At 39.9% G+C, this 121896-nt stretch overlaps 2 protein-coding genes across 2 annotated transcripts; one reads left to right on the top strand and one right to left on the bottom strand.

The window, feature by feature from the left end:
• Positions 1-14806: 14806 nt before the first annotated feature.
• LOC127568054 (ribosome quality control complex subunit NEMF-like) lies at positions 14807-88248 on the top strand. Its single transcript, XM_052011318.1, has 33 exons — positions 14807-14915; positions 17031-17099; positions 18767-18869; positions 19357-19482; positions 24260-24408; positions 26291-26358; positions 27790-27879; positions 28873-28946; positions 32310-32380; positions 32469-32544; positions 34235-34297; positions 35926-36003; positions 45100-45308; positions 50023-50205; positions 53768-53831; positions 55023-55111; positions 57804-57907; positions 59671-59733; positions 59820-59932; positions 60904-60961; positions 61362-61420; positions 64883-65003; positions 66994-67255; positions 69543-69591; positions 78155-78204; positions 79975-80113; positions 80910-80987; positions 81076-81273; positions 81415-81447; positions 84740-84846; positions 86918-86961; positions 87044-87123; positions 87662-88248. Exons 1-33 carry the CDS (start codon positions 14860-14862, stop codon positions 87737-87739), a joined length of 3204 nt encoding a protein of 1067 aa, XP_051867278.1. The 5' UTR covers positions 14807-14859; the 3' UTR covers positions 87740-88248.
• A 1294-nt stretch (positions 88249-89542) lies between these two features.
• LOC127568061 (kelch domain-containing protein 2-like) lies at positions 89543-120107 on the bottom strand. Its single transcript, XM_052011328.1, has 14 exons — positions 119814-120107; positions 114181-114384; positions 108870-108950; positions 106449-106565; positions 105474-105592; positions 104304-104385; positions 104135-104218; positions 102179-102259; positions 100142-100200; positions 97003-97115; positions 96389-96461; positions 94632-94719; positions 93660-93712; positions 89543-90973 (listed from the first exon to the last, which is right to left on the bottom strand). Exons 2-14 carry the CDS (start codon positions 114370-114372, stop codon positions 90850-90852), a joined length of 1266 nt encoding a protein of 421 aa, XP_051867288.1. The 5' UTR covers positions 114373-114384; positions 119814-120107; the 3' UTR covers positions 89543-90849.
• Positions 120108-121896: the final 1789 nt, after the last annotated feature.

Consider the following 121896-nt stretch of genomic DNA (forward strand, 5'->3'; position numbering starts at 1 on the left):
TTAAATGGCAAAGGAGGAGTGAAGAGTTGAAAAGCCTTCTCTTGTTTCTATTTCTTATGTACTTCCTACCAAATAATCCCTTACTGATGCACAGTTTGGGTTGTATAGGACCCACACAGCATGACCTTGAACCAAAAATGGACTGCTGTAATTTCAGCAGTGAGATGAGAGTAATACCAAGGAAACATTTGACCTAGAGTGGCATCAAGAACCCCTGATATAACTGAAGTCAATAGGAATTAAATGGAAAACACTCCAATAGTTAGAATTGTATTTCAAACAAAGGAAGATGGTCATGATTGTTGGAACATTATCTCAGCAACAGATCATCACTGCAGGTGTGCCTCAAGTCAATGTCCTAGGCTCAACCACCTTCAGCTGCCTCGTCAATAAAGTTTGAACAATGCTTAAGTTAGAAGTGAGGATGTTTTCTGATGTTTAATTCCACTTGCAGCTCCTCAGAAAATGTAGCATTTGATGCCTGCATGTATCAGGACATGGATACTTAGGGATAAGCTGATACTGGCAAGTACGTTCCTACTACACAAGTACGTAGAAGGAATGTATTTGCCACTTCTCTGACCATGACACCTTAACTACTTACCCTTGATATGCAACGACATTATAGTTGCTGAGTCACCATTGATTGATCAGAAACTCAACTAGGCTAGCCAAATAATTTCTGCGGTTACAGCAGAAAGTCAGAGAACTAGGTATCCTGAAGCGACCTCCAAACCTTTCCACCATCTAAAAGGCACAGTCAGGAATGTAATGGCATACAATCCACTTGTCTGCAACACTTGACACCATTCAGAACAAATCAGACTAATTTTAAGTAGCAATTATTCTATTTAGATCTGCAGAGTGTTTCCTGTTGTGTTTTCTCATCATATACAATGTGCAATGAGGTAAAGGCAGTGTGGTGTTCATTAGCCTAGCATTTAACTATAAGAAATTCATAGCAAAATTCAATAAATTAAAAATAAATATTTCAATCTCATACCTTTCCCTGTTCTATAAGTAAGCTTATGTATGTACTTAATTAATATCACTGGATACTAAAAATGATTCCACAGTAATAGGTAAAAATCAAGAAAGTATTTTAAAGTGTAGAACCCTCTCACTCTTTTTCCTTACTGTATTCAAATCTACCTCTCTCCATTAGCAGTTCCTGGAAGACTTCTTTGACTTGTCTTTTGTGTAAAGTTCAAACTTTTTCATTTCTCTCAGAAGGTCAATCTGTTAAATTTATCCACATCAAATCAGTCAGTCCATGAGGTCATACCAGTTTATTATTGCATCATTTTTAACAGTATAAACCATAAAGATAAGGATATATTTTCTACCAACAACGTATAATAAACTATCTCTCATGATAAATCTATCAAGGTAACAAGACATGATGCCACTGATGTATTTATTATTATGTCATTGTCAAATGATATATCCTTATACATTAAAATATAGAAAATAATAAATTTCTGTGTTAAAAATAATGCCAGATTTTTAGACATTGAATATGAAGTATTGATTGTTAATTATAATTCTTCCCTTTAGGCTCTCTTAAGAGGTCCCACATAGAGGCATAGCTAGTAGAGCCACTATCTCACAGCTCTAGAGACCCGGGTTAATCCTGACCTCAGGTGCTGACTGTGTGGAGTTTGCATGTTGTCCCTATGACTGTAAGTTTCTCCATGTGCTCCAATTTCTTCCCACATCCCAAAGACATGCGGATTGATAGGTTAATTGGCCATTGTAAATTGCCTTTAGTATGTAGGTGAGTGGTGGAATCTGGGGGAGTTCAGGGGAATGTGCCATTAATATAGGATTGGTGTAAGTGGATGGTTGATGGAGAGCATGGACTCAGTGGGCCAAAGGGTCTATTTCTGTGCTTCCTCTTTCTATGGCTCTAAGACTGTATGACTCTATGATCCTATAATTGTCAATATGTATCATGAAATGGTAAGAGTACAAAAAGAGAATGATTCTTAATTCTGAAGAACATTTGGAACCTTAAGCAAAAAAACTCATTTAGAGAACACAATTTATGAATAATTTTAGATTTTAGGAGGTGAATAGCTTAAGTGGGTATTGCTGGTCATTCATAAAACTGTGCAAAGTCAAAATTCAACCACACAAGGAAAGCAATGGCAAATTTCCTTTCTGGAGAACATTAATGAACCAATTTGATTTTGATGGCAAACTAGTAGTTTCATGGCCACTATTACTGATATCAATTTTTAATTCCAGATGTGGTGATGTAATGTATTTAATGCAGTGAATTAATATTAACCAACTGGTGCTGTGGGAACTTCCAGATCTCTAGTCCAACAGTATAAGTACAAGGCCACCATCCCCTTTATAAATTTCAAGTTATTAAATTTTGTAAAATAAATGACTGAATGTGGAGGTGAAAGGAGCAGAAGTAATCTTCTTGTCTCTGTTACAACTCTGAAGTTCAAAGTGGAGATGGTTCTTAGATCCAAAGTAAGTGATCACTGCCCTGACTAGTCACTTATCAAATAGACCAATGCTACTGTGCCCATCAATGGAAGGATCCAAGACTGTGGTGACGGACATAAGAACTAGATTTGGTGTAACTAACATGGAGGGATGAAGACATGGAAAGAAGAATCAGGCCAGCTAGCTCTTTTCTGGCCAACATTGATAAGATAAGATCTTTATTAGTCACATGTACATCGAAACAGACAGTGAAAAGCATCTTTTGCGTAGAGTGTTCTGGGGTCAGCTTGCAAGTGTCGCCACACTTCTGGCGCCAACATAACATGCCCACAACTTCCTAACCCGTACGTCTTTGGAATATGGGAGGAAACTGGAGCAGCCAGAGGAAACCCACGCAGACATGGGGAGAACACACAAACTCCTTACAGACAGCAGCCGGAATTGAACCTGGGTCACTGGCGCTGTAGTAGTGTTACGCTAATAGATACAGCTTTACAGGAGGTTTCTAAGATTTTTCAACCATTCCATTAAGACCGATTAGGGGAAGGTGTTGACTGCTAATGTTAGACCACTATTAATTTGGTTTTCATTCTCTTCAATAAACATAAACATAATCTCTCACCTTTAGCTTTCATTAAGTTGCTCAGTGTGAAATAAGCCAGCACCTTCTGGTTGTAACTTTGTTTTTCCTTAGCTTGCCCATGTTCAATAAGTCTATCGTACTTCTCTTTCTCAATTAGATCAGTTTCGTGTGATGCTTAAAAACAGATTAGAAATCTGTTAGCCAATCCCACATTAGTTTGTTTGCTGGGGTTTCCTGGAGATTTCAGGTTTCACCCACTTGCTATAATCTATTTACATAACTCAAGATTACTTCTTTATTTGCTGCTCCCAAGTTTCAGAAGCGCTGATCAGGTCATTTGTTCCATCATCATTAATCATTAGGTTCACATTTGGCTTTCTGCCAAACCTAATACAGCACTGACCAACCTTCACAGGTTTCCAAAAACACACCATTTTTGAGCCACCAGTTAGAATAATATGCCACTGACAAAGGCAACAAAAAAAGGCACAAGATGATTTTAAAAATATTTAAAATGCAGCATGTAACAGCCATTTTTTATTTCAGTTATTCTCTAAGGAATTTGACGATAATAGAAAATTTGCATTCTAGGCGTCTATAATTCAAGATTTATTTCTAAGTGGTTCACTGGACATGGTGTCAAATTAAGCTTAACCATTCTATAACATATGTGCAATTATTTGAAATGGATATAATGAATGTGGATGAACACTTTGTTGACAATACTGAAATGAGAGTACTTTGATCTTTGTAAGGCCCAGGAAACAGAGCAAATATGGTTCAGTTTTTTTTCCCTCTTCCAAATACACTAATTATGTAGCAACACACAAAATGCTGGAGGAACTCAGCAGGTCAGGCAGCATCTATGGAGGGAAATGGGCAGTTGGCGTTTCGGGCCAAGACCCTGCCTCAGTCCTAAGGAAGGGTCTCAGCCCAAAACATCGACTGTCCATTTCCCTCCATAGATGATGCCTGACCCGTTGAGTTCCTCCAACATTGTGTGTGTTGCTCCAGATTTCCAGCAGTCTCTCTTGTGTCTCTACGTTGATTGATGGACAAATGGGAGATAGACAGCCAGTGAGAGAAATGGAGAAGAGTAAACATAAATGGGCAGCGCTATGAAGAAAGCTCAAGATGTAGAATCAGTATGGGTGGAGAAAAGAAACATGAAGGGAAATAGTACATAGGTCAGGCAGCATTCAAAACTTTCTGTTTTTATTTCATACTTCTAGCATCTTGTCTTTTTCTTTTTGTTTATGTATATGGGAGGAACTTTCCTGCTCTCTAGGTTTTATACAATACTAGATACTATTGGCTCATTACATGCTGGTGAGTCCCCAATGCACTCTATTATTAGTATATTTAAAAGCAGTTTGTAGCAAGAAGAGAATTGTTATAAAACTCTGCATAACATGGTCTGGTCTGACATTTGCCTTACAAAATGAGGTTTTAGTGTCAACCTATCCATAAGTGCAAAAGGTATTTGGACATTTGCCCGATATAAAAACCAAAACTTTTATAGACTGTTATGGATGCTATTTCACAGGTACGGACTCTGTTAAACAAATGAGTAATAGGCACGAAATGCCACCCAACCTTGAACAACCAGAAAGTGTACCATTGAATATGGGCCGAATGGCCTGCTTCTGCTCCCTTGTCTTGTGAATATGTAGAGTGGTTCTGATTGCAGCAGGTAGGATCTTTTTTTCTTACTGCACTTTCTTTTTTTCTGTATGGGTGGGGCAGGTTTGCTAGAGCTGTTGGGGAGGGTTTAAACTAGGTTGGCAGGGGGATGGGAACCGGAGTGTTAGATTAGAAGATGGATCAGTTGGTACAGATGTGTGCAGAGAAGGTGAGGAAGGATAGGCAGGGGATAGGGAATAAATGCAGTCAGTTAGATGTGTTGAAATGTGTTTACCTTAATGTGAGAAGTGTTAAGAATAAAGGTGATGAACTTAGAGCATGGATCAGTACATGGAATTATGATGTTGTGGCCATTACAGGGACTTGGCTGTCACAAGGGCAGGAGTGGCTGCTTGAGGTTCCAGGGTTTAGGTGTTTCAAAAGAGATAGGGAAGGGTGTAGAAGGGGTGGGGAGGGTAGCATTGCTAATCAGGAATAGTATCACAGCTGTAGGAAGAGAGGACATCATAGAAGGATCGTCTATTGAGTCAGTGTGAGTGGAAGTTAGAAACAGGAAGGGAGTGATCACTCTTTTGGAAGTACTCTATAGGCCCCCAAATAGTCATCAGGACACTGAGGAGCAGATAAGTAGGCAGATTTTGGAAAGTTGCAGAAATAGCTGGGTTATTGTCATGGGTGACTTCAATTTCCCTAATAGCGATTGGCACCTCCTTAGTGCAAAAGGTTAAGATGGGGCAGAATTTGTTAGGTGTGTGCGGGAAGGATTCCTGACACAGTATGTAGACAGGCCTACTAGAGGAGAGGCCATGCTGGATCTGGTATTAGGCAATAAACCTGATCAGGCGAAAGACATCTTAGTGGGCGAGCATTTCAGGGATAGTGACCACTACTCCCTGCCCTTTAGCATGGCCATGGACAAAGGTAGGAGCAGACATTATGGGGAAGTATTTAATTGGGGGAGGGCAAATTACGATGGTAATAGGTAAGAACTTGGGAATGTAAACTGGGAACAGATGTTCTCTGGTAAATGCATCGCAGAAATGTGCATGTTGTTTAGGGGCCACTTGCATGGGGTGCTAGATAGGTTTGTCCCATTGAGACAAAGAAAGGATGGTAGGGTGAAGGAACCATGGTTAACAAGAGAGGTGGAAGATTTAATCAAGAGGAAGAAGGAAGCATATTTAAGGTTTAGGAAGCAAAAATCAGACAGGACTCTTGAGAGTTATAGGTAGCCAGGAAGGAGGTTAAGAAGGGACTTAGGAGAGCTAGAAGGGCACGTAAGAAGGCAAGTAGGGTTAAGGAAAACCCTGAGGCATTCTACACATATGTGGGGACCAAGAGGATGACTAGGGTGAGGGTAGGACCACTCAGAGATAAAGGGGTGGGGGGGGGAATCTGTCTGGAGGTAGGGGAGGTCTTAAATGTATATTTTACTTCAGTGTTCACCAGATGGAGGGACTTAGATGAATATGAGGTTAGTGTAGAACAGGCAAATGTGTTGGAGCACGTCGAGGTGAAGAATGAAACAGTGTTGGAGCTACTAAAAAGCACTAGGATAGATAAGTCCCCAGGGTCGGACAGGATGTACCCAAGCTTACTATGGGAAGCAAGGGAAGAGATTGTCTCACAAGCCTAACAGAGTTTTTTGAGGAAGTGAGAAGACAGATTGATGAAGGTAGTGCAGTGGATGTGGTATATATGGCAGGGCTTTTGACAAGGTTCCCAATGGTAGGCTCATTCAGAAAGTCATGAGGTATGGGATCCACGGAAAATTGGCTGTTGGAATTCGTAATTGGCTTGCCCACAGAAGGCAGAGGGTGGTTGTAGATGGTGTTTGACCTGGAGGTCGGTGACTAGTGGTGTTTCACAGGGATCTGTTCGGGGACACCTGCTCTTTGTGATTCTTATAAATGACTTGGATGAGGAAGTGGAAGGATAGAACCATAGAACCTTAGAACACTTACAGCACAGAAAACAGGCTATTTGGCCCTTCTAGTCTGTGCCAAAACATTATTCCACTAGTCCCATTTACCTGCACACAGTCCATAACCCTCCAGACCTCTCCAGTCCATGTATCTATCCAATTTATTCTTAAAACTCAAGAGTGAGCCCGCATTTACAACATCAGATGGCAGCCCGTTCCACACTCCCACCACTCTTTGAGTGAAGAAGTTCCCCCTAATGTTCCCCCTAAACCTTTCCCCTTTCACCCTAAAGCTATGCCTTCTCGTACTTATCTCTCTTAATCTAGGTGGAAAGAGCCTACTCGCATTAACTCTGTCTATACCCCTCGTCATTTTGTAAACCTCTATCAAATCTCCCCTCATTCTTCTTCACTCCAAGGAATAAAGTCCTAACCTGTTAAATCTTTCCCTGTAACTCAACTCCTGAAGACCTGGCAACATTTTAGTAAATCTCCTCTGCACTCTTTCAATCTTACAAATATCCTTCCTATAGTTAGGTGACCAGAACTGCACACAATACTCCAAATTTGTCCTCACCAATGTCTTATACAACCTCACCATAACATCCCAACTCCTATACTCAATACTTTGATTTATGAATGCCAGGATGCCAAAAGCCTTCTTTACAACCCTGTCTACCTGCGATGGTTGGTAAGTTTGCAGATGACAGGAAGGTTGGTGGTGTATTAGATAGTGAAGAAGGTTGTCGTAGGTGGTAATGGGATTCAGACAGGATGCAGTGCTGGGTGGAGACATGGCAGCTGGAGTTCAATCCGGAGATTGCCTCACAAGCCTAATATAGTTTTTTGAGGAAGTGAGAAGACAAATTGGAAGAATGAACTTGAAGTCAGAGTACACGGTTAATGGCAGGATTCTTAGCAGTGTGGAGGAACAGAGAGATCTTGGGGTCCAAGTACGTCGATCCCTCAAAGTTGCCGCACAAGTGGAAAGGGTGGTTAATAAGGTGTATGGTATGCTGGCCTTCATTTGCCAGGGGATTGAGTTCAAGAGCTGAGAGGTAATGTTGCATCTCTATAAGACTCCGGTTAGACACTCTTGGAATATTGTGTTCAGTTCTGGTCACCACATTATAGGAAGGATGTGGAAGCTTTGTGGGTGCAGAGAAGATTTACAAGGATGCTACCTGGGTTGGAGAGCATGTCTTATGAGGAGAAGTTGAGTGAGTTAGGGCTTTTCTCTTTGGAGTGATGGAGGATGAGAAGAGACTTGATAGAGGTATAAAAGATTATGAGAGGCATAGACAGAGTGATCAGTCAGTATCTTTTCCCCAGGGTGGCAATGGCCAATACTAGAAGTCACCTGTTTAAGGTGTGTGGAGGAATGTTCAGGGGAAATGTCAGAGGTAGTAGGTATTTTACACAGAAAGCGGTGGGTAACTAGAATGCACTGCCAGGGGTGGTGGTAGGGGTTGGTACCATTGGGTTATTTAAGAGACTATTAGATAGGCACATGGACGAATGAAAAATAGAGGGTTATGGGAGGTGAAGTAGGGAGGGGGATAGATTGAATGGGGCACAACATCGTGGGCCGAAGGGCCTGTACTGTGCTGTACTGATGCTTTTACAGATGCACCATAGAAAGCATCCTATCTGGATGTATCATGGCTTGGTACGGCAACTGCTCTGCCCAGGACTGCAAGAAACTGAAGAGAGTTGTGGACACAGCCCAGCGCATTACGGACACCAGCCTCCCCTCCTTGGACTCTGTCTTTACCTCTTGCTGTCTTGGCGAAGCAGCCAGTATAGTCAAAGACCCCACCCACCTGGGACATTCTCTCTTCTCTCCTCTTCCATCAGGTAGAAGATACAGGAGCCTGAAGGCACATACCTCCAGACTTAAGGACAGCTTCTACCCCACTGTGATAAGACTATTGAATAGTTCCCTTATACAATGAGATGGACTATGACCTCACGATCTACCTTGTTGTGACCTCGCACCTTATTGCACTGCACTTTCTTTGTAGCTGTGATACTTTACTCTGTGCTGTTATTGTTTTTACCTGGACTACATCAATGCACTCTGTACTGACTCAATGTAACTGCACTGTGTAATGAATTGACCTGTACGATCGGTTTGTAAGACAAGCTTTTCACTGTAACTCGGTACAAGTGACAATAATAAACCAATACCAATACCAATACTGTTCATTGTTCTATATTCGATATGATATATGTAATTAAACATAAGGTGCTCTTTTGATAAAGGAAGTGGTCACAACAGTATCCACAAAACCTTGTCAGGATCAGAATCGGAATCAGGTTTATTATCACTGATTTATATGACGTGAAATTTGCTGTTTTGTGGCAGCAGTACAGTGCAAAGACAGAAAAATAACTATAAATTACAAAATAAATAAATTGTACAAAAAAAGGAATAACAGGATTGTGTTCATGGGTGCATGGACCTTTCAGAAATCTGCCGGTGGAGGGGAAGAAGCTGTCCCTAACTCACTGAGTGTGGGTCTTCAGGCTCCTGTACCTTCTTCCTGATGGTAGTAAGGAGAAGAGGGCATGTTCCAGGTGGTGAAGGTCCTTAGTGATGGATGCTGCCTTCTTGAGGCACCGATCCTCGAAGATGTCCTCGGTGGGGAGGGTTGTGCCTGTGATGGAGCTGGCAGAGTCTACAACCCCCTGCAGCCTCTTGCGATCCGGTGCATTGGACCCTCCATACCAGGCAGTGATGCAACCAGTCAGAATGCTCACAATCGTACATCTATAGATGTTTGCAGACACAGGAAAGACTGCTGATGCTGGAAATATGGAGCAACACACAGAGTGCCGGAGGAACTCAGCAGGTCAGGCAGCATTTATGGAGGGAAATGGACAGTTGATGTTTTGGGTCGAGACCCTTCATTAGGACTGGAAAGAAAGAGGGGAGATAGCCAGTACAAAAGGGTGGGGAGAGCAAGAGCTGGTGGGTGATAGGTGAAACGAACAATATGCTGGAGGAATTGGAATTGATTTATTATTGTCACTTGTACTGAGGTACAGTGAAAAACTTATCTTGCATATTGTTCATACAGATCAATTCATTACACAGTGCATTGAGGTAGTACAAGGTAAAGCAATACAAAATGCAGAATGGAGACACAAGAAGTGTAACAGCTACAGAGAAAGTGCAGTGCAGGTAGACAATGAAGTGCAGGGTAAAACAGAATGTGAGGTCAAGAGTCCATCTTATCGTACTAGGGAACCGTTCGATAGTCTTATAACAGCAGGATAGCAGCTGTCCTTGAGCCTGGTGGTATGTGCTTTCAGGCTTTTGTATCTTCTGCCTGATGGGAGAGGGGAGAAGAGAGAACGTCCGGGGTGGGTAGGGTCCTTGATTATGCTGGCTGCTTTACTGAGACAGTGAGAAATGTAGACAGAGTCCATAGAGGGGAGGCTGCCTTCCTTGATGTGCTGAGCTGTGTCCACAACTCTCTGCAGTTTCTTGAGGTCACAGGCAGAGCAGTTGCCATACCAACCCATGATGCATCCAGATAGGATGCTTTCTATGGTGCATTGATAAAAATTGTTAAGTGTCAAAGGGGACATGCCAAATTTCTTTAGCCTCCTGAGAAAGTAGAGGCACTTGTGAGCTTTCTTGCTGTGGCGTCTATGTGGTTGGACCAGGACAAGTTATTAGTGATGTTCACTCCTAGGAACTTGAAGCTCTCAACCCTCTTGACCTCAGCACCTTTGAGGGGTCAGCAACGGAAATGGTGACCAGCTTCAAGTTCCTGCTGTTTATCAGTTACAGCTCAGTGTTCAACACCATCATCCCCTCAGTACTAATCAACAAACTTCAAAACCCGGGCCTCTGTACCACCCTCTGCAACTGGATCCTTGACTTCCTTATTGGGTGACCACAGTCACTGTGGATTGGTAGTAACATCTACTCCTCGCTGACAATCAACACAGGCACATCTCAATGATGCATGCTTGGCCCACTGCTCTACCCTCTCTACACTCATGACTGTGTGTCTAGGCACAGCTCAACCACCACCCTTAAATTCGCCAATGACTCCACTATTGTTGGCATAATCTCAGATGGTGATGAGGAGGTGTACAGGAGTGAGATAGATTAGGTGGTTGAGTGATGTCGCGACAGCAACCTCGTACTCAACATCAGCAAGACCAAGGAATTGACTGTGGACTTCAGGAAGGGGAAGTCGGGAGAACACACACCAGTCCTCATTGAGGGCTCAGTGGTGGAAAGGGTGAGCAGCTTCAAGTTCCTGGGTTTCAACATCTCAGAGGATCTATCCTGGGCCCAACACATTGATGCAATCATGAAGAAGGCATGCCAGTGGCTGTACTTCATTAGGAGTTTGAGGAGATATGGTATGTCACCAAAGACTCTTGCAAATTTCTACGGATGTACAGTGGAGATCACTTTGACTGGTTACATCGCAGCCTGGTATGGAGGCTCCACAGTGCAGGATTGAAAGAGGATGCAGAGGATGGTAGACTCAGCCAGCTCCATCATGGACATAATTCTCCCCACCATCGAGGATATCTTCAAAAGGCGGTGCCTCAAGAAGGCGGCATCCATCATTAAGGACTCTCACCATCCAGGACATGCTCTCTTCATGTTACTACCATCGGGGAGGAGGTACAGGAGCCTGAAGACCCACATTCATCATTTTAGGAACAGCTTCTTCCTCTCTGCCATTAGATTTCTGAATGGTCCACGAACTCGAACATTACCTTGTTATTCCTCCTTTGCAATATTTATTTATTTTTGTAACTTATAATAACTTTTATTTCTTGCATTGTACTGGTGCCACAAAGCAACAGATTTCGCCACATATATCAGTGATAATAAACCTGATTCTGATTCGGATTTTGGTTCTGACGTAGACAGGAGCATGTGCACCACACCACCCCCTTCCTCAGCACGTCATGCAGCATCTGTGGGAGGAAAGAAATTGTTGATGTTTTGGGTATAAACTCTGCATCAGGACTGAGAGTGGAGAGGCGTGATTGCCAGCATAGAGAGGAGAAGGGGTATGGTAAGAAAGGATTCCGAGGCATTTGGTGGACTGAGGAAGGTTGTGCCAGGTAGGGGAGGTGAGTGGGGGTGGAACTGGAAGACTGTGGCAGATGAACAATCGATGGAGACAGACAAAGAGAGAGGGAGGAAAAAGCCAAAACAACAGATGGAGCAAGGGGGGGAGAGGGGAGTGCAAAGATAGGAGATAGCTTCTCCAGGCAGTGGACTCTCCTATCAGGTTCCATCTTCTTCAGCCCTTTTGTCATTTCCACCTATCACCACCCAGCTTCTTACATCATTCCCACTCTCCCCTCCCCTACCTGCCTATCTTCCCCCCTCACCTGGATTCACCTATCGCCCACCAGTTCTTGCTCCACCCCCACCCCCCACCCTTTTATACTGTCCATCTCCCCTCTTCCTTTCCAGTCCTGATGAAGGATCTCGACCCAAAACGTCGACTGTCCACTTCCCTCCATAGATGCTGCCTGACCCACTGAGTTCCTTCAGCATTTTGTGTGTTGCTACAGAAACTTGCAAAGAGTCTTTGGTGAATACCAAATCTCTCAAACTTCTAGCAAAGTAGAGCCACTGGCGAACCTTCTTTATGATTGCATTAATGTGTTGGGCCCAGGATAAATCCTCCAAGATGTTGCCAGATCAACAAGTTCTTGTCAATTCACTTTAATTAGCCAGAAAGGAAATAAAACATGCAAATGAAATGGCATAGAGATGCAGCAGTTAGTACTGCTGCTACACAGCTCCAGCAACCCAGGTTCGATCCTGACCTTGGGCGTTCTATGTGCAGTTTGCTCATTCACCCTGTGACCACGTTCTTCCCAAGATCCATTGGTTTCCTCCCACATCCTAAAGATACAGTATGCTGGCTGGTTAATTAAGTACTGTAAGTTTTCTATAGTGCAGGTAGTTGGCGACAGAATTGAGGGGTGTTGAAGGGCATGTGAGGATGAATAAGTCACAGGGAAATGGGGGGGAAATTTGTAGGTATGTTCTGAGAGTTTGCTTAGAGTCAATGGGCTAAATAGCAGTCTTCTAAGTCATAAGAAAATATGAGGAATGTGAGAGAAGTGCAAAATATATTGAGCCAAATAATACTGCTTGTAGCTGACAGTTCCAACCAGAACTGTTGGTGTTTAGCCATTCAAATTGAATGACGTCCTGAATTTACACTTGCTTAAGTTCTGTGCCCTTGCTGACAAACATAGACGGCCAGATCCAGTGCCCATGGAGTAGAATGACAGGGGCCAATCTTGATGAGTTTTCCACCATTGCTTAAGGGAATCACCACTCAGATCTTGACAAAGGTTCCAATCTTATTACTTTCTATGGCGTTTGTAGGGCATGGATCATAGGATACTTTTTTCGGTAAAAACATTTGCTTATGATTAATACTAAATGATTTTATGTGTTTTGAATGATAAGAGAGAGAGAGCTTTATTAGTCACATGTACATCGAAACACACAGTGAAATACATCTTTTGCGTAGTGTATTCTGGGGCAGCCTGCAAGCGTTGCCACGCTTCTGGTGCCAACATAGCATGCCCACAACTTCCTAATGCGTACGTCTTTGGAATGCGGGAGGAAACTGGAGCATCTGGAGGAAACCCATGCATACACAAGGAGAACGTACAAACTCCTTACAGACAATGGCCGGAATTGAATCCGGGTCACTGGCACTGTAATAGTGTTATGCTAACCGCTGTACCACCGTGCCTTTTTAAAGAAAAGTTTTTTTTTACTCTTTTTAAATGATTTACTTCAATTTGAATAGTTTTTGCATGCCAGAGACATTTAGCAAGGAGTCAAATGCTGGTACTGGTGTCTTTAGAATATGCTGCTAGTAATGGCAAAATCCATGGTTCAAAACCTACACAGATCAATTACAATCCAGGCTGATGCTTTGATTGAAAGGCAGTGATTACATTTACCTTGCGTAGTTCTTTTCAAGTAAAATTCCAAGGGATTGTAGGGAAAGTGGCAAGTTGGATCTAAATTGAGCTTAATGGGAAATGCAGATGATTTGGTTTCAGTGTTCAATGCTACTGGCTATTTGTTTTTTGTGGTCTTTGTCAATGAATTAGATTTAAACATAGGAAGCATGATTAAGAAGTTTGTAATTCTACAAAAAAATGATCACATGGTTTATAGTGGGAAAGAAATCAATGAACTGGTCAAGTGGATTGAAAAAAGCAAATAACACTTGCTCCAGAGAACTAGGAGGGAAGACATTTGAGGGATGCAGCTGCAAAGGAATTTTAAAACAATACATGGTAGGGTAATGAGGAATACAGATGTCTTACAGGTTACGGGTAGAAGGTGGAAGAATGGGGTTGAGAAAAAAAAGCCATGATTGAATGGCGGAGCAGACTCGATAGGCTGAAAGGCCTGATTCTGCTCCTATATCTTACTGTCTTATTATCAAAGAATATTGGCACAGAAGATAGGAGCAGGGAGGTTATGCTAGATCATGTAAGATGCTAGCTGGGACTTAGCTTGAATACTACATACAATTATGATCACAACATTACAGGAAGGATGTAATATCACTAAGGGAGGGTATGGAGGAAGTGCAAGAGGAAACTGAAGTTTAATTATGAGAGAAGATTGGCTCAGCTGGAATTGTTTTCTTTAGGACAGCGAAGGCTGAGGGGAGTTTAATTGTAATTAAGCATGAGAGGCCTAGGTAAAAATAAATGAAGTTTCCTTTAGCAGAGGTCAATAATAAGAATAACGTGCAGATTTAAGGGTAAAGAAAGTAGAAAATGGGGTCAAGAAGTCGCTGCCTGAAAGGGAGCTGAATGAGAACTTGATTGGCACAATCTATAATGATTTGATGGAGAAACTGGGATGTCTAAATTGCTATTTTCGGCAGGAATGGACACGATGGGCCGAATGGCCCCTTCCTTTCTCTGATTCGATATGGAGTTTTGTTGTAAGTTTATAGGTGTATTAAATTAACCATTGAGGAAAATAATAATACAGAGAAAGGTGCAATTATTTAAAGGTTTTAAAAATATTTTAATGTTCCAATTTTCGCTGCAACTTTCTGACCGTGGAGTGTTGCGATTTTGACATTAAGCGATTCCGCTGTTAAGTTTCAGCCTAACCGCTCACCGTCTGGGGTTGGTGCATGCGCAGAGTGGAGGGGGCGATTGTGTTGAGGCGGTTCAATTCTAAGTTGCGCCGAAGATGAAGTCGCGTTTTAACACCATCGATGTCCGAGTGATCATCTCAGAGCTGCAGAGGTATCTGATAACCCCCTCCGTTTATATCCAGCTGCTGGAGGTGGGGGTTTTGAAAGCTGCAAAGAATTTAGAAACCTGTGGGGATCTTGGGCCGACATGTCAAACAGGAGAGGGAGAAGGGCTTTCACTCACCCGGCCTTGAGGGACCGGGTGTACCTGGTCCCCTTCGGAGCAAGTGGCTGCAGTCTCGGCGTGACCTCTGCCCACTATTGGAACTTACTTATGAGGGGCTTGTATGGAAATCTTCAAAGTTCTTGGGTAGTAGAAATCTTACAAAAATAAATAAAATAATTTCCACTAATATTTATATATTTAAGGTACATTTTTGCCTCTTGGGTGTTGGATAAGTAAAACAGAAAATGCAGGAAGCACCTCAGACGGCATCTGTGGAGTAAAAAAATATAGTTAATGTTTTCCCAGAACTCGACTGGGACGTTTGGATTATTGGTTAAGGTCATGATTAAGATTTAGCTGTCACCTTAGTGTAACAGCGGGAGAATGGTGCAGTGTTGAACTTTTGGATGGGATGTTGAGCCATGGAATGTTTGATAATGCGTAACAAGAAAGACCCAAACGAAAAGGAGGGACTTCCTTCTGTATCCTGCCTAACAAACTTATTGTGATCATTATTGCCAAAAAAGGCTCAAATGAATCAGGTTAATTATCAACTGACAATATGTTGTGAAATTTGTTGTTTTGTGGCAGCAGTACAGTGCAAGATGTAAATTACCATAAGTTACAAAAGTAAATAGTGCAAAAGAGGAACAATGAGGTAGTGCTCATGGGTTCATGGACCATTCAGAAATCTGGTGGTGGAGGGGAAGAAACTGTTCCTGAAACATTGAGTTGTAGGTCTTCAGGCTCCTGTACCTCCTCCCTGATGGTTAATAATGTGAAGAGGGCATGTCCCGGGTGGTGAGGTCCTTAATGATGGATGCTGCCTTCTTGAGGCGCCATCTCTTGAAGATGGCCTCGATGGTGGGTAGAGTTGTGTCTGTGATGGAGCTGGCTGGATCTACAATCCTCTGCAGTCTCTTTTGATCTTTTTGATCAAATTATTGCCATAAATAAAAACATAAACACAAAATTGCTGGAGATACTCAGTAGATCAGGCCAGCATCTATGGAGAGTGAAATGGAGTTGGCATTCAGGTGGACAGCACTTCATCAGAATGGTTATGTGGTGCCACTGTTGTTAGTTGTGAAACTTGCCAATGTACAAATGGGTTTGCTTATGAAGTAAAGACTATATCTGCACTTCAAAATAATTAATTGATTACACATTTTTTGGTGTATCTTGATAATAAAGACAGCACTATCTGAATGCATTTTTAGTGTGTGTAGAGTTACTGTGGTTGTCTAAGCAATTTTCATTGTTAGCAAAGCAGATCATAGTACTCCTCAATGACTAGTTTTGCAAAAGAATTGTCAAGGGGACGTATGATTCCCACATTTGGTCTAAGTCCAATCTCTTATAATTAACGTCACTTTTTTTTCCTTTGGTATTTGAACCACCCCTGTTTTCTGGAAATTTGCAGCTTTCATAAAGTTAAAACAGTAAGAGAGAATGTTCCATTGTTGCTGAGACATTGCAGATGAAAAGTGAAGCCCTACTTATTCACTCACCCTACATGTATCAGGAATTGAGTTTCATGTTTACTTAATCAAGGTAATTTTGTACCTATAGTTAAGGTACATGAGAGGAAGGATAACCATAGGAAAAGTTTGATTTTTTAAATTTAGAGATTACCTGTTCTTTTTAATTTTCATTATTTGTGCATTACTCTGTAAATTACTATTTGTAGCATCAGCTTTTGAGTACTTCATGTGAGATGAATGTGTTGGGCTTCCTACATATTTCTATACTAATGTCCAAAAATAACAAATTGTCTTTGGGTTACAATAGTCAAGTTTTATTTCATCTAATTAAATTAAAAGAAACTTAATAGGTGTCTTTATGCATCATTACGGTAATTGTGTACTTGACTGTAATTATTGAAATATTCATTTTTAAACATCTTTTGGAACTAAAATTAGTCAACCCGTTGCTTGATATAAAGGTTATGTAAGTTTTTGTTTATTATTTGTTTAAGTAACTAACTTTAGTTTCTTTTAGCTTACTGGGAATGAGGGTAAACAATGTGTATGATGTGGACAACAAAACCTATCTCATCCGACTTCAGAAGTAAGTTTGATAATGTTTTGTGCATCTGTTGAAGTACAGCTCTTGAAAGGTATTTTTGTATCACACCTAATCCAATTTAAATATTGTAAAAGAGTCATAAAATCATACAGTATAGAAACAGGTCCTTTGGCCCACCATGTCCATGCCGACCATCAAGCACCATCCATACTAATCCCGTTTACTTGCACTTGGTCCTTAGCTTTACATGCTTTGGCAATTCAAGTGCTCATCTCGATAACTTATTGTGAGAGTCTCTGTCTCCAGCACTCCCTCAGGCAGTGCATTCCTGCTTCCAACCACCCTCTGGGTTAAAAAAAATTTTGCATCCCTCTAAACACTTATTGTAAACCTGTGTCCTCTAGCTTAGACATCTCTGTTGTGGAGGAAAGTTTAATATCTCCCCTATCTTTGTCCCTTATAATTTTGTTTATTTGGTATGCTCTACCTGTTCACATGTAAATTCTTTTTCACTGGATATGTCCTTGAAAACTTAACTTTTTCTCCCCAGCCATCCTAACTTTTGCCACTGTGGTCTATTTGACATTATACATGTTCTTGCATCAAAGAGGCACCATCAAAGGAGGGATAGCTAGGTGGTGTCAGTTTCATTCTCTAGCAGAGTACTTTGATTTTGGATGGCACAAGATCAGTGGCTTGGATTTTGCTGCTAAATGGAAGCAGGTCTGGGATTTTTGCACATCTACAAACACAGAAGTCCTGAACTTACTGACAAATCTGGAATGCCACATCTCTTAGTTTACTTCACTGCTCAGCTTCAGTCTATCACTGGAACTCAATTGTTCTGAGGTTTCCTAGCATTTAAATAAGGGAATTGGCTCTTAGTCAATTGGTACCAGAATAGACCAAGTGCAGGGTCTACAACCCCCACGTGCTAAGGGCTACTGAGAGGCCCTCTGTGTCAGATATGTACAGGTGTGGGATGCACACAGAAGAAGTTGCAGGAAGCAAGCCCAGCCAACAAGATCAGTGTGTCAACTGTTGTAGATGTATTCTAGTAAATCTGATAGAACTTTACTGAAAAGTACTTCATTACTTAGCAACAAACTTTCATGTTCTTACTTTTGCTTTCTGCTGATTTGAACTAATTTCAAATACAAATATATTGGCTTCTCTTGTACTTTAGAGCAGTGTAACTATTTTGTTATTTATAAAGTCTGATTCCTTTTCATACAGACAAAAACAATATAATTTTAAATACAATTATTCCATTCCATAAAATCAGTTGCTCCTTAATAGAGATACAAGAGATTCTGCAGATGCTGGAATCTGGAGCAACACACACAAAATGCTGGAGGAATTCAGCAGGTCAGGCAGCATCTATGGAGGAAAATAAACAGTCGACGTTTCAGGTCGAGACCCTTCATCAGGACTCAAATCCCTTCATCGAGTTCTAATGAAGGGTCTTGACCCGAAACATCGACTGTTTATTTTCCTCCATAGATGCTGCCTGACCTGCTGAGTTCCTCCAGCATTTTGTGTGAGTTGCTCCTTAATGTCTATATTCAAAGTTAAACAGTTTTGAAATAATTTAGTATTCTTTTTTAAGATCAAGCTAGACTTTCCTAATAGAATTTAGGAGTAAAAAGAAAGATATTAATTTACAATCTCATGATATATTAAATTTGTTTGCTTCCATTTCGCCACAGGCCAGAATCAAAAGCTGTTCTTTTGGTTGAATCTGGTATCCGGATCCATACAACAGAGTTTGAATGGCCAAAAAATATGATGCCCTCTGGCTTTGCAATGAAGGTGAAAATAATCACTGTTCCATTATAGTAATAGTAATGTAGTAATTATTGTTGTAAACTGAATATTGTGTTGTTAAATATGTTGGCACAAGAGACTACAGATGCTGGAATCTGGAGCAGCAAACAATCTGCTGGAGGAACTCAGTGGGTCCAGAGGCATCTGTGGAGAGAAAATACAGTGTTTCGACCCGAAATGTTGACAATTCCTCTCCCCTCACAGATGCTGCTCGACCAACTGAGTCCTCTAGCAGATTGTTTGTTTTATGAAATAGCTTTAAGTTACTCTCTAAATAAGAGTTGTATTTCAGTGTTTTTGTATGTACTCTGCAATTTTTTGTAAGTGCAGCATATGCCCTTGTTCTTTAGATCCTGATGATTCACTAAGAATATAAAAGTCCTTTCCCCCATAAATTATATACCTGACCAATAGAGAGTTTGATTGCATCAAACTTATATTAAAACTGATGTGATTTTTGTTTTCATTGCAGTGTCGTAAACATCTAAAGTCACGAAGATTGATTTACATCAAGCAACTTGGTGTTGATAGAATTGTCGATTTTCAGTTTGGTTCTGACCAAGCAGCTTACCATTTAATTGTTGAACTGTATGACCGAGTAAGTCACATGGAAAAAATCATTTTGCTTTTAAAAGATATGGAATTAAAATACATTTGATAGGGTCATTGTTTCATCTGCTCAAAGTATTAGAGATCTTCATGGGAGCTAAAATACCCAGGAAGAATGTATAGGACATTCTTTATCCTCTATCCATCTGATCGTAAAGTATCATGCAAAATTTATTTGTGTAGTCTTAATCCACCTACTACTGGAAAGAATGTATAATACAGAGCCAAATTAAAGCCCCAAACTCATCCAGACTGGTACAATTAGTTGAAAGGAAGCATACAAATGGAACAGCGGACACATCATTAGAAATAAGTGAAGGGATTGTCTTGAGGTCTTTAATTTAGGGGTAGATAACATTTGCTGTTGATATTGAGAGTCTTTAACAGTGGGTTGGTGACTTGGTGCAAAGATAAGGGACATCTGGAGTGGCAGGAAAAGAATCTAGGAGGCTAGAGGTCCATTGTAATGCTCTTTGTCAGAACAAAAGCATGGGGAAAAATTATGGGAATCAGTCCTGCTGAGATTCAGGCATAAAATTTTAAAGCAGTATCTCTGTGGTAATGTTCTTAGTGTTATTCCTAAGAGTGCAAATTGACACAGGAGCAAACAGAATGAGAAAGTTAATATGGTAGGAAGAGTGGTGTGTAGTAAAGTGTTTTAGACCAACACAGAAAATTATTTAAAAGGCCTGTGAATTTCTGTCCTATATATCCATAGGAGTGCAGAGCAAGGGGTTATAAGTTGGGGATATAGAAGAAAAGAATGTGTTTAGCTTGCCTTCCTTCATAGGTAGGGGTATTGAGTATAAGAGTTGGGACATAATGTTGCCCCTGTACAAGGCATTATTAGGCCACAGCTGGAATACTATGTGCAATCCTAGTCACCCCCCTACAGAAAGGATGTGGTAGAACTAACATGAGTGCAGAAGAGAATCACCAGATGTGGCCTGGAATAGAGGACTATAATTACTAGGCTGGGATTGTTCTCATTAGAGCATAGGAGGCTGAGAGGTAAACCCTTAAAGAGGTTTATAAAATTTATGAGGGGCGTAGGTAGTCTTTTTCCAAGGGTAAGGGGAGTCTAAAACTAGAGGACATGGGCTTAAGGTGAGAGGGGATGTATTTAAAAGAGATCTGAGAGGCAAGTTTTTCATACCCAGGGTGATGGGTATATGGAACGAGCTGCCAGAGGAGGTGGTAAAGGCAGGTACTATCACAGCACTTTATATAAAAAATATATTTTGACAGGTACATGGATAGGAAAGGAATAGAGGGATCTGGGCCAAACACAGGAAAATGGGATTAGCATAGATGGACACCTTGGTCAGCACATTCAAATTGGGCCAGAGGGCCTGTTTCTGTGCTGTGTGATTCTATGACTCTGAGTTATGCTATAGCTATACATAGTCCTAATTAGACCACAACTGGAGTTTTCTGGGGATCAGCCCTTAGTAAAGATATATTGGAATGAAAGGGGTATAGATTTTCTAGAATTATAGCTTGTTTCCAGGTATTAAAGTAAAGAAGAAACTGCATTTTGGAATTTAGAAAATACTGGAAGTACTTGGGTAAAGAAGTATCAGCGGAGAGAGAAACAGAACATTACCCTTTCGCCATAATCATGCTTAGGATGGGAATAAGCTATGCAGTTGAACTAAGCTGCATCTGCAACAGGCATTCTGGTAGAAAGGGGAAACCTGAGCTGTGTATTAGTCCCATGTACATTGAAACACACAGTGAAGTACATCTTTTGCGTAGTGTGTTCTGGGGGCAGCCCGCAAGTGTCGCCACGCTTCCGGTGCCAACATAGCATGCCTACAACTTCCTAACCCATATGTCTTTGGAATGTGGGAGGAAACCAGAGCACCCGGAGGAAACCCACGCAGACATGGAGAATGTACAAACTCCTTACAGACAGTGGCTGGAATTGAACCAGGGCCGCTGGAGCTCTAATAGTGTTGTGCTAACTGCTACACTACCTGATAGAGTACTTCATTCTTTTGATTTTCTTTGTACCTCAAATAGCATATAAGGCATTCGTGCAAAGGCAGCATTTCTACTGGTCTGTGGCTGTGTGATGATATCTCATGTCAGAACTCATTTATTTCTGTACAGTTCTTTGCCATGTCTCTTTGGGACCAGGCTTTTATGCTTCCCATCTTGAGTCTAGCATAGAGCTGTTCTGGGCTATGTGTCTCTTGCCATCTGCAGCTCTGCCTTTTTCACCATAGGTTTTGCATGTGCCTTCCAATGCAGCTCTTGGTTTGAGATTCTTCTCTGCTGTATAATTCCAAGAATGCTCTGCAGGCACCTAATTTGGTAGGTCTCTTGTGAGCAACTGAGCCATATGACAAGACACTGAGGATATCAGTGTTGAAAAAGAATGAACAAACCAAAAGAAGGAATAAAGGTATTGTACATTGTCAGAAATGAAATGAACCCCTGGAGTACAAAGGAGAAATAAATACTAAATAACATAAAAGGAATTTCAACTGTTGGATACAATAATATATGTAATATTCAAAACAAAATGGAAGTAACATAGGTAACAGGAACGTTGCTACCAAGAGAATAAGATGTGCAACTAATAAGTGCAGGATATGACACATTTGTAGATGGAAACTTTAAAATTACAAACTGATTAAATTAATGGGCAAAACTGTGGCAAATGGACTTATGTAATCAAATGTTAGATCATACACTTTTAAGAATAAGAGAGAGCACTTTCTGTAAAGTGAACAGCCATAAGTAGTGGAGGTCTAAACACACTTTTTTTTGGGGGGGGGGGGTAGGGGGTAGAAGTTTTTGTACACCATTAAACTGTTATGCACAGACATAGAATATCATTAAAAAGCTGAATGAATTGCTCTCTTTTATATCCAAAGGGAGTGCCGTGCAAGGGGCTGGTTGTTGCGCTCTAGTTCTTCTGGGTACCAGACCTTGGGAAAGATGTATTGGAGTAAAAACAGTATAGATTTATTAGCTTTGTAGCTGGTCTCTAGGCATTAAATTATGAGGAGAAATAATGAAGAAACTAGGAAATTTCAGGTCCCAGGTTGTATTCTGTGGAACTTAGAAAATTAAAGGATGATTTGAACAAATATTAAGGGGATCCGGAAAGGTGAAGGGAAAGGAAATATCTCTGGAGGCTGAGGAATCCAGGACTAGGAAATGTTAAAGCCTGCCATTTTAGGAGTGACATAATTGCAATACTTTTACACTCAAAGGTTGGTGAAAGTTTGCAACATTCTTCCACAAATGGCAATTGATACCAGGTCAATTGTTGTAAGTGATTTTAAATCTAAGAATGATTTTTGTTGACTAAAGATATTAAGAGATGTGGGGGTAAAAGGTGACTACTTGGTTTAGGTCATAGATCAGCCATACTCTTGTAGAATGTTAGATCAGTGGTTAAGGGGCTTAAAAAAAAACACTCCTTGTTCCTGTGAGGAGAGAAAAAAAAGGAGTTGAGGTGGGATGGCTTCAAAAAAGGGCAATGGAGGAAAGGGTGTAAATGGTAGCAAAATGGATTTAGAATCTGCATTGAGTTGGAAGATAAAAAGGGATGCATTACTTTGTATCTTTATACCAACTATTAGGGGAAGTGACCAGAGGAAGAAACACGTAGACAAATCTGTAAACTGAATAGCAAGATAATATTTATGGGAGTTATCAACCATCCCCAAATAAACTGGCAAGACAGTAAATAAATGATAAAATGTAATTGGGTTTTCATAGTCATACAAGAAAATAAAGTTTAAAAAAGTACTACATTTTGTAAATGAACCAAAACAGATAAGATAATTGCATTATGATGGGCATTTCATTGTGAGGTTCATGGTTAAAATGGATAGTAATTCAGTATCAAAACTGCAGTTAATACCAAACTAGGTACACGGAGGACTGTCATCTAAGAAAATAAGAATCTGAATGGAATAACAGAGAATCTGGAGATTGGGTTAACAAATCACTAATGGTAGCATTGTAGGCCAACAAAACAATTAAAAATGCTAAGAAAGCCTGGTATTTCATTGATTTAAAATTCAGGAGCAGTGAAGTTATTTTAAGTTTGTGTAAAAACCCTGGCCAGGTAGCACTTGGTATATTGTGCATAGGTCTGGTTCCCATTACATAAAAGGGTATTGAAGCAATAGATAAGGTTCAGGAAGAGTTACTAGCAGAACTGAGTGAATATATTTGTCAAATGATAGCAGCAAATGTTTTCTTTTGGAAAAGGAAAACTTGGAGGCCTTAAATTCTGTATGGGTTGGACAAGATAGATGTGGAGAGGATCTTTCCATTAGTACAAGATAATTACTAAGGAATCCAATTAGAAAAATGCTTTCATTACACGGAGTGATGGCATGCAGAGCATGGTGCTGACTGAGACAAATAGAACATACCCTTTAAAAAGAGTCTTGACAAACATCTGAAAGAAAGCAAATAGAAAAAAATTGTACAAAAGGGGGATATAAGGCAGAATGAGAGAGTTGTGGTGCATAATCACATCACAGACTAGTTTGGTCAAATAACCTGTTTCCAAGGTGTATGGTCTATGTAGTTGTGTAGCTTTTTCCTTGTTACAATTTACCTCTGTTGCTGACAGTTAAAATGAATACAAGGTTTTATGTTCACCATTTTCTCTCAAACTTACACGTTTCTTCATTTTTATATTTTATTTTCAAGATATTTTCAATATTGTTTGCAAGTTATGTATTAATTTCTGCAAGATTCAATCTTAACATTTTGCACCTATGTATTTGCAGGGTAACATAATTCTCACTGACCACGAATACACCATTCTAAATCTCTTGCGTTTCCGCACCAATGAGGTAGATGATGTGAAATTTGCTGTTCGTGAACGATATCCAGTTGATAATGCTAGAGGCCCTGAGCCTTTGCTATCGCTAGAGAGGTACTGTTATCATGTACATTAGTCAAAACTAAAGCCTGAAAAGTATTTCCGTCATTATCTGTAACTTTCCTGATTCTGCCAGATAAAATGTTGCTTTGTATCCTAACCAAAACTTTCATAAACTCTTATACTGAAGTACTCCACTTGAGTATTTTACAGAAATAGATTAAAAATTATGATTTGCGTCTGTACAGGTCTATGTAACTTATGTTCTGGGTATTTATTTTAGACCTCTAAAGGATTTGATGTACACAGAATAAAAGCAGTTTTTTATGCTGTCATTATTTCTGAAGGTACTTTAATGATATCTGAAGTAACATAATCGGGGTAATGTAAGGATATATGTAATGCATTATTTTGAAATTGCGTGCTTTCTGTGAGTTCCTAAAATCTGTCCCTTTTAATTTGAAATGTTACAGAAAGATTCACTAGAAGGAGGGAAATTGTGTTAGGAAATCTTCAAGGTTGGCATAAAATGGAAGTAAAATCAGTGTGCCAGCAGCACCTGATATAGGCCCAAATGTTTCTGATTTCAAACTTATTTAAATAACTATGATTTTCATCTCGTCAGATTCTTGCCCAGTTTGTGAAGGCTAAAATCTACTCTAAATTTTGACATGCCAGGTTTATTTGATTTTAAACTTCATATATTTATGTTAAACGTTACTGATTGTATCAGTTATCAACTGAATTTAGTTAAGATATTGAAGGGGTTCTTGTGCCATTTGCCAAAAGTTATTGAACTGGTTTGTTTTCCCTACCTCTCAACTAAGTGCAAATTGACTGGAATGTACTTTGATGGAACTCAAAAGTTCAGAGCTCAGTTCATTAGTATGCCCCTTGGTTGCAAAGAAACATGGAATATTAATACCATCTCATAACCTGAGTCTTGACAGAGCTGCTGAAATGGTGGGGATTACCAGTTTTGTGCCTTTTTGAGTGCTATACAACTTAGCTAAAAGGTCTTGAGGCTAAATCGTCCATCAAAAGAAAGCATTCACTTGTGTAGAAATGTGTGAACCTGATGATGGCTTTTCCTTGAGTTCTCTGTCTGAGGGTTAGGGCAATCTTTTAAGACATTGCAATGCTTGTAATTCCATCATGCATAATCCAAAAATAACAAGGGATGTATTCTGAAGTGAATCCCATCTAGATTTTATTTCAATACAGGTACTGTTTTGTAGTAGCATTTTGCCAATGCAGTGGAGGTCCTCCAAAAGTGTATATCATATATAAAAGTTGGACCTTTGTCTTGAACCCAGAAAATGAATTAGTGTTATTCAACACTTCTACAGTGCCACATGTGCTACTGGCCATTTTCGTGCTGCACTGATGGACTCCCCGTTGAATTCAGTGGAGCAGCACAAACTTCTGTAGATTTCTCAGCTCACAGGCTGAATGAAGCAAATATGGCATCCCTATTGAAGTGAAAGGGAAAAAATCAATGCAGAGTGAATGAGAAGAAATGGATGCAAATAGACCTTTTTATTTGAGTTAACTGTTAGTGTAAAAGAAAAGTCAGTGGTTTAATGTTTATAATTTATTTTAAATAATTCCTAGATGTTTTTGAATATTTTAAACAGTCACTTTCAGTTGCAGCTTTGATAGCCAGTGTGTGTCTCACTGGCTGTCAAAGTCGTACTCTGAGTACAGCTGGCCAGTTGCGCTGGTCCATCTGATGTGCTGGAACTGGTCTCAGTAAAAGAATGTGCCTGGAACCATGATAGAAGAAACTGCATGGTCCAAGGGCAAGTGTTTGGTAATCTCAACATCATCCCAAGGCCTGCCTCATAATTTTAATTTTGCTGCATCTGGACATTGCAGCAGTTCTAACTGAATTAATTGCTTTTGTTAAATGTTGAAGTTTCCAACTTTTTCATAGGCTAACCGAGGTTTTGGCTAATACACCAAAAGGAGAACAAATCAAGAAAATCCTCAATCCCCACCTTTGTAAGTATGGTAAATAACTATCAGATAATTGAAGAATTTCTTTGTATCATTGTTAGTTATACAGCATATTTAATGGTGGTAAATTACTGAAAGAACAGTGAAGTAAAATCAAGAAAAATAAATATCTTACTTGGAAATATTACTGATACACAAAATACTGCAAAGCTAGAAATATGAAATATAAAAAGAGAATGCTGGAAGTAATCAGGTTAAACAACATTTGTGGAGAAAGAAACAATGTTAACGTTAAATGTCAATGAACTTTCATTAGATGTGGATGAAGTTGGAGCTTTTAGCAGTTTTTGAGCATGCAGGCAAAGGGAGGGAGAAGAATGAACAAAGGGAACAAAGTAAAAGGATCAAATGGAAATCTTGTCAGAGAGGAGGTGTGCATTCATAGTACAAATACCAAGGCAGAAAACTGAAGATGCTAGAAACACTCTATAAGTTTGCTAGTTAACTTTTACCAATTCTAACAAAAAAAAGTCAACCATTCTGAAATAAATTTCATTTCTCTTTGTGTGCCCCAGTGTCATGTGGTCTGTAGTGTATTTTCGGCATTTTGTCTTTCTATTACTTGTGTTATTGATGTACAATCAGTATTTAGATTGATGCATTTTAATTTGGCATTCTGTGACTTTGATTTGTAGTATGAAAATATGAATAATATACTTTCTATGAGTCAGAAAGAAACTTGTTATGCTTAACATATTGTGACTAATACATGATCTCATAAACTAAGTAAATGGAAGAATACAAATAATTGAACTGTGATTAATCTGATTTATGCTATTTCATTCTGTGTTAAAATAAAAAAAACTTCACAAACTTTCAGGATAATGAACTGATTAGCGTCTGTAATTCTTGCTTATTGATATTTGTAATGGCCAACAGAGATCGTCATGAATATTTTCATTGAATGGCAGAACAGTTCTCATTAACTCTGTATGTCCATCAATCCCCAACTATCCATGTGCCGAGGAATCACTTTGAGACCTTCCTGCAATATTATAATTGGTTTATTTCAGTAATTGAGGACAAAATGAATTGAAATTGTGTAAGAAACTCATATAGCTGCTGTTCAGTTTGGGGTTTAAAGACATAGTGCCGCTTTCCCATATAATTCTAGATACCCAAAATACACACTTTCAAGCTTCCAGTGTTGGTGGACAGCTGGTTATCCAGAAATTATCAGGATGTCCTTCCAATTAAACTTGTTGCCATAGTGTTATAATTAAGAGTTTTGACACATCAAAGGGGATGCATCTGTCTGCGAATTTTAGCATGTTATTTATGAACTTTTATTTTGCAATAAAACCGATTTTAAATTGCCCAAACACCTTTCAGAATAGATTTTGAAAATACATTGATTTCATTGTGATTTAAAACGTTATGAAGTTTCCTAACCACCACATCTCTTTCATTTAAAAGCCTATGGAGCAACATTGATTGAACATTGCCTGATGAAGTTTGGATTTTCTAGTAGTGCAAAAGTTGGCCAAGATTTTGACCTGTCCAAAGGTAAGTTTATGGGAGTTGGCAACTTTCTCCATTTTAGACAGTGTACCATAGTTTTTATATTAGAGTTGTTTAAAATGATACATTTCATAAAAATAGGTCTGAAAATTTGCATTAATTGCATGAGGATAAGATACCGTTGGAATTATTGCCAAAGTAATGGTACAAAGTAGAGATTGATTTGAATGATTTTTTTTGTAAATTATTAGACATTTTCACTTTCCAGTTTCAGAACTTTAAATTCTGTTATTGTTTGTCTTTCATTTTTGGCCTTAAACTAAAAGGGGCTCAGGGTATGATGTGTTTTTGTTTTTTATGAAATATTTTTTTAAAAATATTTTTATTAAAAGTATCGCACAAAGCAAAACCAAAATTAAGCTAACATATTATTCTTAAAGCTAAGGGTTCATTCCAGTTCTTGTAGTGCCTAGCTGTTGCAGAAGGGTTAAAATGTACCAGCAGATACTGCAAACCCCTTCTTCATGGGCACCAGGGTAGAAAAGAAACCTTGAAAGAGGGAGGGCACTTGGGATGCACAAATCCCCTGATGGCTTACTGTCTGGTCAAGCTTGGCGATGGATTGACAAGGAGATCTCTCAACCAACCTGATCTCCCCCCACACCTCTCCCAATTAAGAATGTGGGACTGAACCTTGAAGACCAACCCCTTCAAGTATTCAACAACCTTTTGGTATCTGTCCAGCTTGTAGAAATTACAGATACTGTCTGGCCTGCTGAGTTCCTCCAGCATCGTCGTGTCTTTCATCTAGGTTCCAACATCTGCAGTCCTTTGTTTCTCTAGAAATTACAGACCGTTTGGGATAGGGTCAGTGAATCTGTTTAAAAATATATTGCATAAGACTGCTCTGTACAACATTCTCCATCCTCGTTCCAGAATGTGAAATGTGGTGGGATCATGCCCTTGTAGAGATTTTCATTGGACATCTGCCTCAGAGCATTTTTGTTGATTATATTAATGTTCAATTTTCATTTTTAGATGGAGAGAAACTTCTGGCTGCTTTACAGATGGCTGAGGAATTTATGGAGAAGACAAAAAACTTTCAAGGACAGGTAAACGTGTAATATTTTCTCCTTTTTGATACTGTCACCTATTAAGTTATTTTCTCCATTCTGTAATTGGATATCCCTATTCCACGTATTATCATGATGACCCTCTGGATGTGATTCCTTGTGTTTCATAGATGTAATTGTAAGGGAAGGTTAATGATTAAATTTGTAGATATATGATGCCAACTTAGGCAGTACAGTTTATTAAAATTAAAACAAAACCTGCAGATGCTAAAAATCTGAATGACAACAGAGAACACTCAGCAGATCAAGCAGCCTTTGTGGAAAGAGAAGCAGTCAATGTTTCTGGTTTTTCGGAACTGGAAAAGAGAGGAAAAACAAGTTGTAAGTTTCAGAGAAGGTGTGGGAGGGATGGATAGGTCAAAGTTAATATCTATGATAGTGTGAAGCTAGGGTTGTTGTGGGTATAAGTTGCAGAGGTCCTTGGTCAAATGGGTTAATGGGGAGAGTTAGAAGGTGATAATTCTAAGAAAGAAACGTGTTGCAAATAGGGCTGTAGGACATACCCCTTGCAGGACAGACTGGTAATGGAGAGAGAAAAACTGAACCAATATCACAGTTGGATGACTTGCAGAGGAAGTGGCCCGTTCTGATATTGGCAGAAAAAGCAAGTTACCTGAAGTTGGAGAATTTGATATCGAGTCTGGCAGGCTGGAAAGTGCCCAGATGGAAGATGAGGTTCTGTTCTTTGTGACTGGCTAAGGTGGCCATTCGTATGTCCAGACAATAGGCCGTAGATTGCAAGGCTGACCCTGAGCTTCCATTTCCTGCTACTTTAATTCTCTCTCCCACTCCAACTCTAATCTATCAGTCTATAGTCTCCTGTACTGTTATAATGAGGCCCAATGCATGCTTGAGGAACAGCACCTCATCTGTCTGGGAACGTTGCAGCATTTCAGACTCTATGTTGATGGTTAGCCTACCAAAGAAGAGTGCTGTTACGTACCAGCAACAATAGAAACACGCCGAGTCATGTACAAGTGTTTAAAAACTATTATTAATAATTACTTGTAATAATAAGAAAAGTAAAAACGTTAGATATCAAACATAATCCCCAAAACTAAACTCAAAGTGTGTGTGTGGCAAATTCCCAAACCCCCAAGTCTAGGAATAGTTCTCAAAGTTCAGTTCAGCAAATCACAAGTTGAAACGTGAGCAAAGGCTTTTGCAAAACCACCGTTGACTGAAGACAAAATGTAGAGAGAATGTAGAGAGAAATTATGAAATCCACATGTTCCACGATGGAACCCATACGACACCTCAATCTCCAAAGGTCTCCACTGCTTTGTTCTGAAGTATCTGCCACCCCAAAAGGCATTCGACATGATACATGGCTGCCCACATAAATACCTGTTTCCCACTACGGGTTAACGACAAAGTGGACTCCACTTGTTTGCTCCAAAAATCCCTACGTGGATTGTAGTGACAGACACAGTTATTGTTCTTCATCCATTGTTACAGAGATCAGCAGTCAGTCTCCCTCTCCCCTCTCCCACCACCCCCCCTCCCCCCCCCCCCCCCCCCCCCCAAAACTCACCTAGCAAAAACAGCCAGCATGTTCCTTGCTGTCGTGATGACATCACACACACTACTACTCTACTGTCCAGGTGCCTTAAAGGGACATTCACCAAATAGAAACCTGACTTGTAACAGTGCCAAATGCTATTGATCAGAATGCAAAATGGGCAAAATGTGTCAGACAGTATTCAATGCAGGAATAAGCATGAGGCAATACATTTTCGTTAAAGAAGGCTATAATTCTTGTCTGATTAGAACCAGACTTTGTACTGAAGAAAAGCATAAGAATTTGATGGGAGGCTTACATTACATTAAGGACAGCAGCTCAGGTTGATGGGACAAACAAAAGCTAATGTAATTTCAGACATTATAGGAGGTATATCACACTGGAGTGGAAATAATAGACCTATGTTAAACATCAATGATATCTTAGTTGAGTAGTTTTAGTCTCTGAGCTACAGCAAGTATGTTGGAGCTAAAGAGATTCCATTGCAAGGATGCTGTTTGTTATGAGGAAATACAAATAAAAGATAGGACTTTATTTTTATAATAATGTAGATTGCAGGGTGATGATGTAAGGATCCAGAAAAGTAGATAGAAAGGATTTGTTTCCAGTGTTTGAGCAGTTTAAAATGAGTGGCCATGGATTATTAAGAGTAGGGAGACCTTTGCTTCATATAGTATGATGAGGATATAATAATGTTAAAAATAAAACTGGATTGGTACGTGAAGGACATAGGGACAAGGGATTAGGGAACAAGACAGTGAAGGGTGACTGATTTCTGTGCAGACAGTAATTGTAGAATGATTTAAGTTGTTCTACTGAGGTCCATATATTCAATGGAATGTGTCACAAGACTAACACTATTCTTGCTATATTCTAATGTATTGCAAAATTAAATGCAAATATCAATGCACAGTCTGTAACCATATGGACTAAATAATGATGTGAGAATCTAATGTCCTTTTTAAAGTTTGCTTTCTCTACTTCATTTTGAAATCTAGAGTGCGGTTAAAAAAGAAAATATATATGTCATTTTGGACATAGAGGCAATTTGGTCCTTCAAATTTATGTTGGCTCATGGAGCAGTACCATTTTCCCCCATTAATTTTCCCTGTAATCTATTCTCCCAACTCCCATCAACTCCGCCCAGATTATTCCACTCATGTTCACGATAAGGGAAATTTACAGACACCATTTAATCTACCAACCTGCATGTCTTTGGGCGTGGAAGGATTCCAGAGCACCTTGGGGAAAACCATGCAGTCACAATGAGAACATACAATTCCGCACTGGAGGTTAGGATTGAACCCAGATTTCTGGAACTTTCAGGTGGCAGCTTTAAATTCAGGATGTTTTGTTGTGTTTTGCAGTGGATGAAATAGAGGCATTTGGACATGTAGGAAGTGCAGTGGGCAGTTTTGCATTGCAACCTTCTAAATACTAACAAAAATAATTAGGTTTTACGATAACTTACTGAGGGGTAACTGTTAGCTAGTACACTGGCATTAACTCCCCTGTTCTTCAAAATAATGTCATTGGATCTTTTATGTCCACCCAAGAGGATAACTAGGGCTTTGGTTTATCCTTTCATCTTCGTTTATATCTGTCAGTGCAGCACTCCCTCGGTGCAACACTGGGGTATTCTCATAGACTTCTGTGCTTCTGGAGTGGAACTCAACTTTCAGACTTTGGCAAGAATATTACTAACTGAGCCATTGCCTTTAGATAAAAAGTTTGTTTAAAAAGTTGTGTACCTACTTAAATTACATTAAACTAATAATTATGAAATGTATGTATTAATTAATTTTGCTATTCATGGTTAGGGTTACATAATACGGAAACGAGAAACTAAGCCAAGTTTGGATCCTAGTAAGCCACCTGAAGAGTTACTAACGTAAGTCTTACACATTTATTGTTATAATTTTGTTGTTGGATAATTAGAGGATCCATTTTAAAATAAAAAATGTTTCTATCTTTTACAGCTATGAGGAATTTCATCCATTTCTTTTTGCGCAGCATGCCAACAATTCTTGCATTGAATTTGATTCATTCGATAAGGTGATAATGTACTTCTGGATTTGATTATTTCCATTATGAACTGTTCTATTTTATTCAGGCATCGGGGTGGGTTTATATTTTAAAGGGTCAATGTATAACACTTTTTTTAACTGAGTACAATCACGATAATACAATGATCCTTTACGTTTGTAATTATTTTACAAACACTTGCGGTGGGTATTGCATGAATGGATTTCTGATGTGCTGCTTGTGAGCAAGGCTTTTCCTGAACAGTGAGGTATTTTAAAATAACATTGGCTTTATTTAATGGATATTGTACAGCTGTCAATGGTCTGGATTATAGTACTGGACCTGGTCTGTTAATTGAACTTACTCAGATTGGTGCTCTCCATTTACTTTTCCAGAAGTGGAAGGCTGAACTCTTTGTATCCTATAAGGTGGAATGGGCTCTGAAAGTCTTGGGCTATTCAAATAGGTATAAATAATTTAAAAACAATTGAAATTATTTGAAAAAAGGTATATTAAAAAAAACACAGCATAAAGTAACAAAAACATTAAAACAATTCAACCACTTATCTTTTTACCTGGGGATGGCAATCCATTTAATTGCACAGCAAGCCTCCCCTTCTTAAAGTTGAGGGTCTGGATGTGAAGTACATTCTGCAGCATGACAGTCTTCCACCACTGGACTAGATATTGAGTCCAATGCTGGAGGGAGAAGTCAGTATCTGACCTCAAGTCATTTTAATCTTCCATATTAGGACGGACAGGTTGTCCAGCAGTTTAGTATTTGGCATTTCTGTTTTCAGTAGCAAAAGTGATGAGAAAAGCATCTGATGCTGGATAGCATTTCTGTATTTAAAGTGGGGTTATTTGGCATTTTTGGATTCAGAGTAGTAAATACAATAAAGACATACAGATATTATGAATGACTTATTTTTGTGATAATCTCAGACATCCATGTTATGGTTATTTAAAGGCTAAAAATGAGAACACTGGTTTCTAGTTGTAGGTAAAATGTTCAGATTATTTCTCAATTCAAAGTAGTATGTTTGGGACTTAGTTTGTGCTGAAAATGTTACCATCCATCTGTTGAGTTTTGTCATTTAAACATTTCAGATAGAGTGCATATAATTATATTGTATAGTTTGCTTATATTGAAGAAAAACATCACCATTTCATAAGTTAAAATCTTTTAATATATCTGTTATATAGGAATAAAATCTTTTGCTAAATTATGTAAAAAGAAAACTTGGTGAAAAACACTATCATATAAGAAATATTATACTAACAATAAAATTATAAATAGTGAATAGGAAGAATAGGTTTTTGATCTTCATAAAATAATAAATAGTGAAAAGGAAGGTCTCATAATTTCTGGTTGTTAGTTACTAAGCTCACTTCTGTCAGCCAGAGTATAGAAGGAGACATTCCAAGCTGTTGCAATGCCTGTGTTTTAAGGAGAGGAAAACTGGGCCAGGTTTCTGTTCCTAATAATTAGCTAACAGTTTCTTCTGGAAGTGCACTTTTAATGACAGGTGAAGACAGGACTAGCTGTGGTGTAATTTGTGCTTTGTTGGTTAGTTTGGTTACACTACATATCAAAGTTCAATCCCAGTATGGGATGGGGAGATGGGGGTTGCACAACATCTAAACATAATTGCTACTGTCAGCTTCCTGTTGATAATTTTTGAATACTAACTTTGTAAAAAATGTATTTTTTGTTCAGGCTGTTGATGAGTTTTACTCGAAGTTAGAAAGCCAGAAAATAGACATTAAAGCTTTACAGCAGGTAAAATTTATATATTTTTAAGCATTATTTAAAAAACTGTTTAATTACTGAGTGTATATTGAAGTTCTCTTTCATCTCCAGTGCCTTTAAAGCACCTGTTAGATTTTTGCCAGTGTTTGAAATTATTGTCTTAGAAAGTATAATAATGGAAGCTACAATAACTTATCATATGACTAACCATTTTATTGTGTTTTGAATACCTCTGTTAGATTAGTTAAATCTTCACTTTCAATAGAGGATGTTGTCTGAGTCAATCCACAAATTTAAAATATTCAACAGATTTGTGCAGCTGTTAAATAGAATTTTGATTGTGACGGAAAGCATTTCTGTTGGTGGAAACTTTAGGCAAACTAGTTTGTGTTGTGCCACCAATGCAATGAAATGTTGTATAATCTTGACATTGATAGACATTCATAAATTTTACAAAAATAGGGTTGTCATTTTTTAAAAAAAAGCTTTGCTCTGCCTGTAAAGAAAATTATCCTTTGAAAGTACATTAGCGCCTTCCCTGTCAGGGTAGATTATCCTGAAAGAATAACTCCCATCTGTTCTCAAACTGTACCAGTGTCCAGCAAAGTAAAAAGATTTTTCGTGGCAAAAAAACGTGTGCCTTTGAGTTTCTTAGTATTACCCAGCACGTAGTCAGTGACAGAATCCTAAAATGTCCAGCTATGAAGTATTGCTCATAATGTTGTTTCTTAATCTCCTAAATTCATTTTGTAGGATTTTGGGTCTTTCTTGATTAGCATAATTTTTGCAAGTTTTAACCAAGCACTATAATAGTACCTTTCTAGTTGCAACACCTTGCTAGTTGCTGTTTATGCACGTATGCCTTTGTTGAGACTTCTAATAGGAGAACAATTCTCCTGCCAAAATTGTAATCAGAATGAGTTATATTACTTTATAATGTTGCCTGAACATAAATTTTTGAAGCCTGATGCCCAGGGGCCCTGGGGGGAGGGGGGGGTGGTGGCTGAGGGGGAGGCCAGGGGCCCTGGGGAATGGCTGAGGGGGAGGTCAAGGACCCTGGGAATAGCTGAGGAGGGAGGCCAGGGACCCCTTAGGTGGCTGAGAGAGAGGCCGGGGACCCTGGGAATGGCTGAGGGAGAGGCCAGTGATGCCCTGAACTGGAGTACCAGTGATGTTATGAAAGGTGGGGTCAGAGGGTTAGACAATCTGGCCTATCGTGGTTGAGGCTGAATTTAGTGGGATCTGCAATCTCCACATTTTTGCAATTTGTTGTACTATTATATTTTAAATTGTATAACATTTATATGTGCCTTATTAAAGTTTTCTAGGACATAACACATATAATCTTTATTACTTATTGCAGTGTAGTGACAATTTCTTGACCGACTTGTATCCCAAATTCATCTTTGGCTCAAAGTATCAAAATTATTGGACTACATTTACAGTAGTTACTTTATTTTCTATGCAGTATTGTCCTAATGTATGTGACTTAACCAGCAATTTCAAGGTCATGCAAGCACAATCCCTGCAGAACTTCAAGGCCATGACATAATATGATTTTGTGAATGTAGAGTTGTAATCAGCTTAATGTGTAATTTGCAAGGATTTGTAGAATAGGTGAAAGCCTTATATGTAAAACCAAATTTTCTATCTGCAAGGAAAAACAAGCATTGAAGAAACTGGATAATGTTCGTAAAGACCTTGAGAAAAGATTGGAATCTTTACAAGTAAATCAGGTAAAAATAACTCCACAGTTGTAACAATGTAAAGAATGATGGTAAATGGCTAATTTACTGTTGTGAATATCATTATATATACATCTAAAGTATATATACTTTCAGGTGCATTGTTTACATTGTAAATATGAAGAGTGCACCCAACAGCATTTGGGAGTAACTTCATCAGGTTTGCAAGCGCTTAAGAAGATGGCTCACCACCACCTCGGGCAGTTAGGGAATGGCAATTAATGCTCACATCCTGAAAAATGATTAACCAGGAGTGTATGTAAAACTTATTTTGTCAGCTTATCAGTCTAGAATTTCTTTTTATAGCAGTGATACAGCACAACGAGCAAAGAGAGACAAAAAGGTTAAAGGGCATTGTTCTACAGCATGTGCAGAGACAATAAATCTGGATATAGATGTTCAAAAATCTTTGAAAGTGACTGGATAGATTGAGATTGTGGTTAGTAAAACATTCAATATTGCATTTCATTAATAGAGGTATAGCGAACAAAAGAAGGTAAGTTATGTTCACCTTTATGAAACATTGGATAGGCCACATTTGAAGTAAAGGAGTCAATGCTGGCCATCAAATTTTAGGAAGGTCCTGGAGCAAGTTCAAGTGTAGAAGAGAATTCCTAAGATAATTCCAGGAATGGAGCATTTAGGCTATAAATTTATGCCGAGAAGATGGGATTGTTCTCCTTAAAATGAAAAAAGACAAGAAGAGTCATGGAGCAATACAGCACGGATACAGGCCCTTCAGCCCTTCAAGTCCATGCTGACCACGTTGTCCACCCAGCTAGTCCCAATTTCCTGCGTTCAGCCCATATCCCTCTAAGCCCTGCCCCTCCATGTACCTATCCAAGTGCTTCTTAAATGATATTATTGTACCTGCCTCAACCACTTCCTCTGACAGCTTGTTCCATATACTTACCACCCTCTGTGTGAAAAAGTTGCCCCTTGGGTCCCTTTTTAAATCTTGCCCCTCTCACCCTAAATCTATGTCCCCTAGTTTTAGACTCCCCTACCCTGGGGAAAAGACTGTTACCATCGACCTTATCTATGCCTCTCGTAATTTTAAACATTTCTGTAAGGTCGCCCCTCATTCTCCTACACTTCAAGGAATAAAGATCTAGCCTGGCCAACCTCTCCTTATAACTCAGGCCCTCTAGTCCTGGCAACATTCTTGTAAATCTTTTCTGCACTTTTTCCAGTTTAACCACATTTTTCCTATAACAGCGTGACCAAAACTGTGCGTAGTACTCCAAGTGTGGCCTCACCAACGACTATACAACTGCAACATAATGTCCCAACTCCTATACTCACTGCCCTGACTGGTGAAGGCCAGCATGCTAAATGTCTTTTTCACCACCCTATCTACCTGTGATGCTGTTTGCAATGAACTATGCACTTGTACTCCTGAGGTCCCTCTGTTCCACTGCACTGCCTAGTGCCCTACAGTTCATAGTGCAAGTTCTACTCTGGTTTATCACCTCACACTTATCTGTATTGAAATCCATTTGCCACTCTTTGGCCACTTCCCTAACTGACCAAGATCCCCCTGTAATCTACGATAAACTTCTTCACTGTCAAAAACACCGGCTAATTTCGTGTCATCTACAAACTTTGACGATCAAGCCTTGTGTATTCACATCCAAATCATTTATATAAATAACGAATAACAAGGGTCCCAATGCTGACCCCTGCAGCCCAATAGTAACCAGCATCCATTCGAGAAATAACCTTCAACCACCACCCTCTGCTTCCTACCTCCGAGCCAATTTTGAATTTACCTAACTAGCTCTCCCTGGTCTCTTGATATCACACTCTTAAAAGCCTCCCACTTGTCATTTGTTCTTTTTCCTTCAAACAGGCTCTCCCAATCGACATCTGCTAGATGCTGCCTAATTCCCTCAAAATTAGCCCTGCTCCAGTTTAGGACCCTAACCTGTGCACTTGTCCTTTCCTTTTCCATCATTGTCTTAAAACTAATAGAATTATGGTTGCTAGAGCCAAAGTGCTCCCCGACTGCCATGTCAGTTACTTGCCCTGCCTTGTTCCCCAAGAGGAGGTCCCGTATTACACCCTCCTGAGTAGGTCCCTCTATCTATTGACTCATGAAACTTTCCTGGGCACATTCCACAAATTTCACCCCATCCAGGCCCTTAACATTCTGTGTGGCCCAGTCAATACCGGGGAAATTAAAATCTCCCACTAATACAACCCTGCTATTCTTACAACTATGAGAAATTTCTCTGCACACCCGCTCCTCAAGTTACCACTGACTATAAGAGTAATGCTCCCCTTCTTGTTCCTAAATTGTACCCATATGGCCTCACTGGATGATCCTCTAAGGATGTCGTCTCTTAAGCGCTGCTATTACATCTTCCCTTACCAAAAAGGCACCACCCCCTCCTCGCTTACCTGTACCTCTATCACGCCTATAGGCATCTGTATCCTGGAACATTGAGCTGCTAGTCCTGCCCTTCTCTCAGCCTTGTTTCTGTTATGGCTATAACATCCCAGTCTCCAGAGCCAATCCACGCTCTGAGTTCATCCGCCTTGCCTGTTAATCTTAGTACACTGAAGTAAGTGCAATTTAACTGAGTATTCCTTTCCTTTCCTTTATTGTGCTCCTGGCTATCCTAATTACTAAACTTACTCATGATAGAGTTGTATAAGATCATGATAGATTTAGATGGAGAGAAGCTGTTACCATTAGCGGATGGTTTGAGAGGTACAGATTCAAACTAATAGGCAGAAGATGCCAGAGTGATAAGAGGAAAATACTTGTTACTCTGAGAGTAGTTATAATCTGGATCTTCCTGCTGAAAACATGGTGGAAACTGAATCTATCAGGGCCTTGCAACTGGTATCAGATAGATAATTGAGGGGGAAATAATTTTCTGGGGTGTGGGTAAAAAAAACTGGGGAGTAGATTGCATAGATCCCTCTACAAAGAGCTGGCATGGACTCAATGGGCCAAATAGCCTCCTCTTGTACTGTAATAATTCTATGATTCTTGATTGAGATAATCTGTTTGGCTGCAACATTTCTTCGTATAAGTTCTGATGAAAGGTCATTCTGTTCCTCTCTTTATGGTTGCCTGAACATACTCAGCATTTTTTATTTTTATTTTAGATTCTCAGCGTACACTGTATTTTGTTCCTTTTGTTCATTCAGGTCAATGAGCATTGTACACAAGACCAGTATTTATTATCCATGCCTAAGTTCCCTTGAGAAGTGGTGGTAAAAGTACTCCCACAATGATCTCATACAGGAATTCCAGGATTTTGATCCAAGGACATTTAGGTGGTATCCTGACTTGAGGCATTAGTCATAATCTCATGAATGATAGCTTTGCACCATTGGCTCGCCAATCAAGCACATACACCAAAAATCTGAACCTTTTGTGCTAAACAGGAATACTATTGCAACAACACATCATCAGAAGTAACAGTGATGGATGTTCCTGTTGCTTTAGTGGTAAATGTGAACTTGGGAGCTATGATTAAAGTGACTTTGGGGAGTTGCTCAGTCTATCAGCTGTAACCTTTACCTTATTCCATCTTTAACCTCTCTTATACTCCCTAGCTCTCTGTTGAGAATGACCTCCTGTATTCCTAACTCTAAACCACTCAGTCACCACTCCCTGTCCCATTGCTCACTTAGGTTATTAAAGAGAATTCCAGCTGTGAGCATCATTCCCTGTAAACTGTTTGTGGTTAGGGTGTTAGATGATGAGTCCTTTCGTGTCTCTTCTCATATGATCTTCAGGGGGTGGGGAGCTGACAGTCATCGAGTTGTATCTCATAAAAACAGGCCCTTTGGCTCACCATGTTTCTGCCCACCCTCATGCCTATGTATGCTGATCCTACCTGCCTGCATTAATTCTGTATCCCCCTATGCTTTGCTCATTCAGGATACCTCTTAAATGTTGTTTCTGTTCCTGCCTCCATCACTTCCTTTGGCAGCTCATTTCACATACCAACTACTCTATGGAAAAATTTACCCCTCAGATCCCCTTCCTCCTGCTCATCTTAAACCTCTGCCTTCTGGTTTTAAACATCCCTACTGTGAGAACCAGACTCTGGCAGTCTACCTGTGCCTCTCATAATTTTATATACCTTTATCATGTCACCTCTTAGCCTCCTTTGCTTCAGGGGAAACAGACCTAGCCTGTGCAGTCTCTCTTGTTGACTTGAGCCCTCCAATCTAGGCAATATCCTTGTGAATCTTTTCTGCACCCACAGCAGCTTAATCACATCCTTCCTCTAGTGTGATGACCAGAACTGCACTGAATTCTCCAAATGTGGCTGAACCAGTGTTTTGTACAACTAACATGACACCTCAACTCTTATATTCAGCGCCTCAGCTGATTGAAGGGGGGCATTCCATATGCCTTCCTCACCACCCTGTCTACCAGGGAACTATGTACTTGCATCCCAAGGTCTTTCTGTTCAACAACACTTCCCAGGGCATTCACTGTGCATGTCGCCCTGATTTAACTTCTCAAAATCCATCACTTTGCACTTGTCCAAGTTAAATTTCATCTGCAATTCCCTTTCCCACTTTCTCAGTTGATCAATATCTTGTTGTAACCTTAGACAACCTTCTTCACTATCCACCACACCACTAATTTTGGTGTAATTTGTGAATTTATTAATCATGCCACTGACATTCTGGTATTGGTTTATTATTGTCACTTGTACCCAGGTACAGTGAAAAACTTGTCTTGCATACCGATTGTACAGGTCAATCCATTACACAGTGCATTGAGGTAGTACAGGGTAAAAACAATAACAGAATACAGAGTAAAGTGTCACAGCTACAGGGAAGTGCAGTGCAGGTAGACAATAAGGTGCAAGGTCATAACAAGGTGGATTGTGAGGTCAAGAGTCCATCTCATCATATAAGGGAACCGTTCAGTAGTCTTACCATTCTCATCAAAATCATATGACAAATAACAGAGGACCCAGCTCCGAATCCTGCAGTGCACCACAGGTTATGAGCTTCCAATCTGAAAAATAACCTTCCACTACCATGCTCTGTCTCCTATCACACAGCCAATTTTGTATCCAATTTACTAATTCACCTTGGATCCTGTGTGTTCTAACCTTCTGGAACAGCTACCATACAGGACAGTGTCAAAGGCCTTGCAAAAGTCCATGTACACAACGTTTACCACCTTGGTCACCTCTTCAAAAAAAAAACCTCAAATTTGTGAGACGTGATTTCCCACGCACAAACCAATACTGACTATCCCTAGTCAATCCTTGCCTTTCCAAGTGCAAATAAATTCTGTCCCTCAGAATCCGTTCTAATAGCTTTTCCACCACTGCTGTAAGGGCTCATCAGCCTGTGGTTCCCAGGCTTATCCCTGCTGCTCTTCTTAAATAAAGACACAACATTAGTTATCCTCCAGTCTTCCAGCACCTCACGCATGGCAAACAAAGATACAAAAATCTCTGCCAAGGCCCCAGCATCTCCTCTCTTGCTTCCCGTAACATCCTAGGATGCACCTGGTCAGAACCCAAGGGTTTATCCACCTCTGTGTTTCAAGACCACCAGCACCACCTCCTTTGTAATGTTGATATGCTCCAGGATATCATTGTTCCCTCCCCTGAACTCACCGGCTTCCACATCCTTCTCCATGGTAAATACTAAAAATAAATACTTATTTAAGACTTTGCCCATTTCTTGTGGTTCCATATATAAATCATAACACTGATCCTAAAGGGCACCTAGTATCTCCCGAGCTACTGTGAGCTCTCAATACATATATGGAGTCTTTTAGGATTCCCCTTTATCTTGTTTGCCAGGCATATCTCATGGCCCCTTTTTGCCTCCTAATTTCCTTCTTGAGTATACTCCTACGTCTCTTGTACTCCTCGAGGGACTTGCTTGATCCCAGCTGCCTATACCTGACATGCCTCCTCTTTCTTCACCAGACCCTGAATATCCCTTGTCAACCAATGTTCCCTAATATTGCTGGCCTTGCCCTTCACTCTAACAGGAACATGCTGACCCTGATGTCACTTTCCTATCTCACTTATAAAACCCTCCCACTTGCCAGACATCCCCTTGCCTGCAAACAGCCTCTCCTAATCAACTGTTATGAGTTCCTATCTAATGCCATAGAAATATAGATGGTATACGAGGCAGGGTACTGAAAATCTGTGCCAATCAACTGGCTGGAGTGTTCAAGGACATCTTTAACCTCTCACTGCTGCAGTCGGAGGTTCCCACCTGCTTCAAAAGGGCATCAATCGTACTGGTGCCCAAGAAGAGCAGGGTGAGCTGCCTCAATGACTATCGCCCAGTAGCACTCACATCTACCATAATGAAGTGCTTTGAGAGATGGGTCATGACTAGAATTAACTCCTGCCCGAGCAAGGACCTGGACCTGCTGCAATTTGCCTACCGCCACAACAGGTCTACAGCAGTTGCAGTCTCACTGGCTCTTCACTTGGCTTTGGAGCACCTAGACAACAGCAATACATATGTCAGACTGCTGTTCATCAATTACAGCTTGGCGTTCAACACCATCATCCCCTCAGTACTAATCAACAGGCTTCAAAACCTGGGCCTCTGTACCTCCTTCTGCACCTGGATCCTTAACTTCCTTATTGGGTGACCACAGTCAGTGCGGGTTGGTAATAACATCTCCTCCTCGCTGACAATCAACACAGGTGCACCTCAAGGATGTGTGCTTAGCTCACTGCTCTACTTTCTCTACACTCATGACTGTGGCTAGGCACAGCTCAAATGCCATCTATAAATTCAATGACACCACCGTTGTTGGCAGAAACTCAGATGGTGATGAGGAGGTGTACAGGAATGAGATAGATCGGCTGGTTGAGTGGTGTCGCAACAACAACTTCACACTCAATGTCATTAAGACCAAGGAATTGATTGTGGACTTCAGGAAGGGGAAGTCAGGAGAACACACACCAGTCCTCATTGAGGGGGTCAACAGTTGGAAAGGGGGAGCAGCTTCAAGTTCCTGGGCATCAAAATCTGAGAAGATCTATTCTGTGCCCAACATATTGATGACATCATGAAGAAGGCACACCAGCAGCTCTACTTCATTAGGAGTTTGAGGAGATTTGGTATGTCACCAAAGACTCTTGCAAATTTCTACAGATAAACGGTGGAGAGCATTCTGACTGGTTGCATCACCCACCGCCTGGTATGGACGCTGCAATATGCAGGATCAAAAGAGGCTACAAAGGGTTGTAGAGTCAGCCAGCTCCATCAAGGGCACAACTCGCCCCACCATTGAGGACATCTTCAGGAGGCGGCGCCTCGAAGGTGGCATCCATCATTAAGGACCCTCACCATCTGGGACATGCCCTCTTCTCATTACTACCATCAGGGAGGAGGCATAGGAGCCTGAAGACCCACACTCAATGTTTCAGGAACAGTTTCTCCCCTCTGCCATCAGATTTCTGAACGGTCCATGAATCCATGAACCCTACCTCGTTATTCCTCTTTTGCACTATTATTTATTTTTTGGGTAACTTATAGTATGTCTTGCACTGTACGTCTGGTGCAAAACAAAAACTTTAACGATGTATGTCAGTGATAATAAACCTGATTCTGGTCCCAAAGTGTTCCCCCACTGACACATCATCCACTTGCCCAGCCACATTTCCTTAGAAGAGAATGAATGTGGCCCTTCTCTGGAAGGACCATCCGTGTATTGCTTCAGAAAACTTTCCTGGACACACTTAACTAATTCTGCCCCATCCAAGCTCTTAGCATCAAGGCAGGACCCAGCCAATATCAGGGAAACTAAAGTCATCTACTTTTACCAGCCTATTATTCCTACACCTACCTATGATTTCCCTATGTATTTGCTTCTCTAATTCCTGCTGACTGTTGAGGGCGGGGGCTGCAGTATAATCCCATAAAAGTGATCACCCTTTTCTTATTTCTAAGTTCTACCCATGTGACCTCACTGGACTTTTACCCAGGGATATCTTCTCTAAGTAAAGCCATGTCATTCTCCTAATCAATCATGCAACTCCCCCTCTTCTCTTACCTCTGTCATGCCAGAACCATTGGTGCCCCAGAACACTGAGTTGCCCATCCCTCAACCATGCATGCACCATGTCCATGTCATCCAGCAAAACAGATACAAAGTGCAGACAAATCCCCATTGGAAGTCATTGAAGATGCAAGGTGGGGGCAGCCTGGCAAAGCATGCAGTTTGAGTGCTGGCCTTTTTAAAAAGCACTATTTCAGAGGAAACAGAGTTGGTAAAAGCTGGCTTTACTGTGTATAAATAAGAACCGTGAGTTAGAATATCACATTGGATGCAAATATGGCATGTTGCACTATTGTTAATGTAATTTGGGAGAGTTTTATACTAGAGCAGTGATTTTTATGCCAATGAAAATCCTGCTGAAAAGCTGGATTGAATTTCCCACTGAGCACTAAGTGTCCTCAATGGTTGCAATTTTGATCTACTCCAGGATAAATCTATTTCTGATTATAGAACACTGCTTTTAACAGCATCAAACACAGGATTTGAGCTTCCAAACCCCTATCCTCTCCATTTCAATGGCAACTTCCATTTATATGCCCCACTTTTGCTTTAGCCCAGCTACTGATGAAACCCACAGTCTCGCTTTTGACAGCTTTGAACTTGGCTATACAAATGCTACCTGGTAACTCTTGTCCTTCATAAGCTGAAGGCTCATTCACAATTTTGCTGCTTGCATCTTATCTGATGGCAGTCCCTTCAACAGTACCTTTGTTCTCATTGGACTTCTTTGGCACCTATTTAAGCCTAAACTGTAAAATTCTCACTCTCTTATTTACATTGCTTCCTGGGCTTGATTTTCTTTTCCCCTTATCTCCACAAACTCTGCACATAATCTTCATGCCCAGAATTCCTATCCTGCATGTCTTTAGTTTTACTCCACCTTTAAGACATTCCTTAAAACTCAGTCCTTCAAATGTGCTTTTGGTTCCCTCTCCAAGTATTGTTTTATTCGGTATTCTTTTGATTATTCCACTGAAATTACAATGCACTTTTCTGCTATAAAGATTATTCTAAGAAATGGAAATAATCTTGTATCTACATTTTTCTTTCACTAGGAATACGATAAGTTGAAAGGCGAGCTAATTGAGATCAATCTGACTGTTGTTGATAAAGCTATTGAAGTGATACGCAGCGCCTTAGCTAATCAGATTGACTGGACAGAAATTGGAAGCATTGTAAAGGAAGCACAGGAACAAGAAGACCCTGTGGCATGCTCCATTAAAGAGTTGAAGCTGAATACGAATCATATTACAATGTTGCTAAAGTAAGCTTTTTATTTTCTTGATGTAAGCTTTTAATCCATGATATATAACTGAAGATCTAGGATTTTAATAGGAAAACTTTAATAGGAAAGTATTAGGGAATCTGCAGTTCTGAAAAATACAGTCTTTTGCTCCATTCATTTTACTTCGTTCTAATTATTTTAAATTGGGAAACAAAAATGTAAAAGAAACAATGATGCAAATCTAGTCCAGATGAAGGGTCTTGATCCAAAACATTGACTGTCCATTTAGAACAGAACAATACAGCACAGTACGGGCCCTTCAGCCCACGATGTTGTGCCGAACTATATGTACACCTCCTCCATAATCAATCTAACCTTTCCTCCTGCATAGCCCATAACCCTCCAATTTTCTTACTTCCATGTGCCTATCTAAGAGCCTTTTAAATGTCCCTATTGTATCAGCCTCTACAACCAACCCCGGCAGTGCATTCCAGGCACCCACCACTCTCCGTGTAAAGAACCTACCTCTGTTATCTTCCCTGAACGTTCCTCCTCTGACCTTAAGTGGATGTCCTCTGGTATTGGCTATTGCCATCCTGGGGAAAAGGTGCTGGCTGTCCACTCTATCTATGCCCCTCATAACCTTATACACTTCTATCAAGTCACCTCTCATCCTGCGTTGCTCCAAAGAGAAAAGCCCTAGGTCACTCAACCTTACATCAGAAGACGTTCTCTAATCCAGGTAGCATCCTGGTAAATCTCCTCTGCACCCTCTCTAAAGCTTCTACATCCTTCCTATAATGAGTTGACCAGAACTGAACACAATACTCTTAAGTGTGCACTAACTAGAATTTTATAGAGCTGCAACATTACCTCATGATTCTTGAACACAATCCCCTGACTAATGAGGGCCAGCACACCATACGCCTTCTTAACCACCTTATCAACTTGCGCGGCAACTGTGAGGGATCTATGGACTTGGACCCCAAGATCCCTCTGTTCCTGCACACTGCTCAGAATGCTGTCATTAACTTTGTACTCCACCTTTTATGTTCGTTCTTCCAAAGTGCACCACCACACACTTTTCTGGACTGAACTCCATCTGCCACTTCTCCACCCAACTTTGTATCCTGTCTGTATCCTGTTGTAACCTATGATAACCTTCTACACTATCCACAACTCCTCCAACCTTTGTGTCATCCACAAACTTACTAACCCATCCCTCCATTTCCTCATCCAAGTCATTTATAAAAATCACAGAGCAGGGGGCCCAGAACAGATCTCTGTGGAACACCACTAGTCACCAACCTCCAGGTAGAATTTTCTCCATCTACTACCACCCTCTGCCTTCTGTGGGTAAGCCAATTCCAAATCCTTGCACCCAAGTCTCCATGGATCCCATGCCTTATGACTTTCTGGATGAGCCTACCATGGGGAACCTTGTCAAATGCTTTGCTAAAGACCATATACACCACATCCACCACTCTACCTTCATCTATTTGTTTTATCACCTCCTTGAAAAACTCAGTTAGGCTCGTGAGGCACGACTTGCCCCTCACAAGCCATGCTGACTATCCCTAATAAGACTATGCTTCTCCAAATGCTCATAAATCCTGTCCCTATGAATCCTATCCAACAGCTTGCCCACCACTGACGTAAGACTCACTGGTCTATAATTCCCAAGATTATCCCTATTCCCTTTCTTGAGCAAAGGAACAACATTGTCCATCCTCCAATCCTCTGCTATGGAGGACACGAATATCATTGTCAACATCCCAGCAATCTCTTCCCTCACCTCCTGTAGTAACCTGGGGTATAACCCATCCGGTCTCAGGGACTTATCTATCCTAATGTTTTTCTGAAGCTCCAAGACTACCTCTTTCTTAACTTCAACATGCTCCAGCACATTAGCTTGTTCTACGCTGACCTTGCATTCGTCAAAGTCCCTCTCCCTAGTGAACACTGAAACAAAGTATTCAGTAAGGATTTCCCCTACCTCCTCCAGGCACATGTTTCCCCCTTTTTATCCCTGAGCGGTACTACCCTCACTCTAGTCATCCTCCTGTTCCTCACGTATGTGTAGAACACCTTGGGGTTTTCCTTAATTCTACTTGCCAAGGCCTTCTCATGTCCCCTTCTAGCTCTCCTAAGTCCCTTCTTAAGCTCCTTCCTGGCTACTTTATAATTCTCAAGAGCCCTGCCTGATTTTTGCTTCCTAAACCTTAAGTATGCCTCCTCCTTGCTCTTAACTAAATATTTCACCTCTCTTGTCAACCATGGTTCCTTTACCCTACTATCCTTTCCCTGTCTCAGTAGGACAGACCTATTCAGAACCCTATGCAAGTGTTGCCTGAACAGCCTTCGCATTTCTTCTGTGCAGTTTCCTGAGAACATCTGTTCCCAATTTACACTCCCAAGGTCCTGCCTAATACCATTGTAATTAGCCCTCCCCCAATTAAAAACTTTCCCATATCGTCTGCTCCTATCCTTGTCCATGGCTATGCGAAAGGTCAGGGAGTTGCGGTCACTATCTCCGAATTGCTCGCCCACCGAGAGGTCTGTCACCCGACTAGGTTCATTGCCTAGTACTAGATCCAGTATGGCCTCTCCTCTATTCGGCCTGTCCACATACTGTCAGGAATCCTTTGTGGACGCACCTAACAAACTTTGCCCCAGTTAAACCTTGAGGTCCTGCTTTTCAGCTTCCTTAACTCCCTATATACCCTCTTTAGGACCTCATCCCTTTTCCTATCTATATTGTTGGTACTAGTGTGTACCACGACTTCTGGCTGCTCTCCCTCCCCCTTAAGAACACTGTGGACTTGATCCAAGATGCCTCTGACCATGGCACCTGGGAGGCAACATACCATTTGGGAGTCTTGTTCTCATCCATAGAATCTCCTGTCTGTTCCTCTAACCAGTGAATCCCCTATCACTACTGCACTCCTCTTCTCCCCCCCCCCCCCCTTCACTTCTGTGCCATGGAGTCAGACTCAGTGCCAGAGACCTGGCTGCTCTGGCTTTCCCCGGTAGGTCCCCACCCCCCCCCCCCCCCCCCCCCCCCACCCAGAGTATCCAAAACGATATACTTGTTAATGAGGGGAACGGCCACAGAGGTACCCTGCACTGATTGCCTATTCCCTTTCCGTTCCTTGATGGTCACCCAGGTACTTGCATTCTGCAAACTAGGTGTGACTGCCTCCCGATAATTCCCGTCTGTCATCTCCTCAATTTCCCAAATGATCTAGAGTTCATCCAGCTCCAGTTCCCTAACATGATCTGTAAGGAACTGCAGCAGGATACATTTCTCGCAGGTGTAGTCATCAGGGACACTGGAGGTCTCCCTGATTTCCAACATCCTGCAAGAGGAGCAAATTACTGCCCTGCCTGCCATTCCCAGTGGTCTAAGTTGTGCAATAAGGGAAAAAAAAAAGACCTTAGCTGGTCCTCACCTTAGCCTCTGCTTACTTACTCCGCCTTTTCACGTCGAAGGGTCTTGAGACAAAGCTTCAAGGCCCCACTCTTAAACTGAGCCAGTCACACAATGGCCGCTCCACTTGAATTTACCTTTTTATTGCCTGCTGCTGCCCAATTAGCCAAGCAATGAGACTTGCTCTCCAAACTGCTTCCCGCTCTCGCTCCTGTAAAATGAAAGTTACCAGCATTTCTCTCAATAGATGCTGCCTGACCCACTGAGTTCCTCCAGCATCTTGCATGTTGCTCCAGATTCCAGCATCTCCATGATGTAAATTTAGTTACTCAAATTCTCAAGGATGATTCTCATTCTTAATTTTTTTTCATATTTCTTATGTCAGAAGAAGGCTATGTGGCCCATGAGTGTATGCTGGCTTGTAGAGCAATTCCATCAATCGTATTACTTCTCTTATTTCTCTACAACCTATTTTCTCTCAAATACCCATCATTACCCCACTGATTCTTCTGGCGCTCACCTTCACTAGGAGAAACTTACAATAGCCAATTAACCTGCCAAACAGCAATGGGAGGAAACGGGAGCACCTGGGGTAAACCCACTTGGTAACGGGGAGAACATGCAAACTCCATACAAACAGCACTGGAGGCCAGTTTTGAAACCTGGATACTGAAACAATGAAGTGGCTGCTGCACCCCTTTGCCATCCTGAATGAATCTGTGCACTCTGGGTTATGCTATTATGAGATAAAATACTTAATAAGTAGAAACATATGATTGCACAAGGAAGGAAAGGCTATTTGGTCTATTTCTGTACCTGTCCTGAATATCAACATGAGTTCACTTCTAATTTGCTTCCTTTCCTAGCCAAAATGCCTGTATTTCTCATTATTTCTTCATAATTCAAACTTCATTCTTGACTTTAATCAAATGGGTCTTCACTGTGCTAAACAAATACCTCTTTTGTGTCTTAATGACCAGAAATGGCTGCAGTGTTCACGTCTGCTCTGAACAACATGACACGTCTGCTCTAGTCATTATGTTACCCTGTTATTTTATGGTAGGATGGCGATGAGCTTTAATTTTCTCACCCTTAATTGATTTTGCATTCTTATTAATAAAATATTTCAAATTTGTTCAAGTAAAGAGAAAGTGAGATGTCAGAGATTCTTGAACAGTTCTTCGTAACTTATTAGTGTTTCAGTTTTTCACTACCCTTTGTTTTTCAAGGACAGAAAAGTGATATGTTCTGAAATGTTAATTACTGTAAAGCTTGTGTGTGTTATCATTATTAATATATGTTACAATTTTATTCTCTGCTTAGAAATCCTTATGTAACAGATGACGAAGATCAAGATGTTGATCTGAATGAAGATGCTGAAAATGAACAAACAAAAAGCAAGAAGAAAAAGAATAAAAATAAGCAACAGAAAAAAGTCTTACAGAAGAACAAACCGATTTTGGTAGATGTGGACCTTAGCTTGTCTGCTTATGCTAATGCTAAAAAGTAGGTGCTCATTTCGTAAATCTACACAACCCGTGATTGACTATGATATTTTCTCTTAAATTGGATGCTTTAACCTTAATGTTAAAATTTGAGATTGTGTTGTATTCAGAGCTAAAATACCTCCATTGTGAATTGTAGTTGTAGAACCAAATTGACTAATTGAATATATTAGCAATTACTTTTGTATTTTTTAGAATATTTCGGCATTAAGACATCTGTACATGAAAGAATATGTATAACTAAACCATAGAGCTATAATTTTTATACTTTCAGTATGAAGAAATTGATAAAACTCTGAATCATGTCTTTGAGGGAATAATAGTACTACTCCTCATTTGTTTTGCATTACTGATGCTTTATTTTACGCATTCTGATGTGTTCCCCCTTACAATTAAGAATCCTCATTTTATAATCTCTTTAATCAGTGCTCATATGATGGAATCTACTTTATCATGAGATAGTCAATAATTTGTTACGACCCTGCTGGCGGTGCTAGAATTAATTCCTTGGAAGTGCTCTGCTCACTTCCTTCTGAGTATCCTAGCTTGGGTGTGTCTTACTGTTTTGCATAATGATACATTGAATTGTCAAGTGTTACTGGCTTGCAGTTAAATAAGCAGTTTTCACAATTGGTATGGATAATTAATATAATTATAATTGTGAGACACAGATATAAAAACATCTGATCTTGTAATAATAAAAAGGAAATTGTAAAGACTGAAAACTGACAGCTTCTCGATTCATCGAATGGACCATACAGAGTCCTCAGGCAAAGGTAAAGGTGGAGGGGTCTGCTCCTTAATCAATAACCTGTGGTGCTCGGACGTGACGATCCTGGCAAGCTCCTGCTCACCCAGCCTGGAATATCTAACGGTGAAGTGTCGACCATTCTATCTGCCAAGGGAGTTCGCTTCAGCTATCCTGATGGCAGTCTACATCCCACCACAGATGGACATAAAGCCTGCACTCAATGAGCTATACTCCGTGGTCAACAATCTTGAGACAGGATACCCTGAGGCCCTCTTCATCTTTGCGGGGGACTTCAATCAGGCCAACCTCAGGAGTGTGTTACTAAAATACTATCAGCACATCTCCTGCTCCACCAGGGGCGCCAACACCCTTGACCACTGCTATACAACCATCAAAGATGCCTTCCGAGCCACCCCTCGTCCTCACTTTGGGAAATCAGACCACCAGGCTGTGCTCCTTCTCCCTGCATACAAACAGAAACTGAAACAGGAGGATCCGGTACGGAGAGTCGTGCAGTGCTGGTCTGAGGAAGCAGATGAGCTTCTACGTGACTGCTTTGAGACAGTGGACTGGACCATGTTCAAAGACTCAGCTGCCAGCCTTGATGAGTATGCCACCACCATCACAGACTTTATCAGCAAGTGTGTGGAGGACTGTGTACCAAAGAGGAAAATACAGGTGTTCCCAAACAGGAAGCCATGGATGAACTGGGAGATCCACTCCCTACTGAAGGAGAGGACTGCTGCACACAAATCTGGTAATCCTGATCTGTACAAGAAAGTGAGGTATGACCTTCGTAAAGCTATAAGGGATGCCAAGAGGCAATACCAACTCAAAATAGAGTCCCTGAACAGCCGCCAGTTATGGCAGGGCTTACATGCCATAACAGGCTACAAGATGAAGTCAGGCTGCATGGCTAACAACAGCACATCCCTTCCTGATGAACTTAATGCATTCTATGCACGTTTTGAACAAAAAGTAAGTGGATTGTCACCATCCACTCTGACAGCCACCAATGCAGCTGAACCTGTGATCACAGTGGAGGACGTAAGATCAGTCTTCCGAAGAGTGAACACGAGGAAAGCACCTGGCCCAGATGGTGTCCCGGGCCACGTGCTCAGATCTTGTGCTGATCAGCTGGCAGAAGTATTTGCAGACCTATTCAACCTCTCCCTGCTTCAATATGGGGTTCCCTCCTGTTTTAAGAAGACCACTATCATCCTGGTACCAAAGAAAAGCAAGGTAACATGCCTCAATGACTACCGACCAGTGGCTCTGACATCCATCATCATGAAGTGCTTTGAGAGATTGGTCATGACATGCATCAACTCCAGCCTACCAGACAACCTGGACCCATTGCAATTTGCCTATTGCCGAAACAGGTCTACAGCGGATGCCATCTCCCTGGCTCTTCACTCAGCTCTGGAGCATCTGGACAGTAAAGGCACTTATGTTAGACTATTGTTTATTGACTACAGCTCTGCCTTCAATACAATAATACCAAGCAAGCTTGTCACCAAACTCAACACCTCCCTCTGTAACTGGATCCTTGACTTTCTAACAAACAGACCGCAATCAGTGAGGATAGGCAGCAATTCCTCTGGCACGATTATTCTCAACACTGGTGCACCTCAGAGCTGCGTCCTCAGCCCTCTACTCCCTATACACTCGTGACTGGGTGGCCAGATTCTGCTCTAACTCCATCTACAAGTTTGTAGATGTTACCACCGTTGTAGGCCGTATCTCAAACAGTGATGAATCGGAGTATATGAAGGAGATAGAGAGCTTAGTGGAATGGTGTCATGACAACAACCTTTCCCTCAATGTCAACAAAACTAAAGAGCTGGTCATTGACTTCAGGAAAGGGGGCGGTGTACATACACCTGTCTACATTAATGGTGCTGAGGTCGAGAGAGTTGAGAGCTTCAAGTTCCTGGGAGTGAACATCACCAACAACCTGTCCTGGACAAACCACGTGTATGCCATGGCCAAGAAAGTTCACCAGCGCCTCTACTTCCTCAGGCGGCTAAAGAAATTTGATTTGTCCCCTTTGACTCTCAGCAACTTTTACCGATGCACCATAGAAAGCATCCTGCCAGGATGTATCATGGCTTGGTATGGCAACTGCTCTGCCCAAAACCGCAAGAAGCTGCAGAGAGTTGTGGACACAGCCCAGTGCATTACGGACACCAGTCTCCCCTCCTTGGACTGTCTTTACCTCTTGTTGTCTTGGTGTAGCAGCCAGCATAATCAAAGACCCCACCCACCCGGGACATTCTGCCTTCTCTCCTCGTCCATCGGGTAGAAGATATATGAGCCTGAGGGCATGTACCACCAGACTTAAGGACAGCTTCTACCCCACAGTGGTAAGACTATTGAACAGTTCCCTTATACAGTGAGATGGACTATGACCTCATGACCTCACGATCTACCTTGTTGTGACCTTGCACCTTATTGCACTGCACTTTCTCTGTAGCTGTGACACTTTACTCTGTACTGTTATTGTTTTTTTTACCTGTACTACATCAATGCACTCTGTACTAACTTGATGTAACTGCACTGTGTAATGAATTGACCTGTAAGATCGGTTTGTAAGACAAGTTTTTCACTGTACCACGGTACAAGTGACAATAATAAACCAATACCAAGTTGTTTTTGTTTTATATTTAATTGCAGATGGGTGGTTAGTACATAAAATAGGCCAGAATGTGTGTAGGGTTTTAAATTTAACCATTTTTGGGAGGGGCATGTTAAGCACATACCCGACCATGGAATTACTTTTCATTTTTTTTCAAATGATATTTTGATGCAGATACTATGATCAGAAAAGGCATGCAGCGAAGAAAGAACAGAAGACAGTTGAAGCTGCAGAAAAGGTAGGAAGTACAAATCTATTAACATTTCATTTAAGTTATACATTTAATATTTTGAAATTGACACAGGTTGCAGAAATATATACTGCACTTTATCTGCTACGGATTTCATTGGCTCATTAATCACTTGACATTAAGGGTTAATGATCTATTCCTGTGCTTGTAATGCCTCTGGACCAAACATAAAGAGATGGTTCTTGAGAATGGTCTGGTGATAATTTCAGTTTTGAGTTTGTTTTTTTTTCCCTGTATTTCAGGACCATGTGGCTTCTTCCCCCTGTTTTATTAAAAATTAAATTGAGGTAGAAAGATATTTTACTTCAGGTACTGATTAATTATTTTCATTTCAAGTTAGGATTGTTTGTTCACCTTTTGACCTGTCCACCTTTGCTCCATAAACATTTCATTATTTTGAATATTTGGCTAATGTTGATGAGAATTTGGCTGATCTCTGATCTCAGGAATGGGTACAATGTTAATTGAGTTTAGAGTCTTATCTATATCTTCTAGTTTTCTTTAGGATTCTATGAGGTATCTTATCCATTCCAGGTGCTTTGATGAAATATAATTATTTTGAATTTCCTCATAACATGTACATACTGACATAAAACCAAAATACTGTGAATGCTAGAAATCTGAAATTTAAAGAGGAAATCCTAAAAAAAAATTCAGCATGTTCACCAGCATTTGTGGAGAAAGAAACAAAGTTAACATTTCTGGTAGATACCCTTTCATCAGAACTGTTCATTGACCTGAAATGTTAACTTTGTTCCTCAATCCACACATGCTGCCTGAACTGCTAAGTATTACCAATACTTTCTGCTTTTATCTTGTAAATGCCATTTGTGCTACAGATTACTGCAGAGAGCTGTAAATGCTCATTCATTGAGTACATTTAAGGCTGAGATCAGTTGATTTTTGGAGACCAAGTGAATCGGAGGATTTAGGGATTAGGTGGGAAGTGGACTTCTGACACAGGATCAGCCACAATCTTATTGAATAGCTGAGCAGGCTTGAAAGACTGCCTAGCTTACTACATTTTCAGTTGTTCTCTTATTAGCCTCAAAATCAGAATCAGGTTTAATATCACTGACTTGTATGTCTAGATTGTTGATGTTTGTTATTTTGTTTGAAGTTTTCACTTCAATATTTTAATATTTGTAATAAATTTATTCAAAATTTGTTTCTTTTTAGGCATTTAAATCTGCAGAAAAGAAAACAAAAAAGACATTAAAAGAAGTACAAACTGTCATTACAATTCAGAAGGCAAGAAAAGTGTATTGGTAGGTTATGTGGTATGTATTGAATATATAGAGCCTGCTAATTAGACTGATGCAATTAAAGGAATGTAAACTTTAGTATCATTTAAGTGAGTCCACCTTCCTCACTCTTTTTGAATTTGACTAAGTTGTCGCCAAGAATTTTTCAGATTTTGTGTATTTAGTTTTTAAATGGTTTAGAGTAAGAATTGGTAATTTTGATTTATACTGTCTGGGAATATCACCAGGTTGACTAACACAATTGGCTCAGGCTGATAATTTTTTAGTTATAGCAGGCAGGAAACCTAACTTGCACATTCAAATTTAAAACTATTAATTAAGCAAAGAGTCGGATGAGGATGGATGTTTCAGTATGGATTTTTTTTTAAGATTAATGCAGTGCATAAAACAAAGTGTAGCAAGTTCTGGGTTTGCATTTATATTTTCTCATAAAATCACTACCTGACCTTCACATTCCTATTACAGAAATGGAAGAATAGAAAAGACAACAGAAAGTACAATATGAGGGATAATGTGATGATGTTTGCAATTGACTTCTATTTCACAGTACCTCAGTACCAATGTTTAATGCTAGAATAAAGCCATCTTTAGAATTAGATTAACTTTGCTCATCTCAATCTCAAGTAAAAGATAATGTTAAATTGAAAAGTAGGGTATACCATGTGGCAAGGGCTAGTGGTAGACCAGAGGACTGAGAAGTTTTAGTATCCAGCAGCAGAAGACTTAAAAAGCTAATTCCTGAGATGAGAGGGTTGTCCTACCAAGAGAGACTAAATAGTTTTGGCCCTTAGTCATTGGAATTTGGAAGAATGAGGGGTGACCCTATTTAAACATAAAATCCGAAGGGGGCTCGACATGTTAGATGTTGGGATGTTTTCACTATAGGGAAAGTCTCGAACAAGGGGACAGAACTATAAGGGGCTGGTCATTTAAAACTGAGCTATGTAGAAGTTTCTCGCAGAGGGTGGTGAACCTCTGGCATTCTCTGCCTCGGTGGATGGTGGAAGCTGGATCTTTAGAAATATTTAAAGTGGAGGTGGATAAATAATTTGATAGTTTAAGGAATAGAGGGGTATGGAAAAATGGCACAGGAGAGGAGCTGAGACCAGCATAGATCAGCCAAAGTCATACTGAATAGTGGGGTAGGCTTGAAGGGCCTAGTGGCCTACTTCTGCTCCAATTTTCTTTTGTTTTTTGGATCATCATGGAGCTGTGTTAAGATTTCTGGTTTATTCTTTGTACGAACTCCATTTCAGTAGTGTTCTTTCTTCCTGCTGTTATGAAGAAGTTGACTCCTTAGCCTGTTAGTGCAGTTGCCGGATCCAGTAGTGTAACAATGACTATCTGTTCTGATTTCACTGGATCACTTTGGCTTAGCCAATTTCTGTAATGGTGGAAAAATAGTTAACACCAGATGAATCACTGGTTGGCTGGTACAGAGTAATAAGTATGATTTGGTACATTTAGCCCACTTGAGTGATACCTGTCTGACCAGTCCTCTTTATTAAATGGCCCAGTGAATGGGAATTCTACAAAATAATGAACCATCTTACATTTAACACAACCCTTGACTACCCTAGATTGACAGCCAAGCAAAATTGTCTGAAGTAGCTAAGCATGTTTTAGGATAGCTCAGGTCCAAGTCCTGCCTTGGATAAAAGTAGCCATAGAGTACCATGACAATCAATAATTTATGTTTAATCTCTGATGGAATGTCATTTTGCACCAATTTCTAGACGGTTTGGTTCTTTGTTCTCACAGTCTCTAAGAGTTGAATCTAAATTTCCAAAGTTATTTTGCAAATGATAACAGACAGCAGAGACCATAGGTCTCTGTTGTGGAGTAAATCTGAGAAATGTTAACATGATCTGCTAACAGATCTGCACAAAAGATGTCCTTGAAGAATATTTCTTTAGCAATTTTGTAAGTAAACATTTTTTAATAGTCTTCAACAGTTTCTTCAGCGTTTTTTGCACAAAACATAAGATTGAAATTATATGTAAGAATGCCATTTATAAATGTTATGCATTGTCAATCAAACAATGGATAAAACCTTTGCATAAGGGGTGAGAATGGGTTATTGGAGTGAATGTGGCTGAAATAACACATTCACAGGTCATCTGTTTGAAGCCATTAAATTTTCATTTTTTTAAATTCAGTTACAATTTGTGTCCTTTTTAAATTTAGAGCAGCATTTGAACAATCAAGCTTTGCCAATTTTTGAAAATATTCCAATGTTTTCATGAAGATATAGAACACTCCAAAGACTATAAGATAAAGTTTTGATGAAATATTTTAACTCTGAAGTATAAAATATTTGACACAATGCACAAAGGAGCTGGAGGAACTCAGCGGGTCAGGCAGTATCTATGGAGGAAAATGAACAGTCGATGTTTTGGGTCAAGACCCTTCATCAGAACTGGAAAGAAAGAGGGGAGATAGTCAGTATAAAAAGGTGGAAGGAAGGGGTGGAGCAACAGCTGGTGGGTGATAGGTGGATCCAGGTGAAGGAGTGACAGGCAGGTGAGGGAAGGAGGAGAGTGGGAATGATGCAAGAAGCTGAGAGATGACAGGTGGAAGTGACAAACGGCTGAAGAAGAAAAGATTTGACATTGGCTTTTCAGTTCATCAATGAGAGTAAATGGTTTTAATATAATGTTCATCATTATTACTAACTTGCATTTTTTTTCTGTAGGTTTGAGAAATTCTTATGGTTTATCAGCAGTGAAAACTATCTGGTGATAGCAGGCCGAGACCAGCAGCAAAATGAGTTAATTGTCAAACGTTATCTTAAACCAGGTTTGTATTAACTATTTTTTTATCCATAAGCGATTCTTGAGTTTATAGTTGCTTTTATTAAATTAATTAATAAAATCTTTTATTAATAATAAGTTACTTTTATTAAATTAAAATACAGTTCAAGTGTTTGATGTCTATTACAACGTCATTTGGGATGATTTCTTTATCTAAGCACCTGAAAAAAAAAGATCATAGTGAAAAATTACCATTAAGCACATCAAAGATCACTTCACCTGCTAAATATATTCTCCCATTAGTGTCCTAGTGCTGTTACACAGCTTGGAAGATTACCAGAAATTCAATAATTTTTTTGAGTAACTTTTCCAAGTTTACATTAAGGCACCAGTCAGGTTTGGCAAAAACAAAGGAAAATACACCTAGCTGGCAGTTTTTATGTTATAAACCATTCCAAGATGCTTTGAGATGGAAGAAGAAATTTGACATTGAATGAGTTAAGGAGATAGTTGGACAGATGGTCTCGGGTAGGTTTCAGAGAAATTATTTCTACTAGTCCGGTGGCTGAATTGGCAAAACTGTCACTGAATAATAGGTTTACACATAGCAATTAGTTATTAAGATAATTATTTAACAAATAAGAATCAATTTTGTTATCAGAAATTACTGGAAGTGAACCTACTGCTACCACTTTGCTTATGGGTTTGACAGATCCAGTAGAATTTACATGTTTTTTTTAAATCGGGAAGTTGGAGCAGGGAGTTGCCAATTCAGCCATTTGACCAGTTAGATTATGGTCCATCTCTACCATTTGCCCAATGAAATTTCATATTCCTGAAGTCCTCACATAACAAAACTACTTTGTTCTTAGCCTTGAAAATTTCATTTGAACCAGATCTATGACTTTTTGAGGGGAGAAAGTTCCAGATTTCTTCTAGACTAATGTTTGGAGAGAGTATTTCCAGCTTTTAGTCTTAAATAACATAACTCTGTTTTAAAATTATTCTCCCTTGATCTAGATTACCACACTAGATAATCAGACAGAATCCCTTTTTCTTTTAAAAGTGTTTCATCGAGTCTTGGAGGATACTGATCTTGAAATTTGGTGCCCAAACTGAACATTGTATTCCAGATGGGAATCTGACCAGAATATTTATCTACTAAAGCAGCAATTCACATTTTGGTATTTAAATCCCTTTGAAATGAACATTTTTCTGCTATAGGACCCCTTCAATACATTAACTTCTTTTAACTGAAGATCTGTACAAGTGGAGATTATACATGTGGCTTCAAGCAATTAAAAGTAAGGTTGAGAATATGGTAGCACAGTGATTAAATTACTGGAGCAGCATCCAGAGCCCTGGACTATTAATCCAAGGACATGAATTTAAATCTCACTATGGCAGCAGGAGAATTTAAATTCAAATAATGAAAATTAACCTGGAATAAATTCTAGTATCAGTAAAACCTGTCTGTTTCATTAATATCCATCAAAGTTGGAATGTACTCTCCTTACCTGGTCTGGACTATATCTGATTGGCTCTAAATTTTTATATGAAATGGCCTAGCGGATCACTCAGTTCAGGGACGAATTATGGATATTACCAAAAGATGGCCTTCAACTAATGTTAGCATTATGTGTATCCACACATCCTGTGTCCATTGGCATGTACCTATTTATTAGGTATCCCAAACACTTTTCACCCATCTTGAACCCAGGAGCACCAAAACCCCTTGATGCACCACCAGCTTAATGTTGTTCATATGGTGACCTTTATTTCAGTTGTAGTTATAATTTTGTTTTCCAGGTGACATTTATGTACATGCTGACCTCCATGGTGCTACCAGCTGTGTCATCAAGAACCAAAAAGGTAAATTCATTTACCTTCAACATTGCAAACTTGGATATCTGTTAGTTTTATTCTTTTCTCACATAAGCTTTATTCTTTATTTGTAGGGGAGGCAGTTCCTCCACGTACATTGACGGAAGCTGGCACAATGGCAGTTTGTTATAGTGCTGCTTGGGATGCACGTGTAATTACTAGTGCTTGGTGGGTTCATCATAATCAGGTAATTGGCTATTGTGGATTTCTTTCATAGTGTTACACTGCAGAATACTCAAATTAGATGTTCCTTAGATGATTTGTTGTTTAAAAATCACAACTAACGTTTTGATTGCTATGAAAAAATGTAATTATGTAGCATCTTTCATGACTTCAGGACATCCCAAAAACATTTCAAGGACAAAGAGAAATGTTTGAAGTGTATTAGACAATATGCATACAAAGAGCAATGTGATGTGAACAGATATTCTGTTTGAGGGTAGCAGGGAAATCTCCCCTGGTCTCCTCCAAATTGTGATCTTATTATCTGCTTAAAATGGGGTTATGGTTTAATGTCTCATCTGAAAGATTATGTCTCCAAAAATGCAACAATTCCGTATTGTTGCACTGGTGTGCCATGTTAGATTTTTGTTTAAAGTCTCTGGACTGGGTCATCAAAATGAAAAATGTGCTAATACTTACATGTTACTTTAAATATTGTGGGGTAGATTTTCATTTTTATTATCAGGATTGTGATCTGACAGAAAAGGTCATCTACCTATTGAAATTAACGGAATGGAAATAAATAATTCACTCTGCCATTTTATGAGCCAGAGGACGAACATGAAAATCTACAATTTATTCTGGTTATGCTCTATGTTGCCTTTAAGAAATTATTTTTCAGTATTTTGTTTTAGATTTTATTCCATCAGTGCCACAGTATATTTTCTGGCACAAATTACATGCATGTGTCCTGCTACAGTGTGAATGTTTGAACACCAGAAGATGCATCAGATTTACTTTCTCCCAGTTCTCCTTCTGCCTGCCATTTGCGCAGAATATTATGGCTGTAATTGGTAATTCATTGATAGGTAACTATGGGCATAAACTGGTCTCCAGTAATTGGTGGTATCATTGGAGAATGGATCATATTCTTTATTTCAGACTGTTTTAAAGTAAGGAAAAACAAATCATGATGTGTCATTTTTAAACCTTCAGGTATCAAAAACAGCACCTACAGGAGAGTACCTGACCACAGGAAGTTTCATGATCAGAGGTAAGACGTTTGTTAGAGTCATTCATCTTAATTGTTGAATTGATAATTTGACATCTTTTGATCACAATGTAATATGAGTATTTTAAGTTTTCAGCAGTTGAGTTGCCCCAACATTCTTGAGCTCCAAGTCCTATTTTTATACATAAATCTTCAGCTGTGGAAAAGAAGGTACTTCATAACATTATTGATCCCTTTTTTCTGGTAGCTGTGTGAAGGCAAAGACCAGGTAGACTATTATCTCCACACAGCTAGAACATCTTGATAAAAGATTTTTTTTCATTAACTTGCGTCTATTTTATTGGGCTTGATGTTCTATTGAGCAATGTTATTGCAGTTTTTTTTCATTATTTTGATCTCACAAACAGTGCAGGTCTAATGTTCTTAACTTTCATACTTTCAGGTAAAAAGAACTACCTCCCACCTTCTTACCTTATGATGGGATTTGGCTTTCTATTTAAGGTAGTATATTAATACTCACCAGTAATTTGGGATGAAATGAAACTGTAATATCAAGATCTCCTAACTACCTTTGACAACCACAAAATATTATGGCAGGTCACATTACGAGGAGTGTACTTTCTAAGAGGATTTTTAAAAAATTGCAGATGTTAGAAATTTGAAATAAAAACAAAAAATGCTGGAAGCACTCAGCGGGTCGGGGAGCATCTTTGGAAAGAAAAACCTTAATGTTTCAACTTTAATGTTTCAGGTTGAAGATCCTTCATCAGAATTAGAAAAGAGAGAAAACAAGTTAGGTTTAAATTGCAGAGAATTGGGGAGAGGATGGATACAACAAAGGGAATAGCTAATAGGGTGAGGCCAGGGTTTCCATGGGGATAAGCAGTAGAATTCATCCAGTCAATGAGTTTATGGGGGCAGTTAGAGAAAAAAATGGAACAAATGCTCTGAGATGAGGGCTGTTAGAAACAGATTGGATGACAGCTTTGCAGAGCACCTGTGTTCTTTCTGCAGGGCCAGTTTGGAGCTCCCTGGTACCTTTCACTTAAATTTTCCATCCCACTCTCACTCAGACACTGTCTATGGCCTCCTGCACTGTTACAATGATGTCCAGTGTAAACTTGAGGAACAGCATCTCATCATCCACCTGGAAACATTGCAACCTGCAGGATTCAATATTGAATTTTGCAGTTTTTTGAGTAACTCTATTTCCTGTCTGTCTGTGTCAGAACTGTCAGTCTTACTTTAAGTTGATCCATCTGTGATATTGGGTCAGTTTTTCTCTCCTCTGATCCAGTGGGCTTGTCCTATGGTCCTGCATTTTGCACCTTTTCCCTGTCCTTCGTGTTCACACTCTCCAACTGTCCTCATCTCAGTTTTTGTTCCTTTTTTCCCTCTCTGGTGAAGGCTGCGTCCTCAGCCCTCTACCCTACTCTCTATACGCTCATGACTGTGTGGCCAGATTCTGCACTAACTCCATGTACAAGTTTGCAGATGATACTACTGTTGTAGGCCGTATCTTAAACAGCGATGAGTCAGAGTACAGGAAGGAGATAGAGAGCTTAGTGGAATGGTGTCATGACAACAACCTTTCCCTCAATGTCAACAAAACAAAAGAGCTGGTCATTGACTTCAGGAAAGGGGGCGGTGTACATGCACCTGTCTACATCAATGGTGCTGAGGTCGAGAGGGTTGAGAGCTTCAAGTTCCTGGGAGTGAACATCACCAACAACCTGTCCTGGTCAAATCACGTAGATGCCACGGCCAAGAAAGCTCACCAGTGCCTCAGAAGGCTAAAGAAATTTGGTTTGTCCCCCTTTGACTCTCCCAACTTTTACTGATGCACCATAGAAAGCATCCTATTTGGATGTATCACGGCTTGGTACGGCAACTGCTCTGCCCAGGACCGCAAGAAACTGCAGAGAGTTGTGGACGCAGCCCAGCGCATCACGGACACCAGCCTCCCTTCCTTGGACTCTATCTTTACCTCCCGTTGTCTCGGTGAAGCAGCCAGCATAATCAAAGACCCCACCCACCTGGGACATTCTCTCTTCTCTCCTCTTCCATCGGGTAGAAGATACAGGAGCCTGAGGGCATGTACCACCAGACTTAAGGACAGCTTCTACCCCACTGTGATAAGACTATTGAACGGTTCCCTTATACAGTGAGATGGATTACGGCCTCACGACCTACCTTCTTGTGACCTCGCACCTTATTGCACTGCACTTTCTCTGTAGCTGTGACACTTTACTCTGTACTGTAATTGTTTTTACCTGTACTACATCAATGCACTCTGTACAAACTCAATGTATCTACACTGTGTAATGAATTGACCTGTACGATCGGTTTGTAAGACAAGTTTTTCACTGTATCTCGGTACAAGTGACAATAATAAACCAATACCAATAACAATGACCTCCACAACTTATTCCCAAGACAGCCCAGACCTCACCCAATCATTATCCTGTATTCCCATTATCCTAACCGTCCCTCCCCCAGCTTCTCTGCAATTTCAAACTAACTTGATATCTCTCTTTCCCAGCTCTGATGACCAGTTCTTTGACCTGAAATGTTAGCTCTGTTTCTCTTTCCACCAATGCTGCCTGACCTGCTGTATTTGTATAATGTTATTTGAAATGGGAGGTTCAGGTTCTTTGATGTGTAGAATAAAGCAACAAGAACTTAAAAAGAGAACAATCTTCTCCTCTAACTCTTCAAGCACAGTGTGTAAATAGTGTAATGGTTGGTTGAAATTATTGCTTTTCTATTTGTGTAATACTGCTTTATAAGTCCTATTTGCAAGCTTGTATTAATGTATTTTAATGAGCCATTACACAGTTTGAAATGTTTTGAATTTTCTTTGTAATTAGTTTTAATTGGCTTTGTTTTTTTGTAATTTAATGCCAATCTCACCAGCATCATTTATCCATATCCCACCACAGGCATCCAAGTGGCCTTTCTAGAGTGAAATTACCATTGTGCCAAATTAGTTTCAGCTGTTAATTTGCTACCTTTAAAATAGCACAAAAGCCTCAAGGCACTTCATAGGAGCTGAGCCTTAAAAGGAGATATTTTTGGTCAATGAGGTAGCTTGTAAAGATTGTTTTAAAGGAGGATAAAGAGGCAGAGAAGTGGAGAAATTTGAGCAAATAATTACAGAATTTAGGGGATTATCTGAAGGACTGAATTTCATTGCATCTGGGAAACTGAAATTGAACATATCCAGATATCTTGAAGGATTTTGAGCTGGAGGAGGAGATTAGAAAGGGGTGAGAGACAATGGAGCAATTTAACAACGAGGTGAGGACTGAGGTGTTGCTTAACCAAGGAGCCGATAAAGATCTGCAAGTCCTGAGGAGATTCGTGAAAAACTTGATGTCGGGTGGGCAGCAGAGTTTTCAATAACCAAGTTTATGGAGAGTGAGGATTAAAAGCCAGGAGATAACAGAAGTGTGGATGAAGGTTCTGGCAGCTGATAAACTGAGGCAGGGGCAGAGTGAGCATTGTTACAGAGATGGCAATAATTGAGTCTGGAACTTGACTTGGGTCACCTATGAACCAAGGCTGAGAACAGCCTGGTTCGGTTTTAGACGGAGGGGGAGAGAGAGAGCGTCAGTGGTTAGGGAACAAACATTGTGACAGGGATGGATGTTGATGACTTCACTAGTATTTTGTTGGAGGAAATTAGAGGCAGTTTTGTGGTGGAAATCCACCTCTAATAGGATTGGGTTGAGATTAACTATCTTGGACCCTTACAATCAGCAAAAAGAGATCAAATTCATTCTATCTTTGTCAGGATCCCAGAATTCCCACTGTTTGTTTACTGATAATTAGAGATGCTGCCAATGAAGGTTAAATTCATCTTATTTTGTAGAAGTTTGTGTATTTACTGTTATAAATTTAGCATTACTATTACTATTTCTCAACCTGGTTACAAAGATTCTGTGGTTTGTTTGTACTTAGGTTGATGAGCAATGTGTTTGGAGGCACGTAGGTGAGAGGAAGGTTAAAGTGCAGGATGAAGACATGGAGACAGTAACCAGCAGCACTTCTGACCTTTATTCTGAGGATACAGTTCCTTTAGGTAATGCATGAAATGACATACAGAATTAGATTACAATAGGTTCTGAAGAATTACTGGAGAGTGTTTGCCCAATGCAACTTTGTTCCAGCCTAAAGTTGTATTTGTCTAGTATTTTGATTGTAAAGGAACTAAGGTTTTTCTGTTAAATGTAGTCTCTTTGTGGGGGAACAACGCATTTCATAGCATCCTGATATAGCAAGAGACTGTTTGGCTCATTGAGTCCACACTGGCTCTCAGAGGAATCCTGTCAGTCTCATTCCCTCACATTTCACTATAACCTATTCTCTCACTTACCCATCAACTCCACCCTGTTCCTCCTACCACCTACCTACAGTGGCCAATTGACCTACCAGCCAGCAGGTCTTTGGGATGTGGGAGGAAACCAGAGCAACTGGGAAAAACCCACATAGTCACAGGGAGAATGTGCAACTTTACACAGATGGCACAGGAGGTTAGGATTGAACCTTGGATGGATGGAGCTGTGAAGAAGCAGCACTGACTGCAGCACCACTGCAGTTTATGTTTTGTGCAGAATTCTTCATAGTGACTATGCATCTGTTGAAGGAGGAAAGGATATTACAACACAAGGTGAAGGCACATTTAATTAAGTGGCTCTATATTTTCATGTGTTTTACTGTTTCCCAACCAGCAAATAATAGGGTAATCCATTCTCCATTTGGCTTTAAACACATTGTTGGGTAAGGTAAAACAAACAATTGGTTAAAATCAAATTATATCCCTTTAAGAAACTTCTTAGAGCAAATTCATTTGGTTGTCCTTTACAACTGAGTTTTTTTCATACTTTTAAGTATCAACTCATGATACTGATCATAGAATGCATGGTATTTAATGCCCTTAAAGACAGGCTTACCTCATTAAAAATTATCTTGCTGCTGACACGGAATTGAGAATGCAGTTTTGAAGTTCTGTTAGAAAGACTATCTTTTTTGAAAGTTAAGAACTTTCTGTAGATAAGAACAATGTCAGGGAGTAGGTTGTTGAAAGAATGAATGCTGGAAATGTGGATATAAAATTGGAATATAATTTCCCAACATGACAAATGGTGCACTGGTGTAAGTTGAAGCCTCAGCTTGGAGGATTTGCCATGAAAGTTAAGAGCTTAAGACTAACCAACACAGAGCTATGATGTCTATTTGTTGACCCGCTTGTAGGGTAAAAGGACTTTCTCTGAAGAAATTGCTTAATGATGCAGTCTTGGATCTAGGATACCTTGGTAAGCTTGTACTGTAGGACAAGCCACCATTGGTTAAGCCATCTGCAACTTTAACACTTGATCACAAACAGTTGGATGGAGGAACTTAGCGGGTCAAGCAGCATTTGTGAGGGGAAAGGAATTGTCGACATTTCAGGTCAAAAGCCTGCATCAGTCCTGAATTGATGCAGGGTTTTGACCTGAAACATTAACAGTTCTTCCCCCCACCACCGCTTCCCCCCCCCCCCCCCCCCCCCCCGCCACACATGCTGATTGACCCGCTGAGTTCCTCCAACAGATTATTTGTTGCTCCAGATTCCAGCATCTGCAGTCTCTTATGTCTCCATTTAACAACTTGATGACCTGTGCACATGCTTTACACTGTTAGTCCATTGGTGCCACAGAAGGTTCTGTTGCAGTCATTCATCCAGTCTTTCCTGATCCTTAGACTAAGAGTTTCACTGTGGTTTGTCACAGACTAAAGGAAACAGCAAAGAATAACCTTCGTTTGCTGAATGATAGTTGTTGTGTTGAATGAAAGGGAAATAAACAGTCAATAGCCCCAAAGCAGGAACACAAACATTACTGCTTTATCCAGACACTGTAGAACTTAAGAATATGGCATAACTGTTATATACCTGTGGTAGATAATGTTTTTTTTTGCGGATTATCTGTTACACATAGCTATAGAAAGTATATTTTAATCTTGCTTTTAGTTTCTCAAAATATGGTTTTTAAATGTCTAATTTATGATTTTTAATAAATTATTTTGTTAAGCTGAGTCAGACAATGGTGAGAGCAGCAGTGATGAAGATAACAAGACTGGTATTGAAGTTGAAAACCAATGTGAAGAGATGCAAGGAGATGCAGAGGGTCATGAGGACAATGCTGGAGGTGAATCAAACACTCTACAAGAGGAAGCTGATTTGGAAGATTCTGATGAAACTCAAAATATTGAGGAAAATCAAAGTGAAGAAGAAAATGTAGAATTTAGTTATCCTGATACAGCTATTGATCTGTCACATCTTCAGTCAAAGAGGTAACTTTTATTTAGATTATTTCTAGGTTACAATGCTAGTTACGTTTCTCTTTATTGACAATTTTTGTAAATCGGCTTTTTGTTTAACACGATGAACTGTGAGTGCTCCCTTCAGTCATTCTTGATGAATGGTGAAAGGTATTATGGGTCAATTCCTCTTCCTTCTTGGACGGTCCCTTGGGTTTGACTATGACTTCTATTCCAGTTTTGTGGGTTCTGAGGTAACTGAAGAGCTCATTGTGGAATTGCAGATCCATCACAGATGAGGCAGGAAATGCCTGCCTGGGCGGGTGCATAGTTTGTGAGGTGATCCTCTTCTTTCGGAAGCCTGGACTCAAGGTCCTCAATACCATCCTGAATGCTCCTTCTCCACTTTGAGCAATCCTGGGCTGGGGATACCTGGTCAGGTCACCACATTGAGGCAGAACCTTCAGTTATTACATTCTGAAATCAAGGACTCTCTGCATTGGTCCTGGAATTATTTTCTTATATATTCTATTTGTTTCCCAGTTAAATATCTATTTTTTTCAACCATGCTTTTGGTCACTTCCCTTCCATGCAAGTTCCAGTTTAGTGGTTGAACTTCTTCCCCTTTATACCACTCATACCTTTCATCTCCTGAGAAATACTTGGATTTTGTTTTATATGAAAGGCATCATGTAAACTTCAAAAGAGACAGTTTTGGTGTGATGAACAAAAATCAACTTTTAGAACATAGAACAGTACAGCACAGTACAGGCCCTTCAGCCCACAATGTTGTGCTGACATTTTATCCTGCTCTAAGATCTATCTAACCCTTCCCTCCCACATAGCTCCCTATTTTTCTATCATTCATGTGTCTGTCTAAGAGTCTCTTAAAAGTCCCTTTTGAAGGACAGTCGCCTATACAGTTTAAAATAGCTTTACAGCTTCTCTGGCAGTGAGTTCCAGATATCAACCATTCTCTGTGAGTGAGGAAAAAATTTCCCTTAATTCCCCGTTAGAACTTCTTCCTCTCACCTTAAACCTATGTCTATTTATTTTTGATACCCCTGCCATGGGGAATAGATTCTGACTACCTACATATGTCTCTTATAATTTTATGTACCTCTATCAGATCATTTCTCAGCCTCCTTCACTCCAGGGGAACCATCCCAGCCTATCCAATCGCTCCCCCTAACTCAAGTCCTCCAATTCAGAAAACATCCTGGTGAATCTATTCTGCACTCTCTCCAACACAACCACATTCTTCCTATATTGTGGCGACCAAACAATACTTCAGTCTAACCATTGCGTTGTAAAGCTATGACATAACATCCCAACTTTTATATTTAATGCCCTGATGACAGGCAAGCATGCCATATGCCTTCTTCACCACCCTATCTACCCGTGCTGCCACTTTCAAGGAATAATGGAGTTGAATCACAAGGTCCCTCTATTCATCAATGTTCCTTAGTGCCCTACCATTTTCTGTATACATCCAACCCCATTTTGGCTTTCCAAAATGCATCATTTCATACCTGTTGGGATTAAATTCCATCTGCCAGCGCTCTGGCCAGCTTTCCATCTGATGTGTATCGTGCTGTAGGCTTAGACGACTTCCTCGCTATCCACAACACCACTAAATTTCAAGTCATCTGCAAGCTTACTAATCATACCTCCTACATTCATATCCAAGTCATTAGGATATATATCGCAAACAACGGGGGTCCAAGCATCGATTCCTGTAGTACACCACTGTCACAGACTTCCAGTCAGAAAAAGCATCCTTCCACCACTGCCCTCTGCCTTATATCACCAAACCGACTTTGGATCCAGATAGCCTGCTCACCTTGGATTCCATGTGCCTTAACCTTCTGGACGTGCCTACCACATGGGAACTTGTCAAATCACTGGTGTGTACCATCTATAAAATGCACTGCAATAATGCACTCGGGCTTCTCTGACCACACATTCCAGATCTGGGATCACTTCCACCTAACAGGGAGAGGCAGAGGTGCATGGGAACAGAATCAATTGCAGGTTCTTGTTCAAGTCACACACAATCCATACAAGGACATTGGTCCTTCCTTGTCACTGGATCTACATTCTAGAACTCCATTCCCAATAGTGCTCTGGAACTGCATTCACTAGGAGGAGTGCAGCAGTTCAAGGAGGCAGCTTGCTACTGTCTTTTTGAGTGTATTTAGGTATTAAGTACTGGCCTTGCCAGGAAAATGGTTAAATAAAAAAAAGGCCTATTACAAAGTCATACTGATGAAATTAATCTTAATATTGAAACTCAATCCTAAATCTTATTTTTCAACAGATCTTTGCAGGTACATAGTGCATCTTCTAAAGAAGAACAGATTGCAGAGGTAAGGATAGAATATATCTTTATATCTTTAACATAAAATTTAGGAACATCTTCTTTTCAAGTCCTTTTTCCTTGCATTTGAGTATTCCAGTGAGTGGTAATGTTATTTTTTCACCACTGGGACAAGAATTTGACCCCCAACAATTCTCTGATTGGGACACATGTGCCTGTTTTAAGTGAATTGGATTTGTTCTTTTGGTCAGATTAAAAAGTGTTTACACATTATGCTAATTAGTATCTAATTGGAAACTTCATTCACATGGGTTTCAACAATACTGATTTAGGTAATGTGGAATTATTTCTGGTGCTCTTTTGAGGAGGTGGTTACATTTCTAAGGCATAGGCAACTAACCCAACTCAGAAACAGTGACCTAGAATTTGCAGTCTTAACAATGGCCTTCATTACTGAGTAAAGCATTAATCTCCTGCATATATGCAGTTACATATTAAGCCAGAGGTTGCTGTCAGCAATACCTCGCTCCCATAAAGAGACTGCTGTTATAGATACAACTAATGCAGAATCAGTGATTTATATGCAACTATTTTTATATACTATTTCTGATAGTAGAATAGAATAGATAGAATGAAAGTATTAAGCTTCACAGATCTGGAGTAACAAATATTTAATAACATAACTGAGTCAGAGTTACTGGTGAACAAACTCTCTAGGATTGTGTGTGGAATCTCATTCTTTCAGACTCACTTCTAAACATTGAATGATTTTTAAAATCATAATTTTATTAATCATTTTTAAAGATCATTATATTTTGGCTTCTCCCTTAATCCCATGTTTATATTCTAGTCTCTATTTCATTTTTTATACAGTCATTAAATTATGAATTGTTATGCTTGGTTTATACTTCCTGTTTTGCTTTCAGTGAAATTTCTTCAGTCTTTTCCTCCAGTTTTCCTGCTTGATGCCGACATTGTTGCTGGCCACTAGGGCTGGCAGCTGATTCAAAGTCACAGTGGAATAAACAAATCCATGCTTACAGATTGCTAAATCTTGATTGCCAGCTTTTTTTTTGAGGTTAACTGCAAGTACCATCCTCTTATATTCTGACCACAAAATTCAGGTCACTGTTATTGATAGAAGTGCCAAAAATGGAGTCTCTATGATTGTAGATTAGCCCAAAAGTTAAAAGAAAATCTAAAATGTTTTCATGCATTTGGAGAAGTGCAGAAATATCATTTAACAAGTGTCCAGATGTCTGCATACCACAGGCAAAACTAAGTTTTTAAAAAATACTCCAAACACTGTACTTTGGACAATTTCTTTTCATGAAGATGTAAAATGTCTAAACCAATGCTTCTCCAATCTTTGGATCCAGTGAAAATGATAAATATTTTTGAGGGAAGAAAATACATCCAAACCTGTAGGGAAAAGTTTCCCTTTTTTATGCCAACTTGAAGACTTTCAAGTGGACTAGATTAATATGACATGATCTGTTTCCTAACTGTGGATTTAAAAAAAAAAGTCATATCTTTTTAATATATAAAATAGTGACAGGATGTAGATTGAACCTCCTGTACCATCCAAGAGCACTGTATGGTTTTCATACCCAAGGGAAAGAAATATTTGCCTTGTAGGTGGTGCTGTGTAGATTTTTAAAATGTTACCTGGCATGAAGGAGTTGCTGTTTGAGGTGATGCTCTGTAAGGTTGGCCTAAAATCATTGGAGTTTGGAAGAGTGAAAGGTAACCTCATTGAAGCATATAATTTAGAAAGAGATTGACAGAGCAAATGTCGAGTGAGTGTTTACATGGGCTGGAGAATCTGGAACTGGGGCATGGTCCCAGGATGTAGGTTGGTCACTAGATTGAAATGAGAAATTACTTCAGAGAATTGCAAAGTTTTTGAACTCTACTCCAAAGGGTCTTGGATGCTTAAATATTGAAGACGGGGAATCAGGGATATGGAGAAGTGGGTGGGAAGTTAGTGAGGTACAGATCAACCTCTATTTTATTGAATAACAGAGCAGATTGGAGGAGCTCACTCTGTTCTTAAATCCATTCCATGGCTTTGCTCCACTCCGTCACTATAAACTCAACCAGCCCTAAGACTTTCCCAGATCTAAGTCCTCCTCCAGTTCTGGCTACTTGATTGTTCCTGCTTTGTACTGGATTGAATTGAATGGGGGGAGGGGGGATTGGGGATTCTTAAAACCACAATGTCTCACCTTCTCTCTTTCCCCTCAAAATGTATCTTATTGACCAAGCTTTTGGTCATCTGCACTGTCAAGTTTTGTTTGACACTTCGTTAAGTACTGTGGGATGTTTATCTGCATTTAAGGTGTTAAACATTTTGAAGATGTCCTAAAGTTGGCAACTAGCCCAGTTTGTACTTTACATAAGAATTTTTGGAATCTCTTAATTTTTCTGAATAAATGTTGTTATGGACTCAGTGAAAGTCCCTTTAAGATAGAGTGTGTGTGTGTATGTGTGTGTGGGGCGTGCTTACGTCAATAGAAGATAAAGGACGTAATGACGGTGGTTGAAGAAGTAAGAAGAAGAAGAGAGAGAGAGAAGGGAGAGAGACACCAGCCTGCTTGTTTTCTCTATCGATGGATGAGAAACAATAACTGTGTTTGCCACTGAAATCCATGTATGGAAGTTGGAAGTAATCCGGTGGAGTTCACTTTGTTGCTGACCTGTAGAAGGAAACAGGTATTTGTGTGTGGACGACCACGGTTCGGATGCTTTTCAGGGTGAGCAAGTCACTACCGAGTAAACACTGAAGTGTCGTTTGGGTTCCATCGTGGAACATTTGGATTTCGTATGTACTCTCTCTATGTTTTTCTACATCTACATCTTATCTTCAGACAACGGTGGTTGTTGAAGAAGCCCTTGCTCATGTTTCACCTTATGGCTTGCGGAACTGAACTTTAAGAACCATTCCGGAACTGGAAGTTTTGGACTTTGTCACACACACACACGAAGAGTTTAGTTTTGGGGTTAACGTTCGAGGTTTAACATTCTTGAATTCTAACATACTAACATTTTTTTTTTACTTTTATTTTACGTATTACCATAAGTAGTGATTAATAAAATAGTTTTTAACACTAAATCATGCTCAGTGTGTTTCTTTTGTTGCTGGTTCGTGACAAAATTGGGGGCTCGTCCGGGATAGTTCCCAAGGTTAACGAGTGTCATCTGGGATCGTTTCCCAGATTGACGAAATTTGTTCGAGATTCAATCCAAAGATTTTGAGGGAGGTCTGATAAATTCTTTTTAATTGGCTTGTGTGTGTGGAAACCAGCAGCAATGGATATTAAGGCATTTGTGGAGTCACCAACCCAAAAGGGATTGGAGGTGGCGAAAAAGGATGATTTGATAAAGATTGCTACCAGGCTAAACCTTACAGAAGTAAAGCAGTCTATGAGAAAGGCAGATATTCAGAGATTGATAGCTGGCCATTATGTGGAAAAGAAGGTGTTTGAGAAGGAAGTGTTAAAACAGTTTCCTGGCAGTGAAATAGCAATTTCTGAGGCACAGGTGCAGCTGGCAAAGATAGAGGCTGAACGAGAGCAAAATAAATTAGAAGCTGAACGAGAACAAAAGAAATTAGAGGCTGAACGAGAGCAAACCCAGTTAAAGATAGAGGCCGAACAAAAGCTAACTCAGATGAAGATAGAGGCTGATCTAGCAATGAAGCAGATGGAGCTGGATAACGAGGAGAAAAAGAGGCAGCATGAGTTACAAATGAAGCGTAGGAGTTCGGAATCTGATTCTGATGATGATTTTTCAGCCAGCAGGGAGGTTCGATTAGTCCCTCCGTTTGAAGAAGATCAGGTTGATCAGTATTTCCAACATTTTGAAAAGGTTGCTGTGAGTTCAAACTGGCCAAGGAAAGGATGGGCTCTTATGGTACAGAGTGTGATTAAAGGTAAAGCTCAAAAAGCTTATTCTGCTTTGTCTGTTGAGGATGCAGCTGATTATACCAAGGTAAAACAAGCTATTTTGAAGGCCTATGAATTGGTCCCTGAGGCTTATAGACAAAAATTCAGAGACTTGAGGAAATCTGCAGATCAGACTTATATGGAATTTGCCAATGGAAAGAGAATATGTTTTGAACGATGGTGCCTGGCTAAAAATGTAGATGGGGATTACGATAAATTGACAGAATTGAAAGAAAAAGCACTCTCATGTGAGGAGATTGAGAAAGTGCCAACTGGATACTATGTTAAAAATGGAGTGTTAATGAGGAAATGGAGACCTCCTCATGTTCCTGTTACTGAGGAATGGGAAGTTATTCATCAGGTTGTTGTTCCAAAAGTTTATAGGGATGAGATTTTAAACCTGGCCCATAGTATGCCTTTGGGTGGTCATTTTGGGGTGAATAAAACTGTAGGGAAGATCTTGAAACAATTCTATTGGCCTGGTTTGAGAAAAGATGTGGTGATGTTTTGTCGAACCTGCCACACATGTCAGATGGTAGGTAAACCAAATCAAAAACCCCCTGTGGCTCCTTTGAAACCAATTCCTGCTTTTGGTGAACCCTTTTCGAAGGTGATTGTGGACTGTGTTGGCCCCTTACCAAAGTCTAAGACTGGAAATCAGTATTTGTTAACCATCATGTGTGCCACTTCTAGATTTCCAGAGGCAATACCCCTTAGAAATATTAAGGCCAAGACGGTGTCAAAGGCTCTTGTAAAATTTTTTACCTTGTTTGGTTTGCCAAAAGAAATCCAATCTGATCAAGGTAGTAATTTTATGTCAAAAATTTTTCAACAAATAGTCTATGAGCTGGGAGCAAAGCAGATTGTATCATCTGCATATCACCCAGAATCTCAAGGAGCTCTGGAGAGATTTCATTCTACTCTCAAAAATATGCTGAAGACTTATTGCTTTGAAAACACCAAGGATTGGGACGAAGGTATCCATTTACTTTTGTTTGCCGTTAGAGAATCGATCCAGGAGTCAATCGGATTTAGTCCTTTTGAGCTTATGTTTGGACATAGGGTGAGAGGACCTTTGGAGTTGTTGAGAGAGCAATGGGTTAATGAGGAAGTTCACTTGAGTCTGTTGGACTATGTCCAAAAATTTAAAACTCGGTTGGAGAGAGTCTGCCAGCTAGCGAGAGAGAATTTGAAAACAAGCCAGATAAGAATGAAGACATATTTTGATAGACGTGCTCGGCCTAGGACATTCGCAGTGGGGCAAAAGGTGTTGATATTTTTCCCTAGCCAAAATAATCCCTTGCAAGCTCGTTTTTCTGGACCCTATGTTATTGAATCTCGAGTGACTGATCTAACATATATAATCAAAACACCAGATAGACGCAAGAAAACACAACTCTGTCATGTAAACATGCTAAAACCTTATTATGAGAGGGATTCAGTTGTGGCCTTGGTGGATGGTGTAAAGGTTGTTTCTAGAATGCCTGATGTTGATGTTGAGGAAGGCCAATTTAGACCAAATATTGTTCCATCGAAACTAAAAAACCAAAATATCCTGGAGAACCTTGAAACGAAGTTGGACCATTTACAAGTTTCACAAAAACAACAGATGAGAGAATTAATTTTAAAATTTAAAAATCTGTTCCCAGATGTTCCAAACAGAACATCGATAATTACCCATGATGTTGATGTTGGGGATGCAAAACCAATCAAACAACACCCATATCGAATGAATGTGGAAAAAAGTAAACTTGTTGATCAGGAACTAAAGTACATGTTGGAAAATGATATTATTAGACATTCTACTTCAAATTGGAGTTCGCCCTGTGTTATTGTACCTAAACCTGATGGAACTGTTAGATTTTGCACAGATTACAGGAAAGTGAATGCTGTAACAAAGTCAGATGCTTACCCTATTCCTAGGGTGGATGATTGCATAGACAGAGTGGGAAAGGCAAAATTTCTTACAAAGATTGACCTATTAAAAGGGTACTGGTGTGTTCCATTAACAGATAGAGGACGGGAGATTTCAGCCTTTGTAACCCCTTCTGGATTGTATGAATACAATGTTTTGCTATTTGGAATGAAAAATGCTCCGGCAACATTTCAAAGAATGATTAATTCAGTGATTCATGGGTTAAAACATACAGATGCCTACATTGACGACTTAGTGACTGGGAATGATACTTGGGAGGATCACATCTCTGCGTTAGAAAGGTTGTTTGAAAGACTTTCCAAGGCTAACCTTACAGTTAACTTGGCTAAAAGTGAATTTGGCCATGCCACTGTGACGTATCTTGGTTATGTTGTAGGTCAAGGCAAGCAAGCTCCTGTTCAGGCAAAAGTTCAAGCAATATCTGAGTTCCCTATTCCCACAGGTACGAGGACTGTTAGAAGATTTTTGGGAATGGTTGGATATTATCGAAAATTTTGTAAAAATTTTGCTGATATTGCTCTTCCCCTAACTAATCTTCTGAAGAAGGGAGTAAAGTTTGTTTGGACAGATTCTTGTCAAGAAGCATTTGAGAAGCTGAAAGCCATTTTATGCTACGATCCTGTGCTCAGAACACCTGACTTTGAAAAGCCATTTTCATTAGCAGTAGATGCCAGTGATGAAGCTGCAGGAGCTGTGTTGTTGCAGAAGGGTGACCTTGATGATATTGACCATCCTGTAGCTTACTTTTCAAAGAAATTTAATGAGCATCAAAAGAATTATTCCACCATAGAGAAAGAATTACTGTCGCTTGTTTTAGCCTTGCAACATTTCAGTGTATATGTTTGCACCGCTCAGAAACCATTGACTGTGTATACCGATCATAACCCATTGGTGTTTCTGAGCCGAGTCAAAAACAAGAACAGAAGGCTGTTAAACTGGAGTTTAATTTTGCAAGAGTTTGATCTCATGATAACTCACATTAAAGGCAAAGATAATGTGATTGCTGATTGTCTTTCCCGATGTTAAATGAGAAACATGTATCTGTACTAATCTGATAGTCTGTAGTTGTGTAGCATGATAATTATTAACATTACTAACTGTATGCGCGGTTAAAATTTTCTTGGGAAAATTTTTTTTTAGGTGGGAGGTGTTATGGACTCAGTGAAAGTCCCTTTAAGATAGAGTGTGTGTGTGTGTATGTGTGTGTGGGGCGTGCTTACGTCAATAGAAGATAAAGGACGTAATGACGTTGTTGAAGAAGAAGAAGAGAGAGAGAGAAGGGAGAGAGACACCAGCCTGCTTGTTTTCTCTATCGATGGATGAGAAACAATAACTGTGTTTGCCACTGAAATCCATGTATGGAAGTTGGAAGTAATCCGGTGGAGTTCACTTTGTTGCTGACCTGTAGAAGGAAACAGGTATTTGTGTGTGGACGACCACGGTTCGGATGCTTTTCAGGGTGAGCAAGTCACTACCGAGTAAACACTGAAGTGTCGTTTGGGTTCCATCGTGGAACATTTGGATTTCGTATGTACTCTCTCTATGTTTTTCTACATCTACATCTTATCTTCAGACAACGGTGGTTGTTGAAGAAGCCCTTGCTCATGTTTCACCTTATGGCTTGCGGAACTGAACTTTAAGAACCATTCCGGAACTGGAAGTTTTGGACTTTGTCACACACACACACGAAGAGTTTAGTTTTGGGGTTAACGTTCGAGGTTTAACATTCTTGAATTCTAACATACTAACATTTTTTTTTTACTTTTATTTTACGTATTACCATAAGTAGTGATTAATAAAATAGTTTTTAACACTAAATCATGCTCAGTGTGTTTCTTTTGTTGCTGGTTCGTGACAATGTGCATTTTTTTTTGTATTCAATTTTGAGATCTGGGATTCACTGGTAAGGCCAACATTTATTTTTCAGTCCTGCTTGCCCTTGAAGGTGGCAATGAGCTATCATTGAACAGCTGGCTGCCCTTCTGCTGAAGGCATTCCCTCAGTATTGTTGGGCAGGCATTGCTGAAGGACTGATTAAATATTTCCAAATTTTGATGATGCGTGACATGAGGGGGAACTGTAAGTGGTGCTGTATCCAGCTGCCTCTGTGATGGAGATAGAGGTGCTGTTGGAGACTAGATGGGTACCTGCAGTACATTTTTCTGAATGGTGTCAAGCTTCTTGACAGTTGCTGGCCATGTACTCACGCAGGCAAGTAGAAAGTGTTCCACCATCCTCCTGACTTGTGCCTTGTAGGTAGCAGAAAAACCTCAGGGTAACAGGAGATCAGTAGCTTGCAGCCTCTGACCTACTTGCTTTTGTAGCCATAATATTTATGTGGCTGCTCTAGTTGAGTTCTGGTCAGTGATAATTTTCATTTAATAATTGGCAATGCCATTTAATGTGAAGAGTAGGTGTTAATGTCAAGGGTAGGTGGTTAAATAATATCAGTGGATATCTTGAGCTGAGTACAGTAATTTTGTAGATGAGAATAAGAGAAAGGAACAAAAAAGGAAAAATAACGCTTTGTTTCCACTTGAAATGTATTAATGTTTTCAATGTTTTTTACTGATAGCTTTGTAAGCCTGATCATATATTCTCATTAACACTATTTATAATCATAAGTTTATCCTATGCTGCACTTCATTTGTAATATTTTTAGCTTTAAAAAGTGAGTTGTTGACTTCAATCCAGAGATATTATTTTAAAAGTTTGTCTTATTTCTGCAGATTGATGGGAAGTCACAAGGTCGGAAACACCTATCAGCAAAAGAAAGGAAGTCAGTATCAATTAAGACTTTTGTAAATTAAATGAACCATTGGTTAGTAAGTAAATCAGAATAAAAGAAATTTACAGCACAGACTCCAATCTTCTGGCTGAAAATAATTCCCAGCAAATTCCCTCCAGTCTTCATACCAATTATTTTAAATCTTGTAAACTCATTTTTATCCAGTCTAATAATTAGATACGCACAACTAAATCTTTCTTCAGTTACCACTGCTTAGAAATAAAATATTCTATGTGGATTTTACACATTCTCCCAGCGATTGCTTGGGTTTCTTGCAGGGACTCTTTTTTTTTTCCCACATCCAAAAATGTGCAGGTTGGTAGGTTAATTGGCTACTGTAATTTGCCTCTAACAAGTAAGTGAGTGGTGAATCTGGTGGGAGCTGAGTGAAATATGGGGAGAATAAAACGGGATCAGAGTCAATTAGGATAAATGTGGTTGACGTCTATGTGGACTGAATGGCTGAAGGGTCCATTTCCATGCTGTATAACTCAGTCTATGTGATCAGAACTTGTAGCTAAAGCTCTTAGCATCTTCATAAATCTTCTTTGTACCCTTTCAACTCTGATCCCATCCTTCTGATGCCCATCCCAGAAAGAATATTTATATACATAACTTCGCCATAAACTTGTCTTTGGTTTTCTAGTTTTTAAATAATAAATGTTAGTATGATTGAATAATCTGTGCTTCACTGATTTGGCTTAGTGTACTTGTCATAAGGAGTTTTCTGCTTGAGTTCACTTGTTTAGAAAATATATAATCCATAGGACTATACCAAGATCTGGAATAGTTTTTTTGTCTGCTCAAATTTATGATTTTTGATATCTTCACTTTCTGAACAAAAAAAATATTTGTACCTTAAATTTCTGCTAAGTATCATATTAAGCAAGGTATTTAATGATTAGGAAAAAGTGGGTTTAATTGATAATATCTGAAATGAAAAAGTAACCAGCAGTCAGCCTGCATCTGTGCAGAGGAAGGGGGTGGGGGAGGAGAGAACAAAGGGGGGGGGGGTCTCTGATAGAGTGGAAGGCAGGTAAGATTAAATGACAAAATTGGTGATGGATCTGATTTACAGAACTTGGTAGAGGTTAGCAGAAAACCATAGATAGGTCAGGGGGAGGGGGTTGTGTAAGTAGGGGATAATAAAATAAAGTCTGAAATTACAAAGAAAGAGGAGAATGTTGGAAAAGTTAGCAATAAGTTTGGAATGGCTGATGATCTGAAATTGTTGAATTGTGTGCTGAGCTCAGCAGGGTTGTAATGCACCTAGAGGGAAGACGATGGATTGTTCCTCAAGTTCCATTGGGCTTCTGGACAGCATAAGAAGTTGGGAAATGAGGTGGATATTTAAAGTGAGTGGCAACTGGGCGCTTGCGGTCACGCATGCAGACCAAACCTGAGGTGCTCTGAAACGTGGTTGCTCCATCTCATTTCCCCTACGTAGACATCACATTGAGAGCACTGAATGATGTTGACTAGATTGGAAGAAATACAAGTAAATAGCCACTACACCTGGAAAGAACATTTGGAATTCAAAGGGAAGGGTGAAGGCAAAAGGGCAGGTGTTGCATCTCCGGTGGGTACGTGGGAAAGTGCTAAGAGAAGGGGAGTGAATCAGGGTGTCCCAGAGAGAATGGTCCCTTCAGAATGCTGAAAAGGGAGGGGAAGATGTGGATTTAATCAATGTGTAGCTTACCAGTTTATATTACCCAGCATTTTGATGTGCAGAAAGACTAAATTATTTCTCATGTGTTCCAGAGAATTGAAAAAAAGGAAGAAGCTTGAAACTGAAGGCTCAGAACTAACAATTCAATCTGAAGTCAGTAAAACATCTATGGAAGAGCAAGATGCTAAAAGATCTTCATCTTCACAACAGCCATTGAAGAGAGGACAAAAGGTAATGGGTAGAAAAAGATGAAAAGTACTGCTTTAAATAACTTTTATACAGGGATTTGTAACATTCTATCAGAATTTTCCATACATATTCATAGTGACATGGATCTTCCAGTCTTCACATTGCATTAAATATAAACACAATAAAATGAAATGCCAATGCTGGAAATTTCAGTTGAAAATAGAAAATGCTGAAAATGTCGCATCTCGGAGATTTCAGTTTAGGAAAAAACGCTGTTCAAAGTTTCTTTGGTTCTTGCACATTGTTCTTAAAATATTGAATTATGGGTGGCAGCGATTTAGAATACAACCTTCAGATCTGGAACATGGGTTGAAGTCTACCCCAGATTAATGTGATGAAAAAAACCTTCAGTCATCTTACTGTAGGTCTTTATATTATGAATTTTGATTGTCTTTCTTAATTTGTTAGTGATACTTTTAGCTTTCTAATCCATAGTGTTGCCTTAAATTTTATTCTGAGAATCCACACCTGGCTGGTGTGTAAAATTTTGTTTCTGCAGATGCTGAAGCACATTATTAAGAAAGTAATAAGAGCATTAATTTGAGTTGGTTGTGCCAAATGTGACCTATTTGAACACCAGCATTAAGCGCAATGCCTGAAAAGATGTGTTCTTCATCTTTATGAACATCATTAAAAGAGTATACTTTAGAAACAGAAACAATGTAAATCATTCTGATCAGTGTAAATTTTTGCTAAATTTAGTCCATTGAGGATGTTATTGCTTAGTTTCATGCATTCCTGCTGTCTTAAAGTTATTACTTTGTTTTGCAATATGAAGGCTAAGCTGAAGAAAATTAAAGAAAAATATAAAGATCAAGATGAAGAGGATCGTGAATTAATGATGAAATTACTTGGGGTAAGGATAAATTTGCCTCAATGAAAAAGCAGATTCTGTTTTGAAATGATTTAATATTTGAATTTTAATTTGCATTACGTGGATTCAGTCAGCAGGGCCAAGTAAAGAGGAAAAGGTTAAGAAAGGGAAAAAAGGGAAAACAAAGGAACCTCCTAAAAAACAAGAGAAAAAACAAACTTTGAAAGAAGCAAGTAATGTCCAAAGCAAAGTACAAGATCTAGAGACTGTGACACATCATATGGCAGAAATTACTCTGGAGGGTACTCCTGCAGAAGATCAGCAAGAAGTAAGGCACAGTAGTCTCACTAAGTACTGATATTTTGAGAATTTTCAGTTCTAAGTAATTTTATTTGGTAGTTTTTACATTCACTTTGTAATAAGTGTAATATATTAATATCTGTATTATTTTGTTAACATTTGGAACCAGGAGGAACCCGAGCAAGACTTGCAGGCATCTGAGGTAGGACATTCTTTAATAAATAAATTATTCAAAATTATTTTTGGTATCAGTTAACCTTTTTCTTTCCCCCACTGTTAGTGAGCATGGTCAATCTTTCAATGAAATCATGCTGATCTGTGACCTGTTTCGATGTACTCTTTAACCACATTCCTTTAAATACCATTGATTAATAAAATCCTATCAATCTCAAATCTCAAGATTCCTAGGGGCCCAGACAATGTAAATACTGAAAAGACGTTTCTCTTATGGGAAAGTCTGGAACCAGAGGACATGCTCCCAGAATATGGGAGCACCCCCACATTTAAAACTGAAATGAGGAAGAATATATTCTGAGAGTTCTAATTCTGTGGAACTCCTTGCCACAGAGAGCTGTGGGGGGCAGAGTCCTTCTTTATACTTAAGGCTAAGATAGATTTTTAATCATTAAGTGAATCAAATGTTATGAGGAAAGGGCAAGAATATGGACTTGAATGTCTCATTAGCCATGATCCTGTTGAATGGGAGAGCAGGAATTATCTGCTCCTATTCCCACTTCTGGGTCTTTCTTCAAGAACCCATTTGTTAAAATCCTCTTTGAACCAGTTGAGTGGTTAAAGTACTCCCACACTGCTGTTGGGTCAGAATTTCTAGTATTTAGACCCAATGACAATGGAAGTATTGTTTCTGAGTTGGGTCAATGTGAGACTTTAAGGAGAGTGTGTTCTCCTCAAAGTGTTCCCAGGTACCTTCTGCCTTTTACCTTCAAGATGATAAAGGTCATGGGTGTTGGAGGCCACCCATGATTTCTTCCATCATGTCAAGAGGAAGCCTTATCAAGCACTGCAATGCATTTTGTAGATTGCACAGAATGCAGCCTTTGAGCCCTGGTGGCAGAGGAAGTGAACATGTAGCATAATGGATCGGGTGCAATTCAAATAAGACAAGTTTGTTGTCAATGCCTTCTCATTTGTACTGTTGGGGCTCCATTCATCCAGGCAAGTGAAGAGTATTCCATTATTCTCTTCCCTTGTACTATATGGATGGGTGGACAAGCTCTGGGAAGTCAGTGGTAAGTTACTCACCATCGGGTACCTGGTCTCTGACCTTCTGTTGTTGTCAGAGTTGTACAGCCTGGAAACAGGTCCTTCAGCCCAACGCGTCCATGCCGACCTTTTTGTCATCTGTGCTAATCCCATTTGCCCATACTAGCTGTGCATCCTTCTCTGCCTTGCCTCTGTCTCTTAAACATAGTAATTGTATCTGACTACACTACCTCCTCTTGCAGTGAGTTCCAGATATCAACTATTCTCTGTGGGGGGTGGGGGGGGGTGCGAAAGAAAGACTTCCTCTCAAATTCCCTTAAAAACTCCTCCCCCTCACCTTAAAACTTGTGCGCTCTTTTCCTCTCTTTCTCCTAACACAGGAAAAATATTCTATTTACCCTGTCTAGGTCTCTTCTAAATTTTATTTACCCATATTAGGTCACCCCTCAGCTTCCTTCGCTCCAGGGAAAACAAACCCAATCTATCTCCATAACTCAAGTTCTCCAGTTCAGGCAACATCCTGGTGAATTTTCTCTGCACTTTCTCAAGTGCAACCAGATTCTTCCGATGGTGTGGCAACCAGAACTGCAAACTTGATCTAGTGCAATCTAACCAGTGTTTTGTAAGGTTGCATAATGTCCCAACTTTTATGTTCTATGCCCTGATCTATTGAAGGCATGCATGCCATACACCTTCTTCACCACCCTGTTGCCACTGTCAGGGAACTATGGACTCTGTTCAGAGGTATCTCTGTTCATTAACATTCCTTATTGCCCGACATTTATTGTATATGCATTACCTCACACTTGTCGGGATTAAATTCCATCTGCCAATGCTCTGCCCAAATTTCCATCTGACCTATGTCCCGCTGTAGCTTTAGACAACCTTGCTCACCATTCATAACAATTTTCATGTCATCTGCAAACTTACTAATCATACCTACTACATTTACATCCAGGTTGTTAACCTATTATCACAAACAACCAGCTTCCCAGCACCTGAACCCTGAAGTACACCACTGGTCACTTCCAGTGAGAAAAGTATCCTTCCACCACTTCCATTTGCCTCCTATTACCAAGCCAATTTTAGATCTAATTAGCTAACTCGCCTGGATCTTAACCTTCGTGCCTTAACTTTCTGGACTAATCTAGCATGCAGAACCTTGTCAAATGCCTTACTAAAGCCCATATAGACAACATTTAACACCCTGCCTTCAATCTTCTTAGTTATATCCTCAAAAAATACTCAATCAAATTATTGAGGTAGGATTTCCCCACACAAAACCACGCTGACTATCCCTGATCAGCCCTGTCTTTCCAAATTCTATCCCTTAGGATTTTCTCCAGTCATTTCCCTAACAAGGCTCACTGGCCTGTAGTCACAATATTTGTGGCTGATACAGTTAGGTTTTTGTCAGTAGGTGATCATTCCCCAAGGATGGTGATGGTGGAATCCCCAAGGAATGTGGTAATGTTGAAGCCAATGAATGTCATGGGGTGGTGGTTAGACATTTGTGAGAAATGTCATTGCCTTGCACTTAGCCTCATGCATATTATGAGGCACTTCTTGGCTGAAGCCCAACAGCTGCCCTGTCTATCTGCATCCTGGCACTAACTGCATCGTTATTTTTAAACTCAAAAGAAATTGGACATTATGCTTCAGTTTTACTTGGGCTTTTTGATGAAGACTGTTAAGTCAAACTGACATGTGTACCCAGTTTTCAGCCAAACAACCTTTTTACAAAGTTACTGTAACTCTAAAATGATGTGGGAGAATGAGAAGCCTATTATGAGAATCTGACAAAAAAATTCAAGAGATAATTGGAAGAATATTGAAGGATTACAAAGCTGTTGAGGAGCTCCTTCAAGGAGGAAAGAATTGAGAGGCAGAGTGGTTTGGGAAAGGATGTTCAGTCTTCACCTGAAAGCACACCAGCCAAAACTGGGATGAAGGAAGTGGTATGGGACAAGAGATCAGATTTGGAGAAATGTAGAATTCTTGAGGTGTTGTAAGGATGGAGTTGTTTATAGACATAGTGGAGGAATGTGAACATAAGGACAGTCAAAGGAACAAATAATCCAATTATTGTTCGTGCATGCAATCCACTACCAAAAGCAATCAGAAATATTATGATTTTGCTGTCAATAATATACTTCCAGAATCACATGTAAAATAGCTGTGGAACAAATTATCTATCAAAATTTTAAATGTACCCGCAAAGCTTGTGATTGACTATTGAAATAATTGTTTCATAAATGTTTATTGTTTAGGAGAGCGAGAAGTTGCTGAGTTCATTAACTGGCCAACCTCACCCTGATGACGTGTTGCTGTTTTCCATACCATTCTGTGCTCCCTACACTGCAATGACCAACTATAAGTGAGTTTTGTACCTAAAGAACTTCCTTCAGTTGTCATGATTTCAGGCATTGTGTTTTCAGTAAAATGGTGTTAGCAGGGGAAAAGTAGGAATGTACAGTTGAGTAATTAGTCAAATTAACTGTTGTTCACTAATTGGTTCATTCTCATCTCTGAACCAGAAGATTGTTTGAAGTTCAATTTCAGGACTTCAGTGCAAAATTTAAGTTGATGGTTTACTGCAGTACTGAGGATGTCCTACACTGTTGGATATGCCTTCATTAAAATGACACATTTATGAATGGGCTCTTTTTCATATTCCAAATGACAGGGATGGGGATTTCAATTACTTTAGTACTCAAATACTCTAATTTATTGAGTACTCAATCCTAAAAGTCATTTGGTTTATCTTCCCTGTACCGTGCTCACAGGTGGGCTGTACAAATTGATGGGGTGTGTAGCATTATCAGCAGCAATGCCTGAGAGATTAAAATCCCTTCCACTGTCAATCATTCCCCTACCGCTCCCAGAAGAATGCTTGCAAAAAGAAAGCCTCCCACTTGCATAAAGAAGCTTACTGTCTCATGATTCTCCATTCCGCAAGTGAACGTTTATACAATTGAGTTTTCGACTGATTATTTAGTGCTCAAGTAACAGTAATTACTTAAAGCATTCTAACCCACCTCTACCACATATTCTTCTTATGGAGGGATAATTCTAGCTTGAGCATGATAGTGTGGAAAATCTTTCAGTTCAAAGATTGGTAACATAACTAATTGGCAAATGGAAAATAAATTTGTGCTGAATTTCATTTATTTCTTAAGCCAAAATCATGTTTGAAGTTTACATAAAGTAATAGATTTAGATGGAAGATATTGGGACCATGGTTATGAAGTTTGCAGAGATGATACAAATATTGGTTAAGTGTTTGAGAAAGAAAACCGAAGAATTCATGAAAGATGGCCAGAAAAGTGGCAAATAAGGCAAAGGATACACAATAAAATGGTAGAGTATTGAGATGTGAAGTGGAACCAAGAATGGGAAAATGGGATTGGTCTCTATAGCTCTTTTGCAGTCAGCATGGACATGATTTGTTGATAGGCCTGCTGTGTTGCAAATCTCTACGAAAGGGTCAATGGGAGTAGTGCAAACAATGCTTGTGCGTATGGTGAATATTAACATTCTATTATTAGCAAAATCAATTTCCATTGAATTACAGGGGTGGCACAGTGGTGCAGCTAGTAGCATTGCTGCCTCACCACACCAGAGACCTGACATCTTAGTGCTATCTGTGTGGAATTTGCACATTCTCCCTGTTACTGTGTGATATTCTTCACAGGTGCTTCAGTTCCTCCCCCATCCCAATGATGTGAGGGTTGGTTGGTTGGTTAATTGGCCATTGTAAACTATCCGTGTATAGGTGGGGGGGGGGGGGGGGGGGGGGGGGGGGGGGTGGAGTTGATGTGACTGTGGGGAGAATAAAAAGGCATTAATGTAGGATTAGTGTAAATGGGTGGTTGATAGTACTCCATTTCTCTGACTCTAAATGGGGACTGGGGAAATGGAAGCGAACATTTTGTAAGACAAGCCCAAAGCAAAAAATACAAAACAGATAAAAATAGTCCAGTCTGTCCACTAGGTGGTAGTTCATGCTTACGTGAGGGAAGCAGGCCAAGGCAACCAAAGTGCAAAACTTGCGCTGATTTTGTATCTATAACAGATTCGGTCATGGCCTTACCAGAAATCTGGGAACAGTTCTCATGGCTGAAATGAGTACTTAGGAATGTAAAGGACGATGTAATTATTGAGTACTAAGTAGAAATGAAATGAAAAATATTTTAAAAGACAAAAGCACAATAGAATTTGGTTACAGCATCTCTGATAAAAACATTAAAAATACAAGTTAATCTACTGCTAGTGGTTGCATTTGTAATTCTAAAGTATACTTTTTCACGTGAACTCAGTCCTTGTAGCTTTTTACTGTTTTGGTGCTTCTCTTTCAGATATTGGGGGGTAGTTCAAATACTGAAACATGAGAGGCAAGTTTATTTGAAACTTGTACAAAAAGTATTTTCTGTGTTTTTCTACTTTAGGTACAAGGTAAAACTCACTCCAGGCACTCAGAAGAAAGGGAAAGGTTTGTAAAATTATTGATACTGTATCTTCTCCACAAGTTAGCTTCAAATGGCCAATGTAATAGTTTTGATTTTGTTCTTTAGCGGCCAAAACTGCCTTGCACAATTTCCTGCATTCTAAAGAAGCCTTGCAACGGGAAAAGGATTTATTGCGAAGTGTGAAGGTAATTTTTTTTATGCACAATAAACTTATCAGACAAGTGTGTTTTACTGCAGTTGAGGAGATAGTTTTTAATTAACTTTGATGTCAAATCACCGATTATAGATCAGGTTGTACCTATAAAATTAACAGGAGATCCACATGTTCTGAAATGAAAACACAGACATTAAAATAAACTAAACATGATGAATACATTGCTGGCAACAATGTAGCAAAATAAAAGCTAATTATTAACTTTGTTCTACTTTTATTGATAAATTGTATATGAATATTTTGGTATTTTTAATTGAAGAATAAGTTATTGCTAATGTTCAAGTGTATGTGTTTCTACACATTTCATAAGGGAGCAAGTAACAATTCACTGAATTGATGTTATTTCCCTCAAAACTTTCCTCAAACTTCAAGATCATGTATGAGTTTATATTCTCTTTATTGCTAATTGTATTCATTAAAAGTATTAGAAAAATTACTATGGTTGTTTTTGTTCTATCAATGATGATGCTATGAGCTAAAGTGCTTTTTTTTTTGTACACAACACCTAGGAAACTGACTTGTCAAGAAACATTCCTGGGAAGGTGAAGGTCTCAGCACCTAATTTATTGGCAAAGAAACGGAAATAACCGCCTTGAATTTCAATGTGTCTCCAAGGATTGCTCAGCAAAGTATCGCATGTCTAATTATAAAAACACTTGAGAGCTGCTTTATAATAGATTTATTTAATTATAACTAGAATAACTGGTTAACAGATCTTTATTGATGATTTGATACTGCAGGTTTCAAAATAAAAGCTATAATGGAACATACTTATCCAGGAGTACCTGTTTAACTGAAGGTTTCTTAAAAGCTTGGCTTGAAAATTTCAGTCACTTGTTATCAGAGCCTTTTGTTCATGACTGAAGTCTATTTTAAATTAAAACTAAGTTTTAAAGTGGGGAGGGGTTGGAATTAAAAAAAATATTATATTAAATCTCATATCTGGCTATGAATCAAAACTGAGCTTGACATTTTTAATGTACATAGGTATCACTCCCAAAATTGCCTTTAATTTAACAGAATATAAAAAGTTGGAAGTAGGATAGATAAAATTATGAAATTGGTCAAAGTCTGTCCAATCCATTGACTATTTTTCTCTTGGATTAATGACACAAGAACATAATTTTATCTACTAGCAAATGTGTCCACTATCAGTTGTAGTGGTTATAGTTGCCAGTTTCCTAGGGGCAATATTGCTACTAAATGGAAAAAGTTGCAAAAGAAAAACATATTTGGTAGAATTTAAACTTTGATGATGTCAGTTTCCGTTTGCGCATGGATCAGTAACAAATGAAATTGAGTATCCGAAGCACTTAATCTTTGAAAAGGTTGTAGATAGCAATTCCACATATAGAAAAGAGTAACATAAGATTTTACTTCCCAATCCCAGTTTGGAGTGAAATAAGACAAATATCCTTTACCGTTTGATTCTGTATTCACACAATGATAAAAAGATGAGAGGATTATAGCATGTGGCTATATTTGACTCATGTCACTGCTTTTGCTCCCTCTTTCCTCCTCCCTAAGACCTTGTGCCCTTTTCACCAGAAATCCTGCAGATAGCTGCCCTTAATCATCTTGGCAGATACATTTGAGACCTTTACAGTTCCTATATAATTAAATATCATAAGCATTATGCAAAAAAAACTTTGACCTGGTTTAAAATATTACTTAAACAGTAATATCTGCAGTTTCCAGAATGCTTTAGACTGTTGTGATCAATGCCAATTTCAGTGCAAATCAACATAGTAAAATATAAAGCAATAGCCAAATAAATATTTAACAAGCTGCACAAATGGTTCAAATTACTGTCTCTGATCTAAAATATGGCAATAGTGCAGTTTGACAAACTTTCAGGTGGATGTAAAATGCTGAAGGCTGGTAGTGCTCCACTGTACCTCAAGGATTAATGTTCATTTTCCCCTTAAGACAATAAGATAAGTTGTGGTCGACTACAAAAATGGCCACTGATGTTGCCTGAAACTGATTTCGTTACTGAAGCAGATAATACAAAATCAACACTGTTGCTTTGGAATAGTGATGCCATTACTACAGGCTACAGAAAATTATATAAATCTCCAAACATGAACCAGAATTTTGCTGTCACTGCTGACCTTGAAGGAGAACTGCTCACAAAAATCTGCGGTGTGGGTTTCCTCCATCTATTGTGATCTGCTTTCAGTATTTAAGGAGAACCCTGGCTTACTGAAATAACAATGTTATTTAAGCACCCAATCACATAGAAACATTTTCATAATTAAACAGGAAGATAAAACAATTTTTATTTTTTAAATAGCAAAATAAAACATTTAAACATAAATGATTAAGGAAGAAAAGGGAATTGAATGAAAATATTTTAAATTACTTTTAAATATTTCACAATTTAAGGGAATTATAGTCCATATGTACTAATTGCATTTTTTAAAAGCTAAGGAATTTGCTAAGCAGTGGTTATGATTTCTTACATCTCATACAACCCATCATAACATGCAGTGACCAAAGGAAAACTGCAGACACTGGAAATCTGAAATAACTTATTACTGGAAATACTCAACATGTCAACCGTTATATTTGCTGCGTTTTCTGATTTTAATATACAGTGAGACTAGTTTGTTAGTACCTGAAATTTATCATTCACTGATAATGGAAGACTAAAAACATTCTATCCTATTGAGGAGCACTGAATCACTGACAGTACCTTTGGAATCTCCATGTAACAAAGCATGCATTAATAGTTTTGACAGCATTACAATGGTAAAATATAGTTCAACTTGAAAATCCAAATAAAGTTCATCAGTGGTCAACTGGTTTGAAACAGAATTGGGATGCAAATCCAAAGTTTAAGTTAACCTGCCACTTAAGTACTGCAGCTACATGTGCAGGTCAGAGGCTAGATATTCAATAGAGAGACACTATCCACCATCTAGAAAACATAACAATAAGGAGCTCAGCAGTATTTTTATTAAACAGCATCAGGAAGTTGCTGGTGAGAGCAGCACGTGGCATGCACCATCTAAGACACACCATGTAAAAGTCCCCCACTATATCACACAGCCTTTACTTAAATATACCGTCTTCTTTATCATTATTAGGTTAAAGTCCTAAAACACCATATTTACCAGCATTTTGTGGGAGCACTTTTACTGCTTGTACTTTATAATCTTGATAGTGCCTCATCACCTTCTCCAGGGAATAGGCAATAAATGTTGGCCTTGCCAGCAAAGCACATAACTTGTGCAAATAAAAATGGTCATTTATAAGTAATAGAGAACTGGGTTGAATCACGGATGCTGAAGTGCCATGAAAAATGTCCTGAGATTCTTTTATATCGTGAAAGTACATCCATTCTTAAATAAGAGCAGAATGACAAGATAGAATTCCCCAACTGTGGGAGATAAAACATACAAATGTACCTTATAGTTGAAGGTTCACTCTCTGATATCACAAAGTAAACCAGTTTCCTTTTGCTTAACATTTATTCAAAACCAAAAACAATAAATTTAAGATTTCTTTATGCACAAGCATATTAAAACATTTGAAAGAAAAATGACAACATTAACTGCCTGCAAAAATAGTTACCAGTAAAAATCAAAGGTCCTTATTCTCTGGCCCTCAACGAGTCATCTTTCAGGCTGCTAGAACAAAGAATAGCTAAATCACACTATAATGATTAAAAATGTAATTATTTTGGCAGAACTCATGATCCAGATGTGTTACTGCTCCCAGCTCGTTGATTGATATTAAGAAGAAGATGCTTTGGAAGACAGTCCCATATATTGGCGAGCATTTCTTTGTAGTGGATCACTGCCTCTAGGCAAAGTCTGAAGGATGAAAATAATGCAACGTAACAAAAACCTTCATTTATTAAACTGCGATTTAGAATTATGTATACAATCATTTCTCTTTAAACTTGAAGCACAAATACTAACAAAATCACTCATGATACTCAAGGAAAAGAAAATTTTTTTTACATGAATAACTGCTGGATACTGTTTCTCAACATCACTGAACAGACACAAGAGAAGGGTTGCAGTTGATTCACCTTCCTTCAAGTGAAGAAACTAGACAAAAACATCACTTAACTGTTCTCTGAAACTCTCAGGATAATAGCAAATGCACACTAGAGGGGAACATGTTCATGTGAACTCATGATGTGATCAAGCATATAGTGGATATTCATTGTCTGCAGCAGTTGCTAGTCTCATTAATATATTTAACAAATTATTTTTCCTAATATCCTTTTAACCTACTTGTATGATTAAAGTAAAACAACTATTTTAATCAGTACAAAGTGCCTAACTTTAGCATAAGCCATTTTCCATTGAAAGGTTCAGTTTCTGAGGATATAGATATTCTATGTATATATAAAAAAAGAGAGCAGCCAAGGCAAGTGTGGGACTCCTGGACAGTGAGACTAGGGAATTAATAGCAGTAAGTGAGGAAATTGCCGATAACTTAAACCAATACTTTTCATCAGTCTTCACGGTGGTGCAATGATCCCAAAGATAACAGATGGGCTAGCTTCAGATAGGAAGCAAGAACCTGTAACAACTCCTATTGCAAGCGACAAGGTATTGGAGAACCTAATGGGACCAAAGGCAGACAAGTGACCAGGACCCAGTGACCTGTATAGAAAGGTTTGCAGATAGTAGAGTCATTGGCTCAAGCTTTTCCAAATCTCACTCTGGGATGGTATTAGCAGATTGGAAAGTTGTGAATTTGATGATCTTGCTCAAGAGGAAGGGAGGTGACATGTGGAAAACTATAAGCCAGTTAGCTTAATACCATGATCAAGGAAGAGATAGCAAGTCATTTAGAAAAGCTTAATGCAATGAAACCAAGTCAACACGGTGGTATGAAAGATCCAGGATGGAACAATAAGAAAGATCTTGAGGTGCAGTATATTTTCATTTACAGATGGCATTTCATAAGGTGCCACATAAAAGGCTAGTTTGCAAGTGCGTTAACATAGACTGAAAACTGGTTACTGCATCGAAGACATGGTCAGAATAAGTACTTCTTTTTCAGATTGGAAAAACCTAACAAGGAGTGGCCCAAGTATCAATCCTTGGCCCTCAATTATTTACTGTCTATAATAATGACTTGGAGGAGAGGAGAGAATGTAAAGTATCCAAGTTTGCTGATGACATAAAAATAGGAGGAAGGGCATGCTGTGAGGATATTTGGACTACATTGGTATAGGTAGTATGTGTGAGTGGGCAAAAAATTGGCAAATGGAATTTAATATGGGAAAGTGTGAAGAGATCATTGCACTCTGGTAGGAAGACAAAAAGGTAATTATTATTTAAATGGAGGGAGACTGCAAATGAGCGGAGCAGAGGGATCTAGGTTTTCTAGTCTGTGAAACAAAAAAAGTTAAACACAGTTACAGCAAATAATTAAGGAGGCAAATGGCATACTGGTCTTTACTGAAAGGGGGTTAGAGTTTAAATATAGAGAAGTAGTGTTATAATTTTATAGGGTGTTGGTGAGGCTGCACCTGTATACTGTGTACAGTTTTGGTCCCCTTATAAAGGATATACTAACACTGAAGGCAGTCTGAAAGATTCACTAGGCTAATTCCTGAAATGAGAGGGTTGTCCTTTCATTAGCAATTTAAAAAGCCTGTATTCTTGGAGTTGTACAAGAATGAGGGATGATCTTATGAAATATACAAAACCCTAAAGGAGGGACATGACATAGTAGGTTTTGATGTTTTTCCACTAGTAGGAGAGTCAAAAGAGAGAATATAGTTACAAGAAAAGGGGGCAGTCATTTACAACTGAGATGCGTAAAACTGAGATTCTTCTCACAGAGAGTGGTGAATCTTTGGAATTCTCTACTGCAGAGAGTTGTAGGGGCTAGAACATTGGAAGTATTTAAAAAGGAGGTAGATACATTTTTGAAAGATCAGGAAATTGAGGGTTCTGTGGAACTTGCACAGAAGAGGAGTTAGGACTGGAGCAGACCAGCCATGATCATAGTGAATCATAGGCCAGGCTTGAGAAACCAAGTGGCTTACTTCTGCTCCTATTTTCTTGTGTGCAATGTCTGTTTCATTTGCACTTTTTAGTCATCAATTAAAGAAAAGTGATGCAAAGAAAAGTCAACATTTTGTCCCAGCAAAAAAAAAAGTACTCCTGAATGGGCCATAGCATTGGCCAGATCAGTAACCAAACTCCAACTTTAGTTTCTTGTACAGTTTAGCTCCAAACTGGGAAGAACTAGCTCCTCCATAATACTACATCAACATTTCCAGGTACCTTTGTAACCTCTTCCAGTTAGCCTATTAATTACAGCTGGATTACACACAGTTTCATCTTTTAGGCAATACAGTAACTGCAAATGTAAGATTTAACATCGTCAAACTCATTTAGTTTATAATCCATGCAACATTTCAACAGACCAGTCAATTTGAATTTACCCAAAAGGTAAAAGCAGAAGATTCCAAATGTCAGACCCAGAAGCCCTCAAAAGACATTTAGCTTGGCAAGATCATTCTCTTACCTGACAAGAGACTTTGGCTGTACCGAGAAGATAAGGACGTCATTACTATGAGCCTACAAAAAAAAACGTGGTAATTTAGAAGCTGAAAACAAAGTTTTGAAATATTTATATAGGATTGGATAAGAGGGCAAAGTTTAGGCATTACAAATTTTAATGTCATTTACTTTACAGATCTTTAGAAATGGTATTCATTGGATATAGAAAAGATATTGCTAAAATCAATGAAAAATTTGCAATCCAATCTCTTGTATGCTTTGGTGAATGAATCAATGAAGACTTGGAGTTCAGCCTCCAAAAGTGTACAGGTGCAAGCATCATCTGCATATTGCAACTTGAAGACTGAACTTGGGATCACCTTAGTGCCAGATTGCAAGTGTAGTGAGTTCAACGATTTCCCATTTATCCTGTGGACTCCTCCAGCATGAAACTTACTGGAGGTGAGGTGCAGCACTGAAGCAAAGAAGATTGAGAAAAGTGTTGGGGTAAAGACACAACCTTGCTTGATACAAGTTTGCACGGAGATCACATCAGTTTGCACGGAGATCTGTTGGTTAAGATCATGGCTTGCATGTCGGTTAACTTTACCAGAAAATTTATAAATTAAACACATTTTAATTTGGAAATAAAAGCAAAATCTATGCTCTATTACACCATAGTGCTGTGAGACAACTTGCTATACCACTGGCTGGATGGTAAATCTCTGTAATACACCTACAGAATTTTTATCTTGACAAGCCTGTTGGTGTTTTAACATCTCAAACTATGAGATTTAAACCAACAGAAAGTTTTGTCTTCAGATCTGAACTGGTATCCTCTAAAGCTGAAACTTACTAAGTTGCAGAAATCTTGATAATGATGAGTTACATATACCCTGGCTTTCAGTTGATGTAAACCTTAATATTCTTTCTTGAGAGACGAGTATAAAGCAGCAAAATGAGGGTATAGTTTAAAAAAAACTGCAAATGAACTTACTGCTTGTTGACGAGCTAATAGATTGCTAGCACATCCGCCAAAAACAATCACTTCTGCCTCATCACTTGTACAAGCAGAATGCCAAAGCCTGAAGGTAAATAATAAAATTAGTAAATCTGAAAAACAAAATGCTGCAATACATTTAAGATGTTGTTTAAAAGGATTTTCATGTTCATTTAGAATATATGTTACTTTCACTATGAAGGCAAGGAACACCACTATTTTGTTTTCTTATCTACTCTACGTTTATGTGAGGTCTTGTATTTAATTGCTGAATTGTAGAATGGGAAAAGAAAACTGTTGACAATAAGAGCAAAATGGTAAAAATTGACCTTAATAGCCTGAAGCAACAAAGTTTGATACTGCATCAGTTTGTGTGAAGAAAAAGAGAAAATTATGTATCCCCAATTTTTTTCCTAATACTTTTAAGTTCTCTCTGTAGGCTGCATCACCCCTGGCTACACAGGCATATTCTGCTGATGCCTGGTTTGCTCAACTGTGATGGCAGCAAAATCAGAGGGAATTTCTCAGTCTGACTCAAGGCAATAATCTCTGCACAGCATGGTTCAAATCAGGAACATGATAATGAAATCAGTCTGGTGTCATTTCAACTCTGTCACCAGTGCTTTGTGGCAACACATACAACAGTACCGCATAGGAACAGGGCCCTCGGCTCACCATGTCTGCGCCAACCATGATGCCAGTCTAATCCCATCTGCCTGATATTGTCTGTATCCCTCTACTCGAACAGGGAAGGAGTAGATGCCACATATGCTGCTATTGTATCTGCTTTAACCACCTCCCCTGGCAGCATGCTCCTCTCTATGTAAAAAAATAACTTGCCTCACAAATCTCCTTTAAACTTTCCTCCTCTCATCTTAAAGTTATGCCCTTTAGCATTGACATTTCCACCCCGGGAACAACATTCTACCTACGCTCTCTGTGCCTCTCATTACTTGATATACTACCAGGTTGCCCCTCAGCCTCCGATGCTCCAGACAAAACAATCCATGTTTGTCCAACCTCTCCTCATAGCTAATACACTCCAATCTAGACAGCCTCCTGGTGAACCTCTTTTGTACCCTCTCCAAAGCTTCCACACCCTTCCTATAGTGTGGCGAACAAAACTACACACAATACTTCATACGTGCCCTAATCAAAGTTTTGTATGGCCGTAACATGATATCAACATTTATACTCAATGCCCCAACCAATGAAGGCAACCTGCTGTATGGTTTTTTAACCACACGATCCACTTGTGTTGCCACTATTAGGGAGCTATGAACTTATACCCCAAGATCCCTCTGTACATCAATGTTCTTAGTGGACCTGCCATTTACTGTGTACTTTTCTCTTGCAGTGGTTGAAAGCCATTAGGCCTAACACAAGCTGATGAGACATCCTTTTTTACTATCATTGCAAGTTCTGCATGTATCAAAATAATACTGAGATGTCCAAGTTTCTTCATCAAAGATGACATTGCTGGACTCCCGAGTAAAGGAAAGCTGCAAAACCAATTTTTCATCCCGCCAATGCTGTCAGAGTAACCACTTAGATAAGATCAACATTACTAGTTTCAAGTGAATCATTTGACATAAACAACATTACCCAAGGCTGAAGGGATTACAGGGTGCTGTTGAAGCTGGTGTGTTAAAAAAAAACTGACACAAGAATTAAGAAGAACACAATGGGAACCCACAGCAAATAATGAGGATTAAAGGAATTTTCATCAATGGTTTTCAATTTAAGCTTTTCACCTTGGTTTGTCTGCATAGTTGTGTTCTACCTTTAACCATTCGTTCTTGCTCAGACTGTATATCCAGGCATCACCTAAAAACAATTAGTGAATTCTTGAAGCATGCTTTTACATTAATATGTAACAATTTATAAAACATAATTGTGCCATTTACTATTTCTTTTTGGCAATTCACAGATATCATATTTCAGTAACATAAGAGTCTCCGCAACCTTAATATCTTATCACAGCTATGTGAATTTTATCTATGTAAAGCATGTTATTTTACAATATTAGGTATAAAACCTGAATACAAATATTTAAGAAAAATGGAGCTAGGTGCCCAGGTAAATGCAACTGCACTCTATATCTCAAAAAAAGTAAGTAACCTTAGAAGTTCCTATCACAAATTAAATGTTAACAGTTTATTTATTGAAGAACTTGGAATTATGTGATTTTCATAAAAATTACTGCATCCAATTAATCAATACAGCAGAAATGTAAATGTGACAATCTAGAAGGGGAAAGGGCCACTTGGACCATATTAAATTTTAAAAGAAAACCTCAACTCTAACAAGTCTCCAAAAGTTCTCTGTTAGCAAATGATTTATGCAGCAAAATAACAATGAAACATACTTAACGGTTGTTTGTCAGTAGTAAAACCTCCAAACAGGAAGAGATGATCATTTGAGATAGCAGTGAGTGAATGCCAAGAGCGGCCAACAGGGATTTGATCAGGTGATTGTATCCTAGCAAATAAAAATTTGAATGATAGACAATGTTCTCAAAGGATCTGCAGTGATTCACTGAAAGTCTAGACACTCTTGTAATCGAAAACTACATTTACCAAAGCTCTTAACTACAGAAGGTTGTTAGCTTTAAGAGTAATTGAGCAAGCAGTTTAAATTTGCTCATGTAGAAGACTGTTCTTAATTTATACTCAGCAAATACAATGTTAATTGAATTTAAAAAGCTACTTTTTAAATATTAGCAGAGCAAACTTAGAAAAATGTCAAACACAAAAAACAATAAATTCTTTAAACCATTACTAAATCACTAAATACTTTAAATTCAAACACTGGACAATATGCATTTAAGGTGAGGGGGCCAAGCTTAAAGGAGATGTGCAGGGAAGTGGTAGGTGCCTGGAACAGGCTGCCAGGGGTAGTGGTGGAAGCAGATATGATAGTGGTGTTTAAGAGAGACTTTCAGGTAGATACATGAATATGCAGGGAATAGATCACGCACAGGCATAAGAGATTTAGTTTAATTTGGCATCATGCTTGACACAGACACCATGGGCCGAAGGGCCTGTTCCTGTCCTGTTCTGTATTCTATGATACTGCATTACTGACTTTATTAGTATCTGAATGCAACTTCACATATGAAATTTTATTAATTACTAATTTTAGGGCATTCTCATGCACCTTTGAATACTAATGACAACAGTTTGATAACATTTTTAAGAATGATGTATTTTAATAATTGAAAAATAACTGTTCTCTGAAGAGTCCAGCAAATTTATTAAGTAGCTGAACCACAGACACTGGATTGGAATTGGTTTATTATTGTCACATGCACTGAGGTACAGTGAAAATCTTGTCTTGCATACTGTTAATACAGATCGATTCATTCCACAGTACATTGAAGTAGTACAAGGTAAATCAATAACAGAATGCAGAATAAAGTGTAACAGCTATAGAGAAAGTGCAGTGCAAGTAGACAATAAGGTGCAAGGTCATAACAAGGTAGATTGTGAGGTCAAGTCATCTTATCGTACAAGGGAACCGTTCATCAGTCTTATAACAGCAGGATAGAAGCGGTTGAGCTTCTATCCTGCTGAGCAATAGCCTTGAGCCTGGTGGTACGTGCTTTCAGGCTTTTGTACCTTCTGCCTGATGGGAGAAGGGAAAAGAGATAATGTCCAGGGTGGGTGGGGTCTTTGATTATGCTGGCTGCTTTACTGAAGCAGTGAGAAGTATAGACAGGGTCCAAGGAGGGGAGACTGGTTTCTGTGATGTGCTGAGCTGAGCTGTGATGCATCCAGATAGGATGCTTTCTGTGGTGCATCAATAAAAATTGGTGAGGGTCAAAGGGGACATGCCAAATTTCTTTAGCCTCCTGAGGAAGTAGAGGCGCTGGTGAGCTTTCTTGGCCTTGGTGTCTATGTGGTTGGACCAGGTCAGGTTATTGGCCATGTTCACTCCTAGGAACTTGAAGTTCTCAACCCTCTCAACCTCAGCACCGTTGATGTAGACAGGAGCATGTGCACTGCCCCCCTTCCTGAAGTCAAAGACCAGCTCTTTTGTTTTGCTGACATTGAGGGAAAGGTTGTTGTCATGAAACCGTGTCACTAAGCTCTCTATCACCCTTGTGTACTCTGACTCATCATTACTTGAGATACGGCCCACTACGGCGGTATCACCTGCAAATTTGTAGATGGAGTTAGAGCAGAATCTGGCCATGCAGTCATGAGTGTATAAGGAGTAGAGCAGGGGTCTGAGTATACAGCCTCGGGGTGCACCAGTGTTGAGAATAATTGTGCTGGAGGTGTTGCTGCCTATTCTTACTGATTGCAGTCTGTTGGTCAGGAAATCAAGTATCCAGTTGCAAAGGGAGGTGTTGAGTTCCAGGTCTCAGAGTTTGGTGATGAGTTTGCTTGGGATTATAGTATTGAACGTGGAGCTGTAGTCAATAAACAATAGTCTAACGTAGGTGCCTTTACTGTCCAGATGCTCCAGAGATGAGTGTCGGGTCAGGGAGATGGCACCCGCCATAGACCTGTTTGGGCAGTAGGTGAAATGCAATGGGTTGAGGTTTTTTGGGAGGGTGGAGTTAATGCGTGCCATGACCAGCCTCTCGAAGTACTTCTTGATGGTGGATCTCAGAGCCACTGGGCAGTGGTCATTATGGCATGTTACCTTGTTTTTCTTAGGTACCGGGATCTTAATTACTAATTTAGGTAGTGGTCATCTTAAATTTGGAAGATACAAATTTAATGATCAGTTGGTAGGTTTCAGCCACAGCGATGATGGCAGCTTTACAAATAGCCACACCACCCTGAAGAGAAAACACATCTTGGTTTCATACTTGGCTACATTCAAAATATAAACTCCACTAAGATTAAATAAACTTGGGTGAGATGCCCTGGAGGTCTGAATAGCCTATAGATTAACAAGGCTCAAGAAGGGGGTCAATTATTAAGTTCCACTGGGCACTCAACGGCTGAGAAACCGTATCACACCAAGAAATAATTGGTATTTTCCATCATCAGAGCTGCTCCTGTAGCTACTTGTGGCTCAAAGGAAATTCCAGGCACATATGTTGAGGAGGTTGAGGAAGCTGGGGAAGAATGATGGTTATCAATTCAGCAATGCACAATTGTGTAAAATAGCAGTTTCCAACCAGGGTGCACCAACTTCTTCTTGGAGGGGGAAGCAGGGGAAAGAGGGATAGCTTACAAGCGGTGGGGAGGTTTTCATAATACTGAAAAATTTAATTAGTAGTAGTAGTAAAACTACATAAAAGTATACTTGTTGTCCTAGCTGCCCCAGCCAAAGTAGTTCCCGGGAGTACCCAAAACATCCCCAAACCCTTTAAAGGAGTGGTTTGTGACATCATTAGATATTTGGCGGGGAGGGGGGGGGGGGTGGGGTGGGGAGGGGTTGTGGGAGTGTTGGTTTGTTGGTGAGATTTATTCCTGACTGTGAGTGTGTGGAGTTTATTAAAGAAGCATTGGAAATCACTGTTGTAAAATATGAAATATGTAACATACACTTCATTCCATTCCCACGTGTCCAAGTCAAGGTAATAGAGGTCATTGGTCCTGGCATCCTTAAATTGAAACAGTGGAAAACAAAGCACATAAGTGAATGTTGATTTGCAAAATTCACATAAAGCAATGTTTGTTATTGGAACGTTTTGAGTTGTAGACCTGTCCCTTCAGAAAACACTGCAATGGAAAATTTTGGATTACATTAAGTCTGTTACTTCAATGCTAATGTTAACTTTTCTACTTCATAGCTTCTTTCATTGTACAGATATACATTGAGAGTAGAGGAGAAAGTAAAAGATAGGTCACAAACAGTGGAAGGAAACACATTTTTATGCTACGAATACTATACATGGCAGCCAGGGTGCACTGGTGGTGTGGGAAAGAATGTTTAAGGAAGATGTTCAATCATACTCCTAACTTGTGGCCTGTAGATGGTGGGAATGATTTGGGTTATCAGGAGCTGTAGAATTCTTGCTTTTGACGACTCAGAATGTGTGTTGCTGGTCACATTGAGTTTTTCAGTAGTGACCTCCCAGAATGTTAAAGATGGAGTATTCAACAACGGTGACACTATTCAATGTGAAACGTAGATGGTTGGACTCTCTCTGTACTGAGCACTGGTGGAGCATACATGTTATTGCCAGAGGCAGCGGTGGATGTAGGTATTTAGACAGCACTTGAAAAGCTATACAATGGCATAGAATGCTACAGGCTGTGTGCTGGGAAATGGGATGAATGTTGATAGGTACTTGATGGCAACATAGGAACAGTGGGCTGAACAGCTTGTTACCATGCCGCATGACACCATAACAAAATCTGGTGTATTTGGACTTGAAGACCTTCAATTAGATGCCACACAGGAGATTACTGGACAGATTGACAACACAAGGTGTCCAAGTTCACGTTGGTTAATTCATCTGGTTTTTTTCATTTTAACGTAGCACTTTGATGCAACTGGATGGCTTACTAGATCATTTCATAAGGGAGTTAAAAATCAATCACTGTTGCTGATCTGTAATCATACATGGGACAGTCTAATAAGTCTGCCAGATTGCCTTCCCTGAAAAAAAACCTCTGCTGGGAGCACCTCACTGTAGAACCAGTGACAACCTTTTTTAAGCAAATTTTCTGTATAACAAGGGCCTGGTCTTGAATAATTACAACACTTGCTTGAAGTGGCAACAAGAAGAAGTCATAATACAAAGTGAACTGTTCAAGGGTCAGAAGAGCCCCTTATCTGTAAAGATTGTCCTGGAATTCCATATTTATGTTCCATGCACATTCACAACCTAGGAATTCAATTTCTGTACACGTAGTTTTGAAGATCATGAACTCATTTCCATTTAATGATAATTTACCATAATAATTTAACCAATTTAAATTGCATAACCTTGTTAAAAAATACATTGAACTTCAATGCCAGGGTCTATACCAGGACTCACCAATGTTATTTGCAGAAGTCCTGATGTCCAACACTGGCACAGGCTTAAAGTGGCAGTGACAGCTTTTACCCACCGGCCTCCCCTTTGGATTCCTCTTGTCTTGTAAATCTAGGCGCTGAACCTGTGCCAGTTTAAAGCTGGCACAAATACAGCAGTCCCATTTAAATGAATGAGAGAAATGTATTGCTGGGAGAAAGGCAGGGGGAGACTTTTTTTTAAACTTAAGCTGGATTAAATGCTTTTAAATGTGTTTGCATTTTTAAGATTCAAAATGTATTTTTTAATATTTCTTTTCACTTAGCTAATGAACATTACAGAGAACTTTGTGGGAAGTGATGGGGGGGGGGGGGGGGGGGGGGTTGACGGGGAAACCAGGAATGAGGAGGGCACATGGCAGCTCTCATTGGTTGTCAAGACTAACAGAAGATTGCACTAGTGCTGGAAGTAACATGACCCAAAGGCAGCTAGCCAGCAATCTTAGGGTAGCTGGAGATCTGTCCAATATTTCTACCAAATGCAACATTTCTAATGTTTTCAATACAAATATTACAGATTAAACTCAACATTTTGCTGGAAGGTTAATCAAATAACATACCTGATACCTTCCTCCAAATACGTAGCCACGGTTTCCAACTGTGGCACACGCATGAGCTGCTCTAGGTGTAGGGGGCTTTCCCTATTGAATACAATAGTACACATTATGACCTATCATCACCAAAAGAATATCATTGCCACTTTGGAGAGCTATCAGGTGCTGGTGAAATTATCCTAATCAAATTTGTAAGCAAGAAAGCTATAAGTGTTACATAATAGAAAATATTGCAACTTGCATTTTTCTGCAGCACAATGCAACAGACTAAACATGCAGAGAAAAACATTTAGATGGATATGCAAAATAAAAATCAAAAATGCTGGAAATACTCAGCAGATCAGGCAGCATCTCTGGATAGGGAAACAGAGTGAATGTTTCAGGTCAATGGCCTTTCATTGGACCTAGGAAATGTTAATAGTCATAGAGTCACACAGCATGGAAATGGGCCTTTCGGCCCAAATGGTTCATGCCAACCGTGCTGCCCAGCGAGCTAATCCAATTTGCCCACATTTGGCCCATCGCCCTCTAAACCTTTCATACCCATGTACTTATCTAGATAGCTTTTAAATGTTGCTAATGTGCCCGCCTCAACCATTATTTCTGGCAGTTCATTCCAAATACGCACCACCCTTTGTGTGAAGAAACTGCCCCCGATGTCCCTTTTAAATTTCTCACTTCTGATCTTAAACCCATGCCTTCTTGTTTTTAGTACCCCCTCCCTGGGAAAAAGACTGTGTGCTTCCACCCTGTCTATGTCCCTCATGAGCTTGTATACCTCTATCAGGTCACCCCTCAATTTCCGACGTTCCAGGGAATAAAGTCCTAGTCTACGCAACCTCTCCTTAAAACTCAGGCCCCCAAGTCCAGGTAACATCTTGGTAAATCTTTTCTGTATTCTTTCTAGTTTAATAACATCTTTCCTTTAACTGGGTTATCAAAACCGTACACAATATTCCAAGCGCAACCTCACCGACATCTTATATAACTGCAACATAATCCCAACTCCTATACTCAATGCCCTGACTGATGAAGGCCAGTGTGCCACACGCCACTTTTACCATCCTATCTACCGGTGACACTGCTTTCAGTGAGCTATGCACTTGCACTCCGTGGTCCCTCTGTTCCAATAACACTCCCTGGGGCCCTACCATTCATTGTGCAAGTCCTACCCTGGTTTCATCTCCCAAAATGCAAAACCTCACATATCTGGATTGAAAGCCATTTGCCAATCCTCAACCCACATACCTAGCTGATCAAGATCCCCCTGTAATTTTTCATAACCTTCTGCACTATCTAGAACACCACCTATTTTAGTATCAACTGCAAGTTTACTAACTATGCCTTGTACATTCACATCCAAATGGTTTGTATAAATTACAAACAACAAAGGTCCCAGCACTGATCCCTGTGGCACACACTTAGACACAGGCCTCCAGTCCGAAAAACAACCCTTAACCATCACCCTCTGCTTCCTACTACTGAGCCAATTATGAATTCAATTCTCTATCTCCCCCTGGATCCCATGCGATCTAACCTTCCAGACTAGCCTGCCATGAGGGACCTTGTCAAAGGCGTTTCTAAAGTCCATATAGACAACATCCACTGCCCTACCCTCATTTACCCTCTTGGTTACCTCTTTGAAGAACTCCAAGAGAGATGTCTGACACGACTTTCCATGCACACAGCATGCTGACTGTCCCAAATCAGATCGTCTCTCCAAATGGTTGTCGATCCTGTCCCTCAGAATCCCCTCCAGCAGTTTACCCATCACCGATGTCAGATTCACTGGCCTAATAAACAGGCATGCTAGACTTCTAGATTTTTTCCTCATTCTGATGACTAGGACCAACAGCTTATTGCTTCACAGATGCTGCCTGCCACCTTGAGTATTTCCAGAGTTTTCTAATTTTTTTATTTCCACAATTTACTGTTTTTATGCACTTTGATAAGAATAAATACCTTTGTAAGGGGCTGATTCCACGTAAAAGTTTCAAGATCAATAAAGTGGACGTGATTGTTCCAGCCTCTTGGATGACTTGCAGTCTGGAAAAAAATGTAAATTATTTCAATCTCACTGTTTACTGACAGAAAGGAAGATATTCTTGAAACAATGTATTGAACTATTTACCCAAAATGATGATTCATCAAATTCAAATGATCCATGACACTTCTCTTGAGGTTGGTAACCATAGCCACCAAAGAAAATTACTCTAGAAGAAAGTGAAAAAGTTAGAAGTAATTAAAATGAGATAGGCAAGGCAGGTGAGGAAGGACAGAATTTGTAAAGTCACCATTTTCTGATCAGGAAAAGTAGATCAGCTGCCTCACAGCCCCAGTGATCTGGGGTCAATCCTGACCTCCCGGTGCTGTCCATGTGGAGTTTGCATGTTCTCCCTGTGACCACGAAGTTTACCTCCCAGTGCTCCAGTTTCCTCCCACATTCCAAAAATGAGCAGGTCTGTAGGTTAATTGACCACTCTAAATTGCCGAGTGTCTCGAATCTCAGTGTGAACTGATGGGAATGCTGGGAGAATAAAGTGGGTTAAAGCAGGATGAGGGTAAAAATGGGTGCTTTATAGTTGGTGTGGACATAGTGGGCCAAAGGATTTGTTTCTGTGCTGTAGTTCTCTATCAATGACTATGAAAGGAATAAAATTACGATTTTCAATTCAGTTGATGGAATTCATTAATACATTATTCATGTCTTTTTTCATACTGACAAATGTGATAACAATGTAGTGGTGAATAAATAGGATTTTATTGTTGTCAACCTTCAGTGGGTATTCCTTTGCTCCCACCTTTTACTTAGGAAAAGCAATTTTCCTAGATGGGCTGTACCATCTAAAAGGTTTATATCAAGAATATTTATAATATCTTCAGATTCTATAATTTTGTTTTATTTTGGAGTCAATTGTGTATAATATATATAATATATTTTGATAATATAATATATAACATATAAAATCGTGTATTTATACACAATTTATAATATATACACAGCATATAAAAATAATTTTCCTTCTGCATTTACCAAAGTCATTCTGTATAACAATAACATGAAGAAATAACTGAAAACAGATTGAACAATTGAACATTTCTGTAACTTATTCTTGGGGGTCTTCATTTGCACTTATTTACTCAAGAGGTCACAGTAAAAAGTACAATAAAGTCTCATTCAAACAAAATAGAGCAACAGCTGCACATTTATGCTGATTTAGAATCTGTACAATTGCCTGTTAGTACACTTTCCAATTCACACTGTCGATTAATCATGTGTTAGAGGTAATTTTGTACTCACTTGTTCTTGTACACCCAGCAACCGAGCTTATCTTTGGGTGTTGGTGGCACTCCCTTGAAGTTTTCTATTCTCTCCCAATGCAGTATTTTGTCTTTGGTTCTCAGATTTAAAATATAGAACTGCAGACAGATGAAAAAGATGCAACTCAAGCTTAAGCCTGCTTTATGTCTTTGATGTCAAATGGTTAAAATAAAAACAATGCAATGAAAAGACAAAATTCAAATCTGTAATCTCCCGATGACAGTAATGTGAATGGTATTATATATAACAAATCTTCCCTCTTGTAATGTTGATTTGTAAGATCATAACAACTCATATTATAGTAGTCAGTCGTATATGATGGTAGAGTCACAAAAATAAAAACTGAATAGGAAGAGACTGGGCAAACATTCAAAAAATTCAGCTATCACTAACTATAGACGTTACCCTACAGTTTATAACTTGGTTATTAATTGAGTATTAGCTTACAGATGTTCAGCTAGTAACTTGAGAAACTACTTGCTTTGGTGCAGGATTCCAGGACAAGAGGAAATAATCTTAAAATTAGAACTGGACCATTCAAGGACAATTTCAGATACCATTTCACATAAAGAGGAGAGAGAATGTGGAATCCCCTCAGCACTCCCCCATTCTCACCACCAAATAATTGTTTTTATTAGTCAGAAGACATTTTTTTGAAAAGAGAACCTGGTTAACATTTATTACAAATTATTTCTGTTTTGAAACCTCATTAGCTCCAGGCATCTGTAACTATACCAAGAAGATACGTTTAAATGTATTCTACTGCAAGGGCTGGTCAAAATGTACAATGGACTAATAATACAAGGTGTAAGCCATATGATCTATTCTTTTAATATAACAGAAAGTGTGTGTATATAAATGCTTTAAAAATTCAGTTTTTCTCTAAAAATATATTATAAACAAAATAATAGTTAACCACAGCGGCATTTTGACTCAATAAATTTAAAACTCTACCTCATTCGAATTTCCTATTGCATGATGTCCTCCAAATAAATATAGTACTCCATCTACACAAGCTGCACAGCTTCCTGACATGGACTGAGGAACATCACCTGCTGTAATTTTTTTCTTCCTGTAAGGAAATAATGTTATTACTAATACGAAGTTCATTTGGCAGGAAAGATTTCTTAAATGAATGCTGAAAAATTGTATCAACTTTTTGATCTACTACTTCAGAGTGTACTACTCTCAGATGAAATTGATGCAGCTTTCTCCTTTGTACTTAGCCAAGGGTTATAAGACAATTTTATAAGACATCTGTCCGTGGAAAAATATTGCTGTTATGGAAGTGACTATGGTTTTCATTCTGTTTTCCTCTGATCTAGTTCCTGCAATGCTTCCCTAGCCAACCACAGTCACAAACATGACATCATGTCTCCCCTCCCACACTGAACTGCTGGTGAAGTTCAGGACCCTCCAATGTTTCTATCAAGAGCACCACATTCAAAGAGACTCTTGCTGTTACCTACAAGAGACACCAGTGTTTCTCAACAATCTTCATCCTGTTACATTCACAACTTCCCTGAAAATAAGGACATGACTCATGCCATGTCAATGCCTGGTAATGTCCACTTCAAAGAGCATAAATCTTACCATTTTCCTTCCAACCTTAGCGCCCATCCCAAAATATCCAACCTGACATCAAGGTGCTTGTGGGATTGATCTAATTCTCCATCTCACTCCCACTCTGACTTTTGTCTTTGGCCTTTTACAGAATTTAAAAGAAGCCGAAAGTAAGTTTGAGCAATAGCATCTCACCTTCCAACCAGTCACCTTACAGCCCTCGATGAGAAAACCAGCTTTTCCAATTTGTGGCAGAACTCACTGGAAACACTGTAATACTGACTCTTTTACCCCTCTCCAGAAATGCTGCCTGACCTGTTGGGTATTTTCAGCACGTTGTTTCATTTCAAATTTCCAGCATCTGCAATGTTTTGCATATCACAATTCCAGCATGACTTATTTTTCCTGTCACCTCTCCTCATTCATCTCCCCTTTACACCTCCTCCTCCTCCAGACAGGACGACACTAATTAACTACCCTTTACCACCGTTTGAAGGTGGTAACGGCTAGTTACCTCGCCTTTTGTGTCATTTAAAGGTCCTCACCTTGCCTTTTATGTCATTGAGTCCCACTTGATCTCAACCCAATGAGAGTCATTCCCTTTATTCCCTCCACTCGTCCCCCTTCTCTGTAACTTTAAACAAGTTTGATTTCTAATTTTTCCTGTTTTTGATGAAAGGTCATCGACCTGTACCGTTAACTCAGTTTCGACCTGTACTGTTAACACGACGGTGTTGTGGATAGCGTGGAGGGCTGTCGGAGCTTACAGAGGGATATTGATAGGATGCAGAGCTGGGCTGACAAGTGGCAGATGGAGTTCAATCCGGAGAAGTGTGAGGTGGTACACTTTGGAAGGACAAACTCCAGGGCAGAGTACAAGGTAAATGGCAAGTGTAGAGGAGCAGAGGGATCTGGGGGTTCATATTCAGTTCACTGAAAGTTGCCTCACAGGTGGATAGAGCAGTTAAGAAGGCCTATGGGACGTTAGCTTTCATAAATCGTGGGATTGAGTTTAAGAGCCGCGAAGTGATGATGCAGCTTTACAAAACTCTAGTTAGACCACACTTAGAGTACTGGGTTCAGTTCTGGTCACATTATAGGAAGGATATGGAGGCGCTGGAGAGGGTGCAGAGGAGATTTACCAGGATGCTGCCTGGATTAGAGCGTATGGAATATGAGGAGAGGCTTAAGGTGCTAGGGCTTTATTCACTGGAAAGGAGGAGGATGAGAGGAGACATGATAGAGGTATGTAAAATATTGAGAGGAATAGATAGACAGTCAGCGCCTCCTTCCCAGGGCACCAATGCTCAAGACGAGAGGGCATGGCTTTAAGGTTATAGGTGGCAGGTTCAGGGGAGATGTCAGGGGGACGTCTTTCACCCAGAGAGTGGTTGGTGCATGGAATGCACTGGCTGGGGTGGTGGTGGAGGCAGATACATTGGACAGGTTCAAGAGTTTGTTGGATAGGCATATGGAGGAATGTGAGGTAAAGGGATATGCGGGAGGAAAGGGTTAGATAGTGTGAGGGTGGTTGATGGACGGCACAACATGGTGGGCTGAAGGGCCTGTTTTGTGCTGTATGGTTCTATGGTTCTCTCTCCAACTGGTATTGCTGGGTATTTCCACCATTTTCTGTTTTTATTTCACATTTCAAGCACCTGCTGCTTTTTGCTTTTTGGCTGCTGCAGCCTGGCAATGGGTATAACTGTCTGCCCATGTGTCAGCAGTAAGTGACACAGGTAACTCAAAACATCTGTTCATGTTTTAATACAAAAATCAATGTGTAAAATATTAATAGAAGATCAAAGCATCCCATTGTCCAGTTTCCATGTTATAGATCCAAAGTTCTTCTCTTGGCAAATAGAAATCATGATAGCCTCGAATTGCAGCATTCTACAAATAAAATGAAAAATAATTCAGGAAAAACCAGAACAATGACAACATTTAGTATTCACACACAAAGGCAGCCACAGAGAAATACAACATAGACCCAGGCCCTTCAGCCCACCAAGTCCACATCAACCACCCATTTACACCAATCCTACATTAATCCCATTTATTTTTTATTCTTCCCACATTTTCATCAACTCCACCTGGATTCCTTACCATTCACCTGCACACCAAAGTCAATTTACAGTGGCCAATTAACCTACCATCTTTCAGATGTTGGAGGAAACCAGAGCACCTGGAGGAAACCCACATGATCACAAGGAGAATATGTAAACTCCACACAGACAGCACCCGAGATTAGGATTGAACCTGGGTCTCTGGTACTGTGAGGCAGAAGCTCTACTAGCTGTGCCACTATGCCACCCCTTCAAGAAAATTAAAATAGAAATTTAAATAAAATAACCTGCTGGAACACACTGGTAGCTCTGCATTAGCAAAGTCAGAAATTCAGGACTCCCATGGTAACAATGAAGTGAGAGAACAGCAGTTATCGGGTTTAGGTAGCCATGGAAATTGACAAGGTAAAATCTAGAGTAAAATTACTTAAATGGAGGAGGACCAATCTCAGTGGGTTGAAAACTGATCTGGCCATAGTGAACTAACATTAAAGATTAGTATGTAAAACTGTAGTTGAACACTAGGCAGTCATTAAAGAGGGATTTATAAAGTAGGTATCAGTATTGGTCTCTATCTTGAATATATTCAGCAATTAAGCTTCCACAATCTTCATTACCTCCTGAGGGAAGACACTTTTAATGTCTCTTTTAAGGGCTTTGACCCCTGGTTCTAAGCATTCTAGCCAGGGAAAACATCAACTCTGTTTCTACCCTGCTGGGTCGCTAAAGAGTTTTATATATTTCGATGAGATAGAACCATAGAACAATACAGCACAATACAGGCCCTTCGGCCCACCATGTTGTGCCAACCTTCTAACCACATCTAAGACTATCTAACCCCTTCCTCCCACATATCCCTCTATTTTAAATTCCTCCATATGCTTATCTAACAATCTCTTGAACTTGACCAACGTATCAGCCTCCACCACCACCCCAGGCAGTGCATTCCATGTACCAACCACTCTCTGGGTGAAAAACCTCCCTCTGACATCTCCCTTAAAGTTCCCACCCATTACCTTAAAGCCATGCCCTCTTGTATTGAGCATTGGTGCCCTGGGAAAGAGGCACTGGCTGTCCACTCTATCTATTCCTCTTAGTATTTTGTATACCTCTATCATGTCTCCCCTCATCCTCCTTCTCTCCAATGAGTAAAGCCCTAGCTCCTTTAGTCTCTCCTCATAATCCATACTCTCTAATCCAGGCAGCATCCTGGTAAATCTCCTCTGCACCCTCTCCAATGCCTCCACATCCTTCCTATAATGAGGCGACCAGAACTGGACACAGTACTCTAAATGAGGTCTAACCAGAATTTTATAGAGCTGCATCATTACTTCACAGCTCTTAAACTTGATCCTATGACTTATGAAAGCTAACACCCCATAAACTTTCTTAACTACCCTATCCACCTGTGAGGCAACTTTCAGTGATCTGTGGATATGAACCCCCAGATCCCTCTGCTCCTCCACACTGCCCAGAATCCTGCCATTTACCTTGTACTCTGCCTTGGAGTTTGTCCTTCCAAAGTGTACCACCTCAAAATTCTCCAGCTTGAACTCCATCTGCCACTTGTCAGCCCAGCTCTGTATCCTATCAATATCCCTCTGTAAGCTTCGACAGTCCTCCACACTATCCACAACACCACCGATCTTTGTGTCATCTGCAAACTTGCTAACCCACCCTCCCACCCCCTCATCTAAGTCATTATTAAATATCACAAAAAGTAGAGGTCCCAGAACCAATCCTTGTGGGACACCACTAGTCACAGCCCTCCAATCCAAATGCACTCCCTCCACCACAACCCTCTGCTTTCTACAGGCAAGCCAATTCTGAATCCACACGGCTAAGCCTCCCTGGATCCCTTGGCCTCTGACCTTCTGAAGAAGCCTACCATGCGGAACCATGTCAAACGCCTTACTAAAATCCATGTAGACCACATCTACTGCACTACCCTCATCAATCTTCCTGGTCACCTCCTCAAAGAACCCTATCAGGCTTGTGAGGCAAGATCTTTCCTTCACAAAGCCATGCTGGCTGTCTAATCAGTCCATGATTCTCTAAATGCTCATAGATCCTCTCTCTTAGAATCCTTTCTAACAGCTTACCCACCACAGACGTAAGGCTCACTGGTCTGTAATTCCCTGGACTATCCCTACTATCTTTTTTGAATAAGGGGACAACATTCGCCACCCTCCAATCCTCCGGTACCATCCCTGTGGACAACGAGGACTCAAAGATCCTAGCCAACGGTTCAGCAATCTCCTCCCTCGCCTCACAAAGCAGCCTGGGGAATATTCCGTCAGGACCGGGGACTTATCTGTCCTAATATTTTCTAACAGCTCCAACACATCCTCTCTCTTGATATCTACATACTCTAGAACATTACCAACACTGTCCTCAGCGTCATCAAGACCCCTCTCCTTGGTGAATACTGAAGAGAAGTATTCATTGAGAACCTCTCCCACTTCCACAGCTTCCAGGCACATCTTCCCACCTTTGTCTTTAATCGGACCTACCTTTAGTCTAGCCATCCTTCTGCTCTTCACGTACGAGAAAAAAGCCTTGGGATTTTCCTTAACCCTACTCGCCAAAGCCTTTTCGTGTCCCCTTCTCACTCTCCTCAGCCCCTTCTTAAGTTCCTTCCTTGCTATTCTATATTCCTCACGAGTCCTATCTGATCCTTGCTGCTTACACCTTATGTATGTTGCCTTCTTCTTCCTAACTAGTTGTTCCACCTCTCTTGTCACCCATGGTTCCTCCACCCTGCCATTCCTTCTCTGCCTCACCGGGACAAATTTATCCCTAACATCCTGCAAGAGATCCCTGAACATCGACCACATCTCCACAGTACATTTCCCTTCAAAAATGTCATCCCAATTTACACTCTCAAGTTCTCGCCTTATAGCCTCATAATTCGCCTTTCCCCAATTAAATATCTTCCTGTCCTCTTTGCTCCTATCTCTGTCCATGACAATGCTAAAGGTTATGGAGCAGTGGTCGCTGTCCCCCAAATGCTCACCCACCGAGAGATCTGTCACCTAACTCGGTTCATTACCTAAAACTAGATCTAATATGGCATCCCCTCTAGTTGGCCTATCAACATACTGTGACAGGAATCCGTCCTGGACACACTTAACAAACTCCACCACGTCTAAACCTTTGGCACTAAGCAGGTTCCAATCAATATTTGGGAAAGTTGAAGTCTCCCACAATAATAACCCTGTTATTTTTGCATCTTTCCAAAATCTGCCTCCCAATCTGCTCCTCAGTATCCCTACTGCTACCGGGGGGCCTATAGAATACTCCCAGTAGAGTAACTGCTCCTTTTTTGTTCCTAACTTCCACCCATATTGACTCTAGAGAGGATCCTTCTACATTATCCACCCTTTCTGCAGCTGTAATAGTGTCCCTGACCAGTATCGCCACCACTCCAAAGCAAAGAAGTGATGAACTCCACCACTTCCTCTAAGAGTCACTCTCTGTGGGAGGTAAAGAAAACTTTCCCCTCAAATCCCCTTTAAAAATCCTTCCTGTCACCTTAAACCCATGCTCTCTTATTTTCATACCCCTACCATTGGAAAAAGATTCCACTGTCTACCCTATCTATGCCTCTTATAATTATACTTACCCCTATCAGGTCATCCCTTGGTCTCCTTCACTCCAGGGAAAACAAACCCAGCTTATCCAATCTCTCCCCATAACTAGAGGCCTCCAATTCAGGCAATATCCTGGTGAACTCCTTTACACCCTCTTACAACCACTTCCTCCTTCTATTGCAGTAACCAGAACTACTCACAATATTCCAAGTGTGGTCTAACCAGTGTTTTGTAAAGTTGCAACATTTCATCCCAACTTGCCTTTTTCTCCACTTATTTACCCATGTTGCCACTTCCAAGATAATATGGACTTCAACCCAAAGGTCCCTCTGTTCATCAACATTCCTCAGTGCCTTACCATTCACTATACATATCCTACCCCTATTTGACTTTGCAAAATGCATCACCTCACAAATGTTCGGATTAAGTTCAATCCGCAGCACCCCTCCCAACTTTCCATCTTATCTATATCCTGCAGTAGCCTCAGATAACCTTCCTCCCTATACACAACATTACGTCAACTGTATACTTACTAATAATACCTCTTACATTTCCATCCAAGTCAATATATTATAAAGAACAAGAGTTCCAAGCCCTGCGGTACACCACTGGTTGCATCAGTGAGGCAGGATTTCCCTGCAAAAAGCCACGCCAACTATCCCTGATCAGTCACTGCCTCTCCAAATGTACGTAAATCATATCCCTTAGGATTTTCTCCAATAATTTCCCTACCACTGATGTAAGGCTCACCAGCCTATAGTTACCTGGCTTATCTCTGCTGCCCTTTTGAAATAAAGGAACAACATTAGCTATCCTCCAGTTTTCTGGCACCTCACTTGTGGCTAACTAAGAAGCAAAGATCTCCATCAGGACACCAGCTATCTTCTCTTTTGCTTCCTGTAGCTACCTGGGATAGATCTCATCCTGCCCTGGGGATTTACCAACTCTTATGCATCCCATGACATCTAACACTTCCTCCTTCTTAAAACTGACCTGCTCCAGATTATCCACACACCCCTCCCTGAATTCATTATCTTCCACGTTCTTCTCATTGAAGAATATAGATGAAAAGTATTCATTTAGGAGCTCGCCCACATTGCCTGGCTTCACGTATAGATTACCCCATTAGTTCCTAAGGGGACCCACATTTTCCCTGGCTACCCTCTTGTTTCTGTTATAATTATAGAATGTCAGTGATAATAAATGAGTATTTCTGCAAACTGCTCCCTAACTGAAAAGGTATTACAATATCATTTGCTCATTTTACACTATGTCTTTTGATCCGAACTCATTAAATTATTAGCCCATATGTACGATTGCAAATATGATCTGGATTTCCTGAACTTTTTTTGTTGCATACATATGTATATTAAAAAAGATATGAAACATGTGACAAGTAAACAGAATACTAAATTGAGTTAATTTCATAAATTAAAACAGGTAATGCAGTTCATACTCTCTTACCTTATAACCACCCAAGATATACATATAGTTTCCATATGCTACAGCTACATGACCACTACGTTCTTCTGGTATAGAATCATGAAAAGTTGACAGTGGAATTCTAGCCCGGAAATAATCAACAGCATTTTCTTCCTCTTCATCCTCATCATCCTCCTCCTGTACTACATGTAGGTCTTCATTTTCATTAGCCATATTTCACAATTCCTAAACAAACAAAAAAATCATTTTTTGAAAGTAACACAACTTCACCACATATATTTTCTCAGTGGTTCCAAATGAGCTCTCAACAAATGGAAAGTTACAAAGCAAGATTCTTATGTAAACCACCATACCTAGATATAATTGTGAACATCCATTCAACTATTCAGTTTTATACATAGTTAAAGAGATAATATCTCTTTATACAGCCTGGCTATACTTACTATCATCATCCATCCATCCAAGCCTTAGTCTTAGAGTACTACAGCACAGAAACAGGCCCTTCAGCCCATCCAGTCCACGCCAACCTGATCTTCTGCCTAGTCCCATCTACCTGTACCATATCCCTCCAAACCCTTCCCATCCTTGTACCTATCCAAACCTCTCTTAAATGTTACAATTGAACCTGCATTTACCACTTCCGCTGGCAGCTCGTTCCACACTTGCACCACTCTCTGAGCGATGAAGTTCCCCCTCAGATTCCCCTTGTATATTTCACCTTTCACCCTAAACATATCCTCTAGTTCTAGTCTCACCTAACCTTAGGGGAAAAAGCCTGTATGCATTCACCCTATCTATACCCTCATAATTTTGTATACTTCTATAAGATCTCTCCTTATTCTCCTGTGTTCCAGGGAATAAAGTCCCAACCTGTTCAACCTTTCCCTATAGCTGAGGTCCTCAAGTCCCAACAACATCCTTGTAAATTTTCTCTGCACTCTTTCCAGCTTATTGATATCTGTCCTGTAGGTAGGTGACCAGAACTGTACACAATACTCCAAATTTGGCCTCACCAACGTCTTGTGCAACTTCAACATAACATCCCAACTCCTGTACTCATTGTCCCTGTAGACAATGTCTACCAACTTTCCCTCATCAACCTTCTTGCTAACCTCCTTGAAGAACTCCATAAGATTGGTTACACATGACCTACCATGCACAAAACCACGTTGACTCCCTAATCCGGCCCTGTCTATCCAAATACGTATATATCCTGTCCCTTAGAATACCTTCCAATAATTTACACACAAGTGACATCAGGCTCACTGGCTTAGAATTTCCCGGCTTATTCTTAGAGCCTTTCTTGAAAAATGGAACAACATTAGCTATTCTCCAGTCCTCCAGCACCTCACCCATGGCTAAGGACGTTTTAAACATCTCTGCCAGGGCCCGTGCAATTTCTGCACTAGCCTCCCACAAGGCCCGAGAGGACACCTTGCCTGGCCCTGGGGATTTATCCACCTTCATTCGCCTCAGGACAGCCAGCACCTCCTCTTCTGTAATCCGGATACGGTCCATGACCTCACTACTCTTTTGCCTCAGTTCTATAGTCTCTGTATCTGTCTCCAGAGTAAATACAGATGCAAAAAAATTCATTTAAGATCTCCCCCATCTCTTTTGGCACAATGCATAGATGGCCATGCTGATCTGCGATGACTTCCTTTGCAGAACATCTCCATTCAGTTCTCAGGCATGACTTTAAACTTCCAAGTGTCTGACACTTCATTTTGCCATCTCACTCTATATTTACTTCCATGTTTTCTTGCAATATAAGGGGCCATTCCAGCCCAACATATCTATGCCGGATCACAGAGCAATCCCATTCCCTGTTAAATTTTCCCTGTAAACTACTGTCAGCTGTCAGAATTTTGCAAGTTTCAATTTGGGCCCCTCTCTTTTCTTAGGCTTTAACAAATACTATCCCAGCCAACTTATTCTTTCCTCACATGGCAGTTCCACCACCTCAGGGATCAGTCCAGTGAACCTTCGCTGCACTCACTCTATGGCAGGTATATTCTTAAGTGAAGAGACTAAAACTGTACACAATACTCAAGTGTGGTCTCACCAAAGGCCTGTATAACTGTAGCAAGTCATCCTTGCTCCTGCACTTAAATCCTGTTGCTACAAAGACCAATATACCATTTGCCTTCTTTAACTGCTTACTGTACTTGAATGTCTGCTTTCAGTAACTGGTGTACAAGGACACTCAAGTTTCTTTGGACATCAAAATTTCCTAAACTAACAGCTTTTACATAATATGCCTGTCTTTCTGTTTCTCCTACCGAAGTGAATAATCATAGAATCATACAGCATGGAAACAGGCCATTCGGCCCAATTCATCCATGATGACCAGTGGGCACCCTTCCATATTAATGCCATTGCCCAGCACCTGGTCCATAGCCCTTTATACCTGAACGATTCAAGTGCTCATCTAAATACTTATTAAATGCTGTCAGTGACCCAGCTTCAACCACTCTCTCAGGCAATGCATTCCAGATACTTACTACCCTCTGGGTGAAATCTCTTCCCCTTTACCCTAAACCTAGGTCTTCTAGTTTAATCTAACTCTGATATGGGGAGAAGTTTCCTGCAGTCTCCCCCATCTATACCCCTCATAATTTTATATACTTCAATCATGTTCCCTTTTTAACGTACGCCACTCCAGGGAGAACAGACCTAGCTTCTTCAGTCTCTCCTTATAATTGAACTGCATCATCCCAGGAAACATCCTAATGAATCTCCACTCCACCCTCTCCAGCGCCATCACATCCTTCCTATACTTTGGTGACCAGAACTGCCCGCAGTACTCCAGCTGAAGTCTAACCAAGGTTTTATAAAGTTGGAGCAGAACCTCCCTACTTTTTGAAGGCCTGTATCCCATATGTCTTCCTAACCACCTTCAAGGATCTATGGACTTGTACTCCAAGTCCCTCAATACTTCCCAAGACCCTACCATTCATGGTGCATGTCATAATCTCATTAGTGCTCCCAAACTGTATCACCTCACATTTGCCTGTATTAAACTCCATCTGCCATTTTTCAACCCATTTCACCAACACACCGATATCTTTCTGCAGCCTTGAGATTACCTTTCACACCATCAACAACTCCACTAATCTTCATGTCATCCACAAACTTACTGATCCAATCCAAGCCATTTACGTATATTACAGACAGCAAGGGTCCCATCACCGACTCTTCTGGGACACCACTAGTCAAAGGGAATCCAACTGCAAAAACAACCCTCTACCATCATCCTGTCTCCTATTGCCAAATTAATTTTGGATCCAGTTTACCAATTTGCCTTAGATCCCACTTGCCCTTTTGAACCAGTCTCCCCCATCAAAAGCTTTACTATCATCCACATTTGTTATCATTTCAAAGAATTTAATCAAGTTGGTCAGACAGGATCCTGCCCTTGACAGAGTCACGTTGGCCGTTTTTGATTAGTCCCTGCCTTTCCAATGGAAATTAATCCTCTCACAATATTTTCCAGCACCTTCCCCACCACTGATGTTAGGCTAACAGGTTTATATTTACCAGGCTTTTCCCTGCTATCTTTCTTGAAAAGGGGACAACCTTTGCTGTCCTCCAGTCATCTGGTACCTCATCTGTCAGAACCCCAGCAATCTCTTCCCTTGCATCCCACAGCAGCCTGGAATAAATCCCATCTGGTTCTGAGGATTTATCCATCTTTCAGCCTAATAAGGCATTGAATACTTCATCTTTATTTATGGAGGCCTGCACTAGACTTTCACCTACCCCTTCATTGAATTTTCCAAATACAAAGCCTGTTTGCTTTGTATACCGAGTATTCACTTAGGACCTCACCTATGCCTTCTGGCTCCACACACAGATTGCCCATTGTCCCCACTGGGCCCTACTTTTTCCTTGGTTATTCTTTTGCCCTTAATTTCTGATGGAACACGTTCAGATTTACCTTAATCCTGTCTGCCAGTCATTTCTCGTGACCCCTCTTTGCCTTCCTAATTTCCTTTTTGAGCGCCTCCCTACAACTTTTATACTTGTGACACACTTCCACTGTCATTAGTTCCCTATAACAGTCATGAGCTTCTTTTTTTCTCGTTATCTAACCCTCGATATGCTTCAACATCCAGGGTTTCCCAAGCTTATTACTCCTGGCTTTTATCCTTATAGATATATGTTGGCCTTGAACTTGTTTGATAAATTCACATTTACCCACAATATATTGCATCTACCACATTTTCTCTAACTACTTGCTCTAAGTCATCTTCGGAGTCTCTTTGCATCCTCCTCACAATTCAGCCTATATTAAAATTTTACAGTTGGTTCTATCATCTAAAATCACTGATTATATTATCAATAACCGAGGCCCAAGCACTGAACTCTGTGGTATTCCAACAGTTATCTGTTACCCCCCAAAAATAATTTATTCCTACAGTTGTTTCCATGCCAATTCATTACCCCAATACCGCGAGTTTAATATTACCTTTTATGTGGTGCTTTATCAAAAGGCTTTCAAAATTCTTCTGAAAATCCAAGTACACCAAACTCACTAGCATTGAAACAGACCCTTTGACCCATCAAATCCACACTAACCATCAAGATGTACTTGCATTAATGCTATTTTATTATTCCCGCATTCTGATCAACATCACTCTCAAAAATGACATCCCTCCTCTGATCCCATCACTCACCTACACACTAGGGGCAATTTACTGTGGCCAATTAACCTACCAACTTACATCTTTGGAGTGTGGGAGGAAATCAAGAGTACCTGAAGGAAACCCACATGGTAGAGGAAAAACAAACTCAACCCAGGTTGTTGGAGCTGTAAGCCACAAACTACTGCCATTGTACCACACAACCAGAACTGATGGCAAATAAACATAACTTTAAATCTTAAATTGACATTTTTGATAGCCAAATAAACTTAGGGAAAAAGAGCAAGGACAGGCATGGGGTTAAAACACAGACAAGCCAATGATTTTACTGAATGGTAGACTAGCTTGAAGGGTTAAATAGACCACTTCTGTTCCTATTCCCAGTTTCCACAACTTGTTAATTTTATGGTAGGATACCAATAGGAATACACCATACACCCTCTCAAGCCTGCTTTGAATTTACAGCTAATCCAACATTCCACATCCACTTTCCCCATAACCTTCCATTCCCTCACTGATTAAAAATCTCTTGGATTTAAGTACAAGCTCCACAGTTTTCTGGGACAAGGGATTCCAAAGGCTCACAACCCTTAGAGAAGAAATTCTTCCTCATCTCAGTCTCACGCTGAAACTGTGCCCTCTGGTTCTGGACATCTGGGGAAACGTTTACCCTGTCAGGACCTCCAAGAATCTTATGTTTCAATTGATCATCATCTCCCTTTAAATTTCAACGAGTACAGATCCAACTGGTTCAGTCTTTCTTCAGAAGACAATTTCTCCATTTATGGGATCATCCTAGTGAACCTTCTCTGAACTGCTACCAATAACAACAGAGCTTCCATTAAATAAGGAAACCAAACTTATCTCAGTTAGCAGTTTTGGAGCTTTATTGATTGAGGTGCATGCGTGTACTGTGGTGGTATCAGTTTAGACAGCATTGCATTAAAGCAGAGCAAATAATAATTTAATTTGAAAGGACCATGTATAATTATTTTAAATTGCACTAACCAAGGTACACCCGGCGGAGATCCCACAGCAGAAAGTGTCGACACAGGCCACGGACTTTAACAAAATCCAATCCTCGGCCACAGACTTTCAAACTAACCAATGAGCCACCCGCTGACAAACATCAGCTCTGCTCCAATCTGCAGCAAGCTCGAGTGAAGTGACCACAGTCCTCTAGCGCACCGACCGCTTCAGTGACAACGTTTGCTCGGACTGCCAGGCGGCGAGCGGGCTGACGACGCCCGTTGTTTACAAACCCCCACAGGCGGTGGGCACAGCGGAAGCCGTCCTGCAGAGAACTTCCGGTCGCTGACATCGAAACTCTCCGCGGGAGCTCCGCCAGGAGCCACGTGACTAGCAAAAAAAAAAGCAGTCACGTGATCGGCAGCTACCAGCAGTGCGACCTGCTGACGGGACATATGTGATGGACGTGGTGCAACCTCCCTGATATTGCTGTCACCTCTCCGGAAGAAACTCTTTTACCCAGAACGTGCAACTTGCTTCTAACCTTTCTGAAGCAACACACGGTGAAGGTGAACTGGATGGAAGGAAGTGATGAACCTGTAATGGAATGGGCAGTGTTTACCACTCTGCAGGTTCCATCCGTCAAGAGCAGAGCAGTTGCCTTACCGGGCTGAGATGCAACCTGTCTGAATACTTTTATATAAAAGAAAATACTTCTATAGAAGAATACTTTCTATACATCTGTAGAAGTTCATGAAATTCTTCGTGGATATGCTGATGCTTCTCAGATGCCTAAGAAAGTACATAGGCTGTGTTTGTTCTTCATCACGAGACAAACTTGGCGTAGGTTTAACATCTGAACATTTATTTAAAACAACAACAGGCTGCCCAGACTTGCAAGAGAGGCTGCTGCTTTTCCCGCTCTTTCCAGCTACTTCCTGTTTTCCCCATGTGACCCCTTGCATTGCCTGCTGGGAACTGTAGTTCTTTATTATAACTACATAACAACACATAATAACACAGGCTTATGTGCTTTCTTGATCACCACATCACTGTGAGGGGACCAAGTGAGGTTGCTGGTTGTATGGATGCCAAGGAACTTGAAACTGTCGACCATCTCTACAGCAGCTCTGTTGTTGAGGTTGTATTCACCCGCTGCTTCCTTAGGTCAACGACCACTCTTTTGCCTTGCTGACATTAGGGCTAGGTTGTTATTCTGATAGTATAACACAAGGTTCGCAATCTCTTTACTATACTTTGTCTTCTCATTGTTGATCTGACTGATTATAGTAGTATCATAATGAATTTAATCTAAGTCAGTGCTATATCTGGCCATACAGTCATGGATATACAGAGTAGAGCAGAGGACTGAACACACAACACTGGGGAAGCACCAGTGTTGAGGGTCAGGGTGGATGAATTGTTATGGCCAGTTAGGAAGTCTAGAAGACAGTTGCAGATGGTGACCCTCAAGGCCAGGGTCCAGGAGTTTAGAGATGAGCTTACTTGTCATTTGTGGTGCTGAAGGCTTGATAGATTTAAATCAGGAAAGACAGGAGGCTCAAGTGAAGAACAAACAACATGGGCCTGTTGGGCTGGATGGCCTGCTTCTGTGCAGATTTCCATGTGAAAGATAGCATGTTTCATATTCAGAACAGACTACTCCTCATTTTCTGGCTCCACCCACACTCTTGACCTTTGGTGTGGGGGAAGGTACCAATGTGTTGTTGAATATTGTGCTTGTTCAAGATGTTCATTCACAAGTTTGGGTTGTTTGTGATCTGTAAGATAGTCCTCCCTTCAGTAGAGGAAATATATAACCCTCATCCATCTGACCTACTTGCAATTCCAGATCCTCTTAAGTGGCAATACCAAACCACTAAGTTCAAGGGCATTTGGGAATGTGCACAGGTTGGCTTTGCCAGTAATGCTAGATACCTCATAGAAAATTAGCTTTTATAATTCATTTTTATTTATATATTTAAGTATTGTGCCCAACCATGCAGCTGTAATTTAATTTAAACATTAACAATAATTGAGAAATGCTTAAAAGTTGCCATATGCTAGCCAAGAGGTGAAAAGGAATGATTGTTCCAGTAGATATGCTGGTTGGTCCTACATA

Source organism: Pristis pectinata, chromosome 1, assembly GCF_009764475.1.
Source record: "Pristis pectinata isolate sPriPec2 chromosome 1, sPriPec2.1.pri, whole genome shotgun sequence".
Classification (NCBI taxonomy): Eukaryota; Metazoa; Chordata; class Chondrichthyes; order Rhinopristiformes; family Pristidae; genus Pristis; species Pristis pectinata.

What these genes read in the sequence shown, in the direction of transcription:
- LOC127568054 (XM_052011318.1), top strand. Translation starts at nt 14,860, where the DNA reads ATGAAGTCGCGTTTTAACACCATCGATGTCCGAGTGATCATCTCAGAG. An exon ending in TAATGATGAAATTACTTGGG is followed by an intron (nt 80,988 to 81,075) that starts GTAAGGATAAAT and finishes ACGTGGATTCAG; the next exon opens with TCAGCAGGGCCAAGTAAAGA. An exon ending in CACTCAGAAGAAAGGGAAAG is followed by an intron (nt 86,962 to 87,043) that starts GTTTGTAAAATT and finishes TTTGTTCTTTAG; the next exon opens with CGGCCAAAACTGCCTTGCAC.
- LOC127568061 (XM_052011328.1), bottom strand. Translation starts at nt 114,372, where the DNA reads ATGGCTAATGAAAATGAAGACCTACATGTAGTACAGGAGGAGGATGAT. An exon ending in ACATGGAAACTGGACAATGG is followed by an intron (nt 106,566 to 108,869) that starts GATGCTTTGATC and finishes TTTCCTTACAGG; the next exon opens with AAGAAAAAAATTACAGCAGG. An exon ending in TACTGACAAACAACCGTTAA is followed by an intron (nt 96,462 to 97,002) that starts GTATGTTTCATT and finishes AATTGTTTTTAG; the next exon opens with GTGATGCCTGGATATACAGT.